This window comes from Nycticebus coucang, chromosome 7 (assembly GCF_027406575.1).
Source record: "Nycticebus coucang isolate mNycCou1 chromosome 7, mNycCou1.pri, whole genome shotgun sequence".
Lineage (NCBI taxonomy): Eukaryota > Metazoa > Chordata > Mammalia > Primates > Lorisidae > Nycticebus > Nycticebus coucang.
Window position 1 is genome coordinate 18420398 of NC_069786.1, and position 144179 is coordinate 18564576.

At 43.5% G+C, this 144179-nt stretch overlaps 1 protein-coding gene across 1 annotated transcript; it reads right to left on the bottom strand.

Annotated features, from left to right (window-relative positions):
• Positions 1-35553: 35553 nt before the first annotated feature.
• Positions 35554-83321, bottom strand: MARCO (macrophage receptor with collagenous structure). The gene is made up of 17 exons (XM_053598215.1): positions 83165-83321; positions 67477-67578; positions 65586-65795; positions 64410-64445; positions 60532-60639; positions 60406-60450; positions 58069-58113; positions 57761-57868; positions 47386-47484; positions 47244-47279; positions 46693-46791; positions 46538-46600; positions 39216-39260; positions 38309-38407; positions 37790-37834; positions 36988-37164; positions 35554-35828 (listed from the first exon to the last, which is right to left on the bottom strand). The coding sequence occupies exons 1-17, from the start codon at positions 83262-83264 to the stop codon at positions 35695-35697; spliced, it is 1551 nt and encodes a 516-aa protein (XP_053454190.1). The 5' UTR covers positions 83265-83321; the 3' UTR covers positions 35554-35694.
• Between the last annotated feature and the right edge of the window lie 60858 nt (positions 83322-144179).

The window sequence follows — 144179 nt, forward strand, 5'->3', positions numbered from 1 at the left end:
CTAATTAGTCAATTTTTAAAACAGAACGTGCTATTAAAATCCTTTATCTCTTTTTGGATTAATATTGTAATTGTCATCAAATTCTTTATATATTTTGATAGAATGTTATGAGGCACCGTTACATCTTCATGTAAAATATGCTGACATAAAAAATATGCTGACATAAAGTTTAAAAAAATGAATACATAGAAAGGGAACACACTTGTGCATGCATCTTGGATTGATCTGAACAGAATTATGCTGAATAAAAGAAGCCATTCTCAAAAGACTACATTGTATACTTCTATTTATATAACATTGCTGAAATAATGGAGTTACAGAGATAGAACAGATTACTGGTCACCAGAGGTAAGAAGGAAGGTGGCTGTGGCTGTAGAAGGATAGCATGGAGGATCCTTGTGGTGGAGTATCTCTGTCTTGACTGGGTTGGGGTGGATCATGTAGATCTACAACGAAATTGTCTAGAATACACAAATACACAAATGAGTGCATGTAAAGCTGGTGAGATCTGAATAAGATGGGCGAATTCTATCTGTCAATTATCTAGATTTGGCTTGGTACTTTAATTATGCAAGACATTACCACTGGGAGACACTGGATGAAGTGTATATGGGATGTCTGCATTCATGTCACTACAATTATCTCGAGATAACAACATTTTTTTAAAAGTAAATGCCTAAGATTAGAGATGACATTCATAATTAAAATGCTGTAAACACACACACACACAAACATGCAATGTCAGGATAGAGCACTAAAATAAAGAAATACATAGATGAATAAAATGGAACCGACAAAATGATCCCATACAATTCACAACTATACAGAAGTTGAATAAATAAAAATAACTGGAAAACTAAGAAAGATCTAAATGCTATCAAGATATTGAGCTCGGCACCTGTAGCTCAGTGGTTAGGGTGCTGGCCACTTACACTGGGCTGGCTGGTTCGAATCTGGCCAGGGCCTTCTAAACAACAATGACAACCACAGCAAAAAAATAGCTGGGTGTTGTGGCAGGCACCTGTAGTCCCAGCTACTTGAGAGGCTGAGGCAAAAGAATCACTTAAGCCCAAGAGTTTGAGGTTGCTGTGCGCTGTGATGTGACAGCACTCTACCAAGAGTGACATAGTGAGACTGTCTCAAAAAAAAAAAAAGATATTGACATTTTCACTACTGTTTATAATTAGTTTATATTTAGACAATGTTTCCATAATCAAATAAGTGAAGATTAATAAGTATAAATTATTAAAAATACTCTATCATGACAGGCTACGCTATGAAAGAAGGTACTACCATTTATTCAACTATTCCTAATTGATAAACATTTCCTTTTTTTCTGATACAAACTAAGTATTTTTGCACATATATTCTTATGTACTAGTGCTTTTATTTCTATAGGATAAACTCTGAGAAATGAGATTGCTCTTAACTTTAATAGATGTTGTCAGATCACTTTCTGAAATGGCCATCATAATTAAGATTTCTAATCTATACCAGCAGTAGGCATTTCCAGTCTTTTAATTGTCTGACTGTTATAAATTTGTATGAACCCTCTGTACATTATAGATTTAAATCTGTCTATCCATTGCATTGCATCTATTAAATCTTTCCCAAAACATATATGTATTGACTTAATCTATGGTAACTCTTGCCATATATAAGTATTTTTAACATTTTTATTTTTAAATTTTAATTGTTTTAGAGATAATGTATCACACCCAGGCTGGAGCACAGTGGCTCAATTATGGCTCACTATAACCTCAAACTCCTGGGATTAAGCAATTCTTTCACCTCAGCCTTTTAAGTAGCTGGGACTACAGGCACATGTTACCACACCTCTTTAAAAAAAATTATGGAGACAGGGTCTTGCTATGTTGCCTGGCCTGGTCTAGAACTCCTGGCCTCAAGCAATCCTCCCACCTCAGCCTCCCAAAGTGCAGGGATTTGTAATCCAAGAGCCACAATGCTCAACCTCTTGCCATGCATAAGTATTTAATTCCTATACTATGCTGTGCTTTTAAAGACTACTTTGCCAGTCTCAGTTTGGAAGGTCTCCTTTGTCCCTAGATTAAATATGGAGGCTCTTAGATTTTACAGAAAAAAATTTTTTTTCACATTTTTTTTTTAATTTTTAAGGTTTTGTTCTATCTTTAAATTTTTTACATTTTGGAATATTAGGGGGTACACATGTTTTATTTACATGCTTTGTTTTTATACAGTCTTTTCTCATTTTAAATCTTTAAGTCATCTGAAATTCATTTTTGTAATTAGATTAACAAAATTTATTTCCCACAAATTGAAATATTGGCTTTGTTATATTTTAATTGTCATTTGTTTTGCACTATATTTCTGTGTTTTCTATTCTATTCTACAGATCTATGCATTTGTGCTTATGCAAATAACACATTCGTTTGTTTATAGAGACTTCATAGCATGTTGTGATATTTGGTAAGGCAAATGCTCATTCATTGTTTCTTTAATTGCCTGGGCGGCGCCTGTGGCTCAGCGAGTAGGGCGCCGGCCCCATGTGCCGAGGGTGGCGGGTTCAAACCCAGCCCCGGTCAAACTGCAACAACAACAAAAAAATAGCCGGGCGTTGTGGCGGGTGCCTGTAGTCCCAGCTACTCGGGAGGCTGAGGCAAGAGAATCGCGGAAGCCCAGGAGTTAGAGGTTGCTGTGAGCCGTGTGACGCCACGGCACTCTACCCGAGGGCGGTACAGTGAGACTCTGTCTCAACAAAATAAATAAATAAATAAATAAATTGCCTAATCTCAGAGATGTTTTAAAATATAAAGCCTAAGTTCATTTTATCCAGTTTCAATAATACTATTAGAATTCAAAATATGATTGCATTAAATTTATAGATCCTAATTCTGGAAAAATAAAATCGTGTGTTATGCCCAGGAGTCTTTCAAAGACAATACCTCCAGACAAGTCAAATTTAAAGAGGAGTCCTTTTATTGAAGAGCTGGCTGGCAACCGCCTCAGTGTCCCAACAATTGGTTTCTGAGAGCAGCCCTGAGTGCTTAAGGGGTCAGATTTTTAAGGCTTGGTCTGCATCCTGGTTGGCACACAGGCTGCCCAGGTGCATCCGGGTAGATTAGCAAGCATTGTACAGAAGCAGAATTTTGTGGTTAGTCATACATCTTTGTTTCAGTACTTTCCCACCTGGCATTTCTTTCTCTCTTTCTCTCTCTCTCTCTCTCCCCTCAAGCTATTGTCCTGGGTAGAGTGCTGTGGCATCACAGCTCACAACAACCTCCAACTCCTGGGCTCAAGCAATTCACCTGCCTCTGCCTCCCAAGTAGCTGAAACTAAAGGCGCCCGCCACAACGCCCGGTTATTTTTTTATTTTTTTATTTTTTGGCTGCAGCCGTCATTGTTGTTTGGTGGGCCCGGGCTGGATTCAAACCCACCAGCTTAGGTGTATGTGGCCAGCGCCTTAGACGCTTGAGCCACAGGGGCCGAGCCCCACCTGATATTTCTTAAAGGTCAGTCTAGGGACAGTTGGTACCTCCCAGTCCGTTTCTCAGGGAGTTAGCAAGCAAGAAGTCAGTGAGTGCTTTCCCATCTATCTTGGTAGTGAATCAGACTTACTCCATTTTGTTGAGGGCTTGTGGCCCAGAAATTTGCCAGGAGTTAACTGGTATTTTTCCACCTTAGTCTAGGCCTAATAATTGCATGATATTTAGTCTATTTGAAAATAAAAATGTTTCCATTTATTCAGATCATATTTTATATTCATATTCTTTAATAAGTTACTACAATTTCTTTATATATATCTTTGTGCTTTTCTTATTAACCTCATCCCCATACATTTTCTAATTCTAAACCATTCTAAACAGAATGGTTTTCCCCATTTTTTTTATTATATTCATTGTTAGAATAGAAGAAAGCTATTGATTTATGTATATTTACCTTATATTCTGCAACTTTGCCAAATTCTCTTATACATTCTGAGAGTATTTTTCCTAATTAGATTATATTGAATTTCTAAAAATGTATAGTTTCAGAAATAAAAGAGAGTATTTATTTTCTTTTTAAATGTGTATGCTGTTTTTTTCTTCATTGAATTTAGTACAATAAAATCATATACTAGAATAATCATAACGAGAACAGGCATCCTTGTCTATTCTTAATTTCTAAATTAAATATTTTTAAGGATTTTTTATTTAGAGTAATATTTGCTTTTTAAAAATATTATGTTATCTGATATTTAATTCTTTATTATAGCCATGTTTGTCTTTATTATATTATAATGATATTTAAGTAATCTCCTTCTTTTCCTATTTATTTAGGTTTGAATTAGGAATGACTACAGATTTGTATCAATATTTTTTCAGCATTTTTTTTTTTTTTTTTTTTTTTGGAGACAGAGTCTCAAGCAGTTGCACTTGGTAGAGTGCCCTAGTGTCACAGCTCACAGCATTCTCAAACTCTTGGGTTTAAGCGATTCTCTTGCTCAGCCTCCCAAGTAGCTGGGGACCATAGGCGTCCACCACAATGCCTGGCTATTTTTGTTGTTGTTGCTGTTGCAATTGATTTTGTTTTAGCTGGCCCAGGCCAGATTCAAACCCGCCAGCCTCAGTACATGTGGCTGGCACCCTACCCCCTGAGCTACAGGTGCTGCTGTTTTTTCAGCACTTATTGAGAGGATTATGTACTTTCCCCTCTAGTGTATTGATATATTGGATCATGTTGATAGATTTCTAGATACTGAGTTAGTCTGCATTCTTTTAATAAACTCTGTTCAATTTTAATATATTTTTCTTTTAAACATTTTTGGCATTTACTTAATTATAGCTTATTTAGAGTGTTTGCATTATAGACATATGTGAAATTGGCCTATTCCTTTTTAGAATAATTTCCTCTTTAGTTTTTGGCATTAAAATTAAACTGCCTTCTTAAAATAAACCAAGGAACTTCTCCATCTTGTTAAAGGGACTGGAATAATTCACCTGACATTGGGGGTGATCTGGTCTTTAAATATTTAATAAAATTCAGCCCTGGTTAGTTTCTAAATGATAGCTTGCTAATCATATTCCCAGCTCTTCTATGATAATTTGTATTCAAGTTTTCTACTTTTTCTGAGATCAATTTTAGTAATTTGTATTTGGTAGTAAGTTATCTATTTCTTCTAGACTTTAAAATTACGGACCAAAAGTTGCATATATTAATTTCTTTATTTTATTTTATTTTTGAGACACAGTGTCCCTATGTTGCCCTCAGTAGAGTGCCGTGGCATCACAGATTAGAGAACCTCAAACACTTGGGCTTAAGCGATTCTCTTGGTTCAGCCTCTTGAGTAGCTGGGACTACTGGCGCCTGCCACAATGCCTGGCTATTTTTGGTTGCAGTTGTCATTGTTGTTTAGCAGGCCTGGGCCAAGCTCAAACCTGCCAGCCTTGGTGTATGTGGCCAGTGCCCTACTCATTGAGCAACAGGTGCTGAGCCTCATATATTAATTTCTTAAAAGTATTTTAATTTATTTTGTATCTGTGTTTATGTTTACACATATTTTACATTATTAACACTAATCTCTTTCATTTTCTCTTAATCAAGCTTGCAAGGATTTATTATGCTAAATGTTACTGTAAATTTTACAAGTACCTGATTTTAGATTTATTTTCTATTTTTCTATGCAAATTTCTATAAAATTTTCTATGAAAATTTCAACTTTCATTTTTATGAATTGCCTATTCCTAGTTTTTAAAATTTGTTTTTGTGTTTTAATTTCTTAAGTTCTAAATTGTCTACTAAAAATTTTAATTTTTAATAATAAAGGTATTTAATGCTATTAATTTGTATTAGTATGGCTTTTTCTGAACCATAAGTTTTGTATGAAATATTTATTAATTTTTATTTATTTATTTTTTCAAGACAGAGTCTCACTATGTCACCCTCAATAGAGTGCTGTGGCATCACAGCTCACAGCAACCTCAAATTCCTGGGCTCAAGTGATTCTCTTGTCTCAGCCTACCGAGTAGCTGGGACTACAGGCTATTTTTTGTTATTGTTGTTGTTGTAGTTGTCATTGTTGTTTAATAGACTTGGTCCAGGCTTGAACCCGCCAGCCTTGGTGTATGTGGCTAGCGCCCTAACCACTGAGCAACAGGTGCCGAGATGAAATAATTTTTTTTTTTTTGAGATGAAATAATTTTTATTGACTTCCATAATATTTGTAATTTCTCTTTCAATTCAAGGATTTTCTAGGATGGTATGCTTTAATTTTTACACGGTTAATATATAGTTGCTTTTTGTTATTGAATTTTAATTTTATTAAAATATCAGAGAGTATGACTTCTATTCTGTATCTACAAAATCTCTAGTTTTTAGAACATTAAAACCATTTCTTTTGGGGAAAGAACATAACCAATATTTCATATGATTTCTGTACTTAAGTACTTTCTATATTCAAAGCAATTGTAGACTATATATATATAAACTTGAGGTTGATTTTTAAAAACGTATATGTATTTGCATTTAGTTTAACTTGTTTATTTGATATGAGACATTCTGAAGAAATTATATTGAACTCTATAAATGTAGGAATCAAGTTCTTACATTTATTATTATTTTTTTTTTGGCTGGGGCTGGGTTTGAACCCACCACCTCCGGCATATGGGACCGGCACCCTACTCCTTGAGCCATAGGCGCCGCCCTAAAGTTCTTACATTTCTTATAAGTTTGGCTATATATGGTTAGCTTAGCTGTTCTTTTATACATATAGTTTTATGAAATATCTTCTTCATTTTCACAAATTGTACCATTTGTTGTTATGCAATGCCCTTTTTAAATTCCGTTTAGTGTTTAACCTTGAATTCTACCTGTCTATTATGAAGTATCCCCAGTCTTGCTTGTTATTTGCTTGCATTTGCCTGGTAAGCCTCTTCCCATCCCTTCAGCTGAAACCTGTTGTTATTTCTTTATTTATTTAGACAGTGTATAAATGTTTTTGGTTTTCAATCCTCTCTAATAAGCTGTATCTTTTAATGAGATGGTTTGGTTGTTCACATGTAGTTTAGTAACTTACATGCCTGCTTCTCCTCCCCCCCTTGTTCATAGGGCTTTATATTTATGACTTATTTTATATTGTTTCTTTTGTCCCCCTTATTTTCACTGGTTTGATTAAATTGTTATTCATTTAATTTTCCCCTGTTACTGTATATGGTATAACACATTTTCTTAATGCTTTCCTTCTCTTCCCTTGTGCTCATAATCCAATACTTATTTCTCTATTAAAATTCTTTGAAATAGGAGACCAACTATCTCACCAAGTAAGTCCTTATGTTAATATTTCCATACCGCTCTCCTGCTCCTCCCCTGCTGAGATGAGACCATGAGAATAACCTCCCTGTCATCCTTTCCTCCATCCTTCCCTATCTTGTCTGGAATGTCCCTGCCCTCCCTCACCTCCTGCTGCTCCTGTTGACTTAGTATTGCTGAATAGTTTCGTGCTTTTAGTTTTGGACAATTGTAACAATTTCCCTTGAAATAGCTTCCTTCATCTCCAGTTTCCAGATTCTGTATGTAGTATTAATAGTTCACATTTCCTGAGAATCTATTATTCTCCATTCAGAAATGTTCTCCTGTTACTTACTCATCATCTTTTTGCTGAATAACACTTTTTCCTTCTTGAACCCCAATACTTTTATGTTAAGCTTATGGTTCCACCCTCCACTGCTTTTGCTATTTCCTTCATGAATTTCATCACCTTATATTTTCGCTCTATACGTGGGCATATATTTCCATTTGGCTAGGCCAGTAGTTCAGGTTTCCACTGTAGCTATCTTTTCTTTGCTTCACCTGTCGTATTATTTAATTGAGAAATTCACATTTTAGCTTCAGAAAGTCTTTTGAGGTGTGGGCTGCTCTTGATTACCAATAAATGCTCTGTTTTTCTGTTCAATCTCAGAGATAAGGATTTGAAAGCAGACACAGCCACAGATACAAGAGAAATTAAAATACTTAGAAGACCGCGTGTTACTTTTTGGCCATAATTTTAAAATCTAGAAGAAATGGATGATTTTCTAGTAAACAAACATTTCCAAAATTGAGCCCAGAAGTGGAACACTTGAAAAGACCAATTACCATATAAGAGAGAGGAAAGCGATTAGAGTGCCATCGTTTAGTAAACAACCAGGCCCTGATGAGAGAGCTCACAGTTGAGTTCTATCTAACATGTAAGGACCAGGAGAGCAGCTTTCAGCGCGGTATGTGTATTGTCTGATGGATCATCCTCTCTATGGGTCCCTTGAACCGCCTTGCGGGAGGGGCTCCCAGGAAGGAGACTGGGCAGGACAGCAGCCTGCAGCAGGTTTACGGAAGGGGGGGTTCTCTTGGGACCCTGCTTGGGGTGGAGGGGAAGGAAGCAGGATTGGTAAGGGGGAGAAGCTGGACCAAGGTGTGCACTCTCCACAAAGCCTGACTCTGAGAAGAGCCATGAGCCTGTTAAGGCCCTTCAGGGCTGTCCTAAACAGAAGTGAGGGCACTAGCATTTTATAACCCTGCATCAACCAGGCATTTGATGTTTTCTGCCTTGGTTGTGCCAAGGCAGTTAATTCCCACCGAGAATTAACTGAGGCAGACAGGGCTCACAGCAGCAGAGGGAGGGAGCCCTGCACTCCCACAGGGGAGTCTGACAGATAGGCTGCCCTTTTTCTTTGCTGGCCCAGAGTGTCTTGGATATCTCAACAGGCAGCAGTTCCGGCAGTGGTGGAGGGAGGATCGCCACAGGCCATTGATACACGGTGTCCATCTTTGGCATGGGGAGGACATTCCCTGACCCCTCCTATTCTCCCAGCCACTATGCAGGAGTTCTCCTTGACTATCTAGGCACACGGGAGCAGGGGCAGAGGAGGGAGGCGTATGCCCTCAGGGTGGAAGGAGTCCTGTGTTGCAAACTCCTCCCAGACCTGCTGCATGTCCAAGCATGCTGGGGGAGCCGGGGCGGCCTGCAGGAGAATGTTCTGTTTCAGTTTCCTTGGTCATGCCCCTGTGATGCCCAAGACCTAACACAGGCCACCCATGGGTCCCAGTGACTTTGACTTGAGAGACTTTGACTCAGAGCTGTTAGTGGAGAAGGGCGCTGCAGACAGACGAGCCGCCTTCTCCTGAGAACCACTTCCTCCCTCCTTTTCTCCCTTCATCCCTGAGATTCTTATCACACATTTTGTTAGCTGAGTACCTGAAATGGACTTGCTAACTCTCTGGCCAGTGCAGCCAGTAAGAGCTGCGCTAGAGGCAGAAAAAAGACGAACACTCCATTTGGGGCAAGAGAAAAGTTTAATCGGCCCCACCTATGGTGCATCTTAGAAGGGTACAGGTGAAACTTACTAAATGCAGAATATAAATGTCTGAATACAATAACTAAGAGAATGCCACGAAGGCTATGTTAACCAGTTCAATGAAAATATTTCAAATTGTATATGCACATTGTACCTCATGGTTGCATTAATGTACATAGCTATGATTTAATAAAAAAAAGAAAAAAGAAGTTTAATTGGTCATCAGACAGATCCCTTAATTGTCAGTGCCTAGTCTTGGTGCAGGACCCATGGGGAACGGTGGAAGAAACAATGAGCCGATGCCGTCACAGTCTCTGTGCACACTTCCGTGCGCAGCCATCGAGGCCTGTGTACTTAAGTAAAGCCCATGTCTTACACATGAGTGTGTGCGGGGCTGCGGCTCCGATTGCAGATTGCAGTGATCCAGATCCTTTGAAATTCAAACACATTCATGAGGCTGAGCAGAGAGGCTCTTTATTAAAGCAAAAAGGCTATCTGAAAAAATAACTCACAACACTGTACGGGGGTCACTACGAAAGTTTTGGTATAGACTGTGTTATGGTCCATTATTTCACCTCCAAGAAACACAGTTGACAGTGTCCTTTCTGATTCACCCGTGCAAGTTTCAACTTGCTGAGCTTATCTGGCTTGTCAGGGTTGCTGGGAGGGCTTCATTTGTTTCTGTCCATGCAGATTTTACATTTCTTGATACGTATACATGCTTGGGAATAGATGTGTTAGTGAAAGAGCAAGGAGCTGAGGCTACTTCTGCACCCTGCTAACAGTGCAGCCTGTCACACACTTGTCTTCTGAGGCTACCTCCAAAGGGCTGCTCTGTTACACACACTGGGGTCAGGAGTTAAATGCCACCAACTGTCCTTACTGTTGGTGGAAGGGAGGAAGGTGGTGGAAAGCAGTGGGTATATGGGGAGCTGAGTGAGTGCCGGTCATAGGAGACACACAAGAGCCAGTCACACATCCAAGGACAAAAGTGTGTTCTAGGGCAGCAACAATCATGCCAGGAAAAGCTACAGTTCTGAATGAGTTGAGATTTGGAAGAAAAAAGCCAAGGACAAGAGAAAATTAATCTTTTTTCCATTTTATTTGGAGCCAGGAAAATACAAATGTCGCTGCCATTTGAAGGTCGCTTGGGTTCTTTGCCTTAGATGACCAAGTGTTTCCCAACCCCCTGGGGTAGACAGGTGTGTGACAGGCTGCATTGTTAGCAGGGCACAGAGGGACAGCCCAGGCACCCACTCCTCTCCCATTGCTTTCCTCATGAGAGGTGTTGAGGAGGGGGCGGGAACACAGCCAGCTGTGAGGGAGGCAGTCAGGGGAAGGGAGGGCAGTTGCTGAGCCCTGCCACCTGGCAGCCCTGCTTAGTGTCACCAGCGGGAACCTCACTCAAGTCCTAGGCTCTCACAAATTTTGCTTCAAATAGAAAAAGAACTCACTAACATGAGCTCAAAGAATCCACTATCTAGAATTTCTGAAGACTCAGAAAGGACAAGAGAGGGATAAGAATGCTCACAGCAAACAAATTTAGCCCTGATGTTCAAAATCTGAAACAGAACAAAATCAATTTCCAAATAGGAAACTAACAGCCATTGACCTTCAAGTCAAAAAAAGCTAGAAAAACTCCAAACCCACTTGTGAAGTGATCCATTTGTAATTGCTTAAGGAGGAAAGGAGGTGGGCCAGGGAGGGCTCCTGAAGCAAAGCCGGGCTGCATGAGCCTGTTGGTGGGGGCGTCAGGGTGTCAGCAAGGTGTTTTCTAGCTCTTGGAAGTGTCTGTTCACAGAGAGAAGGCTGTGGGACCCTCTGTTGAGGAGAAGAGGGCTTGGGAGGGTCTGAAGAGGCACTCCAGAAGAGTGCGCACGAGGGTCTGCCTGGAAAGGTCTGTAGTAAAACCAGGCTCTGCTTTGCTCAACAGGGAGAGAGGTGGCCCAGTGGTTTAAAACACAGTTTTTGAATTTGAATGAACCTTACGGACTTTAATCTTGACTCAGTCATTTAGTGGGTGAATAATCCACAAAACTTAATGTCTCTGAGCCTGTTTCCCCATTTGTAAAACAGGAGATAATACCACCTTTACTTGAAAGAGTGAGTGGGCAGAGGGGAGAAGGGAGGGGTTGGGGGTGACGGTGTATGGCACACCTCTTGTGGGCAGGACACAATTAGAAGGACTTCGCCTAACAAATGCAATCAGTGTAACCTAATTCTTTGTATCCTCAATGAATCCCAAACAATAATAAAAGAATCATCAGAGGGCCAAAAGGAGGACTTTGAAGGTAACCATAGTGACAGTCAGCAATGAGGGATGCAGCACTTTTTCTAGGATGGGTTTACAAACTTAATTGTTTGACCTCACATATACATATATATTTTATGCATAAATAAAATATATATACCACATATATGAATAATATAACACATAGCATATTATATATTTACATTATATAGTATATATGTCTGTGTGCATATATATTTGGCTGGAGAGTGTCGTGGGTACCGAACCAGAGATTGTCAGGTGTAATTGTTTACCAGGAAGCAGGGGCAGGAGTTCATGGCGGTGAAGGGCAGGGTTGGGGTGGTGTCAGGGCACAAATGTATGAGAATATCAAGGACTTTATGCAAAAGGAAAATGTACAGTTGAAGTAAATCTAAAAGAAAATAATAAATCCTGAGCAGATTTGCTAAGTGAGAATAGATTGCAGTTCTCTGGCCAGAGGGAAAGTTAGGAATTAGTGCAGTAATTACAGCCCTCCCAGAGTTATAGGGTGCGCTGGAATCTTTAACTGATGCCCTGTAGCTGGAGGAGTAATTCACCAGCCTGGGCTGTACATCTAAAGAGAAACTCTAGACCAAGCAGTTTTTTCTTCCAAATTAAGAAGGAATTTACATCCCTAAATCACAAGCTACTGAGTTCTTCCCCACCACTATGCAAATCTTATTCTATAGACAGATAGATTGAGACAGGAGTTTTAAAAAAAAATCACTGCACCATACATTGAAAATGTGAAACTTGCAATCAGGGTACGTGCTGGATCTGCCCTACGGGCACCCGGTCCATTCCCCTGCTGGGCATCTACTGAGCATGAGACAAAGTTCACGCACTCACCTGAACTGCCAGCTCACTACAGAGAGCGCACCAAGTCCCAGGCATCTGGCTGATCCCAAGGGAGAGGTAGGTGATGTTAAAAGGAAAGGGCAGAAACTCACAGCTGTTGATCATTGATTGTGCCTTGGGCACTTTCAAAAAAGCCCCATAGTCACCATTATCCCCGTTTTACCAGTGAGGGTGCTGAGCATCAGTGAGGTGAGACTATTTTCAGGTTCAAGTGACAAAAGCCCAACTCAAAGTAGCTCAAGAAAGAAAAGGGATTTTTGGAGAAGGGTCCTGGGGGAGTTCACAGAAAGGCAGCAAGAGCTCAGAGCCTGGGCCCCACCTTACCTCTCTTACCTCTCCTGGCCGTCTCACCTTCACCTGGCAGCTCTGGCATTTTCTGCATGGCTCTGATTCATCCAGGTTGGATTCTGTGCCCACCTTCTGGACCCCTCATGGTGGCACCAGTGACTGGCAAGCCAGTGATGCAACTGGAAGGGCAAGAGCAGTTTTCCAAGGGTGGGGGCAGGGGTGTTGCTGGAAGAAATGAAAGGAGAGTCTTAGCTGTTGAACATCTATTATGCATTAGGAGCAAAAACTACCAGGGTCACTAGTGTGTCCAAAGCAGTAGTGAAGAAGTCGTGCTCAGGTAGGAACTCAGAGCACTCTTGGGAAAACCCGCTCCTCATAGAGTGAAAAAGAGTCAAAGGTGTCTGCATGGACCACTGAGATTTGGGTGGGGTAATGTGGTGCCTTTTAATGTGTGGTCCGATAACCACCAGCATTGGAATCACCTGGGGATACTTGCTGACATGCAGATTCCTAGGTGTCATCTCAGATCTAGTGAGTCAGACTCTCTAGGCCAGTGGTTCTCAACCTTCCTAATGCCACGGCCCTTTAATACAGTTCCTCTGGATCACGACCCACAGGTTGAGAACCACTGCTCTAGGCTGAGTCCCAGGAACCCGTTTAACTCGTCTCAGAAGGAGCAGAGGGATGTTTAACAGTCGGGGCACAAAGTGGCTGAGACACATTTTACCCACATCTTTCTTGTTATCCTTATGTAGAACACAGGTCCATAGCTTCCAAATCGGGATGTCTTGAGGATACCACAAGCCTGTAAGAATAATTGCTCATCCATCCATCCATCCATCCATCCATCCATCCATCCATCCATCCATCCGTCCATCCATCTGCTCTAAACTTACCACCTATGGCATGCCAGGTGCTGGACTAGGTGCCAGGCAACAAGAGATACGTGATTCTTTACTTCAGGGAGTCTACAGTGAACAGGAATTGCATGTGCTGATTTTTAAATCTTCCCAGAGAGCCTAGTGAAGTATTAGTCACAGACCAAACTCCCTGTAACTGAGAATGAATTAAGAAATGACTGGAGTTTGCGGGACCATTACAAAGTACATTTCCATTTACTACCTATGTAACAGATATACTATAAAGAATGTAAGAGAAGCTAGAAAATTAGGGAGAAGACTGGCACCCTGTGGAAATATGTGGGGTGTGGCTTATCATTGGTCAACATGATTATTTGGTGAGGATTTAGAGCTCAGTAGGGACTGTCTAGACTCTGCTAGACAAGGGATGGCCCGGTACTGAGTCTGTGAGGTGCCCTGGGACACACCTATTGCAGCTGTTACCTTGGGCGCTGGTCTGTGTCATCAACAAAACTCATCTAGTGGGTACCGAATTGCCTATTAAGTGAAATGTGTCCCCCCTTCTCCCTCGTTCACTTGCAGCCTGCAGCTAGTCATGAGAAAGTGGCCTTTCGATTTCACATTCCATTACCTTCTTTGTCCAGCAGAAGCCAGGAGCCTGCAGGCTGGGGAGGAGCAGAACAGTTGTTTCCACAAGAGCAGGGTGCAAGCTGCCAAGGGATGGGCCAAGTATCTTCTTGGAGCACTGGAGCAGCGCAGTCTAGCAATCCTGATGGCTGACCCCGGTTTGGCAGCCAGCCTGCCAGCTCAGAAACAGAACCTACCCCTTCCATGGCGCCCTGGCTCACCCAAGACTGCCACCGCCTCTTCATCTGTCTGCCTGTGGCCTGGGCCCTCCGTGAGCTGTAGGAGTCCAAGCCCTGGTGACAAGGTAAAGGCACCTGTTGCAGTGAGCTCTCCCCGGGACCTCCTGGAGCACCGCAGCTCCCTGCCTGACTCAGGGCCTTTGGGTTTGCATCCCAACTTTAGGACCCCTCTAGCAGGAATTGGTTCCAAATAAATACCCATTGCCTGGTGCCCTCTCTGGCCAGTTCCACCTCACAGAATAACACAGCCCCTCAGACATCCTGAAAGGGGCTCCAGGGCTGCCTCCATCATGACAAGTCTCCACTCTGTGGCCGGATGGGCAGCCTGCACAAGCTGCCAGCCAGGTGTTACCCGTGCACCTGGGCCCTGCCCTGTGCCTGGGACTGCAGCTTCCAGAGTTCTCCTCTAGGAACCTGGGATCCCACGCAGGAGACAAAGTCTAGGCACAACTAAGCTGTGGGAGAGTTGAGGTGTCTAGGAGGTCGCGGAGGCTGGCGGAGCACCAGGAGAGCCCCCTGGGGAGGCCAAGAGACAGCTGCTGTGATGTATGGGAAGGGGATGTGGGGTGGGGCTGGGCCTTGGAGGGGTGGCTGAGGTGAGGAAGGGCATCTATGGGCTCAGGCAGGCCTGGTGACCCAGAACACTCCATAGCTACATTCTGCCCTCTGGCTCCTTGTGCTATGCGTGCTGCCGCAAGGGGTGGCTATCAAACCCAGGCTTTTGCGCATGGATTGCCCCCCAACCCCCCACTCCACCCAGATTTCTCTCCCCTCTGGAATTCATGCAAAATTCTGGAGGGGGCCTCTCTTCTCCAAAGATCTGGGAGAGTGCTCACCCCTTCCCGTCCCACTCCTGTTCTTCCTGCCCACACTACCTGCCATCGGACTTCCACAGCTCACTCTCCCCTGCGACCACGCTCCCTGAGAACAGGCTGCGTCTTGTCTTACTCCTCTCTCACCCCTCCAGGGCTGGCCACAAAGCCCCGCATACAGTAGGTGCTCAACAAATGCTGACTGAGTCAAACTGAAGTGCCGGTGGACCCAGCCCAGCAGCACTTGGTATGAACACGCACGCTCTGTCCCAGGCTGATTGCCCCACGCCACCCCTGATGACCCCACATCTCTACTCCTCCCTCCATCTCTCAGCAGATGCTGGGAGGCCCAGGAGGAATGGGACACACCGCCAAGCTTTGGAGTGAGGCCTGGCTCTGCCACGTACACAGTGACACTTGAGCCATGTCCATTGGTCATAATGAGATCTCCACACAGTTGTGGTGCTCACATGGCCCAGTGCCTGGAGACTTGGAGACCCTCAGTAAGCATCCAGGCCTCTCCCCAATGCCTGGCCCCCAATCCCCTGCCTGCTCCTGCAGCCTCTGCCCTACCCCCATTCCGGCCCATCTTCCTGTTCCTCAATGTCATTCTCTATTCAACACCTCTCCTTGGCCAGGCTGGGCCAGGCTGGCAGAGCTTCCTCAGCAGAGTCCCTTGGCTTGGGGAGTCAAAATGAGAGGAAACAATCCTGGCAGAGGGAAGACTAGGGAAGACCTCACCCTCCCACTGCTCTGAGGGTATATTTGTTCTGGCTGGAGGACAGGGACTGCCCAGCTGCAGACACCCCAGCCCTGGTGTGACATAACAGAGACTGAGGGCAGGGGACTGTGACCACAAAGGCGCTGGGTCAAATCCTGCTTTGGTCACTTACTCAGCTGTGTGTCTTTAAGCAAATTAGTTTACCTCTCTGAGCCTCAGATTCCTCAGGTAGAAAATGAAGATGGTCTTGTAGAGGCTGATGTGAAGATGAAGTGAAATAATATTAACACTGTGCTTAGTATAGTGCAGGGAACATAAGCAGCTTTAAATGGATTATGCACATTAGTAAATATGTACATTTTTACAGCTTGGACAATCCCAAAGAACAGAATGGTCCTTAGGGTGTATGTAGCCCGAGGAAAACATTTGACTTTAAAATTGTGTTCTAAAATCCTTGTGGAGTATAATGATTTATTGCAGAGATTTAGAATAATGGACAGAGAAGAGGAAATTCTGAGTTTGTCTATTGCCCAATCAGGGCTTGTGAGGATCATTTCGAGCAACCAGACACTGTGGCTCCCTGCTCTGGTCCAGTAATGATCTTGTCACATGCCTGTACCTGGCTTATTTCATATTCCCACTGTGGAGAAAGGTGGCAATGCCGCTTTGACTTACAACATCCCTGCTTCTGGAAATCTGTGAGCATTGAAACTAATTAAATCCTTTCTCCTTCACAGTTCCCCATGCTATGTACTTAATGCTGGTTACATCATTGCTCACAAAGCTGTGTCACCCATTGTGCTGCCCACAGGTACGGGCTCCAGTGACTGTCTCCAAGTCGTCATTGTGCTTTGTTACTGGTGGCCACATGTGCAAGCCTTGCCCATAGAATGCAGGGAAATGTGAACAAGAATTCTTCTTCCAGTCGTGTTAAATTTACCATTTGGAATTTTGTAGCATAAACATAAAACGGCACATTGTCCCCCAACATCTTCTCTTGAACTTGTTCAGCTGTAATCACTGCATCCCTAGAATGGGGCCAATCTTGATGTGTCTGATTGAAGCCTGATGCTTTTGTTCAGGGGAGTGGGAATGGGCCAGGGAAGCAAGATGTCGCCACCCCTGGGCTGAAAGAGAAGCGTAAGTTGGAAAGATTCATGGCGTCTTCAGAGGAGGTGGTGTGACCACCCTCAAAGGCTGCTCGATAAGGAACTGGAGAAGGAGGAGCAAGTGAGGCCCATCCTGGGTGCTGAGGTTGGGGGGGTCCATGGGGTAAAGGATGGCTGCTGTCATCTTTACCACTTATGTGTCCCATAGACAATTCCTTCTCTATCTGGTCTGAGTGACGGTTACCCTAAATTAGCATGTACCATGCTGGGGGCCCAGGCCCATGCCACCCAATAAGAGAAACTGCATGCCGGCTAGCAGTTGCAACCCACTCCACAGATCATCCTTTTGGAACAATGTACTGGCTGTGGGGGGCTGGGACAACCTCCTACACACCAGTCCTGGTGCTCCTTCAACAATCATGTTGTCTTGAAGAACTTGTGTGCACAGCAGAGATTCAGAGGACAGCTGGAAGGGAGAAGTATGGACAGAAGCCCAGTCTAGTCCAGATCTGAGTTAGAGGTGCCCTGCATTGTTGGCTTTGCCAGTCATGGAGGGTCTCAGGAACCAAAGGGAGCTTAGAACATTTCAAAGGATGTGCTTCTGGAATCTGTGACTCGCACAGGACTCTTTCTGGATCTGAGGTGCTATGCTTGGAAAGAACTTCCCACCCTAACTGGTCCCAGGTACCCAATAGGGATTCAGAGAGTAGAGCCCTAAAGAACAGGCCAGGATAGGGAATCTTTGCCTGGGACTAAGGGAAGGCCATAGAAAATGCTGAATGGGATTTTAAATCTAAGGTAAGTGAAAAACTGAATTGCCTAAGAATTGTTCTGTCCTGTCTAGCATTCAGTCCTCTGGCTATGGGCCTGGTTGGGTTGCAGTTGGGCAAATGAGAGTTTGGGTAGTGATGGCCAAACTCTCCAGGGAGGCCACTGCTTGCAGATGACAATGAAACAGTCTGGTTCTTCTTCCTGGGTCTTGCCTTTCTGTGCGAGGGCAGGACTTTCCAATTTAGTGGAACACTGGAATTAACAGAAGGTATTCCCAAATGGCAAGGGCTTTGGGGTCAGTGATCCTGAGTCTAAATCTTAATTCCTATACTTACAAGCTATGTGGCCTTGAGCAAGTAAATTAATCTCTTTGAGATTCAGTTTCCTCTTCTGTCAATGGGATACTTATTCCTCATAGCACTGTCATGAGTGCAGTGGTAGAAATCACGGACTCAGAGCTTAGGCAGATACTGCTTCTGGTCTTTACTGGCTCTGTGACCTTGGGCAAGTTACCTGACCTCTATGAACCTTCATTTCTCCAGTTTTTAAATGGGTATAATTGTATTACCTCCCAGGGCTGTGAAAATAGACTAGGATAAAGTATTTTAAATACCTAACACAGTGACCTGCACATTATAAGAAACTTAAAAAAATATTTAAATAAAAATACTTCGCCCAGCTACTCAGGAGGCTGAGGCAAGAGGATCACTTGAGCCCAAGAGTTTGAGGTTGCTGTGAGCTATGACACCATGGCACTCTACCCAGGGCAATACAGGGAGACTCGGGTGACAGAGACTCTCAACAGAGTGAGAAAAATGAAAAAAGATACTCTGCTTGGCTATAAGGATGATCCAAATCCCCGTTCCAGCTTTTAGCTGTTTCCACTGTCACTTTCCTGCCCTCCTCCCACCCTGACAACACCTCATCAATCTGTCTCTGCCCTAACTGCTCCAGTCATATTAATCTTCCTTGTTCTTTCTTATCTCTGAGCCCTTGCTCCTGTCAGGTGTGACTGAATGATATACCCTCTCTCTTGCCAAACTAGAAGGAGCGCCTCATTCACATTTTTGTCAAATTAAAATTTCCTCCATGGCAAAAAATTCCACAAACAAAGAAAAAGGACAAACCAAGGGAATATATTTACATATTCATATTCATGCAATATGAAGAGTTCTTACAAATTAGTGAAAAGGAACACTAACTCAATTTTTAGAAACAGGGAGTGTACACACAACCAGGCAGTTTATAAACAGGGTAGTACAAATGGTCAATAAACATATGAAAAGAAGCTCAGGTTCACTCATCATTAAAAAATGCACATCAAAGCAGTGAGATGCCATTTTTCACAATTATATTGCCAAAATAATGATGACAATATACAATGAAGTAAGGGGATGGGGAGAAAGACACAGCTGTGTACTGCTGTTGGGGACGTAAGTCAGTGCAGCCTCCTTGGGTGACAATTTGGCAATATTTACCAATATCTTAAATACATGCTCTCTTTGAGAGGGCAACACCACTGGTAGTCTTTATTTTATAATGTAGTACACACACCTCTGTTCAACAAATCTATAGGTAAGCTCTTACTATGTGCTAGGCACTGTTCTTGGCATTGGAGATACACTGTGGGGGCAGAAAATCACACTTAAACCTGTATTCATTTCATATTTCAGCTGTAACAAATTTCCACAAACTGAGGGACTTAATTCAGGTACATTATTTCACAGTTCTAAGGTTAGCAGTCCTACATTGAAGGTGTCAGTAGGGCCGTGGTCCTTCTGGAGGCTCCAGGGAAGGATGCTTCCTTGCCTTTTCTAGCTTCCAGAGGCTGCCAGCATTCCCTGGCTCATGGCCCCTTTCTCCTTTCTCTGACTCTGACCCTCCCACATTTCTGGGGGATTATGTTGGGCTGAGGGACCCTGGGGTTATGTTGGGCCCATCCAGATAACCCAGAATCATCTTCCCACCTTGAACTCTTCAATCTAATCACATCTGCAAACTCCTTTTTTGCCACATAAGATAAGATATTCACAGATCTGGGGATTAGGATGTGGCTATCTTTGAGGGTCCACAGTTCTCCCTACCCCCTCGTCTCATGGAGCTAATATTCTAGTGATGCTGATACACAGAGATATCATGGCGGTATTATTTATTCAGCAGAGAACTTAAAAAGTCTAACTGTTCTTCAATAACAGACAAGTTAAACTGGTTACAATACACACACTCAGTGGACTTCTGGGCTGCCAAGGATCTGAGCCAGGGAGAAGGGATGTGGGACTAGGGAGCCATCTCCAAGATACTTCATTAAGTAAAAAAAAATGCCATGCATAGTGGGATGTGTATTACACTGACACTTGTGGAAAGATAAGCACATGTGCTTTTCTATGTAGAAAATAGATGTGGAATGACACACAAGAAACTGTTCACGGAGACCAGGAATGACAACATGGGGTTTCAGTCAGAACAAGACTAGAAACTTTTTCCAGTGTATTCTGTTGTACTGTTTTCATTGTCACCATTTGTGAGAGTAGCCATTTCACTTCGATAGAAATGAGGCCTCCTCCAACCCCATCACTTCCCAAAGACCCTGTTCAAATTCTCTTCCTATACGACCTCCCTCCCAGGCAGGGGAGGTTGTTCTGCTCAAGCTTTAATCATCCAATGGATGCCCCATCCTGGAAGGGTGGCCTGGGGCAGGCAGCAGTGCACAGAGGCAACCCTGCAAGGGAAGTGGGGGTGGATCAGAAATCAGCTGTTGAGTGTCTAGTGGACCCCAACCTGGGATACTGGTCAGTAAGGGAGATGGTGCTGAGGAAAGCACCAAACTTACACCAAACTCAGTGCATGAACCTGAAGCCTGTAAGGGCATACACTGTTTCACGCACCTGGTGGCAGCATGAAAACAACGCAGCACTGGTCCTGTTTCTCAGAATCTTTCCATTGGGTACATAACAGAGTATATGTGCAAGGATGCACAGCAGTCAGTAGTCAGCAGTCATGATTAGGAATGAGAGTGGGGAGATTACAGCCCCTAGGAAGGTTGAGTAAACTGTAAGCAAGGACATAGGGTAATGGGACATCTCAAGTGGCCAGATAATGGTGCAACTGGAAGAGAGAGTGGGGAGAGCAAGTCTCATCTCCTCAGACAGACATCTCAGCTTCTCCAGCCTAAGCTACTAGTCGATGGCCTCAGCTGCCTGCACTGCTGATTACCCCATATAGGTAACTGCAGACATTGCCCTGATTGGGCACCTTACCCTGTGTTGGAAGGTCTGTGAGGAATTCAGTCTGTCTACCTCCCACAGTGACCCAGGCTCCCATTCTTTTATTCAGCAACCACATACAGGAAGCCACTATGAGTGGGTCCTACAGCAGTACCTGGAAGGCAAAGCTGGGAGACATCTGGAGGGGTGGGGGCATTCCCTGGAGCCCCCATCTCTCAAAATCCCCACCTCATGTCAGTCCCACATGCATTTTCTGGGCACCCACTCTCTGTCTGGCACTGGGCTAGGGTTTTGCCCTAGGAACAATGACATTTGATCTGAATATTTAAAAAGCACCTTCAGGCAGCAGGGGGAATACAGAGATCTCAGGGGACAGGAGATGAGGTAGGGGACAAGCTTCAGATGAGGGGGGACAGAAGTTTGGATTAAGATGGGGTGCTGGGCAGAGGGAAAAGTTTTGAAGATGATATAGAATCGGAAGAATTGGGGGAACTGGAGCGGGCCCTTCTTCCCTTCCTGAGAGAGGACAGGAATGGTGACCTCGTCAAGTGAGACAGAATACAGGGTGAGGATGGGGAAACAGTGGTCCCAGCTGGGGACTACTGGGTTGAGGGCATTTGTGGGGCACCTGGAGGATGGTGAAACCACAGTAGGGGCATCAGGGGGCCTAGACAGCAGGGCCGACACCCAGTAGGGATAGAGCAGCAGCAGCAATGCTGGCAGGGTCCCATCTCACTCAGGGCTCTGTGCACATCGATAGCACCCGGTTCTCATTTAGATGACACCAATAGAAACAGCGAAGTCTTCAAAAGATGTTTTGTTCAAACTTTACTTGAGAATGAGAAAACACACACTTCACTTATTTTTCTCTCCTTTTCCGCCCCATTGTTCTTTGCTTTGGGGAGAAGCAGATGGAGTTGGGAGGTAACCCCTTCAACCATCCCTTGATATTATCCCAGGTAGGGAACATGTGGATGGTGAGAAAAGATGAGAGTTGTGTAAATTTTTAAGGGGCAAGCAGAGATGAAGAAGCCAGGGAGAAGGCTAAGGGAGAGGCAGAGGAGCATCTGGGGTGAGATGCCACAACGTCAAGAAAATCAAGGGGAGAGAATGTTTAAAAAGGTTCATAGTGCATTTTGTATTTCAAAGACATTTTTTGTAAAGGAAGCAATGGTTAACACTGTCAAATATATCTCTTATATCTGCTGTATCTATTATCTATCTTTTTATTAATCTATCTATATCATCTATTTTACCCTACATACCTAATCTATTCATGTATTTGCCAATCACCTATCACCTATCTTTCCATCTGTCAATCATCCATCCATCTCTCAATTCACCTATCTGATCGGTGACTAGCTTACAGCATGCCTTCCAAACATGAGGCATCGTGTTAAAATCTGCAGGCAATGCTCTAAGTAGCTTATGCTTTTATCTGGGTGAAAATTGAAATGAGCTATAAAATATTTAAATAACAGCTTAACCCCAAAGCCACAAAGGAAAAGACTGGTAAATTTGACTGCACAAAAAATTAAAAGCTTTAGTATCGGGGAGCAGGGGGAAGCTTCAGGATAAACTGTAAGAGTATTGTCAATGCATGTGACAGACAAAAGACTAATTTCCTTAATTTACATCGACAGAATCATTGAGAGAAAGACCAGATGTGAATAGGAAGTTCTGAAAAATAAAACCTAGGATGAGAATTTTCTCATCCCAACTTATAACTAAAGAAACACAATTCATAGCAATAATTAAACTTCATGAAGTCACATCTCCAATTGGCAAATATGAAAATGCTCATTAGTATCTAGATCTGTCAAAGGTGTGGGGAAATAAGTACCTTCTTACTGCTGCTGGGAGTCAACTGGTGCAACCTTTTTGGAAGATAATTTAGGAACATGTTAGCATTTAAAATATATGTACCATTTAATCCATCAATGCCACCGCTAGGAATGAGCTCCACAGGTATCTTTACAAAGACAGACCAAGATGTTCTGAGAGGGGTGAAGCAAAGATTGTAAAGAGCTAATCCCCCAACTGAGAATGGAGTAAATGAGTTACACTGCGTCTGTACTGTGTAGTAAAACATGATGCGGCCTTAAGGCAGGATGAGAGACAAGGGAAACCAGCTGGGTAGAGAACAGTGTGTTTACCATTATGCCATTTACGTCTATATACTGTACGTAGATTCTACTAAATTATTTTGCAGGGAGGATACATGTGAAATTAGCGACCCTTTCTGCCGTGAGATGCTGTATGAACGGATCTTCCATCAAGTGAGATGAGAAAAGCAGGAGCAGGTCTTTGTGTGGAAATGAGTCTGGGTTTTGATTATTGAGTTTGAAGCTCCTCTGGGAGGAGGACTGAGTGGGGCTCAAGTAGAGAGGAAGGCTGGTATGATGTATTTTCTACGTTTCAAGTACCATTTGGACTTTTAAATAACGCAAAGGCATTACTTTTATTTTACAACGAATGTTAAATGAGATGACATATTAAGACAATAACTGGGTAGCTGGCCCACACGTGAAAAGCATTACTGAATTGTTCAGCCAACAAGAGCCAGGACAGGGAATCTCTGGGACCACCCGTCTGCACCATGTTGTTTCTGTATTTTATGAAGTCCTTTTGTCACTGCATCTTTACCCTGCAGGGTACCTGAGATGTTCCTGACCACACCCAGTTTGTTCTGAGCAATTCCCATTTTGTTGCAATTCTAAAACATCAAAATATTGTGTCGCCCAAAACGAGTCACTGATTTGGGCAAATGTGTGTGTGTGTCCCAAGGAGAATAGCACGGTTCAATGGGTAGAAAGAGCCCTGAACTAGGAACCAGGAGACCTGAGTTTAACCTAGCTCGGCAAACTGCTGTGTCCTGGTGCAATCTCATTGTTACTCCGGAACCAAGGGATCCAGTTCACATCACCATGTTTACTAAACCCCTCAGGCCAGACACTCAGATTTTCCCACATTTCTTCCCAGGCCCCGGCTCAAGCCCTGGTGAGTGTTATTCCCGTCCTCCACTTTATCCACAGCGCTGCCTGCAGGGCTGGACCTGCTGAGGGCGAGGGCGGACAGTGCCATAAAGTTTGGGCTTTGGAGTCAGAAACCCTTCGGGTTAGAACCCCATTTCTGCTTTTCACCAACTGTATGGCCTTCAACAAGCCGAATATCCTTTCTGAGCCTCAGTTTCTCCCTTTAGAAAGTACCTTTGGGGTGATGGGACAGATTAGAAGTGCTTCATCTCAGGGAGCTAGCACATAGTAGATGCTCAATGAAAGGGAAATTCTTCTGAGTCCTCCAGAAAGTAGGACAGGAGAGCACAGCAGCCATTCCTCCTGTCCCTCCTCCAAGTCTCCCCAGATGCCTTCCTGTGGCATTTACGTCAGCTTCCTGTGACTGCACGTGTCATGCCCTGTTGGATCTGACTGACTAGACTGGGAACTCCCAAGGGGCCTGGATCTTGACTTCCATTCCTGGCACCCCAGTACCTGGCGCAGCACCGTGCACAGAGAAGCTACTCCATACACCTTTGTTAAGTGAGTGTACCCATGTGGCTTTCTGGCCCAGGCAGGCCTGAGGGGGCTTCAGGCTTTGGAGGATAGTTATGCCTTTAGGCCAAGCTGCCATCTGGCCCACATGTCTCAGCACTGGTGGAGCTAACCTCCAAGGAGGGCTCCTGGTGTGGATGGGATGGGGAGTGCTCTCTGGGCTCACTAATATAGGCAGTGACCCCTCAGTCCCCTTGCCTAGTGGGGATTCAGCCTGAGGCTACTGGGCTGTCAGCCATAGCCTCTCCAAGAGGCAAGTCCATTCATCCAGGAGATAAAGAGCTATAAACACAGCTCACCAGGGGAGGAGGCTCATTTTTAATTAATTGTAGCCTCTTTTATGAATGACAGCAGGGGCCACAGTCAGCATCATCTCAGGATTGTTTTAATTGCCTCTGAGAACTCTCCATGCTTTGGATGTCCTGGGAAGGTCTCCTTAGCAGAGCCAGGTAACCCCAACGAGTCCTCCTTCTCCATGCCAATTGGACAGCTCTCAAGTCCCCCAGGTAAAATCGGAGCTTATCCCTCCCCCAACCTGCCATCCTGCAATTTTGGTTTTGGTGTATAGCTGCTGCACTCCTGGGTACTCCATCCAGGAACTCAGTAATCAGCTGCTCTCTGTGCATGAGGGCCCTCCCTCTCATGCCCCTTGGCCTGTCCTGCCTTGTCCTTCCTTTGCTGGGCTGCTGGGCCAGCCTCCTCACTAGGTCTTGTGCCCTAAACGTTCAGCCCTCCACTCTGTTCATACAGCTCCCTCCTCTAGCAGCCTCTGCTTCTCCCTTAGTGGCTGTACTCTTCTCCCAGCTTAAATGGGACCCCCATAGGAAGCCTCAGAGGGCTTCCCAGCTTTCTCTGGGTCCCTATAGCGTGTAATGGATCGTCTAGTTATCTATCAGTGCTTTTGTCCCCCACCCAACACACACACTGAGTGGAGCTCCTTGAATACAAGGCTGGCCCAAATCAATACCTGTAGCAGGGCGTGGCACTTAGAATGTGTCCAGGTAGGTTTGCTGGAATAGTGTTAAACTGAAAACACTTCCAGGGGAAGGAACTGGAGGAGAGAGGCAGCATCATAAGGGGGAAGATTGAGCTGCTAAATGCCAGGACATCTTCTGATGCCAGAGGAACTGGGACATAGGCAGTAGCCACAGGCCCACCAAGAGCCCAGGTGAACACCTGCTGGTGCCGGCTTCTGTGGCCCCGCCCTGTCAGCAAGACCTGCAACTAGGGACAGTTTTCAGGGGACCTGGTCCTCTGGTATCCCCTGACCCCACTTCACAGATGGCACAGTCCTGGATGGGTTGTATGAAGGCCCCTCCTAGCTCCGTACTGACCAGCCCTTTGGAGGAAGCCGCCAGTCCGGGAGGCCTCTGCACAAATGGTCAGAGATAGTGGGGATTTTGCAACGGTCTAGTTCCACCTTTCCTAGTACAAACAAGAAGACAGGCCCTGGAGGAGAAGGACAAGGTCAGGAGCCACTAGTTGGAGGAACAGGGGCTAGAACTCAGGCACCCCAGCTATTGCAGTGTTTAGCTACCGCAGAACACCCAGTCTCCCCAAGCTCTCAGAAGTCCCTCCATCTGTCCTGCTGGATTAGCCACGTCTCCCTACCTAAGTTCTTTACCCTGGAGTGTGGACACAGGAAGAGGGTGGCTGGTATAGGGGAAGACATGGCCTTCTGGGTCAGCCTTGAGTTGGGACTTACCAGCTCGCTGTGTGGCCCTGGCCAAGTAACCCAGCTTCTCTGAACTTCAGTTTGCTCCTTAGTACAGTGAAGCTATAGTATCTCATGAGATTGTTCTGAGGAATTAATGTACGTAAAGAACCTCACCTGTTCACAGTCAGTGCTTAATGAATGGGAGTGTCCTTACATCCTAAGGGCTCTGGCCCCCTGCGCATAGCCTTTTGAATGCCAGCTGTCCAGGGCTGAAACTAGATTGGTTTTTACCAGGGATCAAGAGGAAAGGTCGAGGAGGGAGTCCAGGGACCCTCCTTGCAGCATATTTCTCCCGAGGTGAGTGGCTGGGTGAAGGCAGTCGCAGCTCCAGGAACTTCGCGGGGACTCGCAGCCGCTCCTGGTTTCAGAGCTGGGCTGCGAGGCAGGCTGAGTGTGGCCTGCAGCGCCCCCACGTGGCCGGAGAGGGATTGCTCGTACACTGGACCCGCTCTGCAGCTAAACGAAGCCCCCCAAGACCTTCCACCCCAAGGAAAGCGGCCGCGGGACAGGTGACATTTCTGGCGGCGGCCAGCTGGAGGCCCACTCTCCCCCATGCCGTTCCTCAGTCGCCAGCCCTGTCACTGCCGGCAATGGCCTGTCATCTGTCAGGGTTTGCCAAGTTCCTCGGGAAAGCCAAGAGCATATGTGCGCCAAGCACCTATTGTGCTCTGTCCTTCCCAACCTCACCAAGAGGCGTAGAGGGGGCAGCGAAGAGCTCCCATCACCTTGTCCGAGGACCTTATTCAGACAATCCAGTAGAATGCTGTTTTATAATGCATTTGAATAAACATGTAAATTTTGTGTTTTACCTTTTGTGTTATTTTGAGCAGACGCCATAAAGCAGTTTTGTATGCGTTCATTAAGATTTTACAATAGAAAGTTGGCAAGGGAAGGAACTCCAGTCTGGCCCTTCTGGGGATTCAGATCAGGGACCCTGATGGCACCACATTCCTGGGCCTTCTCAGTCTATCACTCTGTGCTGAGATCATGCTTCCTCTGATTTCCCTGTGGACCCTGGCCTGGGGGACATGAACAGATCTTTACTCTTTGAATCAGCAGCGTTCAGCACAGCACTATGCATACAGCAGGCACATGTCATGGCTGCTCAATTGCAGGGGATAATGCAAGTGTGAGATGGTAAGGTAGGGAACAGGGTTGTGACAAGTGCAAAGGAAAATAGGTGTGGCACTGAATTAAGCAGTGGGGGGCACTTGGGGAACACTGAACTATCAGCAGCCATCAATGTACTAGAGCCCCCAGATTTGCCATTTGTGAAATGGGACTGGACTAGGACATTAGCCATAGCTTGGGATGGTGCCTGGTTGGGCAGGAGCGGGGAGGTGCAGGAAAGGATCCACCATCTTCTGGGTGCAAATTCCCTGGGGATCCCCTGCACAGTTGTCCCCACCCCTTCTCTTTCCCAAAGGATGCATCTATCTTCTGAAGGATGAGTGGAGAACCACCCATCTGTGTCATCAGACACGCCTGGGTCCAAGTCCTCCCTTGCCTCCAACCAGCTGTTTGGCCTTGAACACAGCTCATCTGTACCCATGGCTGCTCATCATACAGATGTCCCATAATATCTACCTTGCAGGTGGTCCTGCAGCTTGACTGAGATAATGTGTGCCTGGCACGGGCGAGCCCTCAATGGATGGTCTCCTGAGTACTCCTGCCATTTCTAGGAAAGGCAGTGGTGCACATTCCCATCCCAGACTCAGATCCTTCTCCCTTGGCAGCCCCTCCAAACCTGTTCCTCCCCCTTCTGCTCAGCCCCTGACCTTGGCTCATGCCCTCTGAGGAAACTGAAGCAATCAGATAAGAACTTCCTCGTCCCTCATCTTTCCACGCCAGACCCACTGGCTATTGCATCTTTATTCATATTTTTGTCTTCCTTCCTGCTATAATGAAAGAACTATTCCTACTCCCACCAATTGCTCAGAATCCTTTGCCCTCTAGTCCTTGTAAGGACTCTGCTCCTGAAATTATGCCCTCTCTCCTGAATTATTAATTTCTCCCTCTCTACCGGGTCGTTCCTGTCAGCATACAAACAGGACGTATCATACCTTGTTATAAAATAGCAAGTCCTCCCCTGCACCCTGCCTCTCTCCTGCCAACTCTCCTCTCAGCCCCCCCAGAGTAGGTGTTCTGTGGACCCTGTACCTCCTGTTCTCGGAGCAGCCTGCACAGCAGTGACACACAGAAGGACACACGACCTCTACTGCTGGCCACTGCTGTTTTCAATTGTTCTCTATAATAGAAGCAAATCTCAGCTGACATGGGGAAGCTCATCTAGTCAAAATACCTTCTAAAACCTCTTAAGTCAGCCATGAAGTACGGTACTCATTCATATATATATATTATATACCATGTACGGTACTGTGTATGTGTAAATACGTAATGTACTGATTATAGTAAAGAAAATGCATGCAAAGCACCCCTGTTCAAATTGCCTTTTTCTTTTTCTGAGCACAGCAGTTTGAATTCATGTAAGCTGCAGGCACCTCTGTGTGACTCTGGGAAACTCAGAGGCACTAGCGTGTGGGTTGGCGGGCTGTCTCAGCCCCTCTGCACCCCTCCTGTGCACGCCCTCTGCTGGGTACGGATGGCTGAGCCACTGTCCTGTCTGCATCACAGGCCGGGGCTCCCCTGCACAGTTCTCCCCAACCCTTCTCTTTTCCAACAAACCTCTTGCACTCTGAATTCTCTTGGCTTCTTGGGGATCCACAGGTCTCCCAAACTTGGTGTAGATGGAGGGCCTGATAAGACCCACCCCAAGATGCTGAGAGGTCACGCTGGGGGCAATGTTGGGGTGGGCTGCGCAGGGTCTTGAAGGATGACAGTATGAAGGCTGAGGGCTTACTACGTGGCAGGCACCATTTCTAATGCTTTTCATCATACTTATGATTTCAATTAATACTCATGAAATTCTATGAAGAAACTATTGCTATCTTTACTCGGACAAAGAAACCAGGGCCCAGAGAGGCTCAATGACCTTATTGTCCAGGTGACACAGCTGTTGTGTGGCAGCACCTGGACTATAACCTAGGCCATCGGGCTCCAGAACCTTGGTTCTCAGCCATCCACACCTCTGTGGTCTGCTGCTGGCAAGGGCCTGGTAGTCACCCTGCTGGGCAGGGCAGTGGCAGGAGAGCTGTGTACAGGGTATCCTTGGAGGGCCCTGCCACCTCTGTCCTGTCCAGCCGGTCTGCTCAGAACTTCAGAGACATCTCATCTGAACAGCACAGCTGAGTCTCCTCCTACGGTGACACACAGAGGCCATGCCCCCATTTCTTGCCTGGCCTTGCCCCAGGCAGCTGAGGATGTGGTCATCCCTGTGCTGCTTTTACCTAGTTCCTCTTGATCCGACCGTGAGCCATAGAACCAGCATGCTGACACTCTCTGGATACGTATGGCAGCCCTGCACTTCTGAAAGAGAAACTCCCTTAGCTTAGGATGGCCTGAGAGCTTATCAGACGAGCCCTGCCAAGCAGAGGTGCCAGCAGCAGGCCTCCTTCTCCTCTCAATCTTATTGTTGCCAGACAGACCTGGATTTGAATCCCTGCTCCCACTCTGCTCCTTACTACCTGTGTGTCGTTGGTGAAGTTAATTTTGTCAGTTGCTATTGCTGTATAACAAGCTACCCCCAACCCTAGTGTCATTAAGCCATAACCACTTGTGATTTCTCAAGAGTTTGGTGGCTGGTGGGGCAGGTGGTTCTTTTGATATGGGCTGGACTTGACTGATCTCAGCTGAGCTCACTAATGTAGCAGAGGTTAGCTGGAGGCCAGCTGGTGGAGGGTGACCTCGACTAGGGCAGGTGAGCCCCCCTGCACCTGCTCACTTCTTCTCCAGAGGGCAGCCTGGGGTTGTTTTCATACCACAGTCGGGACTCTAAGAAGAGAAGCAGAGTCCAAGGCCCCTTCAGGTCCAGGCTCAGAACTACTTCCCAGCACATCTGTCCCTTTGTATTTGCCAGTGCAAGTCTTGAGACGAGCCCAGACCTTGCTTCAGAGGAGAGGAGCTGCAAAGTGAATTTCCAATGGCTACAGATATGAAGGTAGTGGAATGGAGCCAGCACACCCCCTGGCTTTACTTCTCTGAGACTCCGTTTGCTCGTTTATAAAATGGGGATAATGTCATTTATAGCATGAAATGCCCTGGTGTTCTGTGTCCTTTTAGAAGACGGTCAGTCATGTGCAGCTGCAACAGGGGACACAGAAGAGACTCAGGAAGACAAAGCTTGTTATACTTACAAGTCCTGGAGACAGAGTCCCTGTATGCTTAGAGTGGGTTGCAGAGTGTGAAGACTGCCAACTCAACCAAGTGGTCAGGGAGCTGAGAGGAAGCAAGGCCCGGGTCAGGTGGAGGTGGGTGAGGACCCAGCACAGGGCATAGGGGGGATCTCACAGGTGTGCTTGAAGGTCACAAGGCCACACTCAAGAGCAGGCAAGAAACTCAGGCCCCATAACTATTTTGGAAGGTAACTGTGTAAAATAAAAAGGCAGAGGATTAGATTTGCCCCTGGAGAAGGCCATTCCTTCCATCTAAATAGTTTCTTTGGCAGCCTTTAGTGACCCAAATGTAAAGAGAATACGAGGTTGCTGAGGCCCTACCTCCCATCTGAGGAACGGCTATGAGAGAATCCCAGTGCAGAGGGGGCAAGCGCCCTGCTCAGGGTTCCTTAGTTTGTTCTTTCAGTTATTCATTTATTCAGTAAGTTGTGAGTCATCACAGAAGTGAACAAAGGGCTGGATGTAGTAGGAAAGGAAACTTTCCGGTTGCTGGAGGAGGGGGTGAGATAGCTTGTCTGGGGCACTTCCTTATAAACCATGGTGACAAGTTTTGCTCACCTCCTGATGGGATGGAAAGCCATCTAAGGCTTTATCATGGCCAGGTGTGTAGTTTTTAAAGCTCTCTCATGCCGTTGTGTGGAGGGTGAATGGGTGTTTGGTGGACTATGCTGGAGGGAGGTGGATTAGAGATGAATCAGGACATGTTCCGAGCATCCAAGCCATAGGTCCTGTGGCGTGGGCCATCATGGCAGCAGAGATGGAGAGAATTGGATGGACTGGGGAGATATTTGGGAGGTAGAGTTGGTGGGAGTTGGGGCCTGGTGGGGATAAAGGCAGTCGGGGGGTGGGCAAGGGATTTGATGCCTGCTTCTGTCTTGGACACTGCATGGAGGGAGCTGTTTGCTGGGACAGGAAACACAGGAGGGCCAGTGAGTCAGGCTTCAGCTGCCTGGAGGGTTGTTGGTGCAGGCAGCTGGCAAACAGTTGGATAACTGTGGTAGGAGCTCAGGAGAGAGGCCTGCTCTGACAGTGTAGGCTGGGAAGTCAGCAGCTCAGGGATGAAGACCAAAGCCAAGGGAGGAGAGTGCCGGGAGTGGCTGAGCTGTGCTGGGGGCACGTGGTTCATTCTGTGCCAGGATTTGGACCATTTGGTGCCTGTAAACAGTTGTTTGTTCCTTTGGACAGGTGAACTGGGTGTGTCTGTGTGTGTGCCTGAGCATGTGAGTGTGTGTGTGGGGGGGATAGCATGCTCAGCACATCTGGGAGAAAAGTAGGCGGTTGACACATGGCTTCTGGAAGGACCTGCCGTCATGACCTGTGCTTCTTACCATGTTACCGTCTCCCCATTAGAAAGGCTTCCCCTTGGCAGCGCCTGTGGCTCAAAGAGTAGGGCGCCCGTCCCATATGCCGGAGGTGGCGAGTTCAAACCCAGCCCCGGCCCCAAAAAAACACACACACAAAAAAAAAAAAAAAAAAAGAAAGAAAGGCTTCCCCTTGCTCTTAGGGTAATGATGAAAAGTCCCTATGTGTTGTATGTCACCCTGCACGGTGTGACCTCTGCTTACCCAGGGAACTGGCTCGGTTTCCCACTGTGCTCACCCCGCATTCCGACTTCTGTCTCACCAGCCTTTCTTTAGTCCTTTTTTATTGGCCCCACTCCTCTTGTCACGGGACCCTGGTACATGTTTCTTTCTCTGCCTGGGACAGTCCCTCTTACCATCCCCCTGGACCCTCATCTACGTAACTCCTACCCTTCCTTCCCTGACCTCCTCTGACTGAGGCAACTCCCCTCTCATCATCTCCCACAAGCCATTTGCAGCTCCTCATGGCATTTATCACATTTATTTGTAATTATTTGATCAATATGGCTTCCTCACTAACCTGAAAGCTCCAGGAGGCAGACACCTTGTCTGTATGAAGCCCTGGTTATTCCCCGGGCTTAGCACAGAGCCTAGCACAAAGTCAAGATTCAATAAACATTTGGTGAGTACAAGAGTAAACAATGGAGAAACTACAGAGGTGACCTGGCCTGAGCTTGCAGCTCGGTGTGGGTTCCTGGCACGGCTTAGCCAGCACCAGGGTGCTGCCGAGAATGAACTCTTCAGGGTACACCAAGGGTAGGTTCATGTGGGCTGGTGGGCAAGTTGGCATACCTGGGGCTGGGATGGGGGGATTGATTCCCCAAGCAAGAACCAGTCCCCTAAGTCTGAGGAGGTGGCTCCTGGGATGGGACATGAGGAGGAGGGAGCTGGGCCTGGGACTGCCAGGGAGGACCCCCTCTCCTTGTCTGTCCCCTCATTTCATTTCTCCCCATCCCACATGCCCTTCTTGTTTGCTGAGGGCAGAACTCCCTTATTGAAAACTGCTAGCTCCAAGTCCGCCAGGCTTGGCTTTGGATAAGCACTTAAACTTAAATGAAACCATGGAATACTATGCAGCCTTAAAGAAAGATGGAGACTTTACCTCTTTCATGTTTACATGGATGGAGCTGGAACATATTCTTCTTAGTAAAGTATCCCAAGAATGGAAGAAAAAATACCCAATGTACACAGCCCTACTATGAAACTAATTTGGGACTCTCACATGAAAGCTATAACCCAGCTACAACTTAACAATAGGGGGAAGTGGGAAAGGGGGGGGTGGGTAGAGGGAGGGGAATCGGTGGGATCACACCTGTGGTGCATATTACAGGGGTATTTGTGAAACTTGGTAAATGTAGAATGTAAATGTTTTGGCACAGTAACTGAGATAACGCCGGAAAGGCTATGTTAACCACTGTGATAAAAATGTGTCAAATGGTTTATGAAGTGAGTGTATGCTGCCCCATAATCATATCATTGTATACAGTTATGATTTAATAAAAAAAAAAAAAGAAAAAACTTAAACAATCATTTGTGCTTCTCAATTCTATTTTCATCGCTCTTGTCTTCCTAGAGAGGTTCAGGAAGTCAGTTCTGAGATTCAGTTTGCAGGGGCGTCCAGCCTTTCTTTCCCACTGCCACACCTTGGAAGAGTAAGAGTCGTCTTGGTCACACGTTAAATACACAAACATGAACAAAAACTGATTAGCAGAAAAGAAAAGGTCTGTGCATACACTTTGTCATATCTGACAGCACAGATAAGTAAAATGGTCCTTACTAAACCAGCACACGGCCCATGGGCCCCAGGTTGGACACTCCTGTTATAGATGATATCTTTGTTTGAGGCACTGCCTACCCTTTCCTTCCTTTGGGCAAAAAACTTCTTGGGATATAAGAAATAGGCAAAAAGATTTAAGAAGGGAGGGGACACTGTGAAGACACAGTAGTGACATATTTGCAAAATACAGTAGAAAATCCTTAGTTGACCCCCTCCCTACACTGACCACCCCTTAAGTTGCCCTAGTTTTCACAGGCTGGACATGCACCACATGTACATATCAGTACAGTAGGCCTGGTCCTTATGTCACCTCCGCATGTCAACTAGTTTGTTAGAGTCCCTTGGGTGGTCAACTTACAGAGGTCCTATTGTATATAATTGATCCCAGAACCACCCATAAGTTTAAATTGTCTTCCTTCCTCTCTGACATACCACCCCCCTTCCATATTCCAGAGAAAAGCACATCATTCTAGAAGCTTCTGCCAAACTAAAGCACCCAGCTTGCAAGGCCCTCCTTTTCCCTCAAGGGCCATAGCCCTTCTGTCCCCGGCAGTGCTGACGCGTGGGCTGGGATGTACAGCTGCAGCCTCTGGAAGTGCACACAGGGTTCGGGGTGGTTGGTTGAGATCTTGTGGGCAGGAGCCCTGAGGCACCCCAGTGGGAGACGTTCTCTCACCCCAAGCCCAAGGCACCGAGCAGTGGCCAGAAACTTTAGCTACTTCGCCTCTGTTCCATCTCCTCCTCCCTGGGTTCTAACCTTGGCCCTGCCATTACAAGTGACTTTGGGCACTTTTCCTAGTGCTCTGAGTTTGAGCTTCTTTTTTTTTGAGACAGCGTCTCACTTTGTTGCCCTTGGTAGAGTGCTGTGGCGTCACATCTCCCTCAAGCTCTTGGGCTTAAGCGATTCTCTTGCCTCAGCCTCCCAAGTAGCTGGGGCCACAGGTGCCCTCCATGATGCCCAGCTATTTTTTGGTTGTAGTTGTCATTGTTGTTTGGCAGGCCTGGGCTGGATTCGAACCCGCCAGCTCTGGTGTTATGTGGCTGGCACCCTAGCCACTGAGCTACAGGTGCCAAGCCGAGTCTGAGCTTCTTCATTGGTCAAGAGGGAATGGTGATACCAAGAAGTCACGACACCTGGCCAGAGAGAAAGATGGGGTGATCCCACTCCCAGGTAAACACTGACAAGAAGGAGGGGAGGCTGTCTCCCAGGATGAACTCCTTCACCTTTCTGGCTTAGTTCAGTCATTCATTCAATAGATATTTACTGAGCCCCTACAGGGGTGGATAAAAAAGACAAAAGTTCCGGGCGGCACCTGTGGCTCAAAGGAGTAAGGCACTGGGCCCATATGCCTGAGATGGTGGGTTCAAACCCAGGCCCAGCCAAAAACAAACAACAACCACAACAACAAAAAAAACTTACATCCTAATGAGAACTAGTTTTCAGGCTTAAAGGCATGATTCATATTTATTATGCAACATGGTGCCTTCTGCCAAAGCCAACCTCTTAATTTGCTGGGCAGCCAAAAATACAGTGAGCATCTCCAATGCTGAACGCGCCATGAGAGATGATGCTATGTCTGAATGGTTGAAGAGAGATGGTCAAGGCTAACTTTGACTACCATGACCCTCACCTTCTGCACTGCATTGTCCACCCCACTCTCCCTCACCTATAAATTGGGATCCACTGTCCCTATGTGCAGGGCCATAGGAGAATTCGATGCAATGTTGTGTACCCCAGGTGGGCATATCAGGAAGGGGTGGGAGGTACTAATGCCGTGATGCTCAGCCATGGTAGCACTTTGAACTTTATTAATGACCTCTCTCCAGAGGCTGCCCAGCTGTTTCCAGGGAACCCCGCAGAGAGCCTTTGCCTTCCCATGTGTGAGCCGGCAGACACCCTGGGGCAGAGTGCAGAGAGGGCTTCCAGGTCAGATGCTGCACTCCACACCTGCGTCCTCTTCATGGACACAGTTGTGAGAGCCCCAGCTATTCTTCCTGCAGCTCCACAGGGTACTCTCTGTCCCCTGACATGCAACATCATCCAGCCAGATCGGCCCAGTGCCTGCGGAGAGAGAGGTGAGAAGGAAAGCAAAGCAGCCTCATTTGTGCTTCCGTGGGGGTAGACCGCCAAATGCGCCTACGTACATTCAGGCCCAACATGCTAATGGTTAGTCTGGTCTCTTATAATGACTCTGCCACTCTCCCATTGTCTACCCTTTGACAAAAGTCTTATGCAAATATTTAAAATTTAATTCACACACTATTTGACCCAGAGTTTGCTCTTCCCTGTAGCCGCGTGCACCTTCCTCCTGTGCCTCTTAACCACGCCGCTCCCCTGCTCTGAAGCAGGCATTCCTCTCCCCAGCTCCTGCCTTCTGATGTAGTTGCAAAGAGTTGGATTATTTCATTACAGTCATTTACACGATGACATGGCATAATCTACAGAAGCTTAATCGATATGAGGAAATTGTGTATTTTGAAAGATTTATAGTCCAACTGGACTCAGACTAAAAAGCTAGTATTCTCTTTGGGGTGGGGTAAGGGCGGTGAACCTTTGAGTTTGGAAACAGGGGAAACAGATCCCCTGCTGAGTCAGCTTTTATGGCTAAAGAGAGGGGCTCGGCCCCAAGGACTTACTCCTTCACTGGAGGTTTGAAACTTTGGCTGAAAAACACAAGCTGAGTCTATGGCACTGTAGGGCACCTTCGCCAAACCGATGTTAGTATATCCCTGCTCTGACTTGTTTTCTCTTCCCTTTTCACCTTTTTAAAGATGATCGCAGCCAAGAGTGCTAGAAAATCTGGCTGCTGGCGTACAGAAGCTGGAGAGAAGTCCGTGTTTGCCTGCCCTGTGTCTTCTTCCCATGCTTCAGTTCTAGTGGCTCCGCTATACCCTCCCACCCCACCCTCAACCGCCAGACACCCTTGGCTGTGTGGCATTTTGACTCCAAGACAGGGCCGACCTTGACCCAAGCCAGGCCAGCCAGCACCCCAGGCAAGCCTTCAGTCTCACTGCTGGGGAGGACGGCCACCTTTCTGCTGGAGGTGCCAAACTGGGAGGATATAAACCTGGGCCCCTGAGCTGCTGAGTTTTTTGGTTGCTTGAACCAATACTTTTCTTTTAACCCAAACCACACTGAGTCACTTCCAACCAAAGAGTGTCAGAGAGAACACCACTTCAGCAGCTCAGATCAAGAGGTGCCTGGCTGATGATCTACTTACCAACTCCCTGTTTGGTAATAGCTCTTCCCCTGGAGTAACCCAGCATGCGGCAGAAGACAGTGGCATCTGGATTATCCCAGCCATCATCACAAATTGTCCCCCAGGTGCTGTTATAGTAAACTTCAGCCCGGCCTCGAACACTACCACCGACGATCCTGACAGAGACTGGAGATGCTCCTGGGCAGAAAAACACATGTGGGGAGGCCTGGAGAGCACTGGGGGCCTCGTGCAATGCACTCTTGCTTTCCATTTTGGGCACACACATAGCTATGGAAAAGCAGCCCCTCTGCTTGGCTGTCACCGGAGCCTGGAACGTCTCACTTTACGACACCAACACAACCTGGAATGTAGCCTCCGTGTACCTGGGCCTGTGGGCACCAGGCTATCACAGCAAGTGTCTCTGTGGCCAGTTTGCAAGTCCTGTAGACCATGTCTTGTCACATCTTGTGGACAGAAAAAAGAGAAGCTGAGCAGAAGGAAGGAGGAAAAGAATGGAGGGAGAGAAGGAGGATGGAGGGAGGGAGGGAAAGGAGACATGAAGGAGGGGGGGCTGAAAAGAAGAAGGAAGGAAGGGAGGGAGGGAAACTGTGCTGTGCCTGTGTGCCACGGGCAGGCTTGTTCAAAGACATGAGTCCGTCAGCTTTTTCCCCAAAGAAGGAATTTTTCTGAGAACTCCCTAACACACAGACACACAGACACAGACAGACAGACAGACAGACAGACACACACACACACACACACAAATTTCAAGTACAGGATTGACTCTAAAGCACAGACTAAAGAAAATAGGAATAGCAATTACCTTTTTCACCTTTTTCTCCCTTTACTCCTTGCAGTCCAGGAGATCCTGTCATGAGAAGAAAACCCACACAATTTGAAGGAAACCCCGCCAGGATGTCCTTGCTCTCATTTGCCAGGATTGGGGAGTGGGAGGAGCCATGGGGAGGAGGTCTGCAGGACACCTGCAGCCTCATCTGTGACCTGTCATCGTGGGGACTGGGTGTGCCAGGGGTAGCAATGGTTTAACAAGAAGAAATGGGCCTAAGGTACATCAGGAAGGATTGAAGTTAGATTGGTGAGTGCTGTTGGACAGGTAAGAGGTGTGAAAACTGTTTGGGCGTGGGTGGGCATGGCTCACATGCAGATTACACACCTGCCTCTCAGTGGCCAGGGTTGCGCCTTATTCACTGCTGTGTGCAATCCCCAGCACAAGACATGTCCACTGAATAAGTAAACTTCCATTCTCCTGGGTCCTAAACCTTCAAACCTCTTAAAACAGGGCCCCTCCTAAGAACCAATCAAATCAGAAACAGAGGCTTACCTTTCAGTCCTGGGTTTCCTTTTGGGCCAGCTGGTCCAGGTGCTCCCATGGGCCCTGCCAGGCCAGGGTGTCCCTGTTCTCCCTTCATGCCTCCAAGGCCTGAGAGGAGGAAGACCACCCCTGTCGGATGCCTGGCCCTGCTTCCCCAAGGGCCTTGGCATTTAATAAGCGAGTGGTCCTTAACCACCACGTCTCCTTGGTGAACGGGTGGTGTGACTGTGCAGCCTGTCTTTGGTCCATCTGGGGGCTGCTCTGATTGCCAACCCCCTGCCTAGTGCTGTTGAGAACACTCAGGTAGAAGAAGCTGGCAGGGTCCCATAGGTTGTTGGTCCTTCTGAGATTACATAATTGTAATGAAGTACTAGCCAATTGGAGAATTTGCTAGAATGTTTCTAAACCTTAATATCTTCATTAGTGGATTAGAGTAGTGATAGACTATCCAGCTCATGAGGAAGCAAAGGTGCTCAAGGAATTTGCCTGAGAAGTTTTGCTTTAGCATCTGAAAGGGTAGGGCTGCTGGGAAGACCAGAGATGTGCAGCATCTGCTGAGGCCTGCAGGGCAGGGGCTGGGGCCAGAAAGAACAGGAAAGTGGACCACAGCAGAGACATGAGTGGCTGACCTGGGGCTGGACAGCTGCACAGATGCACAGCAGTGGCGCAGGCCAGGGCTGTTACCCCTTGAGCCTCTGCCCCACAGCCTATACACCTCAGGACCCCACATTCCCATCATCTCCCCAGGTATGCCAGGGAAGAAATCAAGGCTGTGCGACAGAGCCCTGGAGTCTAAGCCTCAATTGTGAGGAAGGTCACAGCTATGTGTTCAAAGTCAACAAGACCTACCCTGCAAGCAGGCAGGCCTCCCAGCCACGGTGCTGGGAGAGTAAAATGAAGCCAGCCCTTTCTTTACCTGGCACTCCCGGTTCTCCTTTTGTTCCTTTCTGTCCTTGAAATCCTAAGATCAAAACAAAAAAGCGGGGGGAGGAGATAATAAAACTCAGATATTAGACACTTTTAATCTAAGACAACCTCCATCTTTTGTCTGATTAATGCAGATGGAAAGATACACCGGTTCTCCACGACTGTTGCATAAAAGGAGACAGTCTGCAGACCAAAGGAGGCGGGAGCGTCGGGGTGAAACAGCAACGTGCTGGGCGAATGCCCAGGTTAGACAGACCCCAGACTCAGGGGCTCACCCCTGCCCACCAATAACTCAACTTGGTGTCTAACTTTAGTTCCCTTCTTTGCTGTCACATTTTATTGGAAGAGAGTTGAGAAAGATTTTGAGAATAAAATTATCTTGAATTCCAAAGGACTGGGAAGGGGACTCAGTGGCCACCTGGAGCTTTGGGGGTTCTCATGCATAGTAGATGCTCCATGAGTGTTTGTTGGTTCATTCCATTTGGCTTCAGTGTGGCTGAAGATTCAGGTGGCTAAACGGTCTCATGAGCAGAAGATGAAAAAATAATAACTGCAGCCGTTGGTGATGATCCTGTCTGTACTTAACGTGAAACGCCCTCCCTCCCTCTTCCCTCCTTCCCTCCTTCCTCCTTACTTCCTTCTTTCCAGTCATTCATCCCTTTTATTCAGTAAACCTTCATGGAAGACCCACTGTCCCCAGCACCCAGCTGGGTCACTGTGGGGTAATAACTTGTTCATTTAGCAATATCATGGTATTAATATTTTGATTTTAAGTGCCAATATTGATTTTATTTCGGAGAAATAGGACTCTCTAAGATAGTTACATGAACCTGGGGAAAATACAAGCTCAGTATTGACTCCCAAGTAACAGTACCTGGAGAGTGATGACAGGAGTGCAGACAGCACCTCATGAGTGTCTATGCTCATGGCCAGGCCCTTGACTAGTTTCTCTTCCAAGACATAAGCCTGGCCTTAGCCAAATATCATGTGATCCCATGATGATCACAGAGACTGCATGGAGCTGGGTCATCCTCACTGCAGTTACCTAGGGAAAATTCCTTCCTGCTTCCCACTTCAACCCCTGGATTTCCTGTGCACCTTTTCAAGGCCCTTTCTTGGGATCGTGACCAAGAGAAGTTGTAACTCCCTGCAGCATTCCAGGTGACCTATGGAGGCCTGGTACCACCTATGGAGGCAGGGCCAGAGAGCCAAGAAGCTAAGAGAAGCAGGGACCACCAGAAGATTCTTAAAGGGCAATGTCGGACCATTCCCCATTTCAGGGGTGAGGACAGAACTGAGGCTGGGATAGGCTCTTCTAAGAGTGGCCATGTCTTTGAAGTCAGGCCCTGGTAGACAGGCTCCAGTTCACCCAGGCCACTTGCATACACTGGTCCCTCTGATGCCTCACCCCTCTGGTCTACCCGGAGGACTCAGAGGCAGCCTGTTAATCCTGTGAAGTGAGACATCAACCACTGTGAAGCCTTCCTTGGCCTCACCGATGGATGAGGGCCTTACTCCCAAGGCAGTAAAGCAAAGTGGTTCCAGAGCGAGCCAGCCTCAGAGGCTTGAGTCTGCCTCTGCCCTTTACTGTCTTTGTGACCTTGGGCCAGGTGGCCTTGTTCCAAGCCTCAGTTTTCTCCTTGTTGCCTCTTGAGGCAGTTTTAAGACTGAAATGGAATTGTGTGTGCTAAGTGTCCATCCAGTGCTGAACAAATGGTGCCACAGGACCCCAAGTGGTCTATCTGCCCTCTGGGTGGGGAGTACCTTGGCCCTGAAGTCACACCCCAACAATGGGAGCACCAGGCTTACTACCCAGCAAGCACCAGTGAATGTTTGCTATTGACCTAAAGGTGCTTAGCTGAGGTTACCCAGATGAATGGCAGACTCATTGCTTACTGCGTCGGAATAGCATTTGTCAGTTATCCGTGGGGACAGGGAGAAGACCACATTCAGATGTATGTCTCTAGTGGTGATTAAACAGAAAACAGTTCACACCTAGACTCTTGGTTCTCTCTGTTGGCATTCTAGAGGGTGCCGTATTGCAGAAATCTCTGCCTTGAGAGCCTATTATTAGAAGCAAGGTCCCAGGGCACTGTGACCATCTCTATTGTCACCACCCAAAGAGGTGTACCTCTCCAGCCATCCTGTAAAGCTCTGAGCAGTGAGCACCCTCTCTAGGAGATAGGAACCACAGGGAAGCCCCTGCTCACCAGGTCCATGTCCTGGAACTTGGCCTTGTCTTTCTCCTTTCCTGGACTCTCCCTACTGCCCAGCTTCTCGCTTCCAAGGACTCAGCACTTCTTGCCACCTGCATCATGCCAGGCACTGTGCCAGGGAGTTACATACACTACCTCTTTGATCTTTCAGCCACCCTGCAAGATAGTGTTATTTCCTTCCTTTACGGAGCAGGAAGCCCACACTCAGAGATGCTGGATGAGTTAGCCAAGATCACAGAGATGGAGAAGGGGAGTTTGTCACCCAGGCTTGGCCATTCACTGTGCCCTGAGAGCTCCTTTGTGCCATAGCATGCCAGGTTCACTCCTTCCTGGTCTCACTCGGGCTGTCTACTTGGTTCCAAAGATACTCTGGTCTCCGTGGCCCATCCTTTCTCCTAAAGGAGTAGTCAGACTAAAGTGGGCATCAGAATCACCTGGATAGAACCTGTTAGAAAACAACTTGTTGGGCCCCACCCCAAGTTGCTGATTCAGAGGGACTGGGGTGGGAACCAAGAACCCTCATCTTTAACAAGTTCCTAGGTGAGTCTGATGCTGCCAGTCCTGGGACCACATTGGGAGTAGCTCTAGCCCTAAACAAATCTCACTTTCTTTAGGGACCAGCTCACAGCTCACCCTCTCCAGAGCAGGCTTCCTCTCTCTGTAGGAACTCAGCCCTACTCATGTCTGAGCTCTCCCAGAACCACTGTTTACACGGCAGAGGTGGATTTTTGATGAAATGCCTTCTGATGTGTGTTGGTTTTGGCTTCAAAATTTGCCTTTTCAAGGGAAAAAAAATTTGAATTGAGGCTCGTGTGATTTCTTTCCAAGCCTCACTGGACTTTAAGAGGGTGCTGGCTGAGTGGCTGCTCATTGACTAATCAATCAGGGGACTGTAATTACTTCACTATAGATCAAATCAACATCCTGATTGGAGCACCTCCTGCACATGACAGGAAAAAATGGCAGAAACTGGGATCTAGAAAAGCATGTTTCCAAATTACACTAGAGGGTAATTGGAGGCTGGATTTTTCTTCTTACCTACAAGCAAACTGGTTTCCCCCATGTATCCCACACTTAATCAAGCTGAGAGGGCCCAAACCTTTTATTTATGCCACTTCCAGCCCACAGAAGGGAAAACCAAAGTTCAGAAGAGTTCTCCAGCTCATCAGGGGCAAGTCAGAGTTGAGGCTCAAGTTTTCAAATTCTGAGCTAAACATAGAAATTTCTGATTCATTAAAAAACTTCCTTAAATACCATCTCAGCCTGAAGGCTAGGTGCAGCCTGGCAAATTTAGGATTAGTCTAATAACTGACAAATTGAGCTATCTGGCAAAAAGATGGAGGATAGGACTCAAACTTGGTATGTGTGCGGACTTCTGCAGAAGCCTTTACGAAGCCTACAGGACAGTGGGGAAGTTTTTTTATACGTGACAATTTAGAAATTTGGCTTGGTAGAATTTAATAAATCCTCAGACTACCTCAGTACTTGGGTATGAGGAATGGAATTAGCTGGGAAATTACTGTCATGACATAAGGCTCAATTGCTATCATGGATTATCTTTGTTGCTTATCTTTAAATAAAGCATCTTTGAAATACAGTTGAGAAAATAGGTTTCAAGTTGTTTGTATTTTTTATTTGCAAGAAGAAAATAAAAGGACATAGAGAATTCAAAGTGTTATAGTTTAGACATAATGGCCAATGAGATAAAATAATTTCCAACCAGCTTGGTAGTTTGGAGTTTAAATGTTTAGGCTGAGTCTAACATCATTGTCATTTCATGAGGAAGAAATGATAAAAAGAGATATGCCTTGATTACAGGTAGAGTCCTTACCTCCAGGTAAATGTTACTTTTCAAAGTAGCTAAGGGATGAAGAGCTATATTTTGATTATTCATTTGCATTTTTTGGAAGAGAAAAAGTTAGAAAAACGAAGTCTTGGGGCATGGACAAGAGCCTGTTTCTAAACGGTGAAGGAAATCACCCTTGGAGAAAGCTCTACAGCACTGTTTCAACCTTTTTAATCCCACGGCACACTTGAACCTATAGTTAAACTTCTGGGACACATTTAAATGATATTGAAAAAAGAGTAAATAAAAAGAATATATTAACTGTGCTTGAAACATCTTTCAAAAATAATTTAATGATAATTGAAATTTTTCATGGCACACCTAAGATCATCTCATGACACACTGGTGTGCTGTGGCACACGGGTTGAAAAATCACTGCTCTATGGGGTATAATGACCTACTTACTTCTCAGAAGAATGGAAGAAATTTCCTTTTTGCCTTATTGAATATGAGATGGATTCTCTCCCTGAAGAGGTGCAAACAGGGGAAGTATGTCACCTAATTGGGCTGGAGTGGGGTCAGTGACTACCGGTGGAGGTAAGAAGGCCTGATGACCAAGCCAGGGTTTATTGTCTATCATGGGGTAAGAGGTGAGGGAGGAAGAAGAGCAAGTCTGATTTTCCATTGAGTCATACTCTCCAGGTTCTTCTATACAACAAAATCTGGAAAAGCACAACTTTGGACTCAGACTTGGATGCTAACTCCCAGATTCAGTGTCTACGACCTGAGAGTGTGGACTCAGAACTATTGTTTTCTTGGTTGTAAAGTAGGGATGATAAAACTCAGTTGTGTGGGTGAATAAACTAAGATCCTAGGTCAAGTCTCAAGCATAGTTCCTGGCCCAGAGGCATTGGAATAGCAAAAGGATCTCTCATTTCTTATAATTAACCACCATCATGAAATCTAACTGTTACCTAGGTCAAGCCAATGCACTATAATGTTTCTGTTTTCATCTACTATAGTTAGATATTCTCTTGAGAGATTAATGATTTTGTTTACAAAAAAGGGAAATACATCAGTTTGAAAACCTGGCTTGATACATCAAATCTGGAAAATCACCATAGCAGCTTTACTTTGGGGAATACCAGCACCTTGACGTTGACAAGTCTGCATTGTCTTCCATGATGGGAAGATCTGGCTCCCCCGCCACCACTGCGCACTCCACAGAGTGGAGTTTATAATTCAGAAATTATAAAATCTAATCTCTCTGGAAGTTCATTAGCCCATGACTCTAGGATGACATATAAGATTGGCCAGATTATGGCCCCATTGGAATTCCCCTATGAGATGTCTGCATGGGCTATCAGCTACCGCATTGAGGCAAGTACCTGGACTTAGTCTGGCAAGCTAAGCAGTTTTGGATAAATAGTAATTATCACATGCCCCAAATTGAAAGTGTCATTCACTTGGGCAGCCAGAATTAAGGGGTAACCCCTAGAATTTGGCTAGAATTTACCACTAGGCCTGATTAATGGAGAACCTCATAAAAGTGCTCAATAGATACAACAAGGATTCAATGATGATGGAGTTAAAATGACCCTCACATCTTGGCTAAGGATCTCTGCGCTAAAGTGGGTGTGGGGTCTTGGGTAAATAACTAGGTGCTACTATAGGGCCCAAGTGATTCTTGTTTCCTCCTAAGAGTGGAAGAAACTGATGCCTTCTACTATGACTTGCTAAACTGGGATGGAGGGAGAAAGTGTCACTCAGCAGGGTTCCCTGATGAGGGTAGCGGGGGAGGAAGACCTCATGATAGAGTGTAGTAAACAAGACCCCAAGCCCTGGGTCAGCTGGGCCTAGATTCAAACACTCACTGTTTGACTTTCGGCAACTTACTGTAAAATAGCACTAACAGGAGCGTGTGTCTCACTGGACTGATGTGGGCTGCCCAAGAGCTGGAGCGGCTCTTCTTATGCAAACCCTCCCAACACGCAGAGTGCAGGGCAAGACTCCCTACCCTCAGGCTGTCAAAAGACAGGCTTTGGACCCTGAGACTGTGCATAGTGCCCCTGTGGGTAAAAATTCATATTTTACCCTCGATACTCTTGCTTAGTCAAAAACCATTAGTCCGGCAATAGGGGTGGGGACAGAGGGCAGCTGCTATTTGTAACTGAGGGCTGAAAGCAAGCACTTCCATGAAACCAAGCAGAAAAGTCAGGAGCAAGAGAAATTTAGGCACCAAAGTCAGATACACCCTAAGTTCAGGAATTGGAGAAGATGGAATTATAAGATCAGGAAGGGCAGCAAAAAGTCAGGGACATGTGACACCATACCTCAATGGAGCCTTTCCCAGGGTAAGATCCCAGGCTGGTGGCCTTCAGATCCCATCTATATGGGATTGGGTAGCAGGGCCCCACCTATACTTACATGTAATCTATGAAAATGAAAATGGCTCTAAGGTTGGATGAGTTAGAACGACAGAAACAGGGAAAGGACTGCCCTTGCCGTGGCTCCCAAAAATCTTCAGGAAACCCCCAACGCCCAGAGTGCAAGGCTTCCAAGAAGTGGTGACGAATGAACAGATGAATCATTTAGAACTGTGAAGGACCAGCCCAGTGTGGGCCTGCAGCATGGCCCAGGGAGAGGCATCCAGGGGGCCTGATATAAGCATGACCTTCCGCTTAGGCAGAGGAGGGGGAGAGGCCAGGTGCCTACAGCCATCCTCGGCAGACACACAGCCCTATGTCATGACCTCCACCTCCTCTCCACCCCGCACCTCTGCCTGCTCCTGGCTTTCCAAATGGCACACAGCAATTCTCAATGCAGTGTGCCTGCACCACCAGGCAACAGCCTCTCTGTTCCCTGTGTCACCCTGCGTGTCTGAGACCATCTTAGCACTTAACACAGTGACCTAAGTGAACACTGCTGGTGTTCTAACTTACTTAGTGACTAGACTAAACTGGTGCCATGGTTTAGGAAGCAGACTATATTGATACAAGGGCTTATAACCTAGACTAAATCAACATGATGGTGTGTTACCTAACTAGGTTGGCAGGACGGTTTATAAAACAGTCTTGTGAGTTTGGTTGGTGTGGACCAGTGCTGCCAGCTGCACTCCTAGGAGAATGTGCCAGAAGGGGTTTCTCTCCCCTCCCGCCCAAAGAGATTCGGCAGGGGAAGCTGCCTCCGTCCTTAGGGAGCCCAGGCGCTCTCCACCTCCTCTGTGGGCCTGCAGGGAGGCAGTTCTCTTCCCTGCGCATCCTGCCACCCAGTGATCCCAACCACCTACCTTCCCACACTCTCTGTTACCTGTGTCGCCCTTGGCTCCTTTCATGCCTGAGACTCCTGGACTCCCTGGACTCCCTGGCAGTCCTGGACAACAGACACCACACAGGGCATGAGGGCTGGGCTGGGTGGGTCTTTAGACATCACTCCCCATGCCCACTGCAGGACCTGAGACCTACCTGTCAGCCCGCGGGGGCCAGCGCTGCCAGGCTCACCCTTGGCACCTGGGTGTCCTGATGCACCAGGAAAGCCTGGAACACCCTGTGCTCCTGGTTGTCCTGAAAGGTAAGTGGTGACCACAGCGTAGGGGTGCTCAGCAGAGGGCTTGACACGAATCCTCAAACACCTGATAGTCCCCTTGGCAGCTCTAACCAGCTCTCTTTAGGAGCCATGACCTAGCCCCATGAGTGGGAGGAAAATTAGTCTCAGCAACTTATGCATTCCTGCTGCAGGGTCTGGGACTTGGGGACTTACTAGGAGCTCTGAGTGTAAATGTCCAGCTGCATGCCCAGGACAGTGAAGTGGGGTAAAGGTCTAAAGAAGAACATTAGTTAAGCCCTCTCCCTGCCGGCTACTCTGTTTCTCTTAGGAGGGACCAGGATTTTAAGAAGTTTCAGGTATTCTGAGTTAATATATAATGAACTAAAAAATGGTGGAGTCAGGTCCCCACCTTGACTCTGCTAGGGGACAGTGGTAGTTGGAATGATGTCCAGATTCCCGCAATTCTTACCTTGATCTCCTTTGGCTCCAGGAGAACCAAGCAAACCTAAAATGAAGAAGAACTTTTAGGAACTTTTTCTTCCTTGGGCTCAGCCTACCTGAAGGAAAGGAATAACCTACAGGTCAGTGGGTGTGATCATGCAGCCTCTTACCTGGTGGGCCTGGCTTTCCGGAGTCACCTTTACTCCCCTGGGCTCCAGGGGGTCCCATGACTCCTCTGTCTCCTTTCATGCCCACATCCCCTTTGTTTCCTAGAAAACCAAAAGTCCAGGTCAGGCTTGAAAGGAGGGCAAACCCAGCTAGTGAGTCCCACTCTGACACTTCCCATCATATTGAAATCCCAAACCAAACACTCCTTGAGCTCCTACTTGGTGTTCTCGAGGAGCACACTGCCTTGCCCCAGAGACAAGCTCTAAACTCATGAGAAGTTGGTGGCAAGGTGACCTGGCATGGCCCAGGTTCCCTCAGGAGGGCCCACAATCCAGACTCAACCAGCACTATCTGGCTCATTTTAGTGTCTGCATTTTGGGAATTTAAAGCCTTTCAAACTGAAACCCGAATATTCTGGAAAGCAGATCTTAAATGTTGAGAACAGCAACTTTGAGGCATTGATAGAGGGAAAATCATCGCAGTGGCTCATGTTCTTGCCACTGGTTCAGATACAGGCTTTCTTAGTACCCAGGATTTCAAATTTTCCACTTGTCATCAGCATTTGGGGCTTGTCTTAGCCTGTCCTCTCCTGAGTCCTCCGTCCCTCCCTCCTCCTTTCCTGCAGGTGCCCGATGCATATGAATTGAGGGAGGCTCCTTGCAGGGCCCAGGCTCTGTGACTTCTTTCCACCTGCAAATCTGGTAGGCAGTGGCGGCAAGGGGCCCACAAGCCACATCAAGCAGGCCTCACTCCTCAGCAGTCCTGTGTCAGCCGTGACTCAGAAGGCTGCTGAAATATGAATGCTCCATTCCACGCCCAAGGAGCATTGTGGAGGGGAGGTCTAAAGAATATCTCACCCCACAGCAACCTCATAGCTGTCAAATAGTCTTGATGGAATGGAATTTTGTTAAAGCATTTATTGCCCCATTCTATGATATTGGTAATTTTGAAGCTGGAGAGGCTTGGCGCCAGCCTTCTCTCCAGTGAATTAGGAAAGGCGACGGAGGAGAGGGCGAAGGAAGCCATTCTGGGTCTGTGCACTGACTGAAGTTAGGTTCAGGGCTTGGAGATTAGTCTTGGAGATGAATGGCCTTTGGGGGAATGACTGTTGCTTGATGAAAACCAAGCAATCATAAGTAACTTTGTTACAAATGAGGTCTCTTTTAACAGCAGAAGGTTCAAACAGCAGGCAAGGCCATTCTTGGCCATTCAGACTTTCCACTTTGGAGAGGGGTCCTATGGTAGAGGTTAGAAGGCATTGGGAATTGTTTCCCTAGAGGAATTTATCTAGGACCATCAAGTAACAGGCAGTTCTACAGTCATGCGAGGTTACTTCAGAGCAGTCTGGACCTGCTTCTGCATGGCTGTAACTTCTATGTCCCCATAGAAGGGGACGACTTGGGGGAGCAGGGCAGTATCACATCAGTGAGAGGAGCGGACACTGACTGCCACTGAGGAAGCATAGCTGCTTATTTCTTCAGAACTTTCTAACCCTGGCTAAGTGCTGGAGGGAGGAGACTGGGCCTGTCTGGGAATTCTGCCATGGTGGCATCACTGATTTGCTGGAGTGAGGAGCACCTCTGGGGTCAGGTCTCACTTGATGTGCACAGCCTCACCTGCCAGCAAGAGACACCTCATGCTCTTGGGAGAGGAAATCTGGGAAGAGGAGGGCTGGGATGGAGTTCCAATTTCAGAAGAACTAACCACAGCGTCTCCAGGCCTGAGTCTGGGCGTGGATCCATAGGCTCCTTGTGGCAGTGTGTGAGCATGGGATGGGAAATGGTGTGGCTCACACCCAGTGGGCAAAGGCCTGGCTCTGACCCCTTCTCTGGGACTGGCAGGGGCACCTTGAGAAATTCCAGGTCTCCCTTTCCCTTCTACAGAGAGAGCAGTGGAGCATGGGCTTTGGAGCTATCCTCACAAGTCAACCGCACAACCGTCTGTCTGGTACAAAGATGCCCCCTCAGCCCTGCCAAAGAGAATTCTTCAGTCCCTGTCTCCTTCCCAGGAGGGGCTACACATTTCCATCCCTTTCATCATGAGCCAAGCCCAGGTTTGAATTGTTCTTCCTGCCTTGCCTCAGCACAATTGGTCCTCCTGAAGTCTTGACCATTGGTCCTCATTTTTCTGATGGGCACCACTCAGAGAAAATCCATTTTCCCTCCCACAGAGGCCTGTCAAATATTTGGGATGGCCAACATGTCTCTGCTAAGAGCTCTCTTCCTGAAGGCAAGCGTTCCTGGTTTCTTATAACGTAAATAATTCCTATTTGGAAGGGTGAGAACAAGATGGCGGCCGAGTAACAGCTTCCCTGCAACTGGGCACCGTGATTCCGGGGAGATAAGACTCCAGGCATCTATGGCTGGTGGGATCTGCTTATAATCATCCCTTTATAAGGATATAAGGATACAGGGAGTCAGCAAGAGACTTCTGGACCCCAAGAGGAGGACAAAAACAGTGGAAAACTGGCAAGTGATTGCATGTGTTAGATCAGTCTAATCCTGCTGGCAGCTGTAATTACAGCAGCAGTGAGACTACAAACCAGAAAGGCCTTATCTGTGAACTGTTTTGGTGTTTTTGGACTTGGCACTCAGTTGAACTGCCTTGGGGAGAGTTTGACCAGGAGTGTGGAGAACTTTGCGTGTTGTCTAGGGCCCCAGACTGAGCTGCTGAGCTGGATGGAGCTAACAGTGTTCAGCTCTGGACCGAAAAGAGCCATTGTGAGAGAACTGCCCCAGAAAGCTCCGCCCTCAGGGTCGCAGAGCAAGGATCGGGTGGGAGCTAGAAACCTAGTGACTGAGCAGCCTAAAGGCAGCTTTATAGCCTTAACCCTCAGGGGCAGAGTGAGACCAGTTTTGGCACACTGGGTAAGTGGATAGCCACTTCAGCAGTAATCCCAATGACAATCACTTTCCTAGGAAAGCTTCTGCTTAGCCAGGTTTAGAAGTTTAAAGTGCCTTTTAAGAGGGCTGAAGAGAGATTTAGGGTCTCCACCCTGTGGGGTTTGAGAAATCAGCAGAGGCCTCCAGTCGTATCACCATTGTGATTAACATCTCATACCCCAGAAGACCACTTGCTGCCCAAACAATATGCAACAAGATATATATACTGCTTTGTTTTTGGTTGGTTTTTTCATTGTTGTTATTTTATTGGTTTTTTTTTTTATTTGTCGTCATTGTTTTGTTTTTTAATTTCAACCTTTTCCATACAGATTTTTTCTTTTCTATTTTTTTCTTTCCTTTATTTCTCTAGTTTAAATACGATTTCCCATTGCTGCCTTTCTCAATAATTAGAACATCATTTTTGCTAGTGTTTCTACCTCTATTATTTGGTTTTTCACCCAATTTTATCCCATAAAGTTTTCTGTTTGCTTTTTTGGTTTGATTTATAGCATTTTTGTCTTTCCTCTCTACTTGGTGGAGGTGGGGTACTGGGTCCAATCAGGTTAGCAAAGAGCTGCTGACCTCAAGGGAACCACCCAACCAGGCACCCCAGAGGTTGGGTTTTTTTAAAGGTTGTGTCAAAGTACCCTACTGTACACCTATATTTCTCTGTCTCCCTCTTTCTATGACTCTCTTATTTTTGTCAATATTCCCTTTTACCCACCCCCCTCTCCTTACTCTATTTCTTTTATCCTTCTTGCTCTTCAACCTTCTCATCCTTCTGAGAAAAGGACTCATCAAAACCTTAGTCCACAGGCATGGGAACTTAAAGAGCAAGAGGAAGTGAAAGGAAACAGATAAAAGAAATCACTCATGAGGAAGAATCAGCAGAAAACTCCTGGCAACATGAAGAACCAGTCCAGAGCAACCCCTCCAAGGGACCATGAGGTAGCTACTGCAGAGGATTCCAACTATAAAGAAATGTTAGGAATGACAGAAAGGGAATTTAGAATACACATGATGAAAACAATGAAGGAAATGATGGAAACAATGAAGGAAATGGCTAATAAAGTGGAAAATAACCAAAAGGAAATCCAAAAACAGAACCAAATAAGAGATGAATGATATGAAGAATATAGAAAGGATATAGTAGAGCTGAAGGAGCTGTAGCAAATAGGGAACTTAAAGACGCAATGGAAAGTATCAGCAATAGGTTAGACTATGCAGAAGAAAAAATTTCAGAGGCAGAGGACAAAGTTCTTGAGATAACTTAGATAGTTAAAGAGGCAGAAAAGAAGAGAGAGAAAGCAGAACGTTCACTGTGAGAATTATGGGACTTTATGAAGCGTTCCAATATATGAGTTATAGGAATCCCAGAAGGGGAGGAAGAATGCCCCAGAGGAATGGAAGCCATACTAGAGAATATTATAAATGAAAATTTCTCAAATATCACGAAAGATTCTGACACACTGCCTTCAGAGGGATATCGGACCCCAGGTCGCCTCAACTCTAACCGAGCTTTTCCAAGACACATTGTGATGAACCTGTCCAAAGTCAGCACCAAAGAAAAGATTCTACAAGTGGCCAGGAGTAAATGCCAGTTGACCTACGGGGGCAAATCCATCAGAGTGACTGCAGACTTCTCTAATGAAACTTTCCAAGGAAGAAGACAGTGGTCATCTACCTTTAATCTACTTAAATAGAACAATTTCCAGCCCAGAATTCTGTACCCTGCTAAGCTAAGCTTTAAAATTGACAGAGAAATCAAATCATTTACGGATATACAAACATTGAGGAAATTCGCCACAACAAGACCAGCTCTACAGGAAATACTTCAACCTGTTCTACACACTGACCATCACAATGGATCAGCAGCAAAGTAAGAACTCAGAAATTAAAGGACAGAACCTAACTTCCACACGGATGCAAAAGATAAAACTAAGCAATGGACTCTCACAAAATGAGATGAATAAAATACTACCACACTTATCAATTATCTCAATAAATGTTAATGGCTTGAATTCCTCACTGAAGAGACATAGATTGGCTGACTGGATTAAAAAACACAAGCCATCCATTTGCTGTCTGCAAGAAACACACCTGGCTTCAAAAGACAAATTAAAACTCTGAGTCAAGGTTTGGAAGACAATTTTTCAGGCAAATGGCATTCAGAAGAAAAGAGGAGTCACAATCTTATTTTCAGATACATGTGGATTTCAAGCAAATAAAGTCAAAAAAGACAAAGATGGTCACTTTATTGGTCAAGGGAAAGATACAACAAGAAGACGTTTCAATTCTAAATATTTATGAACCCAATTTAAATGCTCCCAGATTCTTGAAACAGACCCTACTCAGTCTGAGCAATATGATATCTGATAATACCATAATAACAGGGGACTTTAACACTCCTTTTACAGAGTTGGACAGATCCTCTAAACAGAAATTAAACAAAGAAATAAGAGATTTAAATGAGACCCTAGAACAACTGTGCTTAATAGACGCACATAGAACACTCCATCCCAAAGATAAAGAATATACATTCTTCTCATCATCCCATGGATCATTCTCCAAAATTGATCATATCCTGGGACACAAAACAAATATCAACAGAATCAAAAGAACTGAAATTTTACCTTGTACCTTCTCAGACCATAAGGCACTAAAGAAATGTTCGACCCCACACAAAGGCATGGAAATTAAACAACCTTCTGTTGAATAACATATGGGTGCATGAAGAAATAAAGCAGGAAATCATTAACTTCCTTGAGCATAACAATAATGAAGACACAAGCTACCAAAACCTGTGGGATACTGCAAAAGCAGTTTTGAGAGGAAAATTTATCGCTTTAGATGCCTATATTCAAAAAATAGAAAGAGAGCACATCAATAAACTCACAAGCCATCTTTTGGAATTAGAAAAAGAAGAACAATCTAAACCTAAACCCAGTTAAAGAAAAGAAATATCCAAAATCAAGTCAGAGATCAATGAAATTGAAAACAAAAGAATCATTCAGAAAATTAATGAATCAAGGAGTTGGTTTTTCGAAAAAATAAATAAAATAGAAAAACCATTGGCCGGACTAACTAGAAATAGAAAAGTAAAATCTCTAGTAACCTCAATCAGAAATGATAAAGGGGAAATAACAACTGATCCCACAGAGATACAAGAGACCATCTCTGAATACTACCAGGAACTCTATGCCCAGAAATTTGACAATGTGAAGGAAATGGATCAATATTTGGAATCACACCCTCTCCCTAGACTTAGCCAGGAAGAAATAGACCTCCTGAACAGACCAATTTCAAGCACTGAGATTAAAGAAACAAAAAAAAAGCTTCCAACCAAAATATGCTCTGGTCCAGAGTTGCATATTTTGTAGCTAAAGTCTGTCAAGATCATCAAAGATAAGGAAGTGTTTTATGGATGTTTTTATAGATAGAATGAACTAGAAATATGAGAAACTGTTATTGTATTTAAAAATGATAATTATTTAGAAAATACATAAAATATGCTAGACATTAAAAAAAAATGCTAGACATTGCCCTACATATATAATGTAGGCTCTTAGTCTATCATATGAGATAGACATTATTATTATTTCTGTTTTACAAAAGAGACCAAATCTATGAGAATGAAATCAATGTATCTGGTAAATATCAAGTTTCAAGGCATTTCAACTTAACGATGGTCCCATAGAGAAGTGGGAGATTACTGTTATATTTATTCTCCCGAGATTCTGGACAGATTTATATCACTGGCCTTTGTAATTTTTTCTTTTTCTTAACACACAAAAGAGAAATATTAAAAGGAATAGTACACAGAAGAAAAAAAAATATGCCCTGGTCCAGATGGCTTCACACCAGAATTCTATCAAACTTTCAAGGAATAACTTATCCCTGTACTGCAGAAATTATTCTAAAAAATTGAGGAAGAAGGAATCTTCCCCAACATATTCTATGAAGCAAACATCACCCTGATACCAAAACCAGGAAAAGAACCAACCAAAAAGGAGAATTTGAGACCAATTTCACTCATGAATATAGATGCAAAAATTCTCAACAAAATCCTAGCCAATAGATTACAGCTTATCATCAAAAAAGTCATACATCATGATCAAGTAGGTTTTGTCCCAGGGATGCAAGGCTTGTTTAACATATGCAAGTCCATAACTGTTATCCACCGTATTAACAGAGGCAAAAATAAAGATCATATGATCCTCTCAATAGATGCAGAAAAAGCATTTGATAAAATCCAGCATCCTTTTCTAATTAGAACACTGAAGAGTATAGGCATAGGTGGCACATTTCTAAAACTGATTGAAGCTATCTATGACAAACCCACAGCTAGTATTTTACTGAATGGAGGAAAACTGAAAGCTTTTCCTCTTAGAATGGGAACCAGACAAGATTGTCCTCCGTCACCTTTACTATTCAACATAGTGCTGGAAGTTCTAGCCAATACAATTAGACAAGACAAGGAAATAAAGGGAATCCAAATGGGAGCAGAAGAGGTCAAACTCTCCCTCTTTGCTGACAACATGATCCTATACTTAGAGAATCCCAAAGACTCAACCACAAGACTCCTAGAAGTCATCAAAAAATACAGTAATATTTCAGGATATAAAATCAATGTCCACAAGTCAGTAGCCTTTGTATACACCAATAACAGTCAACATGAGAAGCTAATTAAGGACACAAGTTCCTTCATCATAGTTTTAAAGAAAATGAAATACCTAGGAATATACCTAACAAAGGAGGTGAAGGACCTCTATAAAGAAAATTATGAAATCCTCAGAAAGGAAATAGCAGAGGATATTAACAAATGGAAGAACATACCATGCTCATGGATGGGAAGAATCAACATTGTTAAGATGTCTATACTTCCCAAAGCTACCTATTCAATGCCATTCCTATTAAAATACCAAGATTGTACTTTCAAGATTTGGAAAAAATGATTCTGCGTTTTGTTTGGAACCGGAAAAAACCCCGTATAGCTAAGGCTGTTCTTAGTAATAAAAATAAAGCTGGGGGCATCAGCATACCAGATTTTAGGCTGTACTACAAAGCCATAGTGGTCAAGACAGCATGGTACTGGCACAAAAATAGAGACATAGACACTTGGAATCGAATAGAAAACCAGGAAATGAAACTAACGTCTTACAACGACCTAATCTTTGATAAACCAAACAAGAACATACCTTGGGGGAAAGACTCCCTATTCAATAAATGGTGTTGGGAGAACTGGATATCCACATGTAAAAGACTGAAACTGGTCCCACACCTTTCTCTACTCACAAAAATTGATTCAAGATGGATAAAGGACTTAAATTTAAGGCATGCAACAATAAAAATCCTCCAAGAAAGCATAGGAAAAACACTGGAAGATATTGGCCTGGAGAAAGACTTTATGAAGCAGACTGCCATGGCAATTGCAACAACAATAAAAATAAACAAATAGAACTTCATTAAACCGAAAAACTTCTGTACAGCTAAGGACACAACAACCAAAGCAAAGAGACAACCTACACAATGGGAAAGGATATTTGCATATTTTGAATCAGACAAAAGCTTGATAACTAGGATCTATAGAGAACTCAAATTAATCCACATGAAAAAAGCCAACAATCCCGTATATCAATGGGCAAGAGACATGAATAGAACCTTCTCTAAAGAAGACAGATGAATGGCTAACAAACATATGAAAAAATGTTCATCATCCCTATCTATTAGAGAAATGCAAATCAAAACCACCCTGAGATACCATGTAACCCAGCAAGAATGGCCCACATCACAAAATCTCAAAACTGCAGATGCTGGCGTGGATGTGGAGAGAAGGGAACACTTTTACACTGCTGGTGGGACTGCAAACTAGTACAACCTTTTAGGAAGGAAGTATGGAGAAACCTCAAAGCACTCAAGCTAGACCTCCCATTTGATCCTGCAATCCCATTACTGGGCATCTACCCAGAAGGAAAAAATTCCTTTTAGCATAAGGACACTTGTACTAGACTGTTTATTGCAGCTCAATTTACAATCGCCAAAATGTGGAAACAGCCTAAATGCCCACCAACCCAGGAATGGATTAACAAGCTGTGGTGTATGTATACCATGGAATACTATTCAGCCATTAAAAAAATGGAGACTTTACATCCTTCGTATTAACCTGGATGGACGTGGAAGACATTATTCTTAGTAAAGCATCACAAGAATGGAGAAGCATGAATCCTATGTACTCAATTTTGATATGAGGACAATTAATGACAATTAAGGTCACGGTGGGAGTAGGGGAAGGGAGGAGCAGAGAGAGAAAGAAGGAGGGAGGGGTGGGGAAAGGAAGAGCAGAGAGAGGGAAGGAGGGAGGGGGGTGGGGCCTTGGTGTGTGCCACACCTTTTGGGGACAAGACACGATTGCAAGAGGGACTTTGCCTAACAAATGCAATCAGTATAACCTGGCTTATTGTACCCTCAATGAATCCCCAACAATAATAATAATAATAATAATAATAATTCCTATTTGCCAGGTAGAGGGTCACACATCTTTTATGTCTTATTGTCCTGTTATTAATTAATCCTCACTAATGGTCATATTATTATAAGCATCCTTTTTCTACTGAGGCTCAGAGAAGTTAAGTCATTTGCCCAAGGTCACACAGCCAGTGAACCGCATCAGAACAAAGATCTATCTGATCTTGGAACTGACGTCCTTCTTTTTTTACTTTACAGGATAACTACTATTACTACCACTAACATTACTACTACTAATAGTTATTGTTTATTCAGTGCCTACCATGTGGAAGTTTGAAAACATGATCTTTAATCATTATCACAGTCCTACAAAGGTAGGCATAGTTTAATTACCATTATTTTCTGAAGTGAAGAAATGAAAGCTCAGAAGGGGGAACTAATGTGCTAGTCACACAAGTGAGCAGGAGCAGGGTAGGGATGGGGACTAAGCCTGCCTGGTTCCACTGTGCCCCAGAGCCTCTCCTCTGGAGCCGCAGGAGGCCAGGACGTACAGACCCCCTAAGCCAGTGTTTCTCTAAGTGTGGTGCCTAGGCCTGCAAGATCAGATCATCCAGGGCATTTATTGGGCCTCCCTTCATTCTGAGCACACACCAGAACAGCTTTGAGGAGCATTGATCTAGAGATTGCAACCACCATCAATGGAAGATTCCAACTGTCTGGGGCCCCTCTCCTACAATCAACCTCCTCGTCCTCCCCTCCAGACCGTCCACCCTGCCTCCCAAGGCCTACGGCAGGCCCAGCCCCTCAGCCCCTCGCCTTTCCCTGTGGGCCCCCAGGGCCACCTAGAAGGATGCTGTTCTCCTTCTCACACTACACCTCTGTGCTCACTTGGAAAGAGGAGACCGTGTGTGGTACTCCGCGGGTGCAGGTAGATGGAGCAGAGCCCTGCTCTCAGGAGTCCCTGAATAGACACCCTACCCCAGCTCCCTCTGGCCTCCCACCAGCACTGACACTACAGTATGGTCCTCACCTGGAAGGCCCAGGTCTCCCTTGTCTCCCTTCATCCCAGGTGCCCCTTTGGGGCCAACGGAACCCCCATCGCCTTTGCTGCCCTTCTCTCCCTGGGGTCCTGGGATGCCTGCAAGAGAACAGTCAGGGAGGTGGCTTGCTTTGTCTTCCTGGAGACAGAATACCAGGCAAAGGCAGGAAGCATTAGGGGACAAGGGAAAGGCGTCCCCAGAGGATGTGTGGGGTGCTAGCTCAGGTGTAGACAGGATGGGGAAGGCTTTGGTGAGCCTTTGGTGAGCATGGGGTCCCAAGCAGAGAAAGCACGATTACCAGGAGCTCCCGGCTTCCCTGGTGTGCCCTGGGGTCCGTGGAGGCCTGTGAAGAAGGAAAGAACAAGAAGAGCTCACTGTGGCCTGGGCTTGTCCATCAGCCGACATTCTAGAGCCCCTAAGATGGGTGACGTGCCCAGCAGATCCCCCCTCCTTTCAATCTCTCTCTCTCTCACACACACACACACACACACACACACACACACACACACACACACACACACACACACACACACACGAGCATGTATGTGGCAGATCCCGTGGTTCCTGACAGTGGTGGCTCTTGCTGTGGTTTGAGCGTATCCCCCACAGAGTCCTCATATCGGCAGCCTGGTCCTCAGTGTGCCAGTGTTGGGAGGTGTTTGGGTCATGGAGGATTAACAATGTCTGGTGGGAGTGAGCAAGTTCTTGCTCTCTTGAGACTGGAGTTGTTGCAAAGTAAAGCTTTCTCCTGTGCTTTTTTTTTTTGTTGTTCACACAGGCCTGGTCCCCTTCCATCTCACCCAAGTTTCGACGTGGCACAAGACCCTCACCAGAAGCCACCTGATGTAGCCACCTAGTCTTGAACTCCCTAGGCTGCAGAACTGTGAGCTAAAGAAACCTCTTTTTTGTATACAATGCTCAGTCTCGGGTACTCTGTTAGGGCAACACAAAACAGATTAAGCCGCCATCTTCCCAGAGGCTGGGACAGCGCCTGGGAGTACAGCTTGCAGGACAGTAGAGGACAGTCTGCAGAAATAGGTGACCCTGTTTGAATCATACGCTGGATCATAACTAGGCCCAGGCTCGCGTGTGGAGGACAGACTTGAGGTGCTGGGTGTCCCTGGGGGAGGCAGGGAGGTGGAGTGGGGGGCTCCATGGAGGGAAGTGAAGGATGAGTTGCTAAATTACAGGAGATTGTCCTGGTTTCCTCGGGCAGGGGAGGCACAGATGGGGTCCGAGTTCCACACTCCCTACAGAGCCACGGCAGCCTGCTTCATGAATCTGCTCTATGTATGTGGGTTTCATGGAGGATCTGGGCTGAAGAAAATTTTGCCTGGCTTTAGTTAGATTACACAGCCCTGCTGTGAGCCCTCTATTAGAGCAGGCCCTCGAGTCCTGCAGAGGGGGGGAGTCCCCGCTCTGTTCCCTCCTGGAGGCTTCTGACTTGCCCTTTTAAGCAGGGCTCAGTGGCTCATTTTGGTGAGTGCTGGGAGGAGGGGAGAGAGATCCACTCTCCTCTGAACAAGCCTGGCCTGTTCTGAGCTCCCACAGCCTGAGTGTGTGTGAGTGTGTGTGGTTGTACATGAGGCGTATGAGTGTATACGAACACGTGTGAGCGCATATGTGTGCACAAGTGTGATCATTTTGTGAGAATGCGAGTGAGAAGTGCATAGATGTGGGCTCAGACGTGAATGTGTGTGTGTGAGCACGTGGGTGTGTGTGTGAGCACGTGGGTGTGTGCGTGCCCTTCAATGCTCCGCAAACTTTCCTTCCTATTGTTTGCTTATCTTGTCCCCTTGAAACCTTCTTGGAAACCCCCTGCTAGAGATTTGGAACAATCCACTCTTTGGGATCTTTTCTATTACATTCTTTTTTAAAATCAGTTCCTGGAAGAAGAAATTTCCTGCTAACAAGTTTCCTTTTGGTAACTGGTGCTTTCTTTCTGCCTCAGCAGCCTGGAGGCTCTGTCCCCCCTGCACCTCCTTGCAAATCCCCTCATCTCTTCTTTGCTGGTAAAGGCCTTACTGTCTTTGCACCTTTACATCTCAGCGTCCTCGATGCCTCTGGGGATTTGGAAGTCGGAGGGTCTAAATGGAGTGGGGATGGGAGCAGAGGAGTGCAGAGGACACCATGTGTGGGTCTTCCCCCAGCCCTGGAGGGATAGCTCTGGGTCCCCCACACCCTCTGACCAGGTCATGCATTCCTGTTTATAAGACGGCTGGGCAGGGTTAGGCTATAGCCTAAAAAATGAAAACAAACATGTTCCCAGCAATAATCATGAGTTTTGGATCATTGCCTCTGATCTCCCCAGCAGCCTCTGCTGCTCTCTTAGGTACAGATAAAGAAACCTGGGTTCAGAAAAGTAAGGGAACATTTTCAGGGGCACAGAGTTAGTCTATGACAAAGGTAGATGTGTCAGACTCCAGAGTCCCTGCTGGGCCAAGGACTCCGATGTTCCCTAGAGAGTTCACAGTCTTGGACTCCAGCACAGAGGGGCGTTTGGAGCCACATACCACCCAGCCCATCTGGAGGCTCACACGGAGCAGGCCTTCCCTCTTCCACAGACCCCCAGGTGTCCAGACCCTGGAGGGGGTCTTTGTCTGTAGTCCCATGTACACACCAGGCCCCTACTCACCTGCCTCTCCCTTGATTCCTGGTGGGCCCTGGGGTCCTGGGGGACCTGCAAGGGAAAAGTGAAGCCAGGGTGAAACCTAGAGAAGGAGGAGAAAAAAATTGCTGGGCCAGGGACAGAGGCTAGTACCTGTGGCTCCATTGTATCCCATGGCCCCCTTGGCTCCCTTCTCAGCAGGTGGCCCTGGCAGGCCTGGGGTGCCAGGCAGGCCCGGGGCTCCCTTTTGACCTGGAGGACCTGAGGAAGAGAAGCAGAGACACCAGTGAGTCAGCCAATGGGATGAGGTGATAATGTCATTCACACAGTTACTCCACTAAATTTCAATGAGCGCCAAGGATGAGCCACATTGAGTGGAAAGAAGACAAGACAGCTTCCTTGACAGGAAGCCATGGCTTAAGAAGAAAAAGAAACATACAGATGATGCCTCCTGAGGGAGGCTGAGTCAGTCAGCCCTGGGTTCAAGTACTGGCACTGCCCCTATAGCGAGGTGACCCTGTGAAAGTTACCGCATTCTGTTGAGCCTAAGTGTCCTCGTCAGGAAATGAGATTACTAGACTAGTTACACGAGGCTGTCCTGAGGCCACCACACAGAGACCCATCATGGAAAACATGTGAGCCAAGCTTGGGAAAAATGAGACCTGTTATTCTGCTACTCACATGATTCTCTACTGTTTCCAAGACTGCTTTGCAGACAGGGGCGTACTCGAGTTGCATGACAACCCTGGTGGGCAGGACAGGCTTCCTTATCCCCATGTCACTGAGGACGGGTGTGGCCTTCTGAGAGGCCTGGATCTTGCCCAAGGTCACACATTTAGAGGGTGGCCAGGAGATTCCAGTGCTCCCAACAGCAAAGCCTGGGCCTTTGCCAGGGCAGCACGGTGGCAAAGTCCCGTGTGTGGGCTCCATAATGTTGTATCACTTTATAGATGCAAGACAGGGGCCAGGTGGGTGGAGGTAGAACTGGGGACCGGAACTCCTCACTTCAGCAGAAATCCCTTTCAGAAGTTTCCCAGGAGAGAGAACTGGCTCAAGGTTTGCTAATTGATTCCCACGGGCCAGCTGTGTGACCTGAATAAGGTCCGCTAGGACTGTCCCGATGTCCTTGTCTGCACCTGAGAACAGCAACATCCATCTCACAAGGTCCTCAGGGGAAGTGGATGAGGTCCTGGGACCTGGAAGAAGCCCAGTGGAAAGGGCTCCTGCTAGGGTGTTAACCAGAGGGAAGAGGTAGGAACGTGGGAGGGACAAGACCCTCCCTTCCACAGCTGTCTCTCCAGGGGAAAGTGCCCCACTTTCTGACTTGAAAGAGTTTTCCAGGCCAAGCCCCTAGCATCATTTGCCCACCTGCGTGGCTCCCTCCACCTCTGCTCAGGTGCGGCGGTGCAAGTTATCCTGGTCCCCACAGCAGGGATGGGGCTCCGGCTCAGAGGTCTAACTACTCCTCCAAACCTGCCTGCAAGGTAGGTTGCATCTTGAGCAAGTCAGGGTGCCTCTGAGCCCCAGTTTCTTCATCTGTGGGGTGGCATCCATCATTGGATGGCAACAGCTGCTCAGGGTCAGCACACGGTGTCAGCAAAGCACAGAGGAAAGTGCTTTGCAAGCATCTGGGTGCCCTCTGCCCCCAGCCTCTCTCCCCTCAACTTGCCCTGGCTCTGCTCCAGGCATATGGACCTTCCTCCTTTACGTGCCTTCTGCACGTTTCTCTGCCTGGCCTGAGGGCAAGTCGGGCCCCCTCTAGACCTCTTTCCCCAAGGAACTGCCCCACCCTTTCAGAGCAGCCATCAGGGCTGTGGCTATGTCATGCTCCAAGTGAGTCCCCCAAACAGAGGTCTCTTGAGGACAGGGCTCTCAGCTGTCTTCTTTTAGTCTGGATTCCCAATGCCTATGGAGGTGCCTCATCCTTATGGAACTTTCAACAAATATTTGTTGGGAGGAAGGAAAGGAGGTTGGAATAGACAGGGGAGGGGAAAAGTGGGTTCCACCATGCCCCTCCCGGAAGCTGGGCTGAGTTACAGCATACTCATCTGTGTTCTAGGAAGCCTGGCCTAGAGGGCAGTTCCACAGTAGGTTGCCTTGGGTTCAGCCGGTGACCTCCAAGCTCTGTACCCAGCCCTCCTTTTTTGCTGATATATTTGTGTCAATAGGGCTTTACAGCAAAACGGGCCTTTAGGAAGCTCTGACCAGGCAAGGCAAGGCACAAAGAAGGGGCGAGAGGCCACAGCCTCCCGTGGTTGAGCCAGGGTGCTGGGTGGGGAATGTGGAGAGGCAGATGGTACCCATGGAGAAGCCCAGACTTCTGCAGCACTGCCTGCTGGAATTGGCTTCCTGCCTCTGGTTTCTGGGCTCCAGAAGAGAGAATGAGAAGAGGGAGACAGAGACAGAGAGAGACTGGGAAAGAGAGAGAGTTGCGATTTTATACAGAGGGTGCCAAGAAAATGTACACACATTTTAAAAGATGAAATAAAACTGTGCCAAAATGATAACATTCAACATATACCAATAACAAAAGATGATACCAGTCAGCTTGAGCATTTCTTGCAATTGCAGAAGTCAAACGTGACTTGAGTATTACCAATTTCATGTTGTTTTTTCCTTTCTGAAAATGCATACACATTTTTTTGTACCTTCTGTATATATATATAAGCTATATACACCTGTATATTCCTATAGAGAGAGAGGAGGAGGGAGAGAGAAAGAGAGTGAGAGAGAACAGCCAGAGGGAGCCTGTGTCCGTCCTGCAGGGAGGGTGAAGTGGGCGCCGAGTCTGGTCCTGGAGCCCTGCGCCCAGGTGACAGGGCAGATTTTGAAAGTCAGATTGAACCCATTGTGTTGAGAAGAGGCTTAAGCATTGATGCTGTCAGCTAAAGCGACAGATTTGTTGAAACAGTCTGTCCTTGGAGGGAAGGACCTGGCATTTATCAGGGACCATCCAAGCATCAGCATGTCCAATCTTCCCAACAACAACAAGGTCACAGCAACTGCAACAGCACATAATAGTAATAACAACCACATCACCGAGCATTTACTCTGTGCTGGGCACTGGGCTAAGCATTTTTACCATTAGTTTTATTCTCATGCCAATCCTACAAGGTCCTGTCACTATCCCCATCTTCTAGGGGTGGGCACAGAGCTCAGAAATGTTAAATAACTTGCTCAGGACACTCAGGCCATGGGGGTAGATCCAGAGTTTCCCCCAGGTCTGCTGCTTATCTGGGGTCAATCCTGCCACTTTGCAAGACTGCCTTAAAATGATCCCTGGCTGGTGGTGTGATCTGGCCCATCATTGAAAAATTATGAGACCAAAGGGTTGAACCATTTCACCGACGGAATGGTACAAGCCTGGGAGTGAAGTATGTGTCCAATACGACAGCCTGAGTTGAGGAAGGAAGAAAAGCAAACCAGCCATGGGCCTTGTCCGGGGAGAGCATTTGCTGTGGCCAGGTATGTTTTGCACGTTTCCTCCCTTGAGTGTTACAGCACGCCTTTGAGGTGGACTCATATTATCTCCATTATTGTCAACATAGGTGAGCAACTGAGGTTCCAGAAAAGTTAAGTAACTTGCACAAAATCACACAGGAGTAAGCAGAGACCTAGGACTAGAACTTAGGTTGGCCTGACTGCACAGCCTGCATGTTACCCTCCCATCATCACGGAATTCCAGAAGAGAAATGATCATAGCACCTCAGGTGACAGGCTCCAAGTGGCAGGTAAGAGTCACCTAGTGTGGGAAGCCACCTGGACTGGCCTGGGAGATGGCTAGATTTAGATAGGTGAGGTGAATAGAGGAAGCCACTTCAGGCAAGGAGGAAGCTAGGGCCCAGGGGCTGGGAATTCAAGCAAGGGCAGGGGCTAGAGAGGAAGTCTAACCAAGGACCAGTGAGTTCGCAGGGGATCAGTGGGAGGAAAGTGTAAGTTAGGTATCAAGCCCCAGAACAGCACAGGCCATGGGCCCTTAACGGAAGGTTTTGGGGAGAGGGTGGGATGGCTCGGAGTGGCGGTGAACCTACCTGTGACTCCTCGTTCACCTTTGATCCCAAACAGCTCTGCAGGGGAAGGAGAGTGGATGCAGAGTGAGCTGCGGGGGCATCCTCAGCTTTGCCCCCACCCGAGAGCCCAGGCTTTGCATCGGAAGGCTGAGTCCTCCTGGGTGAGGCAGAGACTCAAGTCAGATTGAGGTAGGGGGAAGGATTGGACAACAGAAGCCAAACACTTGGGTTTTGGCTCAGGAAAAGTCCTTGGAAAGAGTCAGATGTTTAGTAACTGTCGTCTGTACCCTGGGAGCAGTATACCCCCAGGAACTGTAGAGACGAGGAAAGGGCGTCACCCCAAACCAGTCTGAGGAGGTTTCTTGGGTCAATACCCCAAACCAGTTTGAGGAGGTTTCTTGGGTCAATGACGAGCCACCTCATGTTGGTCAAAATGAGCTCTCTCCCACTTCAAGATAAGGAGAGACTCTCCTGTGGTGTCCCAATGTCTGGACTCCATCCATGTGGCTCAACCTGGGTGTGGAGGCCAGAGCACCATATCACAGTGTAAAGGAGCCAGCTTTGCCCTAACTGGCTAAGGGCAAAGTGCTTCCTGTTCTCGGGCTGCCCGGGAGAATGGGGGGTGTGACTGTAAGACCCTGAGCTCCCTGAGGAGGGGGATGCTGGTGTTTCCACCTCCTGCCCGCAGCCATACCGCCTGAGCCACCACATTTCCCCCAGCAGGTCTGGCTGTGCTGTCCCCTCCGCAGTTCCCACACTGTCTGGACCAGTTTGGTGCCTCGATTGCTCTCTACCTCTCCACAGGCCAGTGTAAGTTGGCTGTAGCGGAGTAGTCCTGAGAACTTGCTGAGGCTCTGCATCTTACCCGCCCCCCGTAGACATACTGAATCTGTCTGGGGACCTTGTGGCTCACGCCTGTCCTTGGGCTGGTTGCTTTAGTCCCTGATTCTTGGAGGTCACACTTTGCTTGGTCAGGGCCTTGTTTCCTACCCCTACCTTCTCACAAGGCCCTGTCTGCAGCCTCCCACATGGAACCCCACCCCACATGGCTCACGGCCCCTGCTTTGGCCCCCGGAGTCCCATAGCAGGCCAGGGTTATGGAAGGGGAGGCAATTCAAGTCTCATGCACGAACAAACAGCTCCTCTCTCTTTGTCCCTCCTCTAAGGAGTCCCGAGCCGGAGAGAAGGAGGCCAAACCTGGGTTCCGAGTGAAGTTGTCCACCTGCTGTGACAGGTGTTCCTGGCTGACGCGGACCTGGGCAAGTTGGGCCTGAAGGACTTGCAGCCCCAGGTGTGGGCTGGGGCGTCCCAACTGCAGCAAGGAGAAGAACGGCTTGTGCTCAGTGGCCAGCGTGTCATTGGGGAAGTGCATCTCCAGGGCCTGGAGCCGCTCCTGCAGGTTCAGAACTGGACCCCACCCCCATAACATTCTTTTAGGGATTCCATTAGAGCCTGAGGCATTTGAGGAGATGCTTGACTCCCCCCGACAGGGTCTCACTCTGTCACCTGGGCTAGAGTAGAGTGGATTGCAGCTCACTGCAACCTCAAACTCCTGGGCTCAGGTGATCCTCCTGCTGCATAGTTGGGACTACAGGCACAGGCCACCATGCTCTGCTAATTTTCTCTCCCTTTTTTTTCTCATAGAGACAGGGTCTCACTTTTTCTCAGGCTGGTATCAAACTCCTAATCCACCTGCTTTGGCCTCCCAGAGTGCTAGAATTATACCTGTGAGCCACCATGCCTGGCCTTCCCTGACATTCTTATGTCACACGGGCATCACTTCCATAGGCCCTGAATCCATAAACACAAATTACATGTGTTGTTGAGACCTAGTGTGAACACAGAGCTTTTACTACATCTTGAAGATATGTTCTTCACACTCAGACATAACATTACACATCCACAGAACATTCCAGCATGGCCCAAACCTGTATCCATGATCAATCTCCAAACTTTGCACTGTAGACCTTCCCTCCTACCTGGGGTGTCAATGTACTGCAACTGACATGCTAGTCTAATCTAAATATGTACCAGCAGCATTCATGCATAACCTTAATATGTCTATGACAGCTGTTTATGACAACTGTGTGCAATATTCTTGAGTGACTTCAGAATCTGCTGATGGAATTGTTTCATGACTTTGACATTTAGACTCGGAATACTTTGAAAGTAAACACATGTTCAAATGAACATTTGGATCAACAAAGCCCCTTTCCCCTCAGAAGCTGGGAGTCCTTGATGTCAGGTGTACGTGGTACTCCCCGTGTGAAATCATCACATCTTTCACTGCTTTAGACCCACCCAGGCTCGCGGTGAGTTCTCCATCTCTCTCTCTCTCTCACACATACACACACTTATACACAACACACATCCTGTCTTCACTCTCCCATCACTCTCGCTGCCATGGGCTGAGGACTTTTTCCCAGCAGATAGACCACAGTGATCCCAGGACTCTCCACTCAACCTGAGATAGAACATAGTGGTCCCAGGGCTCTCCACTCAACCTGAGATAAACCATGGTGATCCCAGGGCTCTCCACTCGACCTGAGATAGACCATAGTGATCCCAGAGCTCTCCACTCGACCTGAGATAGACCATAGTGGTCCCAGGACTCTCCACTCGACCTGAGATAGACCATAGTGGTCCCAGGGCTCTCCCCTCGACCTGAGATAAACCATAGTGATCCCAGGGCTCTTCACTCGACCTGAGATAGACCATAGTGCTCCCAGGGCTCTCCACTCGACCTGAGATAGACCATAGTGATCCCAGGGCTCTCCACTCAACCTGAGATAGACCATAGTGGTCCCAGGGCTCTCCACTCAACCTGAGATAGACCATAGTGTTCCCAGGACTCTCCACTCAACCTGAGGCAAACCATAGTGATCCCAGGGCTCTCCACTCAACCTGAGATAGACCATAGTGATCCCAGGGCTCTCCACTCAACCTGAGATAAACCATAGTGTTCCCAGGGCTCTCCACTCGACCTGAGATAGACCATAGTGGTCCCAGGGCTCTCCACTCAACCTGAGCCTGAATCAGGGGATTAGTTCCTCCGAGGAGGAACCACACAGGACTGAGCCTCCCTTACCTTGAATCACCAGTATCCCGGTTCCTGCAGTGAGCAGAATCAGGTAGGTGACCACGATAGCTATGGAGCATCTTACCCCATGTCTCTTCTTGGGCTTTGCGTCTGAAACACAACCAAGCAGAGGGCAGTGCTGCCGAGAGTGCCAAGCAGGGAGGCCCAGCCTGTGCCAGACCCCTCCGTGTGAGCAGGGGCTCCCTGAGAGGCCAAGTGGAAAGACACTGAAAATTTAAGTCCCCTAAAGTCTTCCCCCGAGCTTCCTTTGTGCCACAAAGCAAGGACTGCCACTGTTGGTCACTCGTTTGTGTAGCCAGGAAGCAAACACACACACCATGTATCGTTAGCTGGAAGAGGTATTACATCAGCCTCAGTCACTGGTGAAGTCTCAGCACGATGCCGGGCCCATGTCAGCTTCTCAGTCTAGGTTGATGGACTGCATTAATGAATTAATGCGTGTAAGTTTCAAAACTCTGGGAGGAAGAGGATTGTTCCCATTTTACAAAGAAGAAGTGATGGTTGGAGAAGTTGAAAAACTTATTTAGGTTATAATGTAGAGACCTGGAATTCAAGTCTGATCTAGTGATAGAGTTTAGAGTTAATGATCTGTTAACTTCCTGAGGCCTAACTCTCTGACTCTGGTAATTTTTATGACCATTGGGGTGCCTTCCTCCCATCCCACTTGCCTGTAGAATACCCATATACTCTGAGACAGACCTGAGTTTTTTATTCTTTTAATCCTACACAAATGATACCATAATACACAAAATTCTGCACATTACCTTTTGCAATGAATGCTTTTCAAGAATGCTCTCTAGTTTTCTTTGCAGAGAGAGATTAGCTGCCTAATATTCCTTAGAGACAAAAACCACAGTTCCTGCAAATATTTTCCTTTTGAAGAGCTGTTTCTAGTTTGGAGCATTACAGAAGAGGCTGTCATAAATCTTTTCTGGAGGTCCTGACTTCAGTCTTTACATCAGCTGTCATCATTTTGTTGAGGGCTTTCAAAGGGAGAGCCTCCACCTGCAGAGAGCCCTGCAGTCCCCACCTCTCACATTAGTTAAGCATGAACCTATTCTGCACCAGGCATTTGCCAATATCATCTCTAAGTTTCACATAACCCAGCAAGGTAGGTGTGGGCACGTGCCTCTCCAGAGGAGCGCTGGGGTTCAGAGAAGCTAACGTGACACAGTGGACATGCATCCCAGGTCTGCCTAACTCCAAGGCCTGAGGTTGCCTCATTAGTCTATACTGACCATTGCCCTGGGACAAATCCAGTTGAAATAGGCCCTGTGGACTGGTCTGAAGGGGAAAGAAATTCTACGTAAGCAACCCAAGGGAGCAGGCAGGGGCACCATTTTTGCTTCATGGTAGCTGATGATAGATTTTCAGCTGACTATTCTGATAGGTGCATTCAAAGCCTCAGGTTTTTCCCCACCTCCCTCGGGGACTGTGTTATCCTGCTGATTTTCCTTCCAGCCATGTGCAGAACAGCAGCCCCTGCTCAAGCAGCATCCAAGCACAGTAGTCTAGGATAGTTCTGGCAGCACTGGGAGGAGTGGTTTTGTCGATGTATTGGTTATTTTAGCTAGTGTTACTTCCAGGCTTGCACAGCAGCCTGAGAGAGTTTCCCAACACACAACCTGGCCAAGTTATTCCCGTACCTTCAGCCCTTTAGTGTCTGCTTGGTGTCCTTGGGCAAAGAACTCCCCACCTGCACCTAGAGCCCCACTGTCCAGTTCTCCCTTGGGTGCCCTTCTATACCACACCTCCACATGGATCCTGAGCAATGGCCAGGCCAGGTGACAAGTGGTTACACCTTCTGACTTGATACAATGTATGTCTTCTGAACATAGGATTCCCTTCTGCCTTTCATGTGACTAATTCCTACTCATCCTTGGGAAGTGCTGTAGATCAGTGGTTCCCAACCTTTTTGGCACCAGGGACCAGTTTCACGGAAGACAGTTTTTCCATGGGTGGGGGTAGGTGGATCTGACAGGAGGCAGAGCTCAGGTGGTGATGGGAGCACCCGTAAACACAGATGAAGCTTTTCCACTTGCTCACCAGCCACTCACCTCCTGCTGTGCAGCCTGGTTCCTAACAGGCTGTGGACCTGAACTAGTCCACGGCCTGCGGGCTGGGGAACCACAGCAGTAGAGCCTTTCCTGCCTTTCTCTGGCTCCCCTGGCCAGGATGGAATCCCTTTGCTCCCCCATTACTCTATATTTCTCTCTGCCATGGCATGGGTCACCCTGGATTGTGTCTGTTTATGGATCTGTTTCCCCAAATGGCCTGGAGGCTTCTTGAGCTATAGTCGAGCAGCAACATAGTGTCTGGCATATGATAAGTGCTGGGAAGATGATGAAACGAGTGAATGAATGGGTGAATGCCTGTGGAGGGTTAGGTGCTGAAGATGTGCAGAGTTGAACACTGAAGTTTGCAAATGTTGGAAGACCCTCGGGACTGCAACTCAGGGCCTTGGGTATCCAGGCAACCATCTTGGAGGGGATAGATAACACATAAGAGAAGCCACACATTTAACACAAGGTGGTGGATGGCAAATACAATTTCATGGACAGTACTGAATTTGATGAATCATAACATGTGATGGGAATGGAAAGGTAAACTGCGCTTCAGAGACACAGGTATTATAGAGGTTGGAGGTGATGGTGAGAGCAAGCATGGAAAATATGGATATTTTAAAACCAGATGGCAGGAGTACATTTTACTCAGGCATCTGAGTAAAAATAAAGTAAGGAAAAACAAGATATGGTAACAGTGTGTGGGTAGTTCATAGATGTCCACTCTGGCCCAGAATACTTTTTAGATCCAGCACTACTACCTGGCATGGATGCAAAATATTTTAGAAATGCCCTGTGGGCATATCTAACACCTGGTGTATGGAGTTGAGTTTGAGGAAGTCTGCTTGCTACGCTGATCATCTCATCTCTCAGAGGGCAGAAGGAACTGTAAAGAAAATATCTCTTCTGGGTGAGGCTTGACCAATGAGGAAGCGCTGTTGAGATGAGAGAATGGAAACAGCCTCTGGTCAACAGGAATGGGCTTCCCTGGAGTCAGCTGTGGTGAGTCTGCGCAAAGATTTTAGGAAAGCAGCTTTCAGAAATTTGATAGCTCTATTGTCTGATTCACAGTGAAAACACGGCTCTAGAGGGAAATAAAAATGACGTTTCAATTCCATAAAAGAGCTCAATAAAGAAAAACAGGCTGCACACAAACTCTAGCCTTCCAAGGCCTGCCATCTTTCAGTGGCAGGAGGTGGTCCTGGGAGGTGTTTCTCTCCCTGACCGCAACAGTAGGGAAGACAATCAGGGGGTACCCTGTGCCCCAGCACTGGGCTTCCTGCATCCAGACCCAGAGAAGTAGTGTGTGCCCCGTGGGCCTGACGTACCCCAGTCCCCACTTAGAAGCTCTGGGCGGTGTGGGAAGCACTGGTGCAAACACCAGCAGGAGGCAGCGTGAACACCAAGGGTACCACGTAAACAGGGCAGACCAGGGTCTGCTGGTCAGGGCTCTGAAAACGAAACCACCATTGGAACCACAGCCCAAAGTAGGCCAGAGCCTACACAATAAACCTAAACAGTGCAACTGTGCTAAAACAGAGGAGGTAAGTAGGATCCAGAGTCTCCTAACATACTATACCAAACATCCAGTAAATACTGGAAAATTACCCACCACACCAAAAAGAGAAAAATCACAACTTGAACGAGAAGGGATAAGCAACCAATGCCAGCCCTGAGATGACATAGATATAGGAATTATGCAACAAGAATTTTAAAGCAGCTGGGACAAAAATGCTTTAATGAACAATCACATTCGAAATGATTTTTTAAAAAATTTACCAAAGAAGTAGAAAATATTAAAGAAAAGAAAACCAAATGGAAACTATAAAACTAAAAAACACCATTAAAAAGAAAACAAAAAGCTCACAGCCAGGCACGGTGGCTCATGCCTGTAAACCTAGCACTTTGGGAGGCCCAGGAGGGAAGATCACTTGATGCCAGGAGTCTGAGACTAGCCTGAGCAAGGATGAAACCCAGTCTCTATAAAAAATAGAGAAATTATTCAGGTATAGTGGCAGGTGCCTATAGTCCCAGTTATTCAGGAAGCTAAGGCAGAAGGATTGCTTGAGCCCAGGAGTTTGTGATTTCAGGGAGCTCAGATGACACCACTGCACTCCAGCCCAGGTGACACAGCTGTCTCAAAAAAAAAAAAAAAAAATTCTCATTCATCTTAAAAATAAAAATTCAACTAAAACAAACAAACATGAATAGAGCCTCAGAGACCTGTGGCCAGTAACGAAATATCTAGCATTCATATCACTGAGGCTTCAGAAAAACTGTGAGACAAAGAAAAAAAATTTTTAAATGGCTGAAAATTTCCCAAATTCTGTGAAAGACATGGACCCACAGTTAAAGATGGTGAGTAAATCCCAACCATGACAAATCCAAAGAAATCCATACGAAGGCACATCATGGTTAAAAGTCTAAAAAAATCTAAAGAGAGAGAAAATTAAAAATGTGCAGAAAAATAAAAAGTCTCGAAATCAACCAGACAGAAATGACACATTACCTATAAAGAAGTACTGATTTGAACGGCAGAAGATTTCTCATTTGAAACCATGGAGACAAGATGTAAGTGGCACAACATATTTTGTGTGCTGAAAGGAGATAATTGTTAACCATGAATTCTATTGCCAATGAAAATATCCTCTAGGAAACACAGACATTCTCAGATGGAAGAAAATGAAGAGAATTTTTTGCTGGCAGACTTGACTTCAAAGAATGACTAAAGCAAGTTCCTCAGACAGAAAGGAAATGATGATAGAAAAAGACCTATAATTTAAAAAAGAGAAGACAAGAATAGAATGGGTAAAATTAGGAATATATATATGTTCCTAATGTATGTGTGTGTGTGCGTGTGTGTGTATTAGACTATCCTTTTTTCATGAGTTTTTAAAATCACACTTGAATTTTAAAACAAAAATCATAATACCTTTTGATGTGGTGTTCAGTGTATGTAGAGGAAATGCTTAAGACGATTGTATTTTAAAAGTAGAAAAGGTTAAAGGACATAAATGGAAGATTACTACACTTGACTTCAAGTGGTAAAATGTGATGTCAATAGACCGTGTTAAATTCTGTGTGTATATTGCAGTACTCAGAGAAACAATTTTAAAAACTATTCAAAGTGATGTACTCAAAAATATGATAAATACATCAAAATGAAAGTCTAAAAGATGTTCAAATAATCCATAGGAAGGTAAGAAAAGGGAAGTAGAAGAATAGAAAACACAGGAAAAAAAACAGAAAACACACAATAAGATGGTCGTTGTAAGCCCTAAAATAGTAATAATTACTTTGAATATAAATAGTCTAAATGTGCCAACCAGAAGACAGATATTGTCAAACTGGATTAAATAGTACAACGCAACTGTATGCTCCATAAGCAATGAAGTAACAGAACGTCAACATACATGAAGCAAAAGTGATATAACAGAAAGGAGAAATAGACACATCCACAACTTTTTTTTTTTTGAGACAGAGTCTCAAGCTGTTGCCTTGGGTAGAGTGCCATGGTGTCCTGATAGCTCACAGCCACCTCCAGCTTTTGGGCTTAAGCTATCTTCTTACCTCAGTTTTCTTCTGTTTTTAGTATAGATGGGGTTTTGCTCTTGCTCAGGCTGGTCTTGAACTTGGCAGCTCAAGCAATCCACCTGCCTCAGCCTCCCAGAGTGTTAGGATTTCAGGCATGAGTCATTGTGCTGGGCCAAAACATCCACAATTATAATTGTGCACTTAATGCCTTACTCTCAACAATTGATAGAAAATCATCAAAGTATAGAAAAACGAAACCACACCATCAACCAACAGGATCTAATGAACGCTTACAGGATACTACAAGTCAAAACAGCAGGTGAAGAATACTCTTTTGAAGAATACATGTAACATTGACCAAAAGAGACTATACCCTGGTTCTATAAAACAGACAAAATGTAAAAAAGGGTAATTATCAGAGACTCCACGCCCATAACTCAGTGGTTGGGGCACCAACCACATGCACCAGGACTGATGGGTTCAACCCCGGACACGGCCTGCTAAAACAACAATGACAACAACAACAACAAAATAGCCAGGTGTTGTGCAGGCACCTGTAGTCCCAGCTACTTGGGATGCTGAGGCAAAAGAATTGCTTAAGCCCAAGAGTTTGAGGTTGCTGTGAGCTGTGCTGCCAGAGCACTCTACAGAGGGCAACATAGTAAAACTCTGTCTCAAAAAAAAAAAAAAAAAGGAAGAAAATAATTATCAGAGAACAGAGTAACAGAGTATGCTCTTTTATAACAATGCAACAAAAATAAGGGTCAGTAACAAGTAGACAATAGGAAGATCTATAAACATTTGGAAAATTTTAAAAAGTATTTCTAAATAATTCATTGTCATTTTTCAAAAATTAAAAAAATATATTTGAATGAAAATGAAAATACAACACATCAAAGCTTATGGCATATAACTAAAGCAGCACTGAGAAGGAAATTTATAGCACTGAAAAGTTACACTAAAAGCATTTTTAAAGGCCCAAAACCAAAAAATTGAGTTTCTACCTCAAGAAACTAGAAAAAGAGAACAAAATAAATTCTAATCATCCAGGGAAAGGGAAAGAATAATGATAAGAACAAAAATTAATAAAATTTAAAATAGGAAGACAAAAGAAAAATCAAGGAAACAAAAGTTATTGGATAAATCAATAAAATTAATAAACCTCTAGCAAGACTGACAAAGATAAAAAAGAAAGAAGATGCAAATTACCAATATCAGGAATGAAAAAGGGGCTATGATGACATATCCTGCAGCCATTAAAAAGAAAATAAGAAAATACCACTACTAACTTTATGCTCACAATTTAAAGAAATTGGGCCAGTTCTTGAAAAGCATAAGTTACCAGAACTTGATGACGATGAAATAGATAATTTGAATGTTCATACCCATTAAGTTAATTTTTAATTTAAAAGCTCTGAAAAAAGCTATATCCAGGCCCAGTTGTATTTTTTTTTTTCTTTTGCGCTTTTTGTGGCCAGGTCTGGGTTTGAACCTACCACCTCAGGCATATGGGGCCGGCACCCTACTCCTTTGAGCCACAGGCACCGCCCAGGCCCAGGTGGTTTTATTAGAGTATCTCAATAAAGATTTAAAGAAGAATTAGCACCAACAATTACACAATCTGTTTTAGAAAATAGAAGAGGAAGAAACATTTTCTAACTTGTTTGATGAGGTCAGAATTATCCTAATATGAAAATCAAAGAGGGAGGGAGGGAGGAAGGAAGGGAAAGGAAGGATGGAAAGAAGGAAGGAAGGAAAGAAGGAAGGAAGGAAGGGAGAAAGAGAGGGAGGGAGGAAGGAAGGGGAAGGAAGAATGGAAGGAAGGGAGGAAAGGAGAAAGGAAGGACAGAAGGAAGGAAGGGAGGGAGGGAAAAAGGGAGGGAGGGAGGGAGGAAGGGAAAGGAAGGAAGGAAGGGAGGAAGGAAGGGGAAGGAAGGAAGGAAAGGAGGAAGGAAGGAAGGGAGGAAGAGAGAAAGGAAGGGAGGGAGGAAGGAAGGGGAAGGAAGGATGGAAAGAAGCAAGGGAGGGAGGAAGGAAGGAAGGGAGGGAGGAAGGAAAGATGAAAAAAAGGAAGGGAGAAAGGGAGGAAGGGAAAAAGGGAGGGAGGGAGAGAGGGAAGAAAAGAAAGAAAGAAAAGATAGAAAGAAGGGAAGGAAAGAAAGGCTCTCACATCCTTGCTTCCAAGATGATAAAGGAAAGGAACAACAGTCGTGCCAAAAAGAGCCATGGCCATGTGCAGCCTACTCGCTGCATGAACTGCATCCAGTGTATGCCTATAAACAAAGCTATTCAGAAGTTCGTCATTTGGAGCATTCTGGAGGCTGCAGCCATCGGGGATATTTCTGAAACGAATGTCTTCGATGCGTATGTGCTTCCCAAGCTCTGTGTGAAGTTACATTTCTCTGTGAGTTGTGCTATTCATAGCAAGGTAGCAATGTAGTCAGGAACCATTCTCTGGCAGCCGGACTGAACACCCCACCCAAATTTAGAGCTGCAGATGCTGCACCAGGGCTTCCACCAAAGCCCTTGTAAGCAGTCCTTGAGGACTGAAGAAAAACTATACTTTGAGAAGAAACAAAATGGAAATAGAAAGAAAGGAAAAAAGGAAGAATGAAAGAAAACTAAAGACCAATATCTCCCATGAATTTTGACAAAATGGTTGTCAGCAACAAAAAATGGGTAAATCATATCAAGCAATGTAACAAAAAGAATTATATGCTATGACCATGTGGGATTTATTCCAGGTATGCAGAGATGGTTCTTTATCTAAACATTAATCAATATGATCTACCAGACCAACAAGCTAACGAAGAAAAATTATATAATTGGATGCAGAAAAAGCACTTAGAAAAATCCAATTCATGTTAAAACTCTTCATAATTATAATTCATAATCATAACTCATAATAAATAATAAACTCAGAGTAGAAACTCAGTAAACTAGAAATAAAGAACTTTCTCAATTTAAGAAAAAAGCATCTAGGGCTGCGCCTATGGCTCAAAGGAGTAGGGTGCCGACCCCATATGCCTGAGGTGGTGGGTTCGAACACAGCCCTGGCCAGAAGTTGAAAAAAAAAAAAAGTATCTACAAAATATTAAAAGCTACTTAATAATAAAACACTTTCCCTAAGACTGAAAATGAGACAAGAATGTCTGCTTTTGCCTTCTTAGTCAACATAATACTGGAAAATTCTAGCTAGCGCAATAAAGCAAGAGATTGGAAAGGAAGAAATAAAAGTGTTCTTATTTGCAGAGGACATCACAATCTACATAGAAAATCCCAAAGAATCTACTAAAAAACTCCTCGAACTAATAAGTGAGTTCACCAAAGTTACAGGATACAAGAGCAACACATAAAAATCAATCACATTTCTATACATTAACAACAAACAAGCAGAAACCAAAATTAAAAACACAATAGTACAGACTAAGATCTGGTATGCTGATGCCCCCAGCTTTATTTTTATTACTAAGAACTGCCTTAGCTATACCGGGTTTTTTCCGGTTCCATACAAAACGCAGAATCATTTTTTCCAAATCTTGAAAGTACGATGTTGGTATTTTGATAGGAATGGCATTGAATAGGTAGATTGCTTTGGGAAGTATAGACATTTTAACAATGTTGATTCTTCCCATCCATGAGCATGGTATGTTCTTCCATTTGTTAATATCCTCTGCTATTTCCTTTCTGAGGATTTCATAGTTTTCTTTATAGAGGTCCTTCACCTCCTTCGTTAGGTATATTCCTAGGTATTTCATTTTCTTTGAGACTATGGTGAAGGGAGTTGTGTCCTTAATTAGCTTCTCATCTTGACTGTTATTGGTGTATACAAAGGCTACTGACTTGTGGACATTGATTTTATATCCTGAAACATTACTGTATTTTTTGATGACTTCTAGGAGTCTTGTGGTTGAGTCTTTGGGGTTCTCTAAATATAAGATCATGTCGTCAGCAAAGAGGGAGAGTTTGACCTCCTCTGCTCCCATTTGGATTCCCTTTATTTCCTTGTCTTGCCTAATTGTATTGGCTAGAACTGCCAGCACTACATTGAATAGTAAAGGTGACAGAGGACAACCTTGTTTGGTTCCAGTTCTAAGAGGAAAAGCTTTCAGTTTTACTCCATTCAGTAAAATATTGGCTGTGGGTTTGTCATAGATAGCTTCAATCAGTTTTAGAAATGTGCCACCTGGACAACCTACACAATGGGAAAGGATATTTGCATATTTTCAATCAGACAAAAGCTTGATAACTAGGATCTATAGAGAACTCAAATTAATCCACATGAAAAAAGCCAACAATCCCTTATATCAATGGGCAAGAGACATGAATAGAACTTTCTCTAAAGATGACAGACGAATGGCTGACAAATACATGAAAAAATGTTCATCATCTCTATATATTAGAGAAATGCAAATCAAAACAACCCTGAGATATCATCTAACCCCAGTGAGAATGGCCCACATCACAAAATGTCAAAACTGCAGATGCTGGCGTGGATGTGGAGAGAAGGGAACACTTTTACACTGCTGGTGGGACTGCAAACTAGTACAACCTTTCTGGAAGGAAGTATGGAGAAACCTCAAAGCACTCAAGCTAGACCTCCCGTTTGATCCTGCAATCCCATTACTGGGCATCTACCCAGAAGGAAGAAAATCCTTTTATCATAAGGACACTTGTACTAGACTGTTTATTGCAGCTCAATTTACCATTGGCAAAATGTGGAAACAGCCTAAATGCCCACCAACCCAGGAATGGATTAACAAGCTGTGCTATATGTATACCATGGAATACTATTCAGCCATTAAAAAAAATGGAGACTTTACATCCTTCGTATTAACCTGGATGGAAGTGGAAGACATAATTCTTAGTAAAGCATCACAAGAATGGAGAAGCATGAATCCTATGCACTCGATTTTGATATGAGGACAATTAATGACAATTATGATTATGGGGGGGAAGCAGAAAGAGGGACGGAGGGAGGGCGGTGGGGCCTTGGTGTGTGTCACACTTTATGGGGGCAAGACATGACTGCAAGAGGGACTTTACCTAACAATTGCAATCAGTGTAACCTGGCTTATTGTACCCTCAATGAATCCCCAACAATAAAAAAAAAAAGAAAGCTATAAAAAAATAAAATTAAATTAAAAAAAAAACAATAGTATTGCCAGTCACTCCTAAAAAAATGAAATATTTTGATACAAATCTAACAAAACATGAACAAGATTTATATGATGAAAATTGCAAAACTTTAAGAAAATCAAAGACCTAAACAAATGGACAGGGATACTGCAGGTAGGTCATTATGAACGTTTGGAGGTACATAAAAATCAAGAAACGTAAAATCGATGCAGATGGAAACAAATGAAGCCCTCCCACAGACACCAGTCAGGTGAGCAAATCGAAACTTGCATGATGAATCAGAAAGAAGGCTGTTGACTGTGTTTCTTGGAAGTGAAATAATGGAGCATAACACAGCCTCTCTCAAAACTTTCATTGTGACCTACGTATTTAGGGACTGTAAGCCTGAATATAGTAAAGAAGTCAATTCTCTCTACATTTATTTATAGATGTAATACAATTCTTACCAAAATCCGAGCAATGAGTTTTGGTGGCATGGATGAGCTGAAACAAAATTTATATGAAAAGGCGAAGGCCCTATAATAGTTTGATCTTGACAAGAAGAATACAATAATGAAGAATAAGTCTACCTCACATTAAAGGTTATAGTATAGCTACAGTAATCAAGACGGTGTGGTATTGGTAAAGAAATAGTCACAAAGATCAATGGGACAGAATAAAGAACACAGAGAAAAAGATATGAACAGAAGCTTCTCAAAAGAAGCTCTGTCTTCCTAACACTCTGGGAGGCTGAAGCAAGTGCATTACTTGAACTCACGAGTTTGAGACCAACCTGAGCAAAAGTAAGACCCTGTCTTTACTAAAAATAGATAAAACTGAGGTTCACTTGAGGATCACTTGAGCCCAAGAGCTGGAGGTTGCTGTGAGCTATGATGCCACAGCACTCTACCCAGGGTGACAGCTTGAGACTCTGTCTAAAAAAGAATGGAAGGAAGGAAGGAAGGAAGGAAAGAAGGAAGGAAGGAAGGAAGGAAAAAAGGAAGGAAAAAAGGAAGGAAAAAAGGAAGACAATTGGTTAATAAAAATTAAAAAAATACTCAATATCACTAATCATCAGGGAAGTGCAAATTAAAACCACAATGAGATATCACCTTACCCCAGTTACAATGGCTTTTAGTAAAATGTCCAAAAGCAATAGATGCTGGTGTGGACCCAGAGAGAAAGGAACACATAAACTGTGGTGAGATTGCAAACTAGTACAACTTTTATGGAAAACAATATGAGGAGTCTTTTAAAAACTAAAAGTAGAACTACAATTCAGTCTATCAATCTCACTGAGTATCAACCCAAAGGAAAAGATGCTTTTTCATCAAAGAGACACCTGCACTCGAATGTTTATTGCAGCATGATTCACAGTTGCAAAGATGTGGAATCAACTCAAGTGCCCATCAGTTCATGAGTAGGTTAATAAAATGTTGTATATGTACAGCCATAAAAAATGAATTAATACTTTTTGTAGACCATTCTCCTAAGTGGAGTATCTCAAGAATGGACAAACACCACATGTATTCAATATTAAATTAGAACTAAGTGATGAGCACACATGTGCACAGAGAAAAGTAAAACTCAGTGGAAATCAACCTGGGGGGCGGGGAGGGTGGAGTGGGAGGAAAGGGAAATAAAACAACTTAATAGGTGCTATGAACACTATTTGGGTGACAGTTACACCAATAGCCGGGACTCAAGCATTACAAAAAAGTTCTGTGTAGTCTAAAACATTTGCACACAGAACAGAACACAGAAAATAGACACACACTAATTTTCCCAACCATGGCTGAAATTAAGAATATCCCTTTCAACAAATAGTCTGTGAGCAAGGGAGCTACAAACAAAACAGAAACACTGGCTATATCTTATGCCTTATACAAAAATAAATTTAAAATGGATCATGCACTTAATCGGAAAATGTAAAGTTATAAAAAATTTTATAATAAGACATGGAACATTTTCAGTACTTAGGGCTAAGGGAAGAGGTCATAGATTTCACACCAAAGCATAATTTATGAAAGGAAAAATTAAGTTGGACCTCATAAAAATTAAAAACTTTTGCTTTGCAAAAGACCCTGTTATAAGTATAAAGACAAAATTTATAGATTAGGAGAAAATATTTGCAAACCACCTGTCTGGTAAAGGACTTGTATCTAGAATATATAAAGAACTCTTGGCTGGGTGCAATGGCTCACGTCTGTAATCCTAGCAATGTGGGAGGCCAGATCAGATGGATTGTGTGAGCTCAGGAGTTTGAGACCAGCCTTAGCAGGAGCAAGACCCTGTCTCTACTAAAAACTAGCTGGGCTCTGGGATGGGCTCCTGTAGTCCCAGTTATTCGGAAGGCTGAGGCAAGAGGGTCACTTGAGCCCAAGAGTTTGAGTTGCTGTGAGCTGTGATGCCACAGCACTCTACCCAGGGTGACAGAGTGAGACTCTTGTCTCAAAAAGAAAAAAAAAAAAAAAGAAATGGAAAAAAACAAATGATCTGATTAATCCATTGGCAAAAGATAAGATCTTTCACTGAAGTGGGCATACAAATAGCAAATAAGCACAGGACAAGACATTCAACATCATTAGTCATTAGGAAAATGCAAATTAAATCTACAGTTAGCTATCAGTACACACCTATGGGAATGGCTAAAAGTACAAATAAGGATAATGCCAAATTTTGGCAAGGTGCGGAGAAACTGGGTCCGTTACACATTGCTGACAGAAGTGTAAAATGGTACAGTCTTGCTAGAAAATTCATCAGCTGCTTCTTGTAAAACTAAACACACACTTAGAATCCAGCAACTGTACTTTAGGCATTTATCCCAGAGAAATGAAAATTTACACAAAAACTTCTACTAAAATGTCCATAGCAGCTTTATTTGTAATTGCCCCCAATAACAACACAAATATCCTTCAATGGGTGAATGGATAAAAACAATCTGTGGCATATTCTTATCATGAAATGCTATTCAACAGTGAGAAAAATCAACTGCAGATAGACATAACTTGGATGGGTCTCAAGGGAATTATACAATGTAAAAAAAAGTTACATACTGTGAAATTCCTTTATGTAACATTCCTGAAAGAGTACAGTGATAGAGACGGGGAACTTATTAGTGGTTGTCTGGGATTAGCGATTGCTGGGCAGGCGGGTGAAGAGTGTGTGGTGCTGTTTAGCAAGGAATTATAGTCATAAACTCAAGTGAGTGAGTGGAGACTAAAAGGAAGCACCAATATCAGTTTCCTGGCTGTGGTATTGTACTAACTATGTAAAATGTTACCACTGGGGCAAGTAGGAAAAGGTCAGAAGGGCCTTCCTGTACATTTTTTTGCAACTGTCTGTGAATCTATTAAAAAAAATAATCAGCACACCAAACAATCCTCTATAGTAAAGCCAGATGTTTAAAGATGTTTAGAAATACTGGCAAAATGGAGAACAAAGTCAGAACGCCTACATGATGTGATAACAGCCACATCAGCAAGACAGAACATGAATGGATTTCAGGAGTAAGGTCTATTAAAAGTCTCTTTGGATCACCTTATAGCAAAAATACGGAATAGTTAGGCTCATCACTGAGAGCCAATGGTTAATGTTAATTTTGAAACAAAGCACATCAAAACCCTTAACTTCTCTAGTTGTTTTTTGTTTGGGTCACCTCTATCCAAACTGAAATTAGTGGGGAAAAAATGTCTTGAAGAATGATGTGAAGCCTGAACTAACAGAGAAATTGAGGTCCAGACAGATTACATTTGGTAATCTTTCTCTGATACTACACTGTAAATTCCTAGAGGCAGAGCCCCAACACTTCATCTTTGTAGCCCCATACATTTCAGCTAGGGACCTACATGGGCAGATGCTGGAGGAGAGGGATACTCAGTGCAGGGGACAGAGATACCATTGTTCCCACATAGACAACTTCCAGAAAAACCTAGGGATGGGAATGACGACTCATCTTGCAAGATGATTCTAAGAGAATGTTCTAAAATAAGGAATAAAAGATTGCCTGTCGAAGGCTGGGTGTGGTGGCTTACTCCTGTAATCCTAGCATGGGAGGATCATTAGAGCTCAGGAGTTCAAGACCAGCCTGAGCAAGAGTCAGATGCTATTTCTATTAAAAAAAAAAAAAAAAAAAGGTAAAATTAGGTGGGTACAGTGGTGAGTGTCTGTAGTACCAACTACTTGGGAGGCTGAGGCAATAGTATCGCTTGAGCCCAAGAGTTTGAGGTTGTTGTGAGCTATGACAATAGCTCTGACAATAGAGTGCTACTGCACTCTAGCCAGGGTGACAGAGAGAGACGCTGTATCAAAAACAAAAACAAAGATTGCCTGTGGAAGCCAAATACACCCATGACTTTCCTACAGATTCTAGAAGATTTTAAAAATGCATCACTTGTGTAACACTGAGTGCAAAAATAAAGACGACAGGGTTGACTGAATTTTAAAAACCCGAGTTTAATCTAAGACAAACCAAAAACATCCTAGCCAATGTGAAATGGAGAAAGTGTTTCCTGTTTAGCACATCAGTTACAACAGAATTCCCTTAAAGAATTTTTTAAAAGTTGCGTTAGAAAATTATGTGGCACTTGGTTTCAGTTTTATAGCACTTTTTCAATGCCCCTGTTTTGTCATTTCATCACACAGCTTGTGTGTCAGAAGAAGATACTTATTTTCTAAAAAGGGGAGCATTTAATAAGCATTGGCATCTATCCAAGGGAAAATATTTAAATATGATTTATAGGAATTGTGGAGCTAATGATAAGCTAAAGATACAGTATCTATTTTTAACATTCTAGAAATTCCAAATCGAAGCGTTCCAGGCACATACTAGGTAAGGGTTAGGTGGAAAAATCAGCAATAGTGCAAACCTAGACTTTCTACCAAGTTTTCTGTTCTTATATCCCACCAACAGAAACATACATCCCTGGGCAATTCTATTATTTGGGGGAATAATACTTTACCATTGATTTCGAAGACTTCCATCGAACTTTGTTCAAAAGCTGCTCGTTCTTGGGCGCTACCCAAGAACTCTTCCTCCTTGAGAATTTCCTTACTTTCCATTGCTAAGCTTTATAGACTGCCAAAGTCCTCGAGTCAGCAGAAACACTCTCCTCAGGAGGAACCACTTGGGGAATGATCCTTCCCACTGAACCACCACAGCGAGTTGTAGATCTCACAGAACTTCCCTTTGGCTGTGATTTCTGAATTTGCAAAATGTTTCCTGGCACATCAGGATTGGACATTTCTCATTTGGAGCTATTCACAGATGGATCTCCTGCTTATTAAGGGGGAGGTCAAGGAAGTTTGGGGGCACATGTTATGGACCCGTGAAACCACCCCCTTGCTCTCAGGCCCCTGAGAGCCAAGAGCAGGCTGATTCCAGGGCAGGCCTTTCTCTCCCTCCCCTTTACCTATCCAAGCCTCGCTATTGTCCCAGACCCAGCCCGCTGTTCCAGGACCTCTCCAATCTACTGAAATCTCCCTCTCCCACCTCCTTGGGCCCTGAGCTCATCCTTGCTACTCTAAGTGTGGTCCCAGGACCAGCAGCATCAGCAGCAACTGGGAACTTGTTAGAAATGCCATCTCAGGTTCCACTATGTCAGAGTGGATCCTAACCTACAGTTTAACTAGATCCTCAGGTGATGTACGTACACATTAAAATTTGAAAAGCTCTGCTGTATAGCACATAGCTTAGCACTTAATGATATGTTCCTCTGCAGTTTTCCCACGTTTTCCGTATCTGTGTGTGTGTGCAGATGTGTGCTTGCTCCAGCTCCCAGCCCTGGAGGGATCTAGCTGCTTGAGAGGAGGAGCCTCTTTCCTCCCTCCCTCACGGTCCTCCCTCCCTACCAGGGGTGCTGAATAGCACAGTGGTTAAGGCATAGACACTAAGAGCTAGAAGGTCTGGCTTCAAATCCCACCTCTTCCACATAAGAGCTGTGTGGCCGTGGGCAAGTCATTAAAGCTTTGAGTACTTGACTTTCCTATTTGTAAGATAAGGAAGATTTTAGTAATTGTATTGAATGAACAGAAGTATGTAAAGTAGCTAGGACAACCTTGGTCATATTGTTGTTATCACTAGAGATGTTGTGGACCTGCTGGCTGCCAGGGAGATGGAGAAATAGCACAAGATGGATGTGGATTCAGCTAAATTCCAGATAACTGCTTTGAAGTGCAGCAATGGTTGATATACTTGAGAGGACAGAGTTGGTCTAGAGGCAGGGGATGGACTACCCTGGGAAGCTTTATTATCAGAATCAAGGAGATGCTGGAGCTGGGTTTAAAGGGATGATTGGGGTTGTTGGGGATCAAGGTAAGGAAGGGGCCCTCCTGGCAGGAAGAACAATGGTTTAGCCTTGCAAAGGTGGGACAGCTTGGGGCAGGAGACCCACAGATGCATGGTCTATTTGCAAGGTTAAGAGCTGAGGTGGGGAGGTGCCAGAAGATGAGGCCTGAGGCCAGCCAGGCTAGGTCACTTTCTTCAGCCTGTGGCATGGCAGAAAGTGAAAAGGGAATGAAACTCAGAGAAGGGAGTTCCTTGCAGTGTCTCACAAGGCAGAGGTCCCTTGTGGAGCCCACAACTTCAATATTCAGGAAGTGACTGGTTTTAGCAGAGAACTTAGAGCAGAAGCCAGCACAGAATAAGTTAAAAGAGAAAACTGGAAAAGAGGAAGTACAAGGGGCTGCCAGCTCCAGCCAGAAGTTTTTGGGTGGGTAGGGCCTGATGATCAAAGCAGTTGGGGCGTCCCTCCCTGACCCCCCTATTCCAGGAGGGAAATTCCCCCAGGCAAAGGAACTCTTGCTTGGGCTGGCGGTGTCTCCCTGCCCTGCCCCTGGCTCTGCCTGATCAGCTCTGTCTCATCCTTTTGGGGATGGGGAGGGGGCTTACTGGAAAATGCTGTGGGCTAACTGTGGAGGGCCCCTGTTCTTGGAGGGACCACTTAGTGGATGTCAAGGGTAGTTGTTTTAGCTCTGAAAATGAGGCCAGACAGATGTGTGTCTCAAACTTAACTCTTTCATTAACTTGCTGCGTGACCTGAGTCAATCTACTTAAGTTCTCTGAACCTCTGCACAAAGTAATAGCTCACAGAAGCATTAACTCTTATCCAGGATTTAATGGTACAACAAACACTGTGCTAGACATTTACTTGCCTTACTCACTACCCACAATAACATGTAACTTGCCTCAGATTGTATGGTTAGGAAGTGCTGGCATCAGAATTCAAATCTAGAACCCCCTGCCAGGATAGCCTGGCTTAATTCTGGTTGAACGCAGGCACGGTAACCAAGAATTTCACACTAGAGGGGATTTTTGAAAACACACATAGCAGTTCCCCACCTGAACCTTGAGGTTCTGGTTTTAATGAATGTCCCTGAGGTGGTTCCAATGTGCAGCAGGCCAGAAACCCTGAGCAGAATAATGACGCTCTCACTGACAGCACCAGAAATCTGTGAGAGCCCTCCCTACTCCATCCTAGGAGAGTCCATTAGCTTGAACCATATGAAATTGCTTGTATTAATGTCTTTTTCACACGCAATGAATGGATTCCAGCTAATCCATTCACTCTTCAGAGCCTGAGACTCTGGGCCAGGACCAGGATGAGGCAAGTTAGTCACTAGCTTGAGTGCAAAAGAGTCAGTAATCAAGGTAAATATTAACAATATTTTAATACAATATTTTTAATAATCAAAGTTAATGCAAAAATTATATAATGAAAAAAATATCAATGTTTTAAATGAGGACAGGGTTCCACCCTGCCCTGCACTTGGGATGACTCTCCTCATATTCACCCTAGTCTTGGCCCTCGCATTAGCTCGGCTTCAGCACCCCCATTACAACATGGGATAACAAGAGGTGCCATGTCTGCCCATAGAGTGAAGAAAGTGTAAGCACATTTGTAAACCAAAGGGCTTTATGTAGAATAGCACCTTACATCAAGTCAGCACATAATGCAAGACTCCAGCATTGTCCACGTTACCCTTAACAATCCTTCAAATCTTCCATTGGTACAAGATACACAATTTAGCAAGTACGGTACAGCCTTTTCCTAAGTCCTACTGAGACACTTTTATCCCCAGGAACCCATATCTAACCATCTCTTCACCAAATGAAGTGGTTGACTTGCATTTGGAGAACAGGCTATTCAAGAAATGTAGAGTCTGGCTTTATAGTTTTTAGCAGAGAGCACGTAATTGGATTGGAGTGTTTAAATATGTATTCAGAGAGGCCCAGTATAGGTTCTGATGTTATCTGAAGTGACAGTTAAGTGGCTCACGGTGCTTTTTTAGACAGGAGTCAGGGGCTGGTGTCCCAGGTAGGTGTGGCCACTCTTGTGGCCTCCACTGAGCTTGATTTTCTATCAACTAGTGGGTTTCAAGTTAATTTGGCTAGTGGGATGCCTGGCAGATCACCACAAAGAACCCCTGAGCGATATTATTCCAGCTTAAAACTGTGGTAACCAGATTAATTAATGCCTGATAGAAAAACCATGGACTGAAAGCTAAGTGTCTGAAATGAACTAACCTACAGCAGCTAGGTAAACTGAACTTTTGTGGCAGTTTCAGAGTCCCTATCATGCATCTGTTCTGTCATCTGCCTGAATCCGTGAGCAGAGACAATGGGAAAGAGAGGTTGGGATAAAGAAAATGTATAGGGGACACATGTTAAAAAAATCTATCTATTACCTTTATTTTTCCAGCCAGTTGTGCATGATGTTAATGGTCCCCCAATGTGACTAGGCCTGTATCAGATCCTGGTACTTAATGAAGCCCAAGAACTTCTGATTTATTTTAAAAATTAAAAAGAAAAATCAACAACACAAATGACCATCAGCAGGTGAATAAATTGTGTTATATCCATCCAATGGAATATTACTCAGCAATAAAAAGAAATAAGGCACACCATGGATGAATCTCCAAATCCATTATGCTGAGGGAAAGAAGCCAGACCTGAGAGGCCATATATTATGATTCCACGGATATGGGATTACAGAACAAGCAAAACTCATTTATACTGTCAGAAAACAGAGTTGTGGTGTCCCAGGGTGAGGCTGACCGCAGTGAATCACAAAGGAAGTTTCCGGGAGTGATGGAGATGTTCTGTAGGTGGAACATCTCATTCATGTTGAACAAATATAAAGTTCAATGAGTTTTGTAACTCAGTGAGTTTCAGAACTCAATGCATTTTGTAACTCATTGAGCTTTGTATTTGAAATGTGTGTGTTTTATGGTATATAAGTTATATCTCAATAAAGTTAATTTAAAAAGAAATTAAAAGACAAAAGTGAAAGAATCATTGTTGTTGGACCTTAGTCCAACTTTTGGCTTTTGAGAGCCATTGGAATGGGACTGTGACAGTGCTGGTTTTCTTCCGAGTGACAGGTGTGGACTGGCCACCCATACTCTGTCTTGCCTGTGATTAGGATCCTTACATATGTTAGGATTGCTGCTGAGTCGGGACTGCACTCTGTGCTCTGAGAATAGAGGAAAGAAAAGAGAAGCAAACTGGTCTCTAGTGAGACTCTTTCACTGACCCAGCCAGTGTCCACGTGAAAAGGCCAAGAAGGCAGCCACCTTCCTGATCGGATTTCAGAAACACAAGTTCTCCTGACTTCAGACACCATGCCCTCCCTTTCTGACACCTGCAATATTTTCACAGGGGACCAAACCTTTAATTCCCCCACTTAGAAACATGATATAAAAATGCATTCCCTGCAAGGAGAGGAAACAGAAACTTACACCACAGTGTAAATGAGCAGCGTTATTCCTTTCCTAGGGTAGTTTGGGATGAGATGTGGGAACAGGACACAGTGGAAGCACTCAGGCCGTAGAGGTCTCTGCCCTAGAAAGTATTAAATGTGCACTGAAAGAAAAGCAAGGGCTACTATTAGAAACTTTGCAGTTTTTGCAATTGTGCTAAGGGTCACCTGTGCTAATTCTCATTGATCTAAAACAATTTTGCCTGACCAGTCCTGGGTTGAGAGCAAATGGATGGAACAGAGAAGTCAAGAAGTCAATCAAAGCTGCTGGAGACGCAGTAGTCCATCATTACCCCATTCAATCGACAGCTGTTTTTTCTAGTACCTACTATGTTCCAAGCTCTGTGCTAGTCAGAAACTAAAACTAAACCTTATCTCCTGCAATAAGCTTGCTAGTCACCCTCCCTTACTCATATGCTCCCAGGGTTACACCCTATCTTGTAATTTTTAGTAACTGTAGATCCTTCCTAATTGTTCACCCATCCATTCCACTCTCTGGCCACACCTCCTGTCTTTCCAGCTCATTCCACTAGCACACTAACTAATGGCCACTAACTATGGCTCTGGTATGCTCCCACTGCCCACCATCTACTTCGTGTCCGCATTCTCCTACTTAGTTTAATTATGATCAGTCATTATAATCATATCCTGGCGCATACCCTTAACCTCCTTGTCTCTCTTCTGCTTCATCATACCCACTTGACAAAACCTACAATCCTGGTTAGACCCAACCCTCCATGAAGCAGAATGTCACTGGATAAAACCATGTGAAGATGCTGAAGGGTATCTTTTTAATGCTATGACATGAACTGCAAATGAACCTTAATCCAGTCTGGCAATAGTACAAAATAGTCTTTATTCAACCCATTCTCTCAAATAACTGTTTCATACCTATCTTCACTTCATCTCTTGTCTTCACTCTCAGGTGGTGATCTGAGAAGATTAAAGGAAATTCTCTACAGATTCCCACCACCACTAGTATCTTCACCTAAGATTCTGCCTGCCTTACTACAAAGAGCCAATCCTTCAACCTGTGTGCTAAAACCATGCCCCCTCTCACCTACTCAAGAGCATTTCTCCAGTGGCAGTTCTTCCTTCTCTCTCCTCTATAACACTGATTTTAAAGCCTTTAATGGAATATTCCCAACTGCTGAGCATACATACTATTGTTTCTTCCATCCTAAAACACTTGTTCTTGGCACACTTCTCTTCAACCTACCACTCAATTTCTTACTTTCTCTTCCAGTAAACTTTCTCAAAAGAGTTACCTAAACCCATTGTCTTCAATTCCTTTCCTCCCATGCTCTTTTAGATCAAATCCAATGGGGCTTTTATACCCGTAACTCAACCAAAACTACTTTTGCTAATATCACCAATGAACTCTGCATAGTAACATCCTATGGTCAAATTTTAGTTCTCACTTTACTTGTCAGAAGCACTTCATGAGGTTGTTCATGCTCTTCTCCTTGAAATAATCTTTTCAGTATTTTCTTTTTTTTTTTGAAATGAAATTATTTACATTTATTATTATTTACAATTATTAAAGTACAAAGGATACCCATTTGTAGAAAAAGAAATATAGCAAACATATTAAAATGTACATAATTTTAAAAAACTATGATAGAGCTTTTCCTTTTTTTTTTTTTTTATTGTTGGGGATTCATTGAGGGTACAATAAGCCAGGTTACACTGATTGCAATTGTCAGGCAAAGTCCCTCTTGCAATCATGTTTTGCCCCCATAAAGTGTGACACACACCAAGGCCCCACCCCCCTCCCTCCGTCCCTCTTTCTGCTTCCCCCCCCATAACCTTAATTGTCATTAATTGTCCTCATATCAAAATTGAGTACATAGGATTCTCTTGATTTATTTTCTTCATTCCTTCTCTTTTCCTAACCTCTTAGTATCAGAGTCCTCCTGGGTTCTAGATTTTGCCATCTTTTCCATTCATACTTACTTCCTTGTTGATGTTATCTGGTCTAATGGGATTATTTTTCCCTTAATCCCCAGTGTGACAGTAATGTCTCATGGGTTTAAATTTCACTTGTGTGTCATAATCCTCCAATTTCTATTTCTAGATTAGACTTCACTCTTGAACTCACTCTCAGACTCATATTTCTAGACATATGTCATATGCACATTTCAAAAGCTATATGCCAAAACTAGACTGGTATTTTTTCCATCTTAGTTGATGGCAGCTCATCCCTATAGTTGTTTCAGTCAAAACCTTGAGGTCAACCTTAAGCTCTTTTATCTCTCTATCTTTCTTTTTCAATATTCAGTTCTTTAGGAAATCTATTGACTTTACCTTCAAAATATACCCAGAATTTGCAACTTCTCATCAACTCCCTGGGACCAATCTGGTGCAAGTTACCATGGTCTCTCACCTGTATTTCTTCAATAACTTTCTAATTGGTGTCCATATTTCTGTTGTTGCTACTATACAGTCCATGTTTGACACAGCAGTCAGAATTATCCTTTTAATATATAAATTAGGAGTGATGTTGGGAAAATAGTGGGGTAGGAAGAAAGCAGGAATCTTTCTCTCCATCTGGACAACAATTATACTGTCGGGAACAGTCTGAAAGGACTATTTTGGAGCTCAAGAGTTTATTTGAATGCTTATATCTTCCAGGGAACAATTAGGCTGGTAAATTTCAGATAATTTCTGTTGATTTTGGCCGTCAACATAATGGTGACCACCCATTTTAAAACTATCTTTGTGGCAGACAGCTGCAGGGACTGCAACCAATGTGTCTTGTGTTGCTTGCTAGAACTAGAGTGGGACTTAGTCCTCCAAGTATTAGAGTTTGTGTTCTGACTATGGATTGCTACTTCTGATCACTGAATGGCTATGGAGGCTGTATGCCATTATTTTGCCACCATCAACTAAATGACCTGAAGCAGTGCCTGTTGTTTGGGACACCCCCAGACAAGTCTATATACAGGGGGACTTAGGAAGCCATTGTGCATGCCCAGGGAGTGACCTGAGGAGATCTTAAGTTTTTACTTTAGACTGATTTCCAGAACAGAGACACCCTTCAAAAAATAAAAAGAAAAATCATTCTGTCTTGGGGAAGGAAGAGCATTGTATTTCTAGAATTAACACGTTGTAGGATTCAAATGTCCATCAGTGAACCAAAAACATCACAAGGCACACAAAGAAACAGGAAAGTAGGCCCATTTACAGAAAGAAAATAAGACTAAATAAATAGACAAAAAATGTACTTGATGAATCCCAAATATGGACTTATCACACAAAGACTTTAAAATGACTGTCTTAAAGATTCTCAAAGAGCTAAAGGAAGACATGGACAAAGACAGGAAAACAATGTATGGACAAAATTAGAATGCCAATAAAAGTATAGACAGTATAAAAAGGGACCAAAATGAAATTCTGGAGCTGCAAAATGTAATAACTGAATAGAAAAATATACTCAAGGGGCTGAAAAGCATGTTTGAGCAAGCTGAAGAAAGAACCAGCATATTTGAAGATACAACCATTGGGATAACTGAGCCTGAGGAACAGAAAGATAACAGAATGAAGAAAAGTGAATAGAGCCTAAGGAATCCATGGGGAACCATCAATCAGACCAAAATAAACATCATGGGGGTGATCCCAGAAGAAGAAGAGAGAGAAAAGAGAAGAAAATATTGAAGACATAATGCCTAAAAATGCCCCAGATTTAATGAAAAATACGAATTTACAAATCCAAGAAGCTAAAAGAAAAAAAAAAGGATGAACTCAAAGAAACCCATAGTGATACACATTATAATCAACTCATCAAAAGGACAGAATCTTAAAAGCAGCAAATGAGAAGTGACTTATCACATACAATGGCTCTCAATAAAATTTTAGTCAGCAGAGTGCAGTGGTGTATGCTTATAGTCCCATCCACTCAGGAGGCTCAGGCAAAATGACAGTTTAAGATTGGGATTTCTGGAGGCAGAGCATGATGGCGGATGGGACGGATGTGTAGCCCACCTCTCCCAGGTCATCAGGTGAGAGGAAGGGGAGTCTGGAACTTTTCCCCATGTGGATTGTTGGTGTGGACAGACAGCTGGAGACGTGCAGCGAATTGGCGGATTGCTATATATGAGGTGTAATTTAAAATCATGGACTCTGTTGTAGAGATTTTCCCGCCTCGACAGCAGCTTGCAATTCCTGGCAAAACCCAATTGATGAAAATTTATTCCTGAGCCGAGTTTAATGATGTGAAAGAGGTCCCGCTCAGAGCTGCAAGGGACTAGGCAACCTGATGGAAAATTGAAGGGAAGGGACCCTGCCCTGGAGACAGACATTTTGAATTGTCCAAAATGGCAGACAACTTCCCCCAGAACAACAGGAGTGATTAAATAGACTGGACCATTCCTAGTGGGGAATATTGATACAGGCTGGCAGTTCAGGCTGTGCAGTGAACTGGTGGGTGGCTGGACTCAAAAGTCCAGATTCAAAAGTAAGACTTTGAGCCACAAAAACTGAGGATAAGGTCTCCATGCTCTGCAGCCTCGGGAGCTGGCAGCAGCTAAAGTTGGTGGCAGCCAGCACCCTCCCCCACAGCCGATTGCAGTTGCCAGTTTACAGGAGAACATGGGAGCAGAATGGAAAGATTTATGAAGCATGGACTCCTGCACCAAGTTGGGAGGTTGGATAGGAGTGTTATCTGGAACAGAGCCGCTGAGGTTGGACGATAATTAGGTAATAAACTTTTACAGAAACTCCAAAATGGTGATTGGCCAGGTAGGGTGGTTACCATGGTAACAGTGTAAATTGTGAACCAGGTATAAGTCTGGGAACAACTGACAGTGCCACCTGGTTTCCAGAAAGTATATTGCATTATAAACATATTCCTATGAAAGTTGATCCCTATGTCATACATACAGATGTATATTTCTACATATACACAGAATAATATTTTTGTGGTTGGTGCCTTTTTTTTTTCTTTTCCTCATCACTTTCTTGGAGGAGCGATTTTTTTTTTTTTGTAGTCATGCCACTGTACCACCCTTGGGTAGAGTGCCATGACGTCACATGGCTCACAGCAACCTCTAACTCTTAACTCTTGGGCTTACGTGATTCTCTTGCCTCAGCCTCCCAAGCAGCTGGGATTACAGGTACCCACCACAATGGCTGGCTATTTTTTGGTTGCAGTTTGGCGGGGGCTGGGTTCGAACCTGCCACCCTCGGCATATGGGGACGGCGCCCTACTCACTGAGCCACAGGCGCTGCCCTGGAGGAGCGATTGTTAATTTTTTATTATTATTATTTTTATATATATATTTTTAATTTTATTCTATTTTTAATTTTTTCTTTCTTCTTTTTTAACTTTTTTTATCAACACCATAAAAAAGTTTTTTCTCCTCTTCCCTTTCTCTCTTCCTCTTCTTCCCTTCTTATGGTTTCTGAGAGGGCTTACATCAGACTTTTAGAGGTTTTTTTTGTTTGTTCATTTGTTTGTTTTTTACCTTTTTTTTTCAATTATCTTACGATTATCATTATATTTACTGTGGTTGTTTTTATTGGTGTTGTCTGTATGTCTATGTGTTTCTGATTGTTTGTGCATCTGTAGGCTTGTGTGTCTGGTAGCCTTTTTATCTGTCTATTTCCTCATTTGGCTTCACTGAGTTTGGTGTTTTGCTAAATCCTTGGGTTGGCTATTTTCCCTAACTCCAAATTTCATGTTCAACAAGAACAAGCAGGAGGCTAGAGCTGACAGCTAAACATGCTATGAATACAAACCTGCAAGAGTAAAACAGGGCCTGAGGCACAGGTTCTGGGAACTCAAAACAGCTTCTCTTCTGAAGGGGAATTTAGCAGGGACAGAAACAAAAACCCACAAAGTTGTTCTGTTCCGTCAGTGACATCAATCAGGGGCTGGGCTGGAACTGAGTGAACACCCTCCAGCCTCCATCAAGTGCCCGAGGTTGTCAAGCCTCACCTCTCCCTACTGGATAGAGACGAAGAGGAGTGGCCTGGCTGAGCAGATATAGATTTCCTTGTGATTCAGGCAGGTGCAAACCCCTGGAGAATCTATTCACTGTAGGCAACAGGGTCACAGCCCTGTGGGACTATCAGTGACTGGGTGTGACAGAGGATCAAGGTGGGGAAGGAGGCATCAACATTCCCAGACAAATCTATTCACTGGGTGGGTCCTCCTGAATTCAAGGAACACCGGAGCAAGTCATATCTGAGTTGTCAACAGACCACTGCGATCCAGTTGCCAGAGACCTTTTAAGCTCTCCCACCTAAGACAGGTCCTGACTGAGACAATTGATTTTGACCTTTTTTTTTTTATTGCTGGGGATTAATTGAGGGTACAATAAGCCAGGTTACACTGATTGCAATTGTTAGGTAAAGTCCCTCTTGCAATCATGTCTTGCCCCCGTAAAGTGTGACACACACCAAGGCCACACCCTCCTCCCTCTGTCCCTCTTTCTGCTTTCCCCCCCCCATAACCTTAATTGTCGTTAATTGTCCTCATATCAAAATTGAGTACATAGGATTTGTGCTTCTCCATTCTTGTGATGCTTTACTAAGAGTAATGTCTTCCACTTCCATACAGGTTAATACGAAGGATGTAAAGTCTCCATTTTTTTTAATGGCTGAATAGTATTCCATGGTATACATACACCACAGCTTGTTAATCCATTCCTGGGTTGGTGGGCATTTAGGCTGTTTCCACATTTTGGCGATTGTAAATTGAGCTGCAATAAACAGTCTAGTACAAGTGTCCTTATGATAAAAGGATTTTTTTCCTTCTGGGTAGATGCCCAGTAATGGGATTGCAGGATCAAATGGGAGGTCTAGCTTGAGTGCTTTGAGGTTTCTCCATACTTCCTTCCAGAAAGGTTGTATTAGTTTGCAGTCCCACCAGCAGTGTAAAAGTGTTCCCTTCTCTCCACATCCACACCAGCATCTGCAGTTTTGAGATTTTGTGATGTGGGCCATTCTCACTGGGGTTAGATGATATCTCAGGGTTGTTTTGATTTGCATTTCTCTAATATATAGAGATGATGAACATTTTTTCATGTGTTTGTTAGCCATTCGTCTGTCATCTTTAGAGAAAGTTCTATTCATGTCTCTTGCCCATTGATATATGGGATTTTTGGTTTTTTCATGTGGATTAATTTGAGTTCTATATAGATCCTAGTTATCAAGCTTTTGTCTGAATGAAAATATGCAAATATCCTTTCCCATTGTGTAGGTTGTCTCTTTGCTTTGGTTATTGTCTCCTTAGCTGTACAGAAGCTTTTCAGTTTAATGAAGTCCCATTTGTTTATTTCTGTTGTTGTTGCAATTGCCATGGCAGTCTTCTTCATGAAGTCTTTCCCCAGGCCAATATCTTCCAGTGTTTTTCCTATGCTTTCTTTGAGGATTTTTATTGTTGCATGCCTTAAATTTAAGTCCTTTATCCATCTTGAATGAATTTTTGTGAGTGGGGAAAGGTGTGGGTCCAGTTTCAGTCTTTTACATGTAGACATCCAATTCTCCCAACACCATTTATTGAATAGGGAGTCTTTCCCCCAAGGTATGTTCTTGTTTGGTTTATCGAAGATTAGGTGGTTGTAAGATGTTAGTTTCATTTCTTGGTTTTCAATTCGATTCCATGTGTCTATGTCTCTGTTTTTGTGCCAGTACCATGCTGTCTTGACCACTATGGCTTTGTAGTACAGACTAAAATCTGGTATGCTGATGCCCCCCAGCTTTATTTTTGTTACAGAGAACTGCCTTAGCTATACGGGTTTGTTTCCAGTTCCATACAAAATGCAGAATCATTTTTTCCAAATCTTGAAAGTACGATGTTGGTATTTTGATAGGAATGGCATTGAATAGGTAGATTGCTTTGGGAAGTATAGACATTTTAACAATGTTGATTCTTCCCGTCCATGAGCATGGTACGTTCTTCCATTTGTTAATATCCTCTGCTATTTCCTTTCTGAGGATTTCATAGTTTTCTTTATAGAGGTCCTTCACCTCCTTCGTTAGGTATATTCCTAGGTATTTCATTTTCTTTGAGACTATGGTGAAGGGAGTTGTGTCCTTAATTAGCTTCTCATCTTGACTGTTATTGGTGTATACAAAGGCTACTGACTTGTGGACATTGATTTTATATCCTGAAACATTACTGTATTTTTTGATGACTTTTAGGAGTCTTGTGGTTGAGTCTTTGGGGTTCTCTAAGTATAAGATCATGTCGTTAGGAAAGAGGGAGAGTTTGACCTCCTCTGCTCCCATTTGGGTTCCCTTTATTTCCTTGTCTTGCCTAATTCTATTGGCTAGAACTTCCAGCACTATGTTGAATAGTAAAGGTAAGAGAGGACAACCTTTTCTGGGTCCAGTTCTAAGAGGAAAAGCTGTCAGTTTTACTCCGTTCAGTAAAATATTGGCTGTGGGTTTGTCATAGATAGCTTCATAGAAATGTGCCACTTATGTCTATACTCTTCAGTGTTCTAATTAGAAAAGGATGCTGGATTTTATCAAATGGTTTTTCTGCATCTATTGAGAGGATCATGTGATCTTTATTTTTGCCTCTGTTAATATGGTGGATAATGTTTATGGACTTGCGTATGTTAAACCAGCCTTGCATCCCTGGGATGAAGCCTACTTGATCATGATGAATGACTTTTTTGATGATAAGCTCTAATTTATTGGCTAGGATTTTGTTGAGAATTTTTTCATCTATATTCATGAGTGAGATTGGTCTAAAATTCTCCTTTCTGTTTGGGTCTTTTCCTGGGTTTGGTATCAGGGTGATGTTTGCTTCATAGAATGTGTTGGGGAAGATTCCTTCTTCCTCAATTTTTTGGAATAATTTCTGCAGTACAGGAATAAGCTCTTCCTTGAAGGTTTGATAGAATTCTGGAGTGAAGCCATCTGGACCAGGGCATTTTTTTGGTTGGAAGATTTTTTATTGTTTCTTTGATCTCAGTGCTTGAAATTGGTCTGTTTAGGAGCTCTATTTCTTCCTGGCTGAGTCTAGGGAGAGGGTGTGATTCCAAATATTTATCCATTTCCTTCACATTGTCAAATTTCTGGGCATAGAGTTTCTGGTAGTATTCAGAGATGATCTCTTGTATCTTTGTGGGATCAGTTGTGATTTCCCTTTTATCATTTCTGATTGAGGTTACTAGAGATTTTACTTTTCTATTCCTCGTTAGTCTGGCCAATGGTTTATCTATTTTATTTATTTTTTCAAAAAACCAACTCCTTGTTTCATTAATTTTCTGAATGATTCTTTTGTTTTCAATTTCATTGATCTCTGATTTGATTTTGGATATTTCTTTTGTTCTACTGAGTTTAGGCTTAGATTGTTCTTCTTATTCCAATTCCATAAAATCTCTTGTGAGATTGTTGATGAGCTCTCTTTCTGTTTTTCGAATGTAGGCATCTAAAGCGATGAATTTTCCTCTCAAAACTGCTTTTGCAGTATCCCACAGGTTTTGGTAGCTTGTGTCTTCATTGTTGTTATGCTCAAGGAAGTTAATGATTTCCTGTTTTATTTCTTCCTTCACCTATCTGTTATTCAACAGAAGATTGTTTAATTTCCATGCCTTTGGTGGGGTCGAGCATTTTTGTTAGAGTTGAGTTCCACCTTTAGTGCCTTGTGGTCTGAGAAGATACAAGGTAAAATTTCAATTCTTTTGATTCTGTTGATATTTGTTTTGTGTCCCAGGATATGATCAATTTTGGAGAATGTTCCATGGGGTGATGATAAGAATGTATATTCTTTATTTTTGGGATGGAGTGTTCTATATGCATCTATCAAGCACAGTTGTTCTAGGGTCTCATTTAAATCTCTTATATCTTTGTTCAATTTCTGTTTAGAGGATCTGTCCAGCTCTGTAAGAGGAGTGTTAAAGTCTCCTGTTATGATGTATTATCAGATATCATATTGCTCAGACTGAGTAAGGTCTGTTTCAAGAATCTGGGAGCATTTAAATTGGGTGCATAAATATTTAGAATTGAAATGTCTTCTTGTTGTATTTTTCTCTTGACCAATATAAAGTGACCATCTTTGTCTTTTTTGACTTTAGTTGCTTTAAATCCACATGTGTCTGAAAATAAGATTGCAACTCCTGTTTTCTTCTGAATTCCATTTGCCTGAAAAATTGTCTTCCTACCCTTGACTCGGAGCTTTAATTTGTCTTTTAAAGCCAGGTGTTTTTCTTGCAGACAGCAAATGGATGGCTTGTGTTTTGTAATACAGTCAACCAATCTATGTCTCTTCAGTGGGGAATTCAAGCCATTAACATTTATTGAGGTAATTGATAAGTGTGGTAGTATTCTATTCGTCTTATTTTGTGAGAGTCCATTGCTTAGTTTTATCTTTTGCATCCGTGTGGAGGTTTGGTTCTGTCCTTTAATATCTGAGTTCTTACTTTGCTTCTGATCCATTGTGGTGGTCAGTGTGAAGATCAGGTTGAAGTATTTCCTGTAGAGCTCGTCTTGTTGTGGCGAATTTCCTCAATGTTTGTATATCCGTAAATGATTTGATTTCTCCATCAGTTTTGAAGCTTAGCTTAGCAGGGTACAGAATTCTGGGCTGGAAATTGTTCTGTTTAAGTAGATTAAAGGTAGATGACCATTGTCTTCTTGCTTGGAAAATTTCATTAGAGAAGTCTGCGGTCACTCTGATGGATTTGCCCCTGTAGGTCAACTGGCGCTTACTCCTGGCAGCTTGCAGAATCTTTTCTTTTGTCTTGACTTTGGAGAGGTTCATCACAATGTGTCTTGGAGAAGCTCGGTTAGAGTTGAGGTGACCTGGGGTCCGATATCCCTCTGAAAGCAGTGTGTCAGAATCTTTGGTGATATCTGGGAAATTTTCTTTTATAATATTCTCTAGTATGGCTTCCATTCCTCTGGGGCATTCTTCTTCCCCTTCTGGAATTCCTATAACTTGTATGTTGGAACACTTCATAAAGTCCCATAATTCCGACAGTGAACGTTCTGCTTTCTCTCTCTTCTTTTCTGCCTGTTTTACTATCTGAGTTATCTGAAGAACTTTGTCTTCTAACTCTGAACTTTTTTCTTCTGCATGGTCTAACCTGTTGCTGATACTTTCCATTGCATCTGTAAGTTCCCTAATTGACTGTTTCAGTTCCTTCAGTTCTGCTGTATCCTTTTTATATTCTTCATATTGTTCATGTCTTATTTGATTCTGTTTTTGGGTTTCGTTTTGGTTATTTTCTACTTTAGTAGCAGTTTCCTTCATTGTTTCCATCATTTCTTTCATTGTTTTCAACATGTGTATTCTAAATTCCCTTTCTGTCATTCCTAACATTTCTTTATAGGTGGAATCATCTGCAGTAGCTACCTCATGGTCCCTTGGCGGGGTTGTTCTGGAGTGATTCTTCATGTTGCCTGGAGTTTTCTGCTGATTCTTCCTCATGAGTGATTTCTTTTATCTGTTTCCTTGCCCTAATTTTCCTTTCACTTCTTCTTGCTCTTTAAGTTCTCATGCCTGTGGACTAAGGGTTACAGGACCAGAAGTGTGAGAAAGTTGAACAGCAAAAAAGGAATGAAAGAAAGGAGGACCGAGTGATGAGAAAAATAAAGAAAAATAGAGAAAGGAGAGGGGGTGGGTAAAAGGAATATTGACAAAAAGAAGAGAGGCACAGAAAGAGGGAGACAGAGCAAATAGGTGTACAGTAGGGTACTTTGACACAACCTTAAAAAAACCCACCTTCTGGGGGTGCCCAGTTGGGTTGTTCCATTGAGGTCAGCAGCTCTTTGCTAACATGATCAGACACCTCCACCAAGTAGAGAAGAAAGACAAAAATGCTATAAATCAAACCAAACAAGCAAACAGAAAACTTTACGGGATAAAATTGGGTGGAAAACGAAATAAGAGTGGTAGAAACACTAGCAAAAATGAAGTTCTAATTATTGAAAAAGGCAGCAAGGGGAAATTATAATTAAACTAGTAAAATTGAGAAAGAAAGGGGATCTGTATGGAAAAGGTTGAACTTAAAAAGCAAAATAACATCAACAACACCAAAATAAACAAAAAAACCAACCAAACCAAAAAATAAAAAGAAAACAAAAAAACACAACCAAAAACAAAACAGTATGTATAGGTTATTGAATATTGTCTGGGCAACACGTGGTCTTCTGGGGTATGAGATGTTAATCACAGTTCTGATACGACTGGAGGCTGCTGATTTCTCAAACCCCAGCAGGTAGACACCCTAAATCTCTCTTCGGTCCACTTAAAAGGCACTTTGAACTTGTTCCCTTGCTGAGCAGAAGCTTTGCCAGGAAAGTGCTTGTCGCTGGAATCACTGCTTAAGTGGCTATGCACTTACCCAGTGTGCCAAAACCAGTCTCACTCTGCCCCTTAGTTTTAGGGCTGCAAGGTGGCTCAGACCTCTCCCTTACGTTCTTTGGTCACTTGGTTACCAGCTCTCACCCAATTCTAGCTCTGCGACCCTGAGGGCAGAGCTTGCCAGGGCAGATCACTCACAATGGCTCCCTGTGACCCACAGCCAAATACTATTAGCTCCGTCTGCCTCAGCGGCTCAGACTGGGGCCCTAGACAATGGCCAAAGTTCTCTGCACTCCTGCTCTGGCTCTCCCCAAGGCAGTTCAACTGAGTGCCAAGTCCAAAGATACCAAAACAGTTCACAGTAAGGCCTTTCTGGTTTGTAGTCTCGCTGCTACTGAACTTACAGTTGCGGGCAGGTTTAGACGGATTGAACACACGTGACCACTTGCCAGTTTTCCACTGTTTTAGTCCTCCTCTTGGGGTCCAGAAGTCTCTTGCTGACTCCCTGTATCCTCACAGGGGTGATGATAGGCAGATCCCACCAGCCAGACATGGCTGGAGTCCTATCTCCCCAGACGCACGGTGTCCAGATGCAAGGAAGCTGTTACTCGGCCGCCATCTTGCTCTGCCTCCCGATTTTGACCTTTTGAACTGAGCCAATTGCCCGAGGACTATTCAAGTGGTGCCCTGGGTGTGTGGTTGTAGGAAGGTTTGATTTTCCTTTTCCAATTGTTGCCTGTGGGGGGTGGGGTGACTTAATTGCTGATATGTCTCCACAGCTGAGACTTCAACCCAGAGCATCTGTTTCACTAGGGTTGGACAGACACCAACTGAAAAAAAGACAGAACCACTTAGCACCACCACACCAAACAGGTCCCCAGTGTCTCAGGTCGTTGCACTGTATGGGTCCTCGACACAGCTCAAGGGGAAAGTCAAATGGTGTAAATTAATCATGTGGTGGAATCAGCGGAAAAACTCTGGTAACATGAATAATCAGAATAGAACAACCCCCCAAGGAAAGATATGGCAGATGTAACTGAAGATCCCATTTATAAACAGCTAGCCGAGATGTCAGAAATCGAAGTGAGAATTTGGATTGGAAACAAGATTAATAGAATGAAGGAAAAATTTGGAATTAGAAATTCAAAGAGCAATTAAAAAGTCAGAATTTGAAATTAGGGAAGAAATTCAAACGTTGTCTGAAGAATTTAATGAATTTAAAGACAAAACCACCAAAGAGTTTGATATACTGAAGCAAGAATTTGCAAGCCCTCAAAGATCTGAAAAATACAGTAGAATCCCTCAGTAACAGAGTGGACCGAGCAGAAGAAAGGATTTCTGACATTGAAGACAAATCCTTCGAACACTCCCAAACTCTCAAAGAGGAAGAGAAATGGAGAACAAAAATGGATCATTCTCTCAGAGAGCTCTGGGATAATTCGAAGAAGGCTAATACCCGCCTCATTGGAATCCCGGAAAGTGATGAAGTGGCCTCGCAAGGCACAGAGGCCCTTCTCCATGAAATTGTGAAAGAGAATTTTCCAGACATGCCAAGAGATTCTGAAATTCAGATAGCAGACAGTTTCAGAACCCCAGCACGACTCAATCCAAATACGACATGCCCCAGGCATATCATAATTAACTTCACTAAATTAAAACCTGGTCCTCTTTAGAGGACAGTGTACACCATTCACATTATTGGAAAATATTGATAAGTCTGGTAAAATGTTGGGTATCGAGTTTTTCAAAAGTTCAGTGGACATTTTTAATCCTTTTGCCACTGTGGAAGTTGGAGTTTGATCAAAAGTTTCTGAGTGAGTTTACTTTTGTGCTAGAAGATGGGGGTGGTCATTATGGAGGATAAGTCTGAGAACGTCCTGAAGAGCTGGCTTGGTTATGGCAAATTTCTTCAACATATGAATGTAATTAAAGTATTTAATTTCTTCATCATAAATGAAACTCAGTTTAGCTGGATACAGGATCCAGGGTTGAAAGTTATTTTGCTTTAGGAGATTAAAAGTCGATGACCACCCTCTCCTGGCTTGAAAGTTTAAGGAGGGGGATCTGTAGTCATTCTGATATTCTTGCCTTTGTAGGTAATGGATTTCTTACGTCTGGCTGCTTTCAGTATTTTCTCCTTTATTTTAATTTAGTGAAGTCAATTATGATATGCCTGGGGGATGTCTTATTTGGATTGAGTCGTGCTGGGGTTCTGAAACTGTCTGCAATCTGATTTTCAGAATCTCTTGGCATGGAAAAGGAACATCAAACCTTTCTACAACCACACACCCAGGGTACCATCTGAATAGTCCTCAGGTGATTGGCTCAGTTCAAAAGGTCCAAATCAATTGTCTTAGTCAGCACCTGTGTCAGGTGGGAGAGTTTAAAGTCTCTGGCAACTGGATAGCAGGGGTCTGGTGACTACTCAGATATGGCTTGCTCCAGTGCTCCGTGGAGTCAGGAGGACCCACCCAGCAAATAGATCAGTCTGGGAAGGTTGGTGCCTCCTCCCCCACTTTGCACCTCTGTCACACCCAGTCACTGATAGCCCCACAGGGCTAGGACTCAGTTGCCTGTAGTGAACAGATACTCCAGGGGTTTGCACCTGCCTGAATCACAAGGAAATCTATTTTTGTGCAGGCAGGCCACTGGGCTCTGCCTCTATCCAGCCAGGAGAGGTGAGGCCCAACAACCTTGGGTGCTTGATGGAGACTGGGGGGTGTTCACTCAGTTCCAGCCCCACCCCCCCATTGATGTTACTGACAGAACAGAACAACTTTGCGGCAATTTGTTTCTGTCTCTGCTAAATTCCCCTGAAGAAGAGAAGCTGTTTTGTGTTCCCTGAGCCCGAGCCCAAGCCTCAGATCTTGTCTTTGCTCCTGCAGGTTTGTATCGGTTAGCTGTCAGTTCTAGCCTCCTGCCTTCCTTTGTCTATAGGCTGACAATCCCCTAAGGGCCGGGTACGTCTTAGGCTCAGCAAAGGGGTCCTCTATGTCAGCCCTGCCCTGGGAACTTCCTGGCTCTGCAAGTGTGTTTCTAGTCCCCACGCTCCACTCAGGCCAGTATCTCTTCAGGCAAACTCTTTACTCACGGGGCCTGCGTTTCCATCCCAGATTGGTTCTGTGGTGGTTGCCACCTGAGAAGATGCCCGGGCTCCTCTGATTGCCCAGGGAGAAAGGGGTGTGGCTTTGGAATATCCAGGAGTGAACCCTATGGTTGCCCCCAAAAAGCTGCTGTTCTGCACCTCGGGGCACTGCCACTCTGGTGTGGTTCCCTCTCAGCCGACCATCCTCTCCTCACTCCCATGCCACAGAGTCAGCACTGACCAGCTGCAGTCTAGGCCCTGTCCACATCCCTCGAAAAATCACCCAAGAATCTGGACTCCTAGGGGACAGGTTCCAGATGTCAGAGTGAGAGTGGAGGGGAGTGCTGGGAGCTTAGAATTGCAGGTAGAGAATATATACAGTTTTATACAGTCTTATGCCTGGCAGGAGAATGCCCTGGCACCCTAGTAGGGGAGGTAGGTCCAGTTTTTAGAGGTCTCTCCTGTGGAGTGTAGTGGGAGGACTTTTGAACTCTGGTCGTTTGTTTGTGGGGCACTCTGAGCCGTTCTCATGTGGGAGGGGACTCCCGTCTGCTTGCTGATGGAGCACCTCTAATCCACCAGGTTACTTGCTAAATTTCTGTCCTTTAACTCTCCTTCTGGACGGGAGCCTCTGTGGAAAGTAGATGAACCTTGTGTTTCAGCTTTTCTCTCTTCCCCTTCCCCTTGCTTCAGAGGCCTGATACCGTCAGACTATTCCAAAGAAGTGGCCACTTCTGAAAAATTCCCCTTCTAGAGCATGTAGACACTTGAGAAATGTTTTTGCACTCCTATGCACAGGAGCCTCAATCCAAAGGATTTGCCGAGCACAGATCTTGCCTTATCTCTTCCATGGGTTCAGTGAGGAAGATCCTGACAGGGTCTTGAATCATGAACGCTGAGGACCCGCATCTTGGAACAAAGCAGAGAAGGAATTGCGTCAGGGACTCCCACTAACTCCCACCCTAACCTAACCCTCTGGCCCTTCTATGTGCCAGGAGGGCTTGGCATCTCTGTGCCCTGGGCCGGAGTACCCCTGCCCCCTTGCAAGCACAGCGGGGCGCACTAGCGCTCTGGCCTATCTTCGTTTGTTCTTTATGAGGTTTTTGTTCCTAGTCCTTATTTTGAACATTGTTATTGTTATTAAATTTAAAGCCTTTTTAATTTTGTGGAGGCAAAAAGTGGAAACCAAATAAACACATGTATATGTATAAAGAAAATTAAAAACAACTTCTGTTGAAGTCCAGAAGACAGAGAGCTAAAATCTGCTGTTTTGTCTTTTTGTTCCATTCAGGTCCCTAGCTGATTGGATGGTGCCTGCCCACACTGAGGGCAGATCTTCCCCGCTCAGTCCATTGACTCACATGCCGATATCCTCTAGAAACATCCTCTTAGACACACAGGAAGTAAAGCCTTACCAGTTTTCTAGGCATTCCTTAATTCAGTCAAGTTGACACCTAAAATTAACTATGGCAAGAATCAAAAAGTTTCCTGACCAAAAAATCAGCTAAACACAAAGAAGGCTGTAATGAGAGACAAAAAGCTGTAAGATATGTGGAAAAGAAAAAGAAAAATGGCAGAAGTAAGTTCATTCTTAATGGTAATTAAATATAAGTGGATTATGTCCTCCAATCAAAAGATACAAAATGTATTTTTAAAACATACTTCAATTAGATGCTGTCTACAAGAGTCGAAGACACAAACAAGTTGAAAGTGGAAGGATAAAAAAAGATGTCCCATGTGAATAGTAATCAGAAAGAGAGGTGAAGTGGCTATACCAATATCAGACACAACAGACTTTAAATCCAAAAAAGTTGTAAGAGACAGAGAATATTATATATTAATAAAATGCTCACAGGCTGGTATGGTTTGACAATATCCTCTCTAAAATTCAGATGTTGAAACTTAACGGCCAATGTGATGATGTTAAGAGATGGGGAATTTGCGTTGTGATAAGGTCCTGAGAACTTTTACCTTATGAATGTGATTGAAGACCTTATAAAAGAGATTTCAGGCAGCATTCTGGTCACTGGCCTTTTCTTCTTCTGCCAAGTGAGTACACAGAGTTCCTCCCTTCAGGAGGATACAGCAACATGGCTCCATCTTGGAAGCAGAGAGTAGCCCTCACCTGACACTGAACTTGCCAGGACCTTGACCTTGGGTTTGAGAGCCTCCAGAACTATAAAAAATAAATTTCTATTGTTTGTAAACTACCTGTTCTCGTATATTTTGTTACAGCAGCACGAACAAACCCAATAAAAGACTCTTAAAATGTATGAAGCAAAAACTGACAACTAAAGGGGAAAATAGATACTACAATACTCCATTTTCAAGAATGGATAGATTGATCAGACAGAAGATAAGTAAGAAAATAGAGACCTTAAATCACACAATAAACCAACTAGACCTAATGGACATATACAGAAACTCCATCCAACAAAAAAAGACAAATTCTTCTCACATGCATAAGGGTTATTTTCTAGGGTACACCACATGTTAGTGCACAAACCAAGTCTTAATAGATTTTAAAATATAGATATGATGCAAAGTGTTTTCTTTAACCATAATAAGGGGAAGTCAGAGGCTGGGCAGGATGGCTCATACCTATAATCCTAACATTTGGGGAGGCTGAGGTAGGAGGATGGTTTGAGGTCAGGAGTTTGAGACCAGCTTGAGCAAGAGTAAGATCTGGTCTCTACAAAAAAATTGAAAAAAAAAATATGCAGGTGTGGTGGCACATTCCTATAGTTAGTCCAAGCTATTTGGGAGGCTGAGGCGGGAGGATTGGTGAGCTCAGGGGTTTGAGGTTATAGTGAGCGTCGATGATGTCACTGCACTCTAGTTTGAGCAATGAAGCCAGACCCTGTCTCAAAATTTTAAAAGAAGGAAAAGAAAATATTAATCCAAAAATCAATAATAGAAAGAAAATGGAAAATCCACAAATATGTGAAAATTAAGTAGCATACTCTTAACCAAAAGGTCAAAAAAAATCTCAAAATTCAAAGTTCAAAATTCTTAGAAATGAATGAAAATCAAAGAACAACATACCAAAACTTATGTAAATTTATAAATGATTAAAATGATAAATATCACACATATATATAATTTTTTTTTACCACAATAAGAGAAATGCAAGTCAGATTGCCCCAAATGGCCAATTACCCTCCCTTGCTAAATAACAGGGCCTTACACCCTGAAAATGGGTGTGTATTTTCTTTTCTCCACCCTCGAGTCTGTTCCCATCCTGTTGTCCCCAAGAAGTCTGGGTTCAAATGTGATACTGTCTTTAAGGAGACTGAGGGTTTACTCACTAGCTGTTCAGTGTCATATGACTCCCTGGGAGACTCAAGGATGAATGGAGTGATCTGAACCTAAAACACGGAAGTGGGTGTTGGTGAAAGAGGTCCCAGGGCTGGGAGAATTGCTTCAGTTTCTCTTTTCCTGCTGACTTTTATTTCTAAAAATAGTAGGGGTTATACTCCTTCCAAGCAGTGTTATCCTGAATGGACCATTCCTACTCCTTGACCTTAGCCCCGATCTGCTTCCCACCCTCTCAAACTACCTGTTTTTCTTTTTTCTGAGCCCAATTCAAAAATCTGGAAGTGCTCAAAATTCTTCCAATAAATTTCCTCTTGTTAAGTGGTTAGATTTGGTCTCTACTGTATATAGCTGAAGAACACAAACACCCTTGCCTCTGTAAAAAGATTCTCCAGGGTCTTCCTCCAACCTTCTTTCTGCTCATTTCTCAGGTCTGTGTTCCTCCAATTCTGGACTCCATATTGCTTTAGGGAGGATCCTTCCTTCATCAGCCTCAGCCTCAAGAAACCCAACCAGCTGCCAGGGAAAGGAGAGGCTCACAGGTTCCAGAACTAATAAGGTTGATTCCCTCCCCAATAATTCCATTCACTCCCCAGTAATTCAGTTCACTCCCCTGGTCAAATCCAATAATTATTCATCCTTATTTGGCAGTTCCCAATTTCACCTATTTCTGAAAGGAACAATTTTTAAAACAATAAATTAGGAAAATACAAACCAACAAGCTCTTTAAATAACATCCCAGAAACAAGCATAGACCGCCAAGGAAGCAATGAGTGGAGGGTCTCCCTCTCACTGAGCCCCTGAGAGGGGACTCAGAGACAGCCACCTTCTCTCTTGACTTGGGGTCAAGAACGCGCCAAAGGTCCCACACAATTTATTTTTCTGCTTGTTTAGTTGTTTGAGCCTTCTTTCAATATTTGAGGTCTTTCCCGCCTTTGGAGAGCTAATGAGAAGCAGAAATGCTGTTCTACCAAAGAAACTGAAGAGCCAAATTGCTCAAGTTCCCAGCCCCGTTTGCAGATAGGGACGGCATGTGGCCACCCAGACACACCGTCACATTCCTTTAAAGGAGGAGCAGGGATTGCTATACACCAGGGAAGGGCAGCAGCTGTGGGAACGCCAAGGGTCCCATCACGCCTCTCCTGCGTGGGCTGCAGGTGTGGGCACTGTCCTTAGATAAGTCCTCACTGGATAGGTTGCATGGCATAAAACTGGCTGTGGCCTGGCATCCTTGTCCCAGACCTCATTCAGCAGTCTTATCTTACCAACAATTCTGTGAGCTCCTAGCAATCCTCCAGTAATTTCCTTCTTAGCTTAAATCAGCCAGGTATACATTCCTGTTGCTTGCAGCATATCACAGACTGATCTAGAGAGCGAGAGACACAATCAGAATCCAGCCAGGCCCTCAGGAGGCCCACGTGTTTAGATTTTTGGAAAAAGAAAAGGTCTGTATTCCTTAGCCTGGCAGGTGAGGGCCTCTGTGATTGTGCCACCGCCATCTTCTCCTGCACCCAGCCCTTATTTCTGTGGTTGTCCTGAATGACTATAGTCTACCAAGCCTGTTCCTTCTCCTTGAAGAGACTCCCACACTCCTTTGTCTCATCTGGTGAATGTTTATCATACAGCAAAAGGGTAACTTTCTCCATGAAGCCTATAGCCAAGGCTTGCTCACCCCACTTCCCCCCTACCTTTCCCGTGTATATTCTGCTTGGAGATTCACCCATAGCACAGCAACTTGGCAGTGCTTGTATTTGTTGGTCTGCTTCCTAAACTGTCAGCTCCCCAAGACTAGGAACCACACATCACCATCTCTTCAAGCCCAGTTCAAGCAAGATTGACTAAGTAAAGGAAAGATGTGTAAGACACAGAAGCCAGGAACAGTTCCCGTGCAACATTCCAGTTGGATCAGGAGTTGTGGGTGTCTCCGGGAGATAAGGGTAGGAGAGAGGAGGACAGGACATTCTCATATTGATTCTGTTAAACAGGAACACAAAGAATGGCCATCCAGAAAGATCCTGTGTGGCCTGTGGTTTGTTTTGGTCCTGCGCAAAGTGTTATCCTTTGAGATAGGGAACTGGCAGTTCCTGTCAGTGATGAGTCATAAGATCTGAACCCAGGTCTCTGATGAAACAGGAGATGGCTGAGAAAGTAGCCAAAATCAGCTAGAACCCAGATGGCCATGAACAAAACCTCAGGTTGTCCTCACTGCCCATTATACGCTAGTTATAATATATTAGCACACTAAAAGAAACTCCTACCAGCGCCATGACAGTTTATAAATGCCCTGGTCAATCCCGGAAGTTAACCTAGATGGCTCAGAAAGAGGAGGAGTCCTCAGTTTGGAGAATTCCCCACCCACTTCCCAGAAATTTTATGAATAATCCTCCCTCTGCTTAACATCAAATTAAATAGAAAGTATAAAAAATATCCCAGACACCTGTAAGGTGCTCTCTGTTTAGAGATACAGTCGCTGCCCTGTCTATGGGGCAATCTCATTTTCTTTCTTTTCTTACTTTAATAAACTTGCTTTTGCTTTACTCTCTTGTCTTTTTTGGAATCTTTCCTGCATGAAGCTGTCACAGGCATAAACGTTCTCACTAAGGTCACGGGAAGGAATTTCAGGACATGCACAAAACCAAGCAGTAGTGGCAAGTTTATTGAGTGAAAGTGAATGGGCTTTTATTGGAAAGGCTTGTGCGGGAGCAAAGTGAAAGAAAGAGAGTGAGCAGCTGAAAGAGAGCAACTGCCTGGAACTGCAAATGGTTGCTGTTTTTATTTGTTGAAGTCAAAGAAGCCTGGGCGGTCAGTGTGCACTCTGTTCTAACTCGGTTCCCTTGTTTTCCTGTAAACGGAGGGTGTGTGTGTGTGTGTGTGTGTGTGTCAAAACCACAATAATCACAATGTTAACTTTCTACAATTGTGATACAGTGGAGAAAAGGTCACTTTATACCTAAGCAACCCTGGGAAACTAATGGCTCCTTTCTTCTCCTCAGGTCTGTTTTTCCCCATTCCTTCCTCCCTCACTCAGATCTAACTGACTACCTACTCTAACAAAGCCAAGAACCCACTTGGCCTTCAAATGGACCCCAAATTTTTTTCTTTTTTTTTATTATTAAATCATAGCTGTGTACATTGATATGATCATGGGGCATCATTCACTGGCTTCACAGACCGTTTACCAAGTTTCACATATACCCTTGTAAGATGCACCGCTGGTGTAATCCCACCAATCCCCTTCCCTCTACCCATCTCCCCCCTCCCTCCCCTCCCTTTCCCCCTTCCCCCTATTCTTAGGTTGTAACTGGGTTATAGCTTTCATGTGAAAACCCTAAATTAGTTTCATAGTAGGGCTGAGTACATTGGGTACTTTTTCTTCCATTCTTGAGATACTTTACTAAGAAGAATATGTTCCAGCTCCATCCATGTAAACATGAAAGAGGTAAAGTCTCCATCTTTCTTTAAGGCTGCATAATATTCCATGGTGTACATATACCACAATTTGTTAATCCATTTGTGGATCTATGGGCACTTGGGCTTTTTCCATGACTTAGCAATTATGAATTGGGCTGCAATAAACATTCTGGTACAAATATCTTTGTTATGATGTGATTTTTGGTCTTCTGGGTATATGCCCAGTAGAGGGATTACAGGATTGAATGGCAGATCTATTTTTAGATCTCTAAGTGTTCTCCATATCTCTTTCTAAAAGGAATGTATTAATTTGCATTCCCACCAGCAGTGCAAAAGTGTTCCCTTTTCTCCACATCTGCGCCTTGGGGATTTTGTGATATAGGCTAATCTTACTGGAGTTAGATAATATCTCAAAGTAGTTTTGATTTGCATTTCTTTGATGATTAAAGATGATGAGCATTTTTTCATATGTCTGAAGGCCGCACGCCTGTCTTCTTCAGAGAAGTTTCTCTTCAAATCCCTTGCCCGGCCTGTGATGGGATCCCTTGTTCTAGTCTTGCTAATGTGTTTGAGTTTCTGTGGATTCTGGTTATTAAACCTTTGTCGGAGACATAACCTGCAAATATCTTCTCCCATTCTGAGGGCTGTTTGCTTGCTTTACTTACTGTGTTCTTGGCTGTGCAGAAGCTTTTTAGCTTGATCAAGTCCTAGTAGTGTATTTTTGAAGCTGCTTCAATTGCCTGGGGGGTCCTCCTCATAAAATACTCACCCAGACTGATTTCTTCAAGGGTTTTCCCTGCACTCTCCTCTAGTATTTTTATAGTTTCATGTCTTAAGTTTAAATCTTTGATCCAGTGAGAATCTATATTAGTTAACGGTGAAAGGTGTGTAGACCCCAATTTTGGACTCCACTTTCCTGTATCATCTTCTTGGTGTCCACCTTGGGGCAAACAGACCCAGGACCCCAGTTTAAGACCACAGGGCACCATTTAGACCTGAAGGAGGGGCATGCCTCCCTTTGGCTGTTGGGCTGGGTTATAGCTGTTAGCTGTTGGGCTAACATCTTGATAGCCCTCTTTTAATTGTGTGCTTTGTGATTTTTTTATTATGATTTATCTAATTCTTTTTATTTCAGAGAGATATGAGGGCACAGATGTTTAGGTTACATTGTTTTCATTTCTAAGGTAAAGTTCAAGTTGTAGTTAGCAAGCCACTCTCCAGATGCCCCACTCACCCAGGGGCCAGCTGAGCACCCTCGCATCCTCACATCCTGTGCCTTAGGTGATCCCACCAACCACTTTTGCTTGCTCATGATTTGATCATTCCACTACTGCCTCGGGCAAGACACTTTCCCTGTTTACTTTGAAACTCTCTCCTTTTTTGACCTGACCTATTTTAGTCGCTCTTAATCCTTTGTTCGACCTCCACTTTGGATCTCAACCCTCTTGTATTCCCTTGATCCAGTGGTTCCTATTTGTGTTGTACACCTTTGAGATGCCACTGCCAGTTAACCTGTGACCCCAATATGTGTTAGGCCTGTGTGCCTTCAGAATCACTGTGGGCTGTTGCTGCAGAGATGGTCCTAGGTCCTTAGCAAGCCATTCTCCAAATGCCCCGAGGTTTTCAGCTTTGGATATAGGAGCCCTCGTGGTGAGTTGATTCTCAGATGTTCTTGGTTAACTGGCACTCTCTTGGGTGCTTCAGTGCTTTCTTGCCTTGAAATAGCCGGCTTAAACCAGCCCTGATTGCTTTAAAACTGCTTTGATTGTCCTACAGTGCTCTTTAGTTAATTATCATTACGAACTCCCCCACCTACTAAAGACTGTAGTTTTTATTACAATTAACATAGTATGGGTTGAATGACAGCTTATGATGATGGTGCTGTGTCTGTATGATTTGTTTCACTGTGAACAAGCAAAGGTCTAATGTAAAAAGTCTTTACCTTACTCATTGGGAGGGGCCCTCAGTTTTATCAATGCTAGACTAAGAGCCACTATTAGAATGACTGCCCCTTAGAGAGGCTTTATTAAAATCATATAAGGAAACTTGTCTACCCAGCTGGAAGTTCTGGCCCAGGCTACTAGAGATGTTTAACTTCTGACTTTGCTGGGTTCCTTAGCCAACACAATAATAGATAACCAGATTACTCTGGATTAATTATTGGCTGGTGTTTGCTCAGTAATCAAATAAAACTTACTGTACTTATGTCAATGCCAGTAGACATAGAAAAAGAAAAATATATATACATATAGAAAATATATAAGCAGAATAAATAGCTACATAGTTTTGTAGCTATATACACCTCCCGTAATAGGCAGGCTCAGTACCCTTAATTCAGCCTGAAGAGGCTGCAGAGACAGACCTTCATCCTTCAACAGCTCCTTATGATTAAGGCGTATATAATCTCTGAGGGAAGAATGAAATAGGGAACTGGCAGGCTCTGCTCATTGAGGAGTCATAAGACGTGAACTAAGGTCTCTGGTTAAAAAGCTGAAACAGCCAAAACCAGCTAGAACCCAGATGGCCATGAAAAACGTCCTCAGGTTACCTTCACCACTCATTATACACTAGTTATAATATATGAGGCCTGACAAGTAAGTTCATGAACTTATCCTAGAAAAAGTGCTACGTATCTCATTGCCAAATATCACTACGGTCACCGTTGAAGTCCTCCCCTTGCAAGTGGGTGACCATCACATCAACCATGAGAGAGGGGGAAGATGTACAATAAGAAACACAGTTTGGGTTTTTCCATCATTCAATCTGACTCTTGTGGTTTCCTGTAGATGAGGCTGAAATTGGGGGATTATGATTCTGAAAACTGTACTGAGTATGGTGAAACTATCTACAACATAAATGCAAGGAGTCAACTAAATTCTCAGTATTAGTATATGTCTTGCTGTGTCATTGCTGATCACAGAAAGAAGTGAAGGGATGGTGATTGTGCAAACCAGTTACATGAAAGAAGGGAAGCAAAGTCCTGATGCAGAGTTTTTAAGAGCTGGGTGGAGACAGCTGAAGCAACTGCATTTCTGTAGACTCACTTCCAAAATGGTAGTGAACTTCTCCGGGAAGGGGAAGTGAAAAGTTACAGTCTAGTATGTTCTGAAGGCCAGGCATAGTTAGGCATTTACATAGGTTCTTCACAATCATCCTCTTTTATGTCATTGTTTTCCTTTTGTGGCTGGGGAAACTGAGGTTCAGGGCCATGGAAGATACCTGTCCAAGTTTATACAAGTAGGTCTAAACAACTGCAGAGCCCAGACATTTCCACCATGTTCTGCTGAATGCTGGAGTCCCAGGGCCCTGAAGAGGAGCCCACGTGATTGAAAATGGTTCATTTATAAGGAACCATTTTACCTGAAGCAATAGAGCTAACGCCATTCAGTGTGAGAGACAGAAAGAACTAGAAGCTGGAGAGCCCATAGGATAATTGTGAATTATGCAGCGTATGTCTGTGACATGTTCTTTTTTTTTTATTCAATGCTCTTTGCTGAGGTCCCTCTGAAAAAGCCAGAATTACCCTAAGGTGATACTTGCAGAATTCACTGTGGTCTGAAGACATTGCAGCGTTGTTCATCATAGCACAAACCTAGAAGTAACTTAAATGATCTTTAGTGCACTTTCAATATATTATGGAATGTCATGTAGCCATTAACAAGATATGGTAGATCTGATTATATTAATTTTGAGAGAATTGCAACAGAACTATTATTGAGGAGAAAAAAAAGAAGGGTGAAACAAATGAATAGGATGACTCCAGTGATGCAAATTAAAAAGTATATGCATATGTATATCTATATGATGGGTTATTTATAACATTTTTTAAAAGTAGAATAATACATAAAGATCTTTCAGCAATAGCTGCCTTTGAGGTAAGTGTAGAAGGAATATCACATTTATTTAGTTATTTATTCATTTATTTACTTATTTTTGAGACAGAGTCTTACTCTGTTGCCCTGGGTAGCACACCATAGTGTCAGAGCTCACAGCAGCCTCAAACTTTTGGGCTCAAGAGTTTCTCTTGTCTTAGCCTCCTGAGTAGCTGGGACTACAGATGCCCACTACAAGGTCTAGCTAGTTTTTCTATTTTTAGCAGAGACAGCATCTCACTCTTTGCCCTGGCTGGTCTTGAACTCCTGAGCTCACCACCAGCCTTGGCCTCCCAGAGGTCTAGGATTACAGGCGTGAATCGCTGCGCCTGGCTGGGATATCTCTTTTAAATCAAATTTTCTTACTATTACTTTATAATAAAAATTATACCTTATATTTATACCACCCTTGCACTGTCCTGAGCTTGTCATGTATTTTAATGTACTTATTCCTCATGATAACTCTGTGAAATTGGTGTCAGTGTTAGCTTCATTTTGCAGGTGAAGAAATTTGGGTACAGTGAAGTTTAGGAACTTGTCTGAAGGCCTGATACCTACTAACAGACAGAAGAGAGATTCAAGGTCAGGTGTTCAGACTTCAGAGTTTAGGTGTATAACCACTATACATCCTGCCACCTACACTAGCACAATGCAGGCTGAGTATCCCTTATCTTAAATGCTTGGGATCAAAAGTGTGTTGGACTTTAGATATTTCTGATGTGTAGAATATTTACATATACAAAATGAGATGCCTTGGGGAGGGAACCCAAGTCTAAACACAAAATTTATTTATGTTTCATAGACTCCTTTCACATGTAGGTTGAAGGCAATTTTATGGAACATTTTGAATAATTCTGGGCATGAAACAAAGTTTGTGCATGTTGAACCATTAGAAAGCAAAGGTGTCACTATCTCAGCCACACTTGCAGGCAGTCTGTGGGTGTTTGGCATCACCACCATTTCTGATTCTGAATTTACATGCTACTTATTATCAGTCATTTCTTACACTCATTCACACATTTGTACTTAGCTATAACGAATCTGACATGCCATTGATACAGTGATAAAATAACGTATAATAATGTGCTCAGGGTAAGCAGCCCAGTGGCATCACCAGAACACTTGGATCAGCTAAACAGCAGCAACAACAATCGCAGACTCTCAGTCCCCACCTACAGTGTTGTGTTTTGATTAACAGGTTACTACACACTAATGAAAATTTTTTTAGGTGAGAAGAAATGGCGGAAGAAGCTGTGGCCAGTGGGAATGTTATGATTATTCTAGTTGTGAGTGACATCCTTCACTGCTAGAGGCAGGGACAACAGCTTTCCACAAAGCACATAGCCTGGGCAGGCAGGGTAGGGATGGTGAAAGGTGAACTGCGGTAGCTCCTTGGAGAAGAGTGAATGGATATTGAGGATTGGGGGGCAGGTGAGGAGACAAGTTTAGCGATGTCTTATATCTGAAATAATTTTTATAGAAATTACCATGATTTGTATATTTATAACTGCATACCTGGAAAACTCAAAAGAATCAACTAAAATAATATTAAAAACATTAAGAAAATCCAATAAGGAGTCTGGTAGCAAAACGAATATGCAACTTCAACCTTCTTAAAAAAAAAAAACTATCAATAAAGAACATCTAATAAATATAAGAAAATATCTCATAAATAGCAAACAAAAATTTGAAATACCTAGGAATCATTGTAACAAAAGAATATTAAAGCTCTGTGTGAAAAAAAGCCCTTTCAATTCTACTGAAGTACATTTTTAAGAGACTTGAATAAATGTCTGACATAATAAGATTTGATGTTATAACAATGCCAGTTGTCCCTAAATGAATCTATAAATTGAATGCAAACTCAATATGAACACTAATGAATTTTTTTTGAGAGGAGAGAATTAGACAAATTCTTTTTAAAGTTTATGTGGAAAAGACATATGCAAGAATGGCCAAAAAAATTAAAGTGAAAGGTTTGGGCAATGGAGTTGATATTATCAGATATTACAAAGTAATATAAAGTTGTCATAATTGAGTTTGTTCTTTTCTGCCTGTGACTAGACAATAGTGATGTAAGAGAAGGGAAAGTCCACAAATAATAAAAATATGTATTGAAATTCAGGGTGTAGAGAGGGGCAGACTTGTCTGAGAAAAGAAATGATGGATCATTTGATAAATTATCTGGGGAAAACTGGTTAACAAGTCCTTACCAAAAAATTAAATGCCGACGAATCAGAGATACAGTGAGAAAACAAAAACACTAATAGTGCCGGAAGAGTAGCTGGTCTGTTTTAGTTTATTTTTAGCATTCTTGCAGGAGGGAAGAACTTCTCAAGCAAAACCAAAATATAGAAGCTGTAAGTTTGATTACATAAAAGTTAGCTAGAAGGGGAGAAAATACTGTAAGCAAAGTTTTATTTTAAGAGGATGAGACAAAGTATGTAAAACACATTTCACAGAGGACTAATTTTCTTAATATGTGGAGAGTGTACAAATGAATAAAAAATGCTAGCAGGAGCTTGGACAAGGCCGATATACAGGAAGTGTGTAGGGTGAATAATGAGTTACGAACACATGATAATGTGAGTTACAGTTCCACTTTTTAATCTGCCAGTTTGGAAAAAAAATCAAAGTTTGACAAAACATTATTGGCAAAAGTATAAGGAGGATAGGCATTCTCTGGCAAAATCGATAGAGATGTAAATTGTATCTCCTTTGAGCAATCTGGCCATATTTATTACAACAGCTATCTTTTAAGTCAGTGATTCCACTTCTAAGCATTCAGTTTACAGGTTTTCTTATATATGTGGCCCCTTGGTACTTATAAGCATGGAGTTTGCAAGGAAAGACCAGAAATAACCAGGAAGCCAGTTAAATAAATTATAATCCATTCCAACAGTGGAGCCCTATTTTATCACTGTGATGTTTTTGAAATATCACCCAATGTATTTTCATTCTTGATAAGTCTTTCTCTCCTTTTTTCTTTTTCCCTTTTTTTTCTCCCCTCCCCTGGGCCGTTAAGCCTAGGCAGGGAAGCTCAGGCTTGTGTGGGGTATTTGCTTTGCCCCAGGGAGGTGGAAGGCTGACACAGCCTAGAACAGAAAAGTCATTTTTTAGCTTTGATTTCTGGACCACACGGTCCATATGGTTCAGAATGAAACCATAGTCTTAAAGTTCATCATTTCCAGAAATAGAAAAGGAGAGTTTCTCAGAACTCCCAAAGCTGGATTTACATATTTCCAAAACCAAAGTTTAGAGGTCAGGACACAGAATAACAGACAATAAATGGCATAAAGGGACCGGCTAAGGGGCAGCTGTTCCTAGTGCCAGAAAAGCTGCCAGCCAGAAAGTGCTGGGAGGGAGGCAGCCAGTGAGGAGAGGGAGTGTTCAGAGCTGCAGGTTCTGGCTCCCCATCACACGAAGATGGGGTCTTGTGCTGCTTCAGGACGTTCTCAGTTGACAAGCTTTCAGCTTAGTAACGTGTCCCGCCTGGCTAGAGAGTAGAAGGGGGCCACGTGTGAGGGGCAGGTAGGCCCAAGGGTAGACTTTAGACCTCCCATCAGATCCCAGTGTGATGTGCAGAAAGCACTCAGGTTTCTGGGGCCCTAAGGAGCTATGGAACCAGGAAGAACCAGACCTGAACACTGGGAGATACCTGCTTGGGCTTGAGGGTCATGAAGGGCGTGATCATGATTCTGAAGGTCTTGGCAATCTCAGAAGTCAGTAACAGAGGTTTCTGGAAGTTTCTGGGAGAACACATCTCAGAGAACACCAGTGCAGGTGCTCAGGACCAGCAGCTAATTACACCGCAGGTGATGCCACCAAAATCTTATGTTTGCATTACTCGCTGACACAGAAGACAGAGTGAGGCCAGTGGCTATCCCCGAATAAGGGGCTGAAGAGACTGAGGATCTATCTGAGAGGGTCCAGACAGGCTCAGAGTGGACATGAGCTCTCACAGAAGGGTCCATATTGCACCATTAGACTGCGCACTCACCACTGTCAAGGCCATCATCTCCCCATCAGACTAGGGGTGCTGCCAAGGCAAGGAATATGTTTTCCCCAGCAGGCAGGACCTGAGGGCTTCCTGATGATGCCTGCAAAGGTCTTTGTGAGGACCTTACTGAGTCCTCTCCCTCGGGCCACTGTGCAGCCCTGTGCGGTTTGCTCAGACTTCAGCAAACTGTGCTGAAGAAAATGGTAAGAGTAAGCTGCCTGGGAGCTGAGAGATAGCTGAAGTCGAACTCATACGATTTGTACAAAGGCAGTCCTAGTTTGTGCCTGTTGTTCCAGTGTGATTATTAACAATGTCCCCCTTTACTCTTAAAAGTGGTTCCATCTGGATAAGAAATAGTATACTTGGAATCAGCCTTGGAATATGACCCTCCCCAAGTTTTTTTTTTCCCCCTCAGACTTTCCTAGTCAAACCTCACAACCAGATTTAAGTAACCTGTGCACAGGGCTCACAGGTGATCAGACCACCCGAAGATGACTTCCTCAGCCTACCCTGCAGTCCACGACCCACTACAAAAGCCCTTGCCTTAGCTGGTCAGGGAGACAGATGTAAGACTCTTTCTCTCGTTCTCCTGACAGATGTCTTTGCATTAAAATTCCTTTCTTCTTTGGCAATCTTTGTTGTCTCAATCATTGGCCGTTGCTGTAGCAAATGACAGGACCTAAGCTGGACCCCTTTCTGGGTTTAGTAACCAATCACTATTTCTAGATAATCTGAAAACAGCATTTCCTTAAGCTGCCAGAAGACATAGTCAAGAGTCCTCGAACTTTGGTCTCCCAAAATGCCTCAGCTCTCTACCAAAAAAGCACCAGTTCATCATCTATGAGTCTACTGGGAACGTATCAGACAAGGCACTGGGAGTCAGGGTGTGTAGTCCAGCGAGGGAGGCAGGCAGCAATGCCGAGAGGTGACAAACACCAGATGTGTTTTGGTGAATGCTGAATAAATATTCTGAGAGTTCCAGAACCGTTCCTATTCAGCTTCCTCCTGGATTTTCCCTCAGATAGAAATAAGGTGATTGCAACAATGATAATAATAAAAGCAGCTACCCCTTGTTTGGCACTCTCAAAATGAGAGTACCTACCTTAGGTGGAAAAATGATTTTGACTCTGCCCATGGCCTGCCCAGTCTTGTGGGCAATCCATAGCTACAATCCTTTGCAGTTTCCAGACTGATGAAAGAAATAAGACAGGCATGTCATTAAGAGAGTGACATAAATTCTTTACAAAATCATGCAAGATAACTGACTTTATTCCTGTTCTACAGATGAAAAAGCTGAAGTTTAGAGAGGGGATATAACTTATGTAGGTCATACAGCAACATAGTCTGTAGACTATGTTGAATATATATATATATATAGTTTGAAGACTATAGACATCAAACCTATCATGATGTGGGACCATAGAATGTGGTGACAGAGCTTTGTAGAAGTACTGTACCTTTTAAATCTACTTCTATTTAGAAGAACACACATTCTTCCATGCCTGAGAACGGCTTCGGTTTCCACACCCAGGCACACCATGGCAGCAGGTGCATCACATGCCCTGAACACAAGGGCATGCTGTGCCTTTTCCACAGAGGCACTGGATCCCACCTCTCAAATGCTCTATTTGGTGCCCTGAGCAAAGGCTAGGCTGCCAGTGGCACCAGGAACTAGGAATGGTCCCAGGGACTGTGTTAGTGAAACACTAATCTTATAAACATGGGCCCAGGCTTGGAGACCTCTGGAAATCCTCAGATGTTGTGTATCAGCTAGAAGGAGCATCTAGGTCTCTGGATGAACATTTCTTTAGTCCAGCAGGTATTCTAGAGTCAGAGACTATGGATGAAGGTCTTCAAAAACCCCTGTCTTTATAGGAGCCAGATCCTTTCTAGGTCAAGGCTCAAATATCTGATTTTTCTCTTCTTCCTAGGTCCATGAAGCATGTAATTAGTTCCCTTGATTTAGTTGGAGCCATGTGCCTAGTTCTGGTCAAAGCCCATAAGTACAAGTTACACATAGTTAAAAGCAGGTGGGTGCACTGTGCTCTCTCTTGCCCTGCTACAGTGACTCAGGAGGCCACCTGTAAAAATAGTAGACATGTAGGATAAAAGACAAATGAATTTCTCAGTCATCACATAGAGGACACTGTACACTAGAATTCTGTGAGCAAGAAATAAACTTTGATTGCCTTAAGCCATTGAGATTCAATATCAATTTGTTACTGCAGCATGACTTAGCTTATTCTGACTCTTCACAATATTCCAGAGTACTGATGGGGAGCAGGGGCTGGGAGAAGGGGAGAGCTTGGATGGGAAATCCTTTATTTTGTGTTTCTAGTCTGTCTTTGCCTTTGATGCTCAGATGCTTCTTCCCCCTTCCCCTTCCCTCCAGTTATCCAAAGACCTACCATGGTGCTCCCCCTTTCATCTGCACTATAGACAAGGGGACTTCCCTAATGACCTTGATTCATAATCTTCTGTGATTCAGAAAATATCAGGGCCAAAGAGGGCCCCAGAATTCTCATTGAACACGGAAAGAATCTATGGCTTGGGAGGTAATTTGAGTTGCTCAAAGTCACACGACACTAGGGCGCTAGGGCCCATGCTCAGATTTCCTGGTTCCTAGGCCAAAACTTGCTTCTCTGTCTTGTCCAATTGACTGGGGTTCTTACCTGGCAGGTTAATTGGCATGTTAGTTTATATTTCTTATATTAAGGGGGAATATTAAAATATTGAAGAAAATAGGAAGTGTAGCATGTTCTTCTATATTTTGTCAGGGCATTAACAAACCCACTAGTGGGTTATTAAGTCTTGGACAGGATGTCCTTGACTGGGCTATATACTATTTGATTACAGCCTAGACACTGCAAAAATATATATTAGCTGGATATTTCTGTCTGGCAGAAAAAAAAATAAAGACGATAACCTCAAAGATCGTACTTTTATTACCCTGTAGGACACTAATCAGTTTCGTGTAATGAATCACTTTCTTTCTTTCCTTCCTTCTTTTCTTGCCTTTTCTCCTTCTTCCCTTCCCTTTTTTCCCTTTTTCCTTCCTTTCTTCCTACCCCCTTCCAATGCTTTTCCTGATGAATTATATTATTCTAAGATCTCAAGTGCTCTTAGAACTGGTTCTACCATCTTACTGGGCTCTCAATTGTTAATTTATACTTTGAATAAAAGCTTTGACACATATAAATTCTATTTTGGTAATGAAATTCCTGCTTTTAATTTTTTGAAAATTGTATTTTGACACTTGAGAGGAAAATGCCCACGGTTTTTCAGCTTTGTACCACCACCACCTAGCACAGTGTCTGACTTAGATCTGGAGATAATTTCTACTGAATGAACAACTGAACCAGGGCCTACCATCTAGGTTACAGATCTGCATTTTATCAGGATGTTTTAAATCTTCACCCAGAGGAGAAGCTCTCATGTGGGGTGCTCAGGGACTCAGCGAAAGGTCTGGGCTCTTACCAGCCAAGTCTAGTCTTTCTCACAGCCACTCCCTCCACCTTTCCTCAGGAACATGGCACTTCTGTCCTAATGCCTCTGAAGACAGCCTGTGTACAGGAGAAGGTGGGACAGGCATATTTCTTTGAGGACCTGCTTGGATAGACCCAATCGTGACTTCTATGTTCCCCTAGCATTTAAGAGGGAGAGTCATTTGCAATTCCTCTGGCTCCTCCCTTCTGGCTGTTCATCAGCTTAGTGGGAACCTCTGATATTCAGGAAGCCTCCCACCAGGAGACAGGACCAGAGTATGGGTTCTCTGTCCCCTCCTACCTGCTCTAATTATAGCCCTCGGAACCAGGAGCCCAGTCCTTCAAGGTGAGGTTTATAATGGTGTAGTTCCCCAGAAACTTCTGTGGCGGATCCTTGGTTGGTTCCCTTCAACTTAGAGGCACTGCCAGGTACTCAAAACCTCCAGGCAAACTAGCTTCCCACTTCCAATACCCAGACCCTCCTACCCAGAGGAAGATTCTGAACATGCTCGAGTAGACTTTCTTCAAAGACAGCAGCACCCTTCACTTGCCCAGCAACTTCACTTGGGCTGAAGGAAACAGCTCACTTGCCTGTCATCTTTTCTCCCTTCCCAGAAGCAGCCAGTGTTTGTCATTCAGCACAGGGCTTGGAATGGGACTGAGCAGATCAGAACTAAAGTAGCTGATTTATATTCAGAGTGGAGTTTAAATTAAGTGCACTGAAGTCAAATCTCAGATTGCTCATGTTTACTTTTTCTGAGCAGTGCTGAGGACTTATGCTCTGGTCCATCCAAATTTTTAATGGGCCAACTTCTCCAAGTATAGAAGATTTTGTGAACAATCATAGCTTCCGAGCTAATGCAAGGATAATTCAGGGGAAGCTTGATGTCCTTCAGTTGGCTATAGGCAAGTGACACACAGGAAGTATGGCCACCTGGGGCTGACGACAGCTTTGGGTGGGGCTGGGTGACAGCTCTCTCCTCATCTGAGTCTTTAAAACACAGCACACCTTCAAAGGGACTCGTGCCCCTATTAATGCTTTTCAATGGAATGGATACTAGGTGGGGAGGGTGGTGCTATAGATAAAATAGGTTGGCCTGTTTGAATCCATGCAGTAACATTGTTGAAGACATTGGAGGAGACAGTTACCTGGGGCACCACTACACCATTCTCTCTACGTTGAATATGCATGGACCTTTTCACAATTAAAAGTTGTGGCTTTCTTTCTTTCTTTTCTTTTCTTTCTCTCTTTCTCTCTCTCTTTCTTTCTGAAGAGACTTACTTTTATGGACCAGATCTGAGATAGAAGCAGAAGGAAAGAGACCTTGAAAGAAAGATTCCTCTCAGAAAATCCCCCAAAGTCCAGACAGATCCCATTCTTTCCCCCTGCCATGCCTATGGGTTAATAGCTTCTTAGAGGATCCAGGAGTGTGGAGCCAGGCTCTGCCACTGTCATCAAGGGGCACATGGCTTGAATGAGAAATTTCTATGTGGCTGACACTGTTGCTTGTGTATCCAACAGTCACCTTGCCTTTCTTCTGGTGATGCAACTGCAGTGTTGAACCACATGGTTGCAGAAGGTACACCCAGCCCCTGGGAATGAATCACGCCAGTGATTGGTTAGGGTGGCTGTTTGACCCAGTTCTGGCCAGTGAAATACAAGGAAAGTTTTCGGGGTAGGTGGAACTGTTGGGAGAAGTTTCCATCTCTTTTTTTTTTGAGACTGAGTCTCACTATGCTGCCCTTAGTAGAGTGCTGTGGCATCACAGCTCACAGCAACCTCCAACTCTTGGACTTAAGTGATTCTCTTGCCTCAGCCTCCCAAGTAGCTGGGACTACAGGTGCCTGCCACAACCCCTGGCTATTTTTTATTGCAGTTGTCATTGTTGTTAACCTGACCCTGGGCTGGGTTCAAACCTGCCAGCCTCAAGTGTATACGGCTGGCACTGTAATCATTATGCCATGGGTGTCGAGCCTCCATCTCTCTTAAATAAGAGCTGTCTTCCTTCCCTTGGTGCTTTGGCTTGCTGTCATGTCCTTCCAAGGATCTGTGTCTTCCTTTGTCTCTCTAAGCTCACCTGCTCCTATCTTCGTCCTCTGTCACACCTCCCCAGCCATGCTGGTGCTTGTGTTATCCTAGAGCTCACTATGCACACTCCTGCCCCAGGCCTTTGCACTTGCTGTCCCCTCTGCCCGGGATCCTGTTCCTTCAGATCACCACTGGCTCATTTTTCACATCCTCGGGTTTTTTCTCAGATGTCAGCTTCTCCGTGAGACCTTTCCTTGCCACACTTAAACAAAAATCTTCATTCTTCCTCTTCTGTCTTTCTCTGTTCCGTTGTTCATCATAGCATATACCACTAACACACTATGTAATTTTCTTTGTTTATTGTCTCCCACCACCACCAGAGTAGAAGTTCCTGAGGGCGTTTTTTGGCAGTTTTATTCACTAATATGTCCTCAGCACCTAGAAAAGTGCTTGACAGATAGTAGCATTTATTAAATATTTGTGGAATGAATTAATGAAAGTAGACTATTCTTGGAGCTTCAGCAGCCATCCGGTGACCACAAGGAAGAAGTGAAGAGACTCACAGAGAAACAGACCCATAGCTAAACTAACCTTTCACTGAACTGCTGGATTTGCAACTCTGCCTGCTGAGTTATTGTTATTGAGATAATAATGTTCTAATGGTTTAAGCTACCATTAGTTGGGGCCACTTCAAGCCATAACCTCTGTTCTAGGCAGTCCTCAACTTTCTGACCATAGAGGAGCTTTGTCTCCCTAAGTTTTCCCACTTCTGTTCGGAGGCCTGGTCTTCTGCAGCCACTGGCCAGTGCAGGGGTGACTGAGAGGTAACAATGGGGTATTAGGGAAGCACTGAGCATCTGTCCTCCCTAAAGTGTGCCTGGGTCTCCCATAGTCTGACTCATGGAATCATAGGGGAGCCTCCCATAGGGTTTGGGGGATTCTGAGAGTAAGGGAAATGGAAACCCTCACCTTATATAGGGGTGGAGTTTGCAGTATTAGGAGGATAGCTAGTAGGTCACATGCACCCTTCCTTCTCACGCCCTCCCCCCCACTATGAGGGAAATCAGCTCACATTCATGCACATGCCCACGCACACACACATATGCCATGCAGGTGCTTGCAAATACACCACACATTCACACACATAATACGCACCAATACACAGTTACTCCCACAAAAAGGCATATTTCCTCACTTTAAAAAAATGTATTGTTTCAGGGAAAGTTATTCTGAGACCAGAAACTCCCTGGCCTGTATACTTGAACGAAGGGGGTCAGGATTGCCACACTGGGTCAGGTGATTGGCTCACTAGGGCCAAATTTCTGACTCTGCTGGAGGGCTCAGAAAAATAGCTAATGAAGGATGGGGATGTTGTTTCTGATATCAAATTCTGAGTGTTCCTCCTGTGAAAGTATTAAGTTTCCCTTAATGTGTTCCAGTCTGGGTCTGTCATCCCTGTCTTAAATCTAGTTATAATTTTAGCTGTCAGTTTATTTCCCAAAGTGAAAGTAGCAAACAGGACTTTAATGAATCAATCAGCAAGTGCTGTTGTGCAAACAGGGAGTTGCGGAAGGAATGGATATTGTACTGGGAAGCAGAAGTCCTGGCCACTGGGCCTCTTGCACCACTAACTGGCTGAGCACTGGGGTAGTCATGGCCTCAGGATGTCTCAGTGTCCAAATTCGCACATGTGAAAAATACCAGTACCGGGCGGCGCCTGTGGCTCAGTGAGTAGGGCGCCAGCCCCATATGCTGAGGGTGGCGGGTTCAAACCCGGCCCCGGCCAAACTGCAACCAAAAAATAGCCGGGCGTTGTGGCGGGCGCCTGTAGTCCCAGCTGCTCCGGAGGCTGAGGCAAGAGAATCACGTAAGCCCAAGAGTTAAGAGGTTGCTGTGAGCCGTGTGACGCCACGGCACTCTACCCGAGGGCGGTACAGTGAGACTCTGTCTCTACAAAAAAAAAAAAAAAGAAAAGAAAAATACTAGTACCTCCTTGACTGAAGATGGACTGTCCCGTTTTCCCTGGGGCTGAGCCATCTGCCTAGCACTGTGTCTAAGGTTGGGGCTTAATTTGACTGAGGAGTATGTCACAGTCACCCCCTCCTTGATGCTCTGAATCTTTCTGTGCTTATTCACAAAGCATCAAAGGTGAGCACTGACCATCTTTAACTTATAACTATTGGGTAGAAATTTTGATATATGGGACTCGGGTTCCGAGTCACCATTATAGCAAATACTGTTGAGGATGTCACAACTGTGCCCTCTCCTTTCTTGTTGGGGGAATTAGGTAATCTTGTGCTTCAGAGAGGATGGGTCCCTCATCTCACCTGGGGAAGGGGCTCAATTTGTCTAGCAAATCAAAATTGACTCTGCCCCTTTGGACAGGTCAGTAGGCATGCGACACAGATCTGGCCAAGGGGGCTCCAAGGAAACTCAAATGGGTGAAGGGGACTTCTGGAAAGGTTCTTACTAAGGAACATGAGAAAGGGAAGTTCTCTCCTGATCCTTGGATAGTACTGTGTAAGGCTGTGATGGCTGGAGCTACTGATGCTCTTTTGGCCCTTTGAGGGGAGGAAATAAAGTATGAGGATAGCAGATGTGAAAACACCTGGATCCTTGAGGACATCATTGAGTCTCAGGTTTGTCCAAACTTAGAACTGCTCCATTTTTAGACTTTTTGTTACACGAGATAATAAGTCTTGTCCTTTTTGTTAAGCTACTTTCTCATGGACTTTTTCCTGCAGCTGAAAGCATTAGTCAGGGTAAGTTAGGATATATATGATATCAAACAACTCTCATCTTAGTAGCTTAAAACAAGTTATAATTTCTGTCCCATGTCCCTTGGCAGGTGGCAGGGTGGTCTGCCCATCTCAGAAGCTCAGGGATCTGGCTAGTGAAGGCTGGAGAGAATCTTGTCAGTTGCGTACTGGCTCTGGAGCTTCTGCCCTGAGTGACATCTATCATTACCCCTCACATTTTGTTGGTTAAAGTAAGCCATATGTGTATGCCTCTACTTCAAAAGTGGTTAGAAATGGCTTGGCGCCTGTAGCTCAGCAGCTAGGGTGCCAGCCACATACCGGAGCTGGCGGGTTTGAATCCACCCTGTGCCTGCCAAACAGTGACAACTACAACCAAAAAACAAACAAACAAACAAACAGCCAGGCATTGTGGTGGGCACCTGTAGTCCCAGCTACCTGGGAGGCTGAGGCAAGAGAATTGCTTAAGCCCAAGAGTTGGAGGTTGCTGTGAGCTGTGACGTCACAGCACTCTACCCAAGGGGACAAGCTTGAGACTCTGTCTCAAAAAAAAAAAAAAAAAGTGGCTAGAAAGTACAATCCAGCAATCTGCCCAGAGAGTGAAAGCTGTAAGTATTTGGTGCACGACATTAATGCCTACCACATAAAACTCCAGTAGTGGAAAGTTCTATGGTCTCAGACCAACAATTTAACTTCCTCAGACTTTGGTTTCCTCATTTATAAAATTTTATTTCTTTGAATGTTTCCTCTTTTTCTTCTGTGATGAGGACACAATGAGTAATAAATATAAAAGAATTTTTCTTTTTTTCTCTTTTTTAAAATTATTTTTTATTAAATCATAACTTTGTACATTGATGCGTTTAAGGGAGTTCAAGGTACTGCTTTGATATACAATGCGAAAGTAACACGTCCATCACAATTATACTCATTTCTTAATAGTTTTGAAATGCAAAACTATTGCTTTGCATCATGTACATTAGGTGAGGTCCCCTCAAATACTGTCCTTCCTCCCATATCCCCCCTCCCCTTCCCTCTCTTCTCTCTACTCTTCCCTTCTACTTTCTGGACTATAAAAGGAATTTTTCAAAGCAAAATGAAGCCTACTGGTATGGAGGGCTGAGGGGGTGTTTGTGTCATCTCAGCATGGCCGCTGGCTGGTTCCCCTGACTCTTTGGTTTAGATGTACAGCGTTCAGTTTTTGCCATATGCCTGTAGCTAGAGCGCTTGGTAGTGAGGACTCTGGATCTTTTCTATTTCCAGGATAAATGTTTGTTTTGGAGGGGAAGGCAGGACATGGTAGAAGAAAGGAAACGGTGTTGGAATTCTTTTCCCCATAATACATCCAGGAGGCTGGATTAGTCGGCTCAGATTTCCATAACAAGACACCATAGACTGGGCAGCTTAAACAACAGAAATTCATCTCACAGTTCTGGAGGCTGGATGTCCAAGATCAAAGTGTTCGCAGGTTCGGTTTCTTTTGAGGCCTCTTTCCTTGGCTTGCAGACAGTCACCTCCTCACTGTGCATGTACACGCCAATTAATAACTTTGTGTATCCAATTTTTTTCTATATGTACTTCAGTCTGATTGGATTAGAAACCATATTAACTGCCTCATTTTAATTTTGTCACTCCTCTAAAGACACCATCTCCAAATACAGTACCATTCTGAGGCATGGGGTTGGAGCTCCAACATACAAATTTGGAGGGGCACAATTCAGCCCATAACAGAGGCCATTCTTCTTCTCCCAATGAAGAGATGTCCACAGGAAAAATACATACTAATTTCTACTGTAAGTGACAGGGGAGATCAAGGGGCAAGGAGGAAATAGGACAGAGAAGGAGGAAAAGAAGAAGGAAAGAGAGGATAAGAGGGAGCTCATAAATTTTCCAAGCAAGGGCTTGCAGGGCCCTGAGATGAGCGGGCATGAAGGCTCAGAGCTGTCTGCAGAGGGGGTGCCAGGGACATGGGCATCAGCCAGCTCTGAGGATCGGCCCACCCAGATATGAGGGCCAAATCTGCAGGCAACAAATGGCACGAGGAGCAAAGAGAGCCAGCTCAAGCCACTTCAGGCCAGTGACTATTGCCAACCTGCTGTGTGCAGAGGGATTGATGGTAAATGAGACCCAGTGCTGTGGAGTTTACTTACAGATATAGCTGTATAAGATATTCATAATTAATTATGTAGGTTTAAATGCTTATGAAAGTTTATTTATAATCTGCACTGTAGTCTCTGCATTAAGTTTATCTTAAACAGAATCTTAATTTAGAGAACAAAATAAAGATATGCATGATAGCCAGTCTATTTAAATCTGGGCCAATTCCACTCTCTACCTGGGCTCTTATAGCTTCTACCTATGGGATGAAGGAAAGGGGATATATTAGGACAATGACTCACTCTAGGAGAACAATGAATGTGCTGTGAGCATTTGTTTTTTTATTTTGTTACGGGCTAAATTATGTCCTCCCCCCAAATTTACATGTTGATTTTTTTATCCCCATTATCTCAGAACTGTACATGACTGTACTTGGAGATGGGTAATTAAGAGGTAATTAAGTTGAAATGAGGTGATAGGGTGCACCCTAATACAATATAACTGTTGCATCCGTCACTCTTATGTTCAATCTAGTTTAGTTTTTATTTATATATTTTTTCTTTTATTGCTAACTCTTTCTGAATGTTAACCTCTCTTTTCAAACTTTCTTTACTCCAGTGACCTTACTTCTGAGCTTTCCTAATTTATTGTAATGTGGTCCTTTCTGTCTTTGAAAAGACACATTGGAATACTAGGGGGGGTAGTTTCACATGGTTTGTGGGAGCATCTTTTTAGTCTGCTGTGGTCATTTGTGTGGGGACGTTCTTTCATTCCTTGCGTGTGTCTGATTTTTTACAGTGACTCGCGTGTATTCTTTGGTGATTCTTTCCTAGTCCCCATTTTAGGGGAGGTTAGGACACTGACACACAGAGAAGGAGGTCCGTATGAAAAATCATGGAGAAGAGGGCCCGTTCCAAGCTGAGGAGAGAGGCCTCAGGAGGAGGAACCCTGCCTGTCAACACCACGTTCTCAGACTCCCAGCCTCTGTAATTGTAAGAAAGTGGATTTCTTACAAATACACTTACTGGTTAAGTCACATAGCCTGTGGTATTATGCTTTTTTTCTGGCAGCCCTAGCGAGCTAATACAGTCCCTGAGATTCTCAGACCTAAAAGAGAGGACAATGCCTAGCCAAAGAAATAAAGCAGAATGATGCAATTGCTTTGCCCATCGTTTAAGCTGCCCTCAGGCAGAGCTGGGTGACCCATTAGGCAGAAGCAGCACAGGCTTGGGCAAGAACAGAGAGAATCATAAAATTATCTTGAAAGTACTTGACTATTTAATTTTTCTCCCTAAAGTCACATAAATAGCCAGTAAGGGGAAAAGAGGGTTATCAGACCTCCTTGCATTTATTTTACTAATTAGTGTTGGGGTAAGGATATCGACTCAGCATTAAGGTGTTTAGAGGGCTGTCCTTGTAAATGAGGCAAGCATGTCTACATCTGTCACATAAAGTAGAGAACTGGAGGGAATGACTGAGGCAAATCAGGCTCCAACATTCAACTGTGTAGGACCCCCAGATGAAGGATGTGTGGGTCTCTCCTGCACAGTGCCAAAAGTTCCCTCCCTGCAGGTCGCAAAGTCCAGCCTCAGCCTGGTACTTGCCTCACAAAGTACTTTTTCCAACTGCAGACACAAATTGAGGATGAAGTGATTTTTATTGTTATTGTCATCATTAATCCTTTAATTAAGGTCTCCTTTATTCATGTCAATATCCTGCCCTTTTCTTCCCTCCCTCTCTTTTAAATCTCTTTCGTTGGGTTGGTTTCTCCAAGCTGTACCAGCTCAAATTTTAATTAAAGTGAGTTGCAAGCCTTGAATCTCTAATGAGCTCCTCTTCCACATTCCATTAGAAATCGGAGTGGCTGCACTCTCTGTGGTGGTGTTTATTAGCACAGTATTATTTTTTGAAAACAAACGGCCTCTGTTCTGAGCCTTTTGGCTTTAAATTGACATTCAGTTGTGAAATTGGCCCTTTCTTACATTTTGCAAAGGCATAGGTGTTAAAGATATCAAAATGAAACAAGCAAAAAGTATAAGAGTGAAACCTAGCTTATCCTGAGAGGGCATTTATACTACATCATCAGAGTCTAGGATGGCAGGGCGGGGTGTCAGGGGGAAGGGTATGTCCATACTGGGAACTCTCAGATGACTGAGACATCTCCTTCTGGACAACAAGACTTTTGTTTGAACCAGCTAAGAATGAAAATTTCCTAATACGCATTCTCTTCTTAAACAGAGGACCTGAACCTAGGTCAATGCTTTCACGGTGCTTCAGACCTAGCCTTATGATGAGTGGGCTGCCAAGGTTTGGTATGGGGCATCCTGCAATCATGCACTGAGTTACAGACCTTCTCTGGAAAGTTTGGTGCCATAAACTGGATTTTCAGAAAAGTTTGGAGGAGTGGGTGCTAGTTATGAGAGAGTGGGTCTACTCTTTGTGTTACCATAGCATGTGAGAGACTCTTCACAATCATCACACCTGGTGCTGCGATTTTAAAGATTGGGAAAGGCAGGAAGGTCAAGGACACAATGGAGCTGTGGTAGAGGTGGAGCTGTGGTAGAGGTGGACACTGAGCTAGTCCTTCTGACCCAGAGCCTGTACTTTTCCTTATCTGGAGCAAGTGGCTCACCACAGAGGCAGTTTTCTTCACGCACAGTCTCAACACCAATCCCATCATCCACAAGGAAATGGATAATCACCTGGTCTCCAGCACAGAGGCAAGAGACAGGAGCGCATGACCTTGACCAGATGGTTGTGGTTACTGGAGGATAATCCTGTTCTTCTTAGTTTTCTAGTCTAATACGTTTCCTTGTTTCCAGCTCACCTCCCCACACTCACTCCTATGATTATTCGTTAATGTTTTATATATTCAGTATTCATATAGTCTTTTCATCCAAGTTCATTTTTAAATGTTTTTGCTTTTCATAATACAAATTGTCATATATATGTGAACATGAAAGAACAGTGTAATAAGCCTCCATGTACTAGCACCCAGCTTCACCATCACCCGCTCATGGCCAATCCTCTCAATTATTTCCCCACCCACTTCCCAGCCCAGCCTGGACATCTAATCATGTCATCTGCAGCTGTTTCAGTGGGCATTTCTAAAATTCTACTATTGTTATTGTTCTTTCATTTTCTAACATGAATTTCTTTTCTTTAAAGATAAATATACTAATTCTTCTTTCTTTTGTTACTATATTTTGCTTTTCCTAGATATTCAAGTTAGTCTTTAATTCCTTTATTTTCATATTTTCACTTTCAGCAAGAGAGATATATGATGCTGTCAACTTCCTACTGATAACTGCTTTATTTGATTTTATATAATCCAGTGTATCACATTATTATTATTGTAAAGAAATTCTTTAATTTTGCTCTTTATTTCTCCCTTGACTCTAAATTTTTTAACAATAAGATCTTTTCTTTTTATTGTTTGGGATTCATTGAGGGAATACGGAATTAGGTTACACTGATTACATTTGTTAGGTAAAGTCCCTCTTATAATTGTATCCCACCCCCGAGAGGTGTGCCATTACACCATGACTCCCCCTTCCTCTCTCTCCTCCCTTCTCCCCACTCCCTCCAGGTATTCTCCTACCCTCCCCCGCCATGTATTAGGCCATCCACTGCCTTCATATTAGAATTGAGTACATTGGATTCTTCACCATTCTTGTAATACTTTACTAAGAAGAATGTGTTCCACCTCAATCCAGGTTAATATAAAAGATGTAAAGTCTCCATCTCTTTTAATGGCTGAATAGTATTCCATAGTATACATATACCACAGCTTGTTAATCCATTCTTTGGTTGGTGGGCATTTAGGTTGTTTCCACGTTCTGGCGGTTGTAAACTGAGCTTCAGTAAACAGTTTAGTGCAAATGTCCTTATGATAAAATGATATTTTTCTTCTGGGTAGATGCCCGGTAATGGGATTGTAGGATCAAATGGGAGGTTTAATTTGAGTTCTTTGAGGAGTCTTTATATGTCCTTCCAAAAAGGCTGTATTAGTTTGCAGTCCCACCAACAGTGTAAAAGTGTTCCCTTCTCTCCCCATGCATGCCAGCATTTGCAGCTTTGAGACTTTGTGACGTGGGCCATTCTCACCAAGGTTAGGTGATATCTCAAGGTGGTTTTGATTTGCATTTCTCTGATGATTAGGGAAGATGAGCATGTTTTCATATGTTTGTTAGCCATTCATTCATCTATTTTAGAGAAAGTTCTCTTCATGTCTCTTGCCCAGTGATCTATAGGATTGTTGGCTTTTTCATTGTTGATTAATTTGAGTTCTCTCTAGATCTTAGTTATCAACCTTTTGTCTGATTCATAATATGCAAATATCTTTTCCCATTCTGAGGTTGTCTGTGTTTAGTTGTTGTCTCCTTAGCTGTACAGAAGCTATTCAGTTTAATTAAGTCCCATTTGTTTATTTTTGTTGTTGTAGCAATTGCCACGGAAGTCTTTTTCATAAAGAACCCAGGCTAATATCTTCAAGTGTTTTCCTCACACTTTCTTTGAAGATTTTTATTGTTTTACCCATTAGATTTAAGTCTTTTATCCATCTTGAATCAATTTTTGTAAGTGGTGAGAAGTGCAGGTCCAGTTTCAGTCTTTTACATGTTGTTATTCAATTCTCCCAACACCATTTAATGAATAAGGATTCTTTCCCCCACTATATGTTCTTGTTTGGTTTATAAAAGATCAGATGACTATAAGTTGTTAGCTTCATCTCATGGTTTTCTATTCAGTTCCAAATGTCAATGTCTCTATTTTTGTGCCAACACCATGCTGTTTTGATCACTATGGCCTTGTAGTATAGCTGAAAGTCTGGTAGGCTGATAACCCTGGCTTTGTTTTTATTACTAAGAATTGCCTTGGCTATATGGGGTTTCTTCTGGTTCCATATAAGATGAAGAATTATTTTCTCCAAGTCTTGAAAGTATGATGATAGGATTTTAATGGGGATTTCATTGAATCTGTAGATTGCTTTGGGAATTATAGACATTTTGATAATGTTGATTCTAGCCAGCCATAAACATGGTACGTTCTTCCATTTGTTAATATCTTCTGCTTTTTCTTAGGTTTTCTTAATTTTCCTTATAGAAGTCCTTCACCTCTTTTATTAGGTGTATTCCTAGATATTTCAGTTTTTTTAAAGCTACTGTGAAGGGAATAGTGTTCTCAAGTTGGCTGTTATTGGCATATACAAAGGCTACTGATTTGTGGACATTGATTTTATATCCTGAGACATTACTGTATTTTTTGAATCACTTCTAGGAGTCTTGTGGTTGAGTCTTTGGAGGTCTCTACATATAAGATCATATCTTTGGCAAAGAGCAAGAGTTTGACCTCCTCTGCCCCCTTCTGGATGTCCTTTATTTCCTTTTCTTGCCTGATTATATTGGCTAGAACTTTAGCACCACGTTGAACAGTAGAGGCAATAGAAGACAATCTTCTCTGGTTCCAGGTCTAAGGGGAAAAGCTTTCAGTTTTACTCCATTTAATACAATATTAGCTGATAAATCCATCCACTTAGCATAGATTGATTTGATTAGATTAGGAAATGTGTTTCTTAATCACTTAAGAATTCTTAAGTGTTCTAATTAGAAAAGGGTGCTGAATTTTATTGAATGCTTTTTCTGCATCTATTGAGAGGATATGGTCTTTGTTTTTGCTTCTGTTAATATGGTGAATTACATTTATGGACTTGTGTAAGTTAAACTAGCCTTGCATCCCTGGGGTGAAACCTAGTTGATCATGATGTATGATTTTTTTAATGTGAAGCTATAATCTATTGGCGGGAATCTTATTGAGAATTTTTGCATCTATATTCATTAGTGAAATTGGTCTAGAGTTCTTCTTTTTAGTTGTGTCTTTTCTTGGTTTTGGTATCAGGATGATGTTTGGTTCATAGAACATGTTAGGGAAGATTCCTTCCTTCTCAATTTTTTGGAATAATTTCTTCAGTATGTGTATAAGCTTTTCTTTGAAGGATTGATAGAATTCTGGTATGAAGCCATCTGGACCAAGGCATTTTTTTGTTGGGAGATTTTTTTTTTTATTGTTTCTACAATCTCTGTGCTTGAAATTGGTCTATTGAAGAGATCCATTTCTTCTTGGTTAAGTCTAGGTAGAAGGTGTGATTTCAGGTATTGATCCATTTTCTCCTCATTGGCAAATTTCTGGGCATAAATTTTCTTGTAGTACTCAGAGATGATCTTTTGTATCTCTGTGGCATCTGTTGTTATTTCCCCTTTATCATTTCTGATTGAGGTTATTAGGGATTTTGCTTTTCTGTTTCTAGTTAATCTGGTCAAAGGTTTATCAACTTTATTTATTTCTTCAAAAAAACAACTTTTTTCATTAATTTTCTGAATGATTATTTTGTTTTCAATTTCATTAATCTCTAATTTAATTTTGGTTATTTCTTTCCTTCTGCAGGGTTGGAGATTAGATTGTTCTTCTTTTTCCAATTCCCTAAGATAGTTCATGAGTTTGTTGATGTGCTTTCTTTCTGTTTTTTGAATGTAGGCATTTAATGCAATAAATTTCCTTCTTAAGACTGCTTTTGCTATATCCCACGGGTTTTGGTAACTCGTGTCTTTATTGTTGTTGTGTTTGAGGAATTTAACGATTTCCTCTTTTGCCTCTTCCTGAACCTAACTATCTTTCAGCATAAAGTTGTTTAATTTCCATGCCTTTGTGTGGAGATGAACATTTTTGTTGGAGTCGCGTTCCACCTTTATTGCCTTGCAGTCTGAGAAGATACAAGGATAATTTCTATTCTTTTAATTTTGCTGAGGTTTGATTTGTATCCTAGGATGGGTCTATTTTGGAGTATGTTCCATGGCTGACGAGAAAAATTTCTGTTCTTTAGCTTTGGGATGGTGTTCTGTATATGTCTATTAATCCCATTTCTTCTAGGGTCACATTTAAGTCTTTTGTATCTCTGTTTAGTTTCTGTTTAGAGGCTCTGTCCAGATCTGTTTCTTTTTAAATTTCCAGGTATCAGAGCTCTTATTTTATTGTACATTTTTAGTTTTATTGTATTATGATCAAAAATTTTGTTTTTATATAATTTCCATTTGTTGGACTGTGTGTACTGAGGTTTTCTTTGAGGCCCCAAACATGGCCAATTATTGGGAGTTGCATGTTTATTCTCTATTAGCAGGCTTCAAAGTTTGATATATATCTTCAGATTTGTCTTTTTTATTATGTTGTATAGGTCTCCTATATCTTTACCAATTTTTTTAACCCATTTTCTCTTTCTTACACTGAGAGTGGTGTATTAAAATCTCCTGATAGTACATATATCAGTACTTTTTTTTTTTTAATCTCTGGTAGCTTATTCTTTGTAAAAAACTGCCTATGTATAAATGGGTTCTGTGGACATGAATAACTTTATCCACACTATAAATGTCAGCATTAATAAAGAGTTCATCTATGCCCTTTGAATACTTTTTGCTATTCTACTTTGTTAGGTGTCAAAATTGCAGTTCTGAATTTCTTTTTATTTGTACTTGCCTGTAGTATCTTTGTCTAATCTTTGTTTTAATTTTAAATTTTCTTAATCTCTTTAAGTATATCTCTTTTTATAAAGCATGGCATTAGATTTTGATTCATTAGCCAATCTGAAATCTTATGATCCATATGTTCAGCCTCATATGCTTTGTGTGTGTATATGTTTTGAAGGAATTTTTCAGTGTGGTCTACTTTATTTGCAGTGTTTTGTTAATATCTTTTTAAAAGAAAATTTTGCATTTTTGTTCTGGAGCTTACTTTTTTTTTTTTTTTATTTATTTACTTATTTTGAGACAAAGTCTCAAGCTGTTGCCCTGGATAGAGTGCTGTGGCATCACAGCTCACCCCGAACTCAAACTCTCGGGTTTAAGTGATTCTCTTGCCTCAGCCTTCCAAATACCGGGGGCTACAGGTGCCCACCCCAACACCCAGCTATTTTTTTTGTTTTGGTTATCATTGTTAGCTGGCCTTGGCTGGGTTTGAACCTACCAGCCTTGGTGTATGTGGCCGGCACCCTACCAACTGAGCTATGGATGCCACCCTGTAGCTTATTATATCTAACTAATATGTTCAAATAATACTGCTGGTCCATTCCCTTTTAAAATCTCTTGTCTATTAGTTCTCTCCTCTAAATAATATTCAAATTAGCTAGTTACATATTTTCTTCCTTCTTAAGTAATGTCATTTTCCTTTCAGTTAATAACTCTAAGGAAATTAGCAAGCTTATTTTATTTTCCACGTATCTTCTCCTTTTTAGTGATTATAATGCATTTACACTGTCAGGGCATATAGATTATGTACTCCACTGTCTTCCTTATGAGCACCATTTATTTTAAATCTACAGTAAACATATAATTAACATTTACTGCGTAGTCCTTACTCTGATGTCTCTCCACTCACTCAACACTTCTGGTTGTCTGAAGCTGTTTTCTGATAAATTTCTGAGAAAAGGACCAGGATAATACAATTACCTCTTTTCCTCATAAGACATTTCAAATTTCAGTTGGCTGACTATAGAAATTCCTAAAGTCTTGCTGTTGAAGTCTGATGACCATCTAATTTTCTTTCCCTGATAGACAAGATAATCTTTTTGTCTAGACTCCCACTGAATGTTTTTTTCTTTAAAGTCCAATAGTTTTACCAGATGCTGGCAATCTGGATATGGATGTGGAGAGAAGAGAACAATTCTACACTGCTGGCAGATTGCAAACTAATATAGCCTTTTTGGAGAGAAGTATGGAGAATCCTCAAAGATCTAAAAGTAGACCTTCCCTTTCATTCTGCAATCCCATTACTATGTATCTACCCAGAAGAACAACAATCATTTTACCAAAAGACATTTTCATCAGAATGTTTATTGCAGCTCAATTCATAATTGCCAAGTTGTGGAAGCAATGTAAGTGCTCATCAACCCATGAATGGATCAACAAACTATTCTATATGTATTCTATGGAATACTATTCAGCCATTAAAAAAAGATGGAGACTTTACACCCTTTACATTTACCTGTATGGAAGAAATACATTCTTCTTAGTAAAGTATCATAAGAATGGAAAAATAAATATCCAATGTACTCCATACTAATTTATATAATGAAGTCAATATATAAATAATTATATGCTCACAAGAACAATAAATCACTAATATAGTATAGTTCAGGGGTACAGGGAAGAAGGAGGGGGCAAGGGAGAAGGGGAAGGAAGACTGGCAGAAGGAGGAAGGGCATGTGGGGGGATCTCACCTAATGTGCACATTGTGAAGGTGTATAACACACCTCCTGGGTGAGGGGCTCTTTTACAAATGGAAATTTGGGTGGGAAATGGCTCACACCTGTAATCTACCACTCTGGGAGGTGGAGGCAGGTGGATTACTTGAGCTCACAGGTTTGAGACCAGCCTGAGCAAGAGCAAGACCTCATCTCTAAAAATAGCCAGGCTTTGTGGCGGGCACCTGTAGTCTCACCTACTCAGGTGGCTGAGGCAAGAGGATCACTTAAGCCCAAGAGTTTGAGGTTGCTATGAGCTATGATGCCAAAGCACTCTACAGAGGCTGACAAAGTGAGACTTTGTCTTAAAAAAAAAAAAATTGGAACTTTACCCTGAAAGTGAGAATAATGTAACCTAAATATTTGTACCCTCATATTAATTTGAAATAAAAAATACATTTAAAAAGAAAAAAATAAAGTCCAATAGTTTTATTAGACCCTGTCTCAGGATTGCCAAAACACTTTTCCTGTGTGTTATGCTCTTTCAATATGTAGTTTCAAGTCTATTTGTTTTCTTCATTTCAGGAATGTGTTTTGGTGTGTAGATTTTAGTATTTGTTCTGTTCCCTTACTTTGATTGGCTTCTCTGTGAACTCCTCTTACACAGAGGTTGAATCTTTCTCTATTTTCCATATCTAGCACTTTCTCTTGAATTGTCTTTTAAAACCTCTTTCTTTGCCTTTTCTGGACATTTAAAATTTCTTGCTTTCTATCTTCTATTTGTCTTACAGCATTATCCACCATCATTTGTTACTCTTGTGTTCATTGTAGCTTAGTTTTTGTTTGTAATTTCTCTTTTATTTCTAATTCTTTTCTGAATGATAACCACTCTTTTCAAGTCTTCTTATTCTCCAATGAGAGACAGCTCTGGGGCAAATGAGAGCCAGACAGGCACTAGGCAACTCTGTGCCTTGCTGAGGAAAAATAACTAAACATGGGCAAAGGAGATCCTAGGAAGCCGAGAGGCAAAATGTCATCATATGCATTCTTTGGGCAAACTGTTGGGAGGAGCACAAAAAGCACCCAGATGCTTTAGTCAACTTCTCAGAGTTTTCTAAGAAGTGCTCAGAGAGGTAGAAGACCATGTCTGCTAAAGAGAAAGGAAAATTTGAAGATATGGCAAAAGCAGACAAGGCCCGTTATGAAAGAGAAATGAAAACCTATATCCCTCCTAAAGGGGAAGCAAAAAGAAGTTCAAGGATCCCAATGCACCCAAGAGGCCTCCTTCAGACTTTCTCTTGTTCTGTTCTGAGTATTGCCCCAAAATCAAAGGAGAACTTCCTGGCCTATCCATTTGGTGATGTTGCAGAGAAGCTGGGAGAGATGTGGAATAACACTGCTGTGGAGGACAAGCAGCCTGATGAAAAGAAGGCTGCAAAGCTGAAGGAAAAATACGAAAAGGATATTGCTGCATACTGAGCTAAAGGAAAGCCTGATGCAGTGAAAAAGGGAGTCATCAAGGCTGAAAAAAGCAAGAAAAAGAAGGAAGATGAGGAAGACAAAGAGGATGAAGAGGAGGAAGATGAAGAAGATGATGATGAATAAGTTGGTTCTAGCAAAGTTTTTTTTTCTTGTCGCTAAAGCATTTGACCCCCCTGTACACAACTCCCTCCTTTTAAAGAAAAAAAAATTGAAATGTAAGGCTGTGTAAGATTTGTTTTTAAACTGTACAGTGTCTTTTTTTGTATAGTTAACACACTACCAAATGTGTCTTTAGATAGCCCTGTCCTGGTGGTATTTTCAGTAGCCACTGACCTTGCCTGGTACAGTACGGGGGTTGTAAATTGGCATGGAAATTTAAAGCAGGTTCTTGTTTGTGCACAGCACAAATTAGTTATATATGGGGATGGTAGTTTTTTCATCTTCAGTTGTCTCTGATGCTGCTTATACGAAATAACTGTTGTTCTGTTAACTGAATACCTCTCTGCAATTGCAAAAAAAAGTTGCAGCTGTTTTGTTGGCATTCTGAATGCCTCTAAGTAAATACAATTTTTTGTATTAATTATGTTGTCCTTTTCATAGGTCTGAAATTTTTCTTCTTGAGGGGAACCTAGTCTTTTGCTTTTTGCCCATTATGGATCACATGAATTATTACCTTGTTTACCTTTTCATATAATAAGCTTTCATGATAAAAAGCTTTTTGTTTATGCACCCTGCATATCATAATGGGGGTAATGAAAGATAAATTGAGATTGTTTTCATCTACAACTGAAACTCCAAAGTTGATGACAAATTTCACATAGCCCATTTATATTTTGCAAAGTGAAGAGTAAGCAATCTACTCACAGCATGGGATTATTAGAATCAAACATTTTGGAAGGCTGTCCTGGAAGGACTGATAGAAAAGTATGTTCTAATTTTTACATGAGGACTCTATTCTTTAACTCCCATTACCATGTAATGGCAGTTATATTTTGCAGTTCCCACATTAAAGAAGACCTGAGAATGTATCCCCAAAAGTGTGAACTTAAAATACAAGACTGCCATATTTCATTTTTTGTTGATGTTAGTCCCGGCAAAGACTAAGAAAGTCCTGGCTGTAAATGTCTTTTCCCATTTACCTAAATATGAACTGCTCAGGAAACTTGATATTCTCCATTTATAGTATCTTTAATTAATTGGGCCACCTTCAAAATAATGCCACATTTAAAATTGACTATATTTTCATGTATTGTGGTTTGCCCCTTTTAAATCAAATTGATAGGAAAGAAGACCCTTAAACTTCATATCTTTTTTTATTATTAAATCATAGCTGTGTACATTAATGCGATCATGGGGCACCATACACTGGTTGTATAGACCGTTTGACACATTTTCATCACACTGGTTATCATAGCCTTCCTGGCATTTTCCTAGTTATTGTGTTAAGACATTTACATTCTACATTTACTAAGTTTCACATATAACCTTGTAAGATGCACCACTGGTGTAATCCCACCAATCACCATCCCTCTGCCCCCCTCCCGCCTCCCTCCCCTCCCTCTCTCCCTTCCCCTTATTCTTAGGTTATAACTGGGTTATAGCTTTCATGTGAAAGCAATTAGTTTCATACTAGGGCTGAGTACATTGGATACATTTTTTTCCATTCTTGAGATACTTTGCTAAGAAGAATATGTCCCAGATCCATCCATGTAAACATGAAAGAGGTAAGGTCTCCATCTTTCTTTAAGGCTGCATAATATTCCATGGTGTATATATACCACAATTTATTAATCCATCCGTGTATTGATGGGCACTTGGGCTTTTTCCACGACTTAGCAATTATGAATTGGACTGCAATAAACATTCTGGTACAAATATCTTTGTTATGATGTGATTTTTGGTCTTCTGGGTATATGCCTAGTAGAGGAATTACAGGATTGAATGGCAGATCTACTTTTAGATCTCTAAGTATTCTCCAAACATCTTTCCAATGTATTAATTTGCATTCCCACCAGCAGTGTAGAAGTGTTCCCTTTTCTCCACATCCACACCAACATCTCTGGTCTTGGGATTTTTGTGATATGGGCTAATCTTACTGGAGTAAGATGATATCTCAAAGTAGTTTTGCTTTGCATTTCTCTGATGTTTAAAGATGATGAGTATTTTTTCATACGTCTGTAGGCTGTGCACCTGTCTTCTTCAGAGAAGTTTCTCTTCAAGTCCCTTGCCCAGACTGCGATGGGATTACTTGTTCTTTTCTTACTTATACGTTTGAGTTCTCTGTGTATTCTGGTTATTAAACCTTTATCAGAGACATAACCTGCAAATATCTTCTCCCATTCTGAGGGTTGTTTGCTGGCTTTACTTACTGTGTTCTTGGCTGTGCAGAAGCTTTTTAGTTTGATCAGGTCCCAGTAGTGTATTTTGGAAGCTGCTTCAATTGCCCGGGGAGGCCTCCTCATAAAATACTTGCCCAGACCAATTCCTTCAAGGGTTTTCCCTGCACTCTCTTCTAGTACTTTTATAGTTTCATGTCTTAAGTTTAAACCTTTAATCCAGTGAGAGTCTATCTTAGTTAATGGTGAAAGATGTGGGTCCAGTTTCCGTCTTCTACAGGTTGCCAGCCAGTTCACCCAGCACCATTTGTTAAATAGGGAATTTTTCCCCCACTGAATGTTTTTAATTGGCTTGTCAAAGATCAAATAATGGTAAGTAGCTGGATTCACCTCTTGGTTCTCTATTTTGTTCCAGACATCTACTTCTCTGTTTTTGTGCCAGTACCATGCCATTTTGATCACTATTGATTTATTGTATAGTCTGAGGTCTGGTAGCGTGATTCCTCCTGCTTTGTTTTTATTTCTGAGTAATGTCTTGGCTATTCGAAGGTTTTTTCTGATTCCATATAAAACAAAGTATTATTTTTTCAAGATCTTCAAAGTATGACAGTGGAGCTTTAATAGGGATTGCATTAAAGTTGTATATTGCTTTCGGTAGTATGGACATTTTAACAATGTTGATTCTTCCCAGCTATGAGCATGGTATGTTTTTCCATTTGTTAACATTTTCAGCTATTTCTTTGCTTAGAGGTTCATAGTTCTCTTTATAGAGATCTTTCACATCCTTTGTTAGATAAATTCCCAAATATTTCATCTTCTTTGGCATTACTGTGAATGGGATAGAGTCCTTAACTGTTTTTTCAGCTTGACTATTGTTGGTATATATAAAGGCTACTGATTTATGAATGTTGATTTTGTAACCTGAGACGCTGCTGTATTCCTTGATCACTTCTAAGAGTTTTGTAGTAGAGTCCCTAGTGTTTTCCAGATATACTATCATATCATCTGCGAAGAGCAAAAGTTTGATGTCTTCTGACCCTATATGGATACCCTTGATCACCTTTTCTTCCCTAATTGTGGTGGCTAAAACTTCCATTACAATGTTAAAAAGCAATGGAGACAATGGGCAGCCTTGTCTGGTTCCTGATCTGAGTGGAAATGATTCCAATTTAACTCCATTCAATATGATATTGGCTGTGGGTTTGCTGTAGATGGCCTCTATCAGTTTAAGAAATGTCCCTTCTATACCGATTTTCTTAAGTGTTCTGATCATGAAGGATGCTGGATATTATCAAAAGCTTTTTCTGCATCAATTGAGAGAATCATATGGTCTTTGTTTTTTAATTTGTTTACGTGCTGAATTATACTTATAGATTTACATATATTTAACCCTGGGATAAAACTGACTTGGTCCCGATGTATAATTTGTTTGATGTGTTGCTGGATTCTGTTTGTTAGGATCTTGTTGAATATTTTTGCATCTATATTCATTAGTGATATTGGTCTACAATTTTCTTTTCTTGTTGGGTCTTTTCCTGGTTTGGGGATCAGGGTGCTATTTGCTTCATAGAACACGTTGGGTAGTCTTCCTTCTTTTTCTACATTTTGGAACAGGTTGAGTAATATAGCTACTAATTCCTCTTTAAAGGTTTGGTAGAATTCTGACATGAAGCCATCTGGTCCTGAGCTTTTCTTTTTAGGGAGATTTTGTATGGTTGATGCTATTTCAGAACTTGACATGGGCTTGTTCAAAATTTCCATTTGATTCTGGCTAAGTCTTGGAAGGTGACATGCTTCCAAGTATTGGTCAATTTCCTTCATATTTTCATATTTTCGAGAATAAAGTTTCTTGTAATATTCATTAAGGATTTTTTGAATTTCTGAGGAGTCTGTTGTTATTTTGTCTTTGTCTTTTCTGATTGATGAGATTAGAGATTTTACTCTTTTTGTCCTTGTTAGGTTAGCCAGAGGTTTATCTATTTTATTGACCTTTTCAAAAAACCAACTCTTTGATTTATTTATCTGTTGTATAATACTTTTGTTTTCAATTTCATTTAATTGTGCTCTAATTTTGGTTATTTCTTTTCTTCTACTGGGTTTGGGGTTGGAATGTTCTTCCTTTTCCAGTTGCTTGAGATGTCCCATTAAGTTGTTAACTTCCTCTCTTTCCGTTCTCTTGAGGAAGGCTGCAGTGCTATAAATTTCCCTCTTAGAAGTGCCTTTGTGGTATCCCAGAAGTTCTGATAATTCGTGTCATCATTGTCATTTTATTCCAAAAATTTGGCAATTTCCTTCTTAATCTCATCTCTGACTTAGCTACCATTCACCATAAGGTTATTTAACTTCCATGTTTTTGTATGAGTATACAGATTCCTGTTGTTACTGAGTTCAACTTTTATTCCATGGTGGTCCGAGAAGATTCAAGGAATAATTTCTATTCCTTTAAATTACTGAGGTTAGACTTGTGACCTAAGATGTGATCGATTTTGGAGTATGTTCTGTGGGCTAATGAGAAGTATGTGTATTCAGTTTTGTTGGGATGAAATGTTCTGTAGATGTCTGCTAAATCCAAATATTGAATGGTTAGGTTTAAATCTAAAATTTCTTTGCTCGGCTTCTTATTGGAGGATCTATCCAACACTTCCAAAGGAGAGTTGAAATCTCCAACTATTACGGAGCTGGAGGAAATCAAGTTACTCACGTCTGTTAGAGTTTCTCTTATAAATTGAGGTGCATTCTGGTTGGGTGCATAGATATTAATAATTGAAATATAATCATATTGAGTATTACCCTTAACAAATATGAAGTGACCATTCTTATCCTTCCTTACTTCTGTTGGTTTAAAGCCTATTGTATCTGCAA

What these genes read in the sequence shown, in the direction of transcription:
- MARCO (XM_053598215.1), bottom strand. Translation starts at nt 83,264, where the DNA reads ATGGAAAGTAAGGAAATTCTCAAGGAGGAAGAGTTCTTGGGTAGCGCC. An exon ending in AGGAATCAAGGGAGAGGCAG is followed by an intron (nt 58,114 to 60,405) that starts GTGAGTAGGGGC and finishes CCTTCTTCACAG; the next exon opens with GCCTCCACGGACCCCAGGGC. An exon ending in GGGAGACCTGGGCCTTCCAG is followed by an intron (nt 47,485 to 57,760) that starts GTGAGGACCATA and finishes TTGGTTTTCTAG; the next exon opens with GAAACAAAGGGGATGTGGGC.